Genomic DNA, 135838 nt, shown 5'->3' with positions numbered 1-135838 from the left:
CACCTAACCACTGGAACAGGATCACTATATGATCAGACCATAACAGCTAACATGCTACCTGGTCCTCATGCGCGAAGACTAAAGAACGAAGATCGAAGAAGGCAGCTTCATTCCCGGGTCGAACAACCCAGCTCCCTCTCGGGACTGGGCTTATAACCGCTCCGGTGTGACCAGGCTCTGCCCCTGGCCACGCCCCCTTCTAGATCCTTCGTGGAGGCTATCAGTCCCTACTACGTGGCCTTCTCACCCCCTTCTGGGGGTCCGTGTGCCCCCTCGTCCGGTCACGTGCTCTCGCGGGTTCAAGCAGGCTGTCATGTCCTGACCCGACCTCCGTGACACCCGGACCCTGCCCTATAGTGAGCCCCTTAATGCAGTACACACACTGGTGCCATAAAACGGCACCCCATATGCAGTACCACTCGGTACTGTCGCTGTACTGTAGTGATAATATTAATGTCGCTACACAAGCTGAATTATCAATACATTTTAGCAGTGGAAAAAAAGTAAAAAAATTATTTGTGTGTGGGTTGTGGCAGGGTTTGTGGGTTTGTGTGTTCACGCGCTTGCAAAGGATTTGGCTCTCCAACGTTGGGGTTTATGTAAAATAAAAATAGCCAGGTACCACACCGTAAGCCCCGCCGTGAGCAAGCGCTATTCCTTTTTCACATCCGTCAACTTTTAATTAGTTTAATTAGCGATTTAGTGCGATTTTTGTGCGCTTTTTATGTATTTATGAAGAGTGCACAACCATACCAACTCACGCGCCTTTGGTGAGCGGGACGGCCCATGCCAAGTCGCACACCTACGGTGGGAGTGAGAGGGACATTTTCTTTTTTAGCTAAAAATGCTATAAAAATACACAACGCTCAGGTAAATTCTTCACTGTGTGATGTTCCCCCCACCCCGATGCGTGCAGTTACTCCTATACAGTCGGTAGATGCTACCACTATAGGCCGTAGATATTACTGCAGAGCGGCCGGGGAGATCGTGGCTGGGGTGGGGGGGGGGGTCAGGGGTAGCAGCCCAGCCCCAGCCTGCCAAGGTGCCACCTCGGCCGGTTGGACAATCTAGGCGAGGCCGGAGGCTCTGCACGGGACTAGGCCTCACCATGCCACTCTGTCAGATGAGTACTTTATGCTATAGAGTCGATAAACACTGCTATAGAGTTAGCATGTACTACTGTAGTGATAGCAGGTACCACCACAGTCGGTATGCACTGCTGTAATCATAGCAGGTACCACCATAGTATGCACTGGTGTAATCATAGCAGGTACCACCACAGTATACACTGCTGTAATCATAGCAGGTACCACCACAGTCAGTACGCACTGCTGTTAGATTTTTAAGAGTAGTTTTGAAATATTTTTTTGGCCCAGGCAACGCCAGGTATATAAGCTAGTTTATTTATAAAACCAAAACACTGCAACAAAAAACAATGTAACATTACATGAGCTGTTGCCTTTATTTCTCCAATTCGATGCTTGTGTAGTGGGTTAAATTCAGGCGCACACTGGAACTTTGGAGGCAACACTTTATTAGCTAAACACAATGGGTAACTCTTAACATTAACAGGATAACGACATAGGGTGGTAACCACCGTTCCTAACTTAGCTAACACACGGGGATACTACATTTCTGGACCGGAGAACGACGATCGTAGATGGTGGCTTCATCCCAGAGTTGACCCAGCAGAACAGCCCAGCTGTCCATCCACACCCCACTTATAACCACTCCGGCATGGCTGGCTCCGCCCCAGGCCACGCCCCCCTTCCCGATCCTTCGGGAAGGCCCGAGCCCCCATCCACGTGACCCCCCTGGGCCCCCTTGCCCCCCTTGCCCCCCTTTATCCGGTAACGTGTCCTGTTGGGTTCACGCAGAGTATGACACGACCTCCGTGACACCCGCCTACAGCCCCCATACCGAGCCAACACAGTGTCGTTCTACTACACTACACTTATAAAAAAAAAAAAACGGAATCAAGTCTGCCCATAGAACTGGGACCCACCACTGAAATGTATTCCTTGTGTAATCTATATATATAAAATGGAAATTTGTGAATGTGTGTCTGTTCGAAATGTTTAGCATACTTCCCGACATGCAACAAACTTGAAATTTGGCATGTGGGTAGCTTCCAGACTGTACACAATGCAAAAAGTATAAAATTTTACTTTTGTATTTTTGGGGGCGGGGGGGGGGCGCAATAATGGATATATTTTGCACGGCAAGTGAGCGGTGACGTCACATCTGTGATGTCACCCGCATGCGGCAGCGTCACGTGGTGTGCCAGCTGACGTCACGCCCCCTCCCCACCCTCTGCGTAGGCCGTGTATTAATCAAAGACAAAGAATCCAAGTCTCGGGCGAAGCCGGGTAGTAAAGCTAGTATTTTATAAACTTAACTATAAGAGAGGACTTGTATTACATGTCGATTTTGCAGCACTGTTTAGCAATAATGTATTTTAAATAAGTGAAAATAAATATATATTTCACATAACTCTGTACAGTATATTATAAGAAACATCAATTATAATTACCAACTTACAGGTTTACATCTTGTCTGTTTAGTTTTTTTGACGGGTTTTTTTACATTAAAAATACATTTCAAAATACCTGTTGCAAATGCACGTTATGTCATTTATCCGTGCATGCATTGTATACTGGTTTATTTCTGGCCGTTTGCCTGCGTTTCGTAGCATGACCACTTGTTTTTAAAGCTGTGTAGTTCAAACTATTGTACGTTTCACCACAATAGCGTGCAGGAGAGGGGCGAAGTGAAGGAACTCCACCCACCCATCCTGCCCCTTCCTCAACGCTCCATTAATCCCTCCACCCCTCAACACCTCATTGTTTATGATTGGTCAATTACAATGTACAGTATTTGTCTTTAACTACCTGCCTAGTTATTCCATATTTAAGCATTCAATGATCTTAGTTGTATTGAAAAGTTTTATCTTAGTAGGCTTTGAGTAATGATTTTGTTAGGAACGCATCTTGGGATTTCTAATGGGACCTTAAGGAACAAAAAAGTGTTTCAATATACGAGTGTTCACTTTAAGTTCAGCTTTTCAAGAACGCGGTCCAAATGTTTCTTGTGGTAAGCCTGTAAAATTATATTTCCCAATGGTAATATCAAGGTATTATCGACTATTTTTAACATACGCACTTAGAGATTTCGTTGTCAGTTGCATAATAATACATCACTCAAGACAATATATTTTCACGTAGTTTTCCCTGTAATATTTTCTTCCCATGACATGTCCTGGTTTTTATTCCTCAGGTGGCAACTAAACAGTGCACACAACATGTTGGATGTCACAGTACACAACATACACTGTGATGTCACAGTATAGATGTCTTTATCGATGCACCGAAATTACAATTATCCCAATGCCATGTGACCCGATCATGCCAATAGCAGTAGTGCTGGTGCATGCGCAATATTAAAACAATCCAGACTGCGTTAACCATTGGCTTCCTATATTCTTAAATCCAAAGGTTAACTGCCCAGCTCATGGAATGTCCTTGACTGCACTTAAAGTGAATTAATAATTGAATACAGCCGTGCATTGGTAAATAAGACAGTTGTTTTGCCAATGAGTAATGAGCGAGACACAAGCGGAACCTGCCGCTATTGTCTCGAGCGTGCCAATACGATTGATCGCTGCACATGTTATGGATGCGAGTGGTGAGACGCCAGTGGCATTTGGAGAGACAGCGCTGTCTGCTTTCTACCTGGCTTCTCTTGCCCGGCGTGACGCTGTTGCAAATCGAATTGACGGTGAATCTTTTCACGTGGCTTCAATCAACTACGCGCTGACATATGGACGATGAATGTGACGTTGTTGCTTGTATGAATAGCTGGTTGTGAATCGAGAGATGCGACAGGTTTGCTGCGTGTCACTCGTGGGTGCTGCGTGTCACTCGTGGGTGATGCGAGTACGGTTATCAGTATGAAAGCACGAAACGTATTCAATGCGTGAGCTGATAACCACAAACCAATATAATTCAACATAAAGTAGTCAGGTTAATTAATGATCCGAAACTTGCTAATTAATTCCAGTGATTTCCCTCACTGGCAGTCAGTCGTCTCTTTATCGCTCTTCTTTCGCTGTTGTCATGGTTAGAGCACCCCTGAACTTCACTTATTGATTCCTTCATCCATGTTGAGGACTCGATCAACCAGACTCACCCGCACTGTAGGTCACCCACTGCACATTCTGCTTCTCGCACACTGCTCCCTCCCATCGTCTCTTTTCTCAAGCTCCTATAACCTTGCTCCATTCAACAAACGTGTTACACTCTTATCTATTACAACTTTACTCTTTGGTTCTTTCGGTGAAGTCACGTAGGTAGAAAAAATAATAGATCACGACGTTTCTGCTAGCACTGAACCAATTTCTCAACTACATCAATTCCATACACATTGGGGTGATGAAACGACATGTCTCGTACCGCGTTCGCGAACACAAGGCAGATTTGAAACACGGTAGGACCAATACCTCTGCCGTTGCTGATCATTGTTTTAATGCTGTGGGCTCACACGAAATTTATTTTTCCAAGACGGAGGTACTCTGCAAACCTACCGGTTACCTTGAGACATTTCTTCATGAAGCCATCCAGATATATAAACACTAGCGATTAGCACCCGGCGTTGCCTGGGCGAAAAAGGCAGGCACACATGTAGTTACAGACGCAAATCGACTGACACACACATAGGGTTAACAGCACAAATGGACTCACACATACATACGTAGACTGAACAACAACAACCGCCATTCGCCACTAAGTGGCGGTGATGTCACGACAACTTTTGTGCCAGGCTATGTGCACCTTGAGGCCACGTGAAGTGTCGAACGCCCGCTGGCAGGAGGTCACGGGGCAAACCCAGATGGCACAGGTCGACTGACTGAGACGACTGGCTGATGCACCACCCGTGGCCCCTACTGTGGCAACTTTCTGTGCTTTAGCCACCCGGCGCTCCGCTCGTTGTTGTGAGCGTCACTCCTCCGCCCTCCGTTGTTGTTGGAGGGTGACTGCCTCCAACTGCCCAGTAGCGTCCTTCAGGAGCCTCCTCCACAGAGGCCGATCTTGACACGGCTGGTACCAGTCATCCGCAAGTGGACTCAGCTCCAAGTCACCACATCACTCCATGTCTTCTCTAGCCCGTGCCGCGCCCGTTTAGCCCCCTCGATCCGGCCGAACAAAAGCTGTTTAGGCATGCGGTGGCTGGCCATGCGGGCCACATGACTCAGGCAACGCAGTCTTGCCTGCCGGAGGTCACCGATGGGACTTTGTCCACATCTTTCAAGGATTTGTGAGCTCCTCACAATGCAGCCTGGTTCAACCCAGGATGGATCATAGGCAGGCCATCCTAAATGTTTCTAACCGGCGAAGATGTTCCATTAGGGGGGTCCAAGTTTCGCAAGCGTAGAGAAGGGAGGGAATTACCGTGGCCGAGAAGACCTGAAGCTTCGTACAGAGTGATAGACCAGGTAGCTTCCACACAACGTTACGCAGCCAATAAAAATATACTGCAGCTCGACTGATTCGGAGTGAGACTTTTGCTGTTAAACCGGAGCCGGTCATTAGCACACTGGCAAGGTATGGGAAACTCTCCACTGTCTCCACAACTGCCCCATCACCAATTGGGAGTTGTGGGGGTGGAGTGTCCGATGGTACAAATTAGCCAGGCAGGTGCTTAGTTTTGGTGGGGCTGATGGTAAGGCCCCACCTGTTGGTGGCAAGCTCCAGGTTCAGCAGCAGCACCTCGAACTCCTCGTCCGAGTGAGCAGCAATTAGCAGATCATCGGCATACATAACGTGGTTGAGCAATAGGGAGCCATCCCTTGACCGCACCCGGGCATCGATCAGCCTCCCATTGTATCTGTAGCAGATGGGAATTCTTCCGGTACAGGCATTGAAGGCTTGATGAACCACGTTGTCCAAATATATGTAAAATAATGTGGGAGCCAGAGGACATCCCTGTTGCACCCCAAGGTGTAAAGGGAATGGCTCTGACTCACGGCCACGTAGTTAGACGCGGGGCCGCTCATCATCACGAAGGTCCTTAAAGATGGTGATGAGTGGGTCAGGGACTCGGAAAGGACGAAGAGCAACCCAGAGGCCAGGCCTACTGATGGTATCATAGGCCTTGAGTAGGTCAATAAAGCACACGCATGGACTAAGATGCACACATGGACCTACAGACACGCAAAGAAATGGAGTTACACTGACTAACATGGAGGTATGCACACCAAGCGACGAACACACACGCACATGGACTGAGACACACACACATATCGACTGACGCACACAAACACATTGACTTACACACACATATGGATTGACACACACTTGAGATATACACACATGGAGTTACACACACATATGGACGTACACACATACAGCGACTCACATACATACATACATAGTGACACACATATTGCCGTACACACACATACAGACTGTCACACATAGACATCCACTTGAGATATACACACATGGAGTTACAAACACATATATGGACGTACACACATACAGTGACTCACACACAGACATACGTGGACTCACACACACATTGACGTAAACACACATATGTACTTACTCACACACATATGGAGTAAGACACACACACATGGACTTAGACACACATAGACTCACACACACAGCCCTACACACATACGACACACAGACATCTACTTGAGATACACAGACATGGATGAACACACACATATGGACTCACACAAACGCATTGACTTACACACACACATCGAGTGACACACACATGTATAGACTTACATACACATGTAGACTAACACACACAAAGATCAAAGATCCCCCGTATAGCCTTAACAGACTGTAGGGGCAAGTGCTGTTAGCGAGCACCTATGAAGGCCAGAACGGTACACGAGGGGGTGGGTGGCCAGCACCACGCCCGACCGCCTTTGTCTCCCCAGTGACGATGTTTACACACCTCACCAGGTACTCATTTGAGGCTGAGTCGACCTAGGGGAGGCCGGGACCGGTTCAGATAATCGTCACTGGTGTTGGCCGTGAGCGGGAATCGAACTCGTGTCGCCAGGTTCATAGCGCAGCGCGCTAACCGCTACACTACCGCTCCCCACACTAACACACACACATATGGACTGACATACACATGGACGTACATGGCCACATCAGACTGGCAGATCGTCGCAGCGTCATAAAAGCGCAGCATAAAAAGGGAAAATTTAACAACCTATAAATATAGTTTTTGGCACACAAACATTATTATTGTAATGTCTCCCAACGTATTTGTTTGATAAAAGTAAGCAATCAACGTGAGTTCTTATCTGCACACAAACATTTTTATAGTAACTAGCGGTTAGTACCCGGCGTTGCCCGGGCGAAAAAGGCAGACACACATGTAGTTACACACGCAAATCCATTGATACACACACATAGAGTTACACGCACAAATGGACTCACACATACATACATAGACTGAACAACAACAACCGGCATTCGCCACATCGATCAGCCTCCCATTGTATCTGTAGGAGATGGGAATTCTTCCGGTACAGGCATTGAAGTCTCACCGAACTACGTGGTCCAATGTGGGAGCCAGAGGACATCCCTGTTGCACCCCAAGGTATAAAGGGAATGGCTCTGACTCACGGCAACGTAGTTAAGACGCGGGTCCGCTCACCTTCATGAAGGTCCTTAAGGATGGTGATGAGTGGGTTCGGGACTCGGAAAGCACGAAGAGCAACCCCGAGACCAGGCCTACTGATGGTATCATAGGCCTTGAGCAGGTCAATAAAGCACACACATGCACTAAGATGCACAGATGGACCTAGAGACACACAAAGAAATGGAGTTACACTGACTATCATGGAGGCATGCACACGCAGCGACTAACACACACGCACATGGACTGACACACACACATATGGACTGACGCACATAAACACATCGACTTACAGACACACACACATATGGACTCACACACACATAGACATGCACTTGAGATACGCACATATGGAGTTACACACGCATATCAACATACACACATACAGCGACTCACACACACACACCGACTCGCACACAGCAATACGTGGACTAAAACACACATTGACGTAAACACACATATGTACTTACACACACACATATGGACTAAGACACACACACATGAACTTACACATACATAGACTGACACACACATAGCCCTACACACACATACACATATGGACTGTGACACACATATATTTACTTTAGATACACAGACATGGATTAACACACATATGGACTCACACACAGACGCATTGACTTACACACACACATTGAGTGACACACACATGTATAGACTTACACACACATGTGGACTAACACACACATATGGACTGACATACACATCGACGTACACGCACACAGATCGACTAACACACACACATAAACACTTTGACGTTGTCCGTTCGAAAAAGACACCCACATGGAGTTAAAGACACGCATGGCTCTACACGCACACACACATGGACTCAAAGACACACACATGGACTCACACACATCGACGGGCACAGCAATCCCCGATGATGGCACAGCTATAAGTATCGCAGTACTACGTATGAGTAAATAGCGTGACGTGAGCGATGGAAACAATAGAAATGCATTTAAGAAATAAGCAGAAATCACAGACTGGCAGTAGACCGTGGCAGCGTTATAAAAGCACAGCAAAAAAATGGGAAATTTAGCAACCCAAAAATCCAAAGAGTTTTGTGTACACAAACATAATTATTGTAAGATGTCAACTTGTTTCATAATGGTAAACAATGAACCTGAGTTGTTATCTTCACAAAAACATAATTATTGTAACATCTGTGAACTTGTTTCATAATGTTGAACAATGAAGCTGAGTTTTTATCTGCACACAAACATTTGTATTGTAATATTTGTCAACTAATGTGTTTAACAATAGTAAACAATGGACTTCAGTTGTTAGCGTAAGAAGCAAGGAACTTTGTACTTACCATAGGCATGTTGAGGCCTTGTGCCATGCGTAGCCCCCGTCTTGGCCTACATTGGCGAGGCAGCGGAGTTGGCACGTTGCCAGGCTAGGGGCTGGGCCGCTACCCCCCTCCCCAGCATCCCCCGCCCGTGCAAGAATAATGCTATGTGAGCAGTAAAATATTATTATCTACGGAGTCTGTAGTATAAACTGAACGCATCGTGTTGGGGGGCGAAGAGGACATGACACTGTAAATAAATGTCCGCAGCGTGATGTGTGTACGTGTTGAATGTAAAACGCGTAAAAGAAAATGTCTGCCGTGAGCTCGAGCGAACGCGCATGACTTGGCAGGGTCCCCCCCCCCCCCACGCAATTGGCGTCACTTGGTACGGTCGATGTCGTGCAATAAGTAAATAATGAATAATAGAAACGGCACAAATGTGTTTATTAAACTACTTTAAAGTTTACGGACTTGAAAACGGAATAGCCTATTCCCACCACGGGGCTTAGGGCGTGCCGCCTGGCAAATTATTTCGGTCTTAAACCCCACCGTTCGAGAGCCAAATCCCCTGCAAGCGCGAGCGCATGGAGACTTTTATATATAAGATGTTTGTCAACTAATGTGTTAAATAATAGAAAACATTGGACCTGATTTGTTAGTGTAAGAAGCTTGGAAATTTGTACTTACCATAGGCGTGTTGAGGCCTTGTGCCATGCGTAGCCCCCCTCCTTGCCTACATTGGCGAGGCGGCAGAGTTGGCACGTTGCCAGGCTAGGGGCTGGGCCGATACCCCCCCCCCAGCATCCCCCGCCCGTGCAAGAATAATGGTATGTAAGCAGTGAAATTTTATTATCTAGGGAGTCTGTACTATAAACTGGACACATCGTGTTGGGGGGGGGGGGGGGGGGCGAAGAGGACATGACACTGTGAAGAAATATCCGCAGCATTATGTGTGTATGTGTTGGCTGTAAAACGCGTAAAAGGAAATGTCCCCCGTGAGCTCGAGCAAATGCACATCACTTGGCAGGGTCCCCCCCCCCCACGCAATTGGCGTCAGTTGGTACGGTCGACGTCGCGCAATAAGTAAATAAATAATAATAGAAACGGCACAAATGTGTTAATTAAACTACTTTAAAGTTTAGGGATGGGAAAATGAAATAGCCTATTCCTACCGCGGGGCTAAGGGCGTGTCGCCCAGCAAATTTTTTTCTACATATAGCCCACCGTCCGAGAGCCAAATCCCCCGCAAGCACGAGCGCACGGAGACTTTAATATATTTTACTAGCGGTTAGTACCCGGCGTTGCCCGGGCGAAAAAGGCAGACACACATGTAGTTACACACGCAAATCGACTGACACACACACATAGAGTTACACGCACAAATGGACTCACACATACATACATAGACTGAACAACAACAACCGCCATTCGCCACTAAGTGGCGGTGATGTCACGACAACTTTTGTGCCAGGCTATGTGCACCTTGAGGCCACGTGAAGTGTCGAACGCCCGCTGGCAGGAGGTCACGGGGCAAACCCAGATGGCACAGGTCGACTGACTGAGACGACTGGCTGATGCACCACCCGTGGCCCCTACTGTGGCAACTTTCTGTGCTTTAGCCACCCGGCGCTCCGCTTGATGTTGTGAGCGTTACTCTTACGCCCTCCATTGTTGTTGGAGGGTGACTGCCTCCAACTGCCCACTAGCGTTCTTCAGGAGCCTCCTCCACAGAGGCCGATCTTGACACGGCTGGTACCAGTCATCCGCAAGTGGACTCAGCTCCAAGTCCTCCTGTACCACATCACTCCATGTCATCTCCAGCCTGTGCCGCGCCCGTTTAGCCCCCGTGATCCGGCCGAACAAAAGCTGTTTAGGCATGCGGTGGCTGGCCATCCGGGCCACATGACTCAGGCAACGCAGCCTTGCCTGCCGGAGGTCACCGATGGGACTTTGTCCACATCTTTCAAGGATTTGTGAGCTCCTCACACAATGCAGCCTGGTTAAACCCAGGATGGATCATAGGCAGGCCATCCTAAATGTTTCTAACCGGCGAAGATGTTCCATTAGGGGGGTCCAAGTTTCGCAAACGTAGAGAAGGGAGGGAATTACCGTGGCCGAGAAGACCTGAAGCTTCGTACAGAGTGATAGACCAGGTAGCTTCCACACAACGTTACGCAGCCAATTAAAATATACCGCAGCTCGACTGATTTGGGGTGAGACTTTTGCTGTTAAACCGGAGCCGGTCATTAGCACACTGGCAAGGTATGGGAAACTCTCCACTGTCTCCACAACTGCCCCATCACCAATTGGGAGTTGTGGGGGTGGAGTGTCCGATGGTACAAATTAGCCAGGCAGGTGCTTAGTTTTGGTGGGGCTGATGGTAAGGCCCCACCTGTTGGTGGCAAGCTCCAGGTTCAGCAGCAGCACCTCAAACTCCTCGTCCGAGTGAGCAGCAATTAACAGATCATCGGCATACATAACGTGGTTGAGCAATAGGGAGCCATCCCTTGACCGCACCCGGGCATCGATCAGCCTCCCATTGTATTTGTAGCAGATGGGAATTCTTCCGGTACAGGCATTGAAGGCTTGATGAACCACGTGGTCCAAATGTATGTAAAATAATGTGGGAGCCAGAGGACATCCCTGTTGCACCCCAAGATGTAAAGGGAATGGCTCTGACTCACGGCCACGTAGTTATACGCGGGGCCGCTCACCATCACGAAGGTCCTTAAAGATGGTGATGAGTGGGTCAGGGACTCGGAAAGGACGAAGAGCAACCCAGAGGCCAGGCCTACTGATGGTATCATAGGCCTTCTGATGGTATCATAGGCCTTGAGTAGGTCAATAAAGCACACGCATGGACTAAGATGCACACATGCACCTACAGACACGCAAAGAAATGGAGTTACACTGACTAACATGGAGGTATGCACACCAAGCGACGAACACACACGCACATGGACTGAGACACACACACATATCGACTCACACAAACAAACACATCGACTTACACACACATGGATTGACACACACATAGACATCCACTTGAGATACACACACATGGAGTTACACACACATATGGACGTACACACATACAGCGACTCACACACATACATACATAGTGACACACATATTGCCGTACACACACATACAGACTGTCACACATAGACATCCACTTGAGATATACACACATGGAGTTACAAACACATATATGGACGTACACACATACAGCGACTCACACACAGACATACGTGGACTCACACACACATTGACGTAAACACACATATGTATTTACTCACACACATATGGAGTAAGACACACACACATGGACTTAGACACACATAGACTGACACACACACAGCCCTACACACATACACATGTGACACACAGACATCTACTTGAGATACACAGACATGGATGAACACACACATATGGACTCACACAAACGCATTGACTTACACACACACATCGAGTGACACACACATGTATAGACTTACATACACATGTAGACTAACACACACACATATGGACTGACATACACATGGACGTACATTGCCACATCAGACTGGCAGATCGTCGCAGCGTCATAAAAGCGCAGCAAAAAAAGGGAAAATTTAACAACCTAAAAATATAGTTTTGGGCACACAAACATTATTATTGTAATGTCTCCCAACGTATTTGTTTGATAAAAGTAAGCAATCAACGTGAGTTCTTATCTGCACACAAACATTATTATAGTAATGTTTGTCAACTAATGTGTTTAATAATAGAAAACATTGGACCTGATTTGTTAGTGTAAGAAGCTTGGAAATTTGTACTTACCATAGGCGTGTTGAGGCCTTGTGCCATGCGTAGCCCCCCTCCTTGCCTATATTGGCGAGGCGGCAGAGTTGGCACGTTGCCAGGCTAGGGGCTGGGCCGCTACCCCCCCCAGCATCCCCCGCCCGTGCAAGAATAATGGTATGTAAGCAGTGAAATCTTATTATCTATGGAGTCTGTACTATAAACTGGACATATCGTGTTGGGGGGGGGGGGGGGGGCGAAGAGGACATGACACTGTGAAGAAATATCCGCAGCGTTATGTGTGTATGTGTTGGCTGTAAAACGCGTTAAAGGAAATGTCCCCCGTGAGCTCGAGCGAACGCGCATCACTTGGCAGGGTCCGCCCCCCTCCCACGCAATTGGCGTCTGTTGGTACGGTCGACGTCGCGCAATAAGTAAATAAATAATAATAAAAACGGTACAAACGTGTTAATTAAACTACTTTAAAGTTTAGGGATGGGAAAATTAAATAGCCTATTCCTACCGCGGGGCCTAGGGCGCGTCGCCCGGCAAATTTTTTTCTACATATAGCCCACCGTCCGCGAGCCAAATCCCCCGCAAGCACGAGCGCGCTGAGACTTTCATATATAAGATATATATAATAAGAAAAGTAAAGATGATGATCCAATAACCCTACGATAAAACTGTTACATTTAATTGTACGTCATTTTTAGGGTACTTCAACCAGCAACACACATACTGAGCATAGCTTTTCTACATTGATTTATTAGAATTAAATAAACATTGTAACTCTGTTTAAAGCAGAGGCCTGAGCTGATCCATTGGCCATTCCTTTCAATGATTCAACCAATCAACAGTTGTCTATCACAAATCACTGCTGCTGTCAGTCGGGCACATCCGCTCAAATGTAGTTTGTTTGTCACCTAAGCCAAGAGGACCACGATGCACTTCCTCAGGACATGCTGATGACGGTTGTTGCGTCACGCACAAAGGCTGTGTGCCCTTTACACAATTCTGTAATTTTGTTTGAAACTTAGTGGGCACTACATTTGTCTTAACATCCGTGGGGTTCGTGGATGAGAGGCGTTCAATTATCAGGAGGCTAAAACACAGCTGCTGCCGATAATTAAAACTATTACAAATAATGACGACGATGGACGATGTTGCTTTTGTTACTACCGCCGCTGGTTACAGTGAATATTGTGATGATGTTGCTTCTGGCACTTTATTGGCAGAGAGCGAATACACAGGCCCTTTGGATTACACACGCTGGGTTGCACTCCCTCGTCGAGGAGGCCGCTCTTCTTCTCCTTCTTTTCTACAGTCACATGCTTATTTCTCACATTAACATCCTGCTAATATCTCACATTAACATAGCCACTTCCGTGCCCTCTAATTTCTCACATTAACATCACTAGCCCCGGCCACTTCTTTGTGACCCTTGAGCTACACCCATTTCAAACCTTTTAAAACAGGCTGCCTCAGCAGCAGACCATGCTTTCCCCCTCTGATGATGGACGCTTGTGTTGCGCCCGAAACGTCGTGATTTATTTTATTTTATACCTACATGACTTGACCGAAATAACCATAGAGTATGGATTCCTGCAGTTACGAAAGCTTCAAATCAAGAAAGAATTAGGCAAGTTAATAGTCACGTCCCCGATAGTTTGAGACGTCATGATTTGGAGTCGTAATTACATATTTTGTCTTGCTTGTATTTTTCGTTTTGTTCCATGCGTTAACAGTGTACTTTATGTTGAGCGGAAAGTATTAAAAATACAGAAATTATTGGTTGATCAAGTGTAATCGCTCTCATTTAAACGCACTATCAGTGACAGCATGAGCCAGTCATACACACGGCGAGGCAGCGCCGTCTTGTGGACGAATACAAGCGAACATTTTGAAGTTCAAAATGTAATTTGCATGTCTTCTTAAAATCTTCGATCTTGCAGTTCCACAATGTATTGCACAAGTCGCCGTGTTTTCGTCTATACACTACACTTAATACCTGTTGGCATTGTACGTTTAAAAAAGCAATCTCAATGTGTTAACAAGCCGGAGAGAATTCTACCTCCGATCTGCACGTCACCGCATCAAACATGAATGAATACACCTTTAACTGCAAGTTGACTGCCAGTGCACCATGCATGCAACAGGCGTTTAGCGAGGTTGCTGTGATCGTTTATCCGTGCTGGGGTGAAACCACTCAAATATGTCATTTATTTATCCAGAAAACAACTGACACCGAGTCTCATGATTTTTTCGGAGGGATCTTCAATGGGATGTTTGGCCAACAATATCAGTTTAATCAGCATTTCGCAATTCTCATGTCCGCACAAATTTTGGCTATCTCTATTGTTGACCCTGAACCAATCGTGGAAATTACACATTCCCATGGCAATCAGACAATAATTGTGACAACAACGCCGATGGATAACTCCGGCCTTGTTAGCCGCAACGTGTGGGAGAATAGTGGCACAGCGGTTCACGCACCGCGCTATGAGCTCGACAACCTGAGTTTGGTTCTCGTCCGCGGCTAACATCAATGACGAGTTGTCTGAACCGATCCTGCCCCCCCCCCTCTTCACCAATTCGCACGGACCAGGGTGGTGAAGTATGGTCAAACAACTCCGACGATGTGGGGAGGCCTTCATCCAGCAGTGGATTGACAAAGGGGCTGTGAATTGTTGTCAACTGTGAAAATGCGTGGTGGGGAGTGAACAACAGTCATGGGACTGCCAATGCAACAATCGGTCACTCATAATCACCACCATTCTGGCGAATTGCCCGATGATGCTGGATGCAATTACCAGCGAAACGTCGTACTCAAATTGTAAATGTTGTGGTTTCACACTTCAACACACCGGTGGGCTAAAGCAGTGAACTATTTGTCTTTTGTCAACGTGACACTTTTTTACTGATTGGCCGTGTCGGGTGGTGGAGGGTTACGACACATTTATAAATAACGCGATCTAAACCCAAAAACGTTGATTATGAATAAAATCGGTCACTGTTGTTTTACAACTGAGCTTTGCTTTGCGAGACCGGATGGTGTCACAGATTACCCACCTATTACATTCTTTAGCAAAAAATGTTGTCCACATCGCATTATTTTTACGTGGCCTTCAAGTACAAAAAACATGGTTATCTTATAAAATGTGATCTTATAAATAGCTCATGTAGAAAACACAACTATGGACACAAGCTGGCAGCAACAATTGTGGGAATTTGATGTCGTGCGGATATGCGATTCCACACGTCTGCGTGTGCCATGTGACGGTGACAGAAACGAATATTCGCGTATGGGAATTTTTTTTTAATGAGGGAATGTGCGGGCCCGTTGTGACGCAACTATACACCATCAACAAAATAAACCGGTTATGAAAAGCAGGGGATAGAAAGATTGGAAATGGACTCGCTCCCCCAAGGAAAACATGTTTTAACATTCTCACTGGCTCAATCTGTTCTTTCCCGGATAGTCCAGTGATATTCTTCAAAATCAACAACGGAAAGTTAGGATTTTTGTGCCGATATATTGGTCCTTTAGCAATATTAAGTGAATGATATCCGAAAAATGAATACCACAATCAAGATCGAGGATATTCGCTGGACCCCAAGACTACCCCCGGCCCACTCCTCCCAACCCCTGCCCACAAACAAATTTGGTGACTTGCTTCAAGTATCCCCCCCCCCCCCTTGGGCAAAACAAGCGCTGCGGGACTACTTTGATGCATAGGGCAGTGCAGAAGAATTCATTGTTGAATTGTACTATGTTAATAATGCATTTCATAACACGTACGACATTTCACCAGCATAAATGGTCGTGACTCTTGAGGCGTGTGGCCAAGTAAAGTGTTGCTCAAAAGCCACTTGAAAGTGGACACTGGGCTTTGTAAGGAGGCCTTATTTATTGCTTGCGTGGAGACAATGTGCTGCTGGAGAGTAGTGTGATGAGGGAGAGGCAGGCAAAGGGCGAGACCATGGAGGATCTGACCAGCGTGGTGAAGTATGGCACAAAGGTACCATTCCTCGGCTGACACTCCATCATGACCGACTGTTGGCCATTACCGTACTTCTAATTACGGGGGATGACTTAATACCTGTCAACCCCTTATCAGTGCCTACCTTATTACGCCAATTCAGACCTTATTGGTCACCCCGTGACCTAATAAATCTCAATGTTCCTCAAAGTCCCATCACAAGGGAGAAACACAAATAGATGTTTTTGTTCGTATGAAAAGGCTGTACGCTGTATGGAGCTAAAAACTCAATTTACCTGTACAAGAATACGGGTGAACTGTATGGGTTGACAGGTATGTGACTTAATTGCGTAACTGATGTGGATCGCAGCAAATGATGCCATTGAGAATTGTCATTGGAACAGTATAATTTAAATGTATCACTGTCCCTTACAGCTTCAATTCCACCAGTTTTTGCTCAATTACTCTTATTGTCTAGTGGGACAAAGAATTGGAGCGGTAGTTCAGTATGCTATCAACACGACGACCCGAGTTAGATTCCCGATGACAGTTGCAATCCGTGGCAGTGACGCCTGATATGAAAACTGGTCCGGTCCTCCCCACCCCTCCACTAACCCACACTGGCCAGCATGACAAAGTATGGCTAAAAAGTTGAAAAACAAGATTTTCAATGCACACTTTTATTTTCACTGAAAAGTACAAAATACATTCTTTGGACCCCAAAATGTATCACATTTGATGTGCTGAATAAAAGTGGGTGCTTTGCATAAAGAAAATTATACATATCGAAAGGAAGCCACCCATTTTTATTGAGCAAATCAAATGTGATTAATTCTGGGGTCAAAATAATATTTTTTAAAACTTTTCAGTGCAAATAAAAGTGTGTGCATTGAAAAACGTGTTTCCACCAGCTTTTTTCCGTAAAACGATTAACTATTTAACTGCAATTAAATTTTACCAGGTAAGTCCCACTGAGCTATATAGCTCTTTTTTTCAGAAGCGACCTGGCCACAAATAATCTCAATTAAGTGGCTTATCATGTTAAAATGTATCGCAGTCAAATACTCGAAGCACATGTTTCTAAATGTGGAGGGAGAAACCTGAGGACCCGGAGAAAAATCCACACGACCACGGGGAGAATAATATAAACTCCAAATATACCGGCGTGAGGGTCAGCATCAAACGCACGACATCCTGTATACCTGGCGAGGTAGTTAACTTAACATCTCGTCACCGCGAGATGTTAACTGTTAAGAACAGTATCACTATAACCCTCTACATCTATGAACAAATAGCCCAGACTTGAAATGCGCCCGATCTGGTCAGACTTTGAAGGCCAAGCAGATCCGAGCTTGGAAAGTGCCTGGATGGTTTGCCCACCATACACAAACAGGTTGTCATTGGGCTGCGGGGCGACGTTGTGTTTATATCGAGTTGTACTGCACGTCGATGCTGCTGAAGTATGGTCAAACGGCCTCCACAACCAGCATGGCGTGGGGAGGCCCTCATCCAGCAGTGGATTTACAAAAGGTATCTGTGCTCCTCCAGGTATTGTGCGGCGTTCATCTCCACCAGTGGAAATTCCACATTCCCATGGCAGGTACAATACTTAAGAACCAGACGACTTCGCACAAAGTGCAACTTATTTTATATTGATGGCTTGCCTATGTCAACCTTTGACCCTACAATAAATGGAAGCATGTGCATTGCTGTACAACAGCCTACATTATGGAATAGGTTTTCCCCTAGCCTGGTCTACAGGAGGTTGTGGGTTCGATCGGAACCGTGACGCCTGTATATTTGGCGTTTGCGTGTTCTCCCTGTGGTTGTGTGGATTTAATATCTGGGTCCTCCGGTTTTTCCTTCCACATTTAGAAACATGCATTTAAGGTATTTGGCTGAGATACATTTCCACAAGCACACTTCGTTGAGCTAATATTTGTGGCCATGTCGCTTCTGAAAAAGAGCAATATAGTTGAGTGGCCTTTACCTGGTAAATAAAATATAATAGCTGAAAAGCTTTATTTTATCGTGGATATATTGCTTAAAGGACTGTTACATTCCATGAATGATAATAATTGCATGTTCATCTATTCTATTCCACGCTCCATTGCCCAGATCTGATGCAGACAAAAGTAAAGACACGTCAAATTTTGTTAAAGAGTATCAAGACGAGTACAGAGTACATTATTAGGAAAGTGTCACATCTGGTTGAATGAAAGAATGTCACACGTATGATATCACAGGTCATCTTTATTCGGATAGTGTTTTCTCACACTGTTGCTACAATTTGCAGTGATAAAGCATGCAGAGTCTATTGCATACTCTTGACAGTAACAAATGGAACAATGGTACAAATTACATTTGTAACAAAAACAGAACAAAGTCCACCTCCCGTGTTTTTGGGGGAAAAAAACCCCCGCTCTAATGTGAAATAAAAATTGAGCAAAGAAAATAATTTCGCTACAATCCTTGAGCATTATAAAGTCTACCTATTTAATGCTGAAAATACTTTCAGAATACGCTACAAAAAGTTATTTAAATCTTCATTAATGCAAAAACAAAGTTGTATTTAGAATTTTTTTTCTTATTTTCAACTTTTATTTATTTTTTTGCACTTTTTTCTGGCCAACATTAAGCTAACCACATCCGTAATTCAGAAACATTACAAAATACACTACAAACCCGACGAACCATACATCAAAACAAATGTGCAGATGATGCTGAGCAGCGGCAAATCAAACACATTTGAGCACAAATGTAGGCCAGAAGCAGTCATTATCAAAGGCATCATAACGATTCATTCCTGCAGCGGCTCTACAAGTTGTCACGATTAACAAATTTGATTCCAGACGATTCTCGTTCAAATTCTTTCTTGGGTGGAATTTGTTGTTGTTGTTGCCTTGTTTGTACATTCACAGAACCATACATGTACAAAGCATTGGCCTCAATGTAACAATACATCATTTGCACAATATTTTTTGTAGCAACTGATTCACCTCCACGATTCAATGCATGAATCTTGGCGTAAGAATGAATCAGAACTTACCAATCACGCATCACTCCATGCTTTACCATTGAAGACAAGTGGCATTTCAAAACATACAAGGGAACACTCTCAGCTTCAGGTTTTTTCACGTTCAACTGAAATCACGAAACACCCTGTGATCAGTTTATTTTCGCAGAATAACTTGTCAATGTATATAATCCAGAAAGTTGGGCTAACTGCATTAAAAAACTGAATTATCTACGGTGCTCGGAAACATCCAGGGAACTCCTCAATCCAGAACTGCCTTCCTTCACCCACCCACCCGTGAACACATCCACACCTTTTACAGCCTGCCTGCTGAGCAGCAAGCAGCAGCTGCAGCATCATGCTGGCTCACAGACTCTCAAGAGCAGGGATCGGCAACCTGCGGCTCCGGAGACACATGAGGCTCTTTAAGGACTGCTTCGTGACGTTATTTATTAAGCACCACAGTCTCGTATTCACATGCATTGCGGTTCTTGAAATATTGAGTTTGCCGAATTCGAAAAGTATGTCTCTTGTTAATGTTTGCTGACCACTGCTGAAGAGCAAGGCCCCACCACCCATGGTAGCGCAAGCTCTATGTGCAGGGCAATTCTTAACCTTTTCCTCCACCAATAATTATGATCGTGTCATTTGACGAATCCATAATTATAATCGTGTTATTTTAGCGAATCATGACAAAAGTACAGTTCTGTACTTTAAAATAATATTCTTCCCCCCTAAGTACTACTAAACGACTCAAGGCTGCACACAGCCCTCAACGCTTTGGTTGCTGGGGTTTTCCAAAAGCCCTTTACCTACCTCATCCTTTATGGCCTTTTAGGCAGACACCACTCTACCTACTGAACCAAATTCTATTTTGTGTTGCTCATGTAAAACACTTAAGGCCAAACTTTAAAAGACGGACAACAAAGAAAACTTGGAACAAAATCAACTATAAATGCCATGAACACAGTCTTGGGCACGGATGTCAAACCTACATTTTGGAGCAGCCATTGAACATGCTCTCACTGAAGAAATTCCCTTCCAGAATTTTTCACCTGTCAAAAAACAACACAACTCCCCCGTGAGAATTAGTGACGTCGAGAACATCACCTGATCCATGCCCCCTGGTCACACAGCCTCCTCTGTAGTGGCAGGTGGTGCTGTATTTCACACTTAAAATATTTCAGCTGGGCCACTTGTGAATGTCACAAGATTCAGTCAATTGCATGGTTCTCCAAGAATTTAGCCTCGAGGTCCTCCCCTGGATTGTCCCTAAAATTTGTATTCCTGCTCCTAGTGATTCTTGATCCCAATTAGCTGTTCCACCAGGTGTTGCCATTAGAACCATCGCTTGTGGTACTTAGAGAGTGTCGATGGCTGACATCTGGAGAAAGGAAACAGTTCGCACGTTGTAACATAAGATTTAACTCGTGTCGATCGCAAGTTAAAACTGAAAATGCATACATGGAGAACATGTTTAACGTTTGACTCATTGTGAAGTGCTGTTTAGCCCAGTGACTCAAACAAGTAGTGAATATCACTCTATAAACGTTCACGTTGTTTTGTTGCCAATCCTTTTCCTCTACTGTGGTGAAAAACAATCACCTTATACGTTGTTACCATCAGGCACGGTACGTGCACTTACAGAAGTTATTCTAAGCGTTTGCGATGTATTTAACATATTCTTTATAAGTAGACCTAATTTAAATTACAAATAACATTTTGCGCAAGTTGTCACATCACTTACACACACACCGTTGTTAACACACTATAATTCACAATTCAAACATGTTACATAACAGACATTTTTTTTTAGAATGCCCCAAAGAGTTTGGTTTTATAATTGTCCTTTTAAAAATAATATTTCTCAAATGCATTGTATTATCAGAATTTGTAGTATTTGCTTGCAGGTTGCTATTATCCCCGGCAAACAGAACTAGCTACATCTTCCCAAAACACAGGACATTGGCGTGCAAACATATGCTACACGATTCAACAAAATACACGTAATACTTTGCGATAGATACTGTAGCAATCTTTGTTCACAACATATCTGTTATTAAAACATATGGTTGCCGTTGCAATGCTGTGGATTTCTATATTTATATAGCCGTATAATTGAATTAGAAATGCCCGTTAACCCTTTTCTGCTAAACAATGGTGAACGCTCTTTGTAATGGAGCATCATAAAGTGCTAAAGGAATTGTGTCCATGAAAGCAAATCTTGTTGACAGCTGAATAATGATTTATAATTATTCTTGTGAATGCAATTGGGTTTAGCTAAGGTTTAAATGGCATAGGCCTCGTATGCAATTGAAAAGTGACTTCAAAGCACTGATACGTTCATTGGCTGCAGGTTTGTACACTCACCTGTACGTAAATGATCCAATAACACACGCAACTGGTCCGGTCCACAAGACGAAATCACGGCGAACAAAGTCGCTGTCCTTCAACGATGCTTTTCACCAGAGTGCTCCATTAGGGAGATTTTCCTGTAACCCCTTAAGAACCAGGATCTAATAATAATAAAATTAAGTGCCCAAAAGACCTGAATTAAAACTAAAATATTTGTGCTGCGAGTCTTAACGTTGGAATGACAACATTATAACAATTTGAGTTAGAATGCATGTATTTTTTATCTACCACTTGAAAATCACCATCTTTTTGATGAAAACATAATGAGCCACGTCAATTGGAGCAATGTAAAGCTTTTGCTAAAAAATAATCAGAACTTTTTAATTCTGGGGACATTTTAAGGGGTATTGAAATTAGGTATACTTTGCATTGACAGAGGACGGCACAGCGTATTGTGTATAACTATTGTACATGCAAGGCAATTGATTCCAAAAATCCGAAAGCTTTACTCGAGTGTAAAAATGGCAATTTGATAAACTTGCCTGCGTATATGCTATTTGCTTCAGTGGACAAATATTAATGCTGTAATATACCCAAACAATATCCAAATGCCCTACAAGCAACCAAACATAATGCAAATTTCTTTCCGTACCGAGTCAGGGTCACTGAACCCACCGTGTAATTTACAATTATTTTCTTTACACTGGTCAGAGGGGTTAATGTATGTAATTGGCAATCAAAAAAGCACATGAAAATAAAGTCGCGTCAATCAAGTCCTCTCATTAAATGCTTTTTAGCAGTGTGCGTTCAGCGTGATGAACCTGAACATCTCATTTGTTTGAAAACTAAGAAACAGGTTCATATGAAGCCAAGTACCCAGCAAAGAGGGGTGCAGTGGTGGCGGAGTAATTAGCCTGGCGACCCGAGTTCGATACCTGGCCGGTCTTGCACTCCCTTCACGAAACCACTCTGACTAGCGCGGTAAAGTATGGAACAACCGCAATGACCAATATGGTGTGGGGGACGCCTTCATCCATTGATTGAGAATGGCAAAAAATAATATATTTCATCTTATATACACCGCTGTGAGCCAGGCTATGGGTCTTCAGTCGATGATGTGTGTCCTATATGGCCTCTTGATGTTCATTCCTAAAGGGAACAAATGGCTAGTGTTTAGTACATATGCCTTGTTACAAAAACATTCTAAACAGTGGCCAAGTTAAAAGTGTAAATTCATCGCAATCACAATGGAGCAGCGAGATGACTTTACCTGCGCAGCTTCGGTCTCAACCTGAATGTCCTATCAATTAATGAGCAGCAAGCAATGTAGCAGTACATGCGGAAGGGATTTAAAACGCTTCAACAGAATATTCACTGCACTGATAACATTTATTTAACAGTGGCTACTGCAGGCTGAGGAGCAATCGAGACCAGAAGGTATAAGGACAAGGCCCCTCACCATGCACATGATTCCACAATATGAATTCCATCGTTAAGCACTTGCATAGTTGTACTACTGTGCAATTCAAATCAATAAGATTATTTACTATTTATGTGGTATAGATAGGGATGTAGGTCTCCTTTTATTTACTAAAGATGCTTTAAAGCCCAAACATATCTTACATTTCCATACTTAATGTGATAAAGATGAAACTATTATAATGCACATGAAAGAAGAGATCCTATCTGTATTCAAATAAGAATTATATAGTAGACTAGCGGTTAGTACCCGGCGTTGCCCGGGCGAAAAAGGCAGACACACATGTAGTTACACACGCAAATCCATTGATACACACACATAGAGTTACACGCACAAATGGACTCACACATACATACATAGACTGAACAACAACAACCGCCATTCGCCACTAAGTGGCGGTGATGTCACGACAACTTTTGTGCCAGGCTATGTGCACCTTGAGGCCACGTGAAGTGTCGAACGCCCGCTGGCAGGAGGTCACGGGGCAAACCCAGATGGCACAGGTCGACTGACTGAGACGACTGGCTGATGCACCACCCGTGGCCCCTACTGTGGAAACTTTCTGTGCTTTAGCCACCCGGCGCTCCGCTCGATGTTGTGAGCGTCACTCTTCCGCCCTCCGTTGTTGTTGGAGGGTGACTGCCTCCGACTGCCCAGTAGCGTCCTTCAGGAGCCTCCTCCACAGAGGCCGATCTTGACACAGCTGGTACCAGTCATCCGCAAGTGGACTCAGCTCCAAGTCCTCCTGTACCACATCACTCCATGTCTTCTCCAGCCTGTGCCGCGCCCGTTTAGCCCTCTCGATCCGGCCGAAAAAAAAGCTGTTTAGGCATGCGGTGGCTGGCCATGCGGGCCACATGACTCAGGCAACGCAGCCTTGCCTGCCGGAGGTCACCGATGGGACTTTGTCCACATCTTTCAAGGATTTGTGAGCTCCTCACACAATGCAGCCTGATTAAACCCAGGATGGATCATAGGCAGGCCATCCTAAATGTTTCTAACCGGCGAAGATGTTCCATTAGGGGGGTCCAAGTTTCGCAAACGTAGAGAAGGGAGGGAATTACCGTGGCCGAGAAGACCTGAAGCTTCGTACAGAGTGATAGACCAGGTAGCTTCCACACAACGTTACGCAGCCAATGAAAATATACTGCAGCTCGACTGATTCGGAGTGAGACTTTTGCTGTTAAACCGGAGCCGGTCATTAGCACACTGGCAAGGTATGGGAAACTCTCCACTGTCTCCACAACTGCCCCATCACCAATTGGGAGTTGTGGGGGTGGAGTGTCCGATGGTACAAATTAGCCAGGCAGGTGCTTAGTTTTGGTGGGGCTGATGGTAAGGCCCCACCTGTTGGTGGCAAGCTTCAGGTTCAGCAGCAGCACCTCGAACTCCTCGTCCGAGTGAGCAGCAATTAACAGATCATCGGCATACATGACGTGGTTGAGCAATAGGGAGCCATCCCTTGACCGCACCCGGGCATCGATCAGCCTCCCATTGTATCTGTAGCAGATGGGAATTCTTCCGGTACAGGCATTGAAGGCTTGATGAACCACGTGGTCCAAATATATGTAAAATAATGTGGGAGCCAGAGGACATCCCTGTTGCACCCCAAGGTGTAAAGGGAATGGCTCTGACTCACGGCCACGTAGTTAGACGCGGGGCCGCTCACCATCACGAAGGTCCTTAAAGATGGTGATGAGTGGGTCAGGGACTCGGAAAGGACGAAGAGCAACCCAGAGGCCAGGCCTACTGATGGTATCATAGGCCTTGAGTAGGTCAATAAAGCACACGCATGGACTAAGATGCACACATGGACCTACAGACACGCAAAGAAATGGAGTTACACTGACTAACATGGAGGTATGCACACCAAGCGACGAACACACACGCACATGGACTGAGACACACACACATATCGACTGACACACACAAACACATCGACTTACACACACATATGGATTGACACACACATAGACATCCACTTGAGATACACACACATGGAGTTACACACACATATGGACGTACACACATACAGCGACTCACACACATACATACATAGTGACACACATATTGCCGTACACACACATACAGACTGTCACACATAGACATCCACTTGAGATATACACACATGGAGTTACAAACACTTATATGGACGTACACACATACAGCGACTCACACACAGACATACGTGGACTCACACACACATTGACGTAAACACACATATGTACTTACTCACACACATATGGAGTAAGACACACACACATGGACTTAGACACACATAGACTGACACACACACAGCCCTACACACATACACATGTGACACACAGACATCTACTTGAGATACACAGACATGGATGAACACACACATATGGACTCACACAAACGCATTGACTTACACACACACATCGAGTGACACACACATGTATAGACTTACATACACATGTAGACTAACACACACACATATGGACTGACATACACATACACATGGACGTACATGGCCACATCAGACTGGCAGATCGTCGCAGCGTCATAAAAGCGCAGCAAAAAAAGGGAAAATTTAACAACCTAAAAATATAGTTTTGGGCACACAAACATTATTATTGTAATGTCTCCCAACGTATTTGTTTGATAAAAGCAATCAACGTGAGTTCTTATCTGCACACAAACATTATTATAGTAATGTTTGTCAACGAATGTGTTTAATAATAGAAAACATTGGACCTGATTTGTTAGTGTAAGAAGCTTGGAAATTTGTACTTACCATAGGCGTGTTGAGGCCTTGTGCCATGCGTAGCCCCCCTCCTTGCCTATATTGGCGAGGTGGCAGAGTTGGCACGTTGCCAAGCTAGGGACTGGGCCGCTACCCCCCCAGCATCCCCCGCCCGTGCAAGAATAATGGTATGTAAGCAGTGAAATTTTATTATCTAGGGAGTCTGTACTATAAACTGGACACATCGTGTTGGGGGGGGGGGGCGAAGAGGACATGACACTGTGAAGAAATATCCGCAGCGTTATGTGTGTATGTGTTGGCTGTAAAACGCGTAAAACGAAATGTCCCCCGTGAGCTCGAGCGAACGCGCATCACTTGGCAGGGTCCGCCCCCCTCCCACGCAATTGGCGTCTGTTGGTACGGTCGACGTCGCGCAATAAGTAAATAAATAATAATAGAAACGGCACAAATGTGTTAATTAAACTACTTTAAAGTTCAGGGATGGGAAAATGAAATAGCCTATTCCTACCGCGGGGCTTAGGGCCTGTCGCCCGGCAAATTTTTTTCTACATATAGCCCACCGTCCGAGAGCCAAATCCCCCGCAAGCACGAGCGCGCGGAGACTTTTATATATAAGAAAAAAAGAAGAAGATTTTCCACTATACTACATATACAACATGCAGAAAGAAGAGGGAACTACTCCTTGTTGGCTTGGAGAGAATTCGAATCGGCAAGTATAAATCACGGATGGCACACCGCACAAATTAATAGCGAGACGATTGCTGTGCTCAACTGGTTTTATTCCCCTGCGGTGCCGATTCTGGCAAACCGCATGCGGCATCCAGTGTAGGAATGAGTCAATCGATGAAAAATTTCATTGAAAATGAATGCAGATGGGCAGCAGCAAACATACGGGTCAATAGGTTAGTAACAGGGCCGGAACAATTTGGCCGCCTTGAAGATTTGACGCATAACGTAAATGGTAAGTGCTTGCTCTACGATACTTAAATCAAATCGTTGTTTTCTCCCCATTGCAATCGGTCAATGGGAGAAAATTTTCAAGACAATTTCTTTTTCATGTTATCTATAAATATAAAAGAGAAATTTGTGAATATGTGTGTCTGTTTGAAATGTTTAGCATACTTCCCAACATGCAACAAACTTGAAATTTGGCATGCGGGTAGCTTCCAGACTGTACACAATGCAAAAAGTATCTGGTGAGCGTTTGTGGTATCGATTAAATGGGAATAAGCCGATTCTAAAGAAATCTACAACCTTCAATTCCTTTGCGCGATATAAAGAATAGAATCTTGGCGCGCAAGCGTAAGTTGTTTTTCCACCGCGCGTTGGGTTTTATTTTAATTAATGAGGTAATGATCAAACTTTTATTTTCATTTGTATATGTTATGTTTTTAAGTTTTGAGAAGTTTTTAAATATATTTCCCCCCGGGCAACGCCGGGTACTTCCCGCTTGTCTACATATATAAAAGGGAAATTTGTGAATATGTATGTCTGTTCGAAATGTTTATCATACTTCCCGACATGCAACAAACTTGAAATTTGGCATGTGGGTAGTTTCCAGACTGTACACAATGTATAAATATAGACTTTTGTATTTTGGAGGGGGGGGGGCGCAATAATGGATATAATATATTGCACGGCAAGTGAGCGGTGACGTCACATATGTGATGTCAGCCGCATGCGGCAGCGTTACGCAGTGTGCCTGCTGACGTCACGAATCCGCCCCCCACCCTCCGCGTAGGTCTGTATTAATGCAAGACAAGAATACAAGTACCGGGCGAAGCTGGGTAGTAAAGCTAGTGATGTATAAATCCCAACAACAAATTCCAGCTCAAGTAAACAGGGGATTCACTTTGTGTAGTAATTTATCATTTACAGCCCATAGTAAATCTATTGCTGAATAAAAGGCCTCCCCACGCAATGTCTGTCGTGGGAGCTGTTTGACTGTGTTTCGCCACGTTTGGTGGTGAAGGGCACGGTTGGCGGATTCACAAGTAGTTTCAGATGTTATTCACCACTGGTGGTAGCTGTGGCTGGAAGTCGAACTTGGATCGTCGGGTTCATAACGCAGTACGCCAAGCACTGCGCCAGCATTCCACCCTCTTGACAAGTATGCTTATGTTGAAGTAATTAGTCACGCGATGTCTAAACAATGAGTGTGTATGCTGCTTTACCCCAGATAAGGGTGATCATTTTACTGCGCAGTCTTCTGGGGAAATGCCGGTGGCATTATGTGTGCTAGCAAAAGCACCGCTATACTGTAAATATGACATCTCTAAAGTGAATATAACAGTCTGGTTGGGTGGTCCATTTCCAAACCGTCACAGGTGTTGATCGTGAGTGGGAATCGAACTCGGGTCGTCGGGTTCACAGTGTGCTAATCACTGCACTACTGCTCCCACACACACAATCATTGTGCTTTACTGGAAATTATTACATTTTTGGTGAATAGAAATTGGGTAACATCTCAGCAGACGGGCTTGTGTCATAATTAGATATCAGTGACCCAGCCAGCTGGCTCAATGGCAGAGTGAGCAGCTCACAGTCAGAAGGTTTAGAGTTAAATTCCTGGTTGGGTGTTCACTCAGTCCATCATCTTTCCGGGGTCAACACAATGAGTACCACTTTCATGGGGAAGTCAACAGTGGTCGTTCTATGAATAGACTCGCTCCTGCCATTGTAATGAGGAATTTACACCAATGGCTCAGGGCTCTAAAACAGGGGTTGAGCACCACCTCAAATCTCATTTGAGCAGAAAATAACTGAGTTGTGTGGCCAGTACACTGATATTTTCTTTTAAATTAAAATAGGACGCAATGCCATTGCTTAAATACTACTATTATTAACCTAAGTATGCCGATGTTCCTGATGTTGAGGATGCAAATATATTTGTCAGAAATATAATTAACAGGGTCTGTTTAACTGCTACATAAATGTAACATTTAAGTCCATCAATCAATTCTCTTACTTGAGCAACAATTTTCAGCGAAATGTTGTCCGAGCAATTAAAGCCCTGAAACAGTTTCAACTCCTCAAAGTGTCGGCAGCAAGGCAATGCAAAATCAGTGCTTACTTCAGAGAAGTCTGAGAAGTCACAACATTCCAGGGTTTGCCTTTCTTACACGGCTGCTGGCACACACTGAAGGACCATTGCTCGATGTAGTTACATTTGGGTTTGTTGGTGATAAAAAAGACCTTCCCTCACAATCCGCTAAAACGTGGCACAGCGGTTGTGTGTGTATATATATATGAAAACCCTAGATACGTATACACATACACAGAATCACATACACAGTATATTTACGAGTACGTGCATGACTCTGGCTTCAGATGAAATTGAAAGCAATCTCTCTTGCTTTAGCACTCAGGAGATTGCACCCGCGGTGCATTACATGTCACTGCATCTCGTAAGACCAAATATTGCCGGGTGTACCCAAACAATTCTAGTTAACAAAGGACGAAAAAAATTACAGTTCATTTCATTATTTCTCTGTTATTGTTGTTTTTCAGCATGGCATGTTTCGGGATACATTCGTAATGTAATAATGGCAATCGAAAACGATGAGGATAATAAAAAAAAAACAATAATCAGTTCCCAGTGGCACCGATTGGTGGCGGGCGTTTCATTGTTATTGCTGTGCGAGGGTGAATATCCACACGTTTCCGTTTCCCACCTCGCCCAACAGCGGGACAGTGGGTGCCGAGCGGCCGGCGGGAGCGAGCGTAGCTCTTACAAAGCAAAGACAAAGATCCCCCGTAGAGACTTAACAGACTGTTGGAGCAAGTTCTGTTAGCGAGCACCTATAAAGGCCGGCACAGCACATGAGGGGGTGGGTGGCCAGCACCACGCCTGGCCGGCTTGGTCTTCTTAGTGGTGATGTTTACACACCACACCAGGTACTCATTTGAGGCTGAGTCGATTAAGGCGAGGCCCAGGACCAGTCTAGATATTCGTCACTGGTGTTGTCCGTGAGCGGGAATCGAACTCGTGTCGCCAGGTTCGTAGTGCAGCGCACTAAGGGCTACACCACTACTACACAACACGCACCCACGCGTACGAGCGTGCGAGTCACGGCGTCCAATGGCAGCGTTTGTGCAAGAGTGCACGCGGTAGCCCGATAAGCATGGTTAGCTATGTACAGTGAGAAAGAAGTTCAACACAACAACAACCGCCATTCGCCACTAAGTGGCGGTGACATCACCACGACGCTTGTGCCAGGTTCAACACACATACATACGAACAACAACAACAAAACACAGCCCCACGGCACCCGCCGCCAAGCGTCCCCCCTCGCCGCATCACCTCTCCGCATCACCGCGCCGGGCGGTGGTGCGCGTGGCACTCGCAAAGAGGAGCTCACTTTTTCTTTCGGTAGAGCTTTTGGAATTCGCCCGTGTTGAGACGTGGCCGCGGTAGGTCGCCGAACATCTCCGTGCCGTCCGTCACGCTCATGGCCAGGGCCTTCATGCTGGCTCCGATCTGATCCAGGTCCGGCGCGTTCATCTGTGCGGGTTCGCAGTGGGGTTAAGCTTTGGATTTGGTGGAGAGTTGTGAAATATAAGCTGCTGCTGCGTGGAAAGAAAACCAAACGGAGAGAGAGAGGTCCCGCACCAAGTGGGAGAAGAAAATCTGAATTAGGCATGGAATGAGCTGAAGGAGGTGACTGGGCAGGTGGTGGTGACAGGCAATGAGCTGAAGGTGATCGAGGGAAGATTATTTTGGAGAATACCAAGAGGAAAGATAAGAACGACAATGCTAGGCAACTCAAAAAGGATGTTTGGACAGATGAAGAGGGCAGAAGAAAACAACGGAACGTGATGGATAGAATTATAACGCGGATCTGTCTACGGGCAGAGCACTCATTGAATGTGAGCTTCGGGGCTGATACTATGACTGCCAGCACAGGCACTCTGTTTTTCCTCTGGTGGCTTAAATCCTCTGTGTGATTTTGTAGATTCAGCACAAGTTGAGGGAACAGCTAGACCTCAGCTAATTTAGCTGATATTAAGGAATATTCTACCAACTTTGATAATAATACTGCCACCTTGTGGCTAAATAAAAATACATAACAAGCTAACAGACCTGACGGAATTTATTTTTCTTTCCTATCTTGTAATCTCAGTCCGTGTTTACACCACTGTCTCCATAGACGTGTCCATTGAACTAACATATGGTATCAAATTCACGTCAGTTAAAAGAAAAAAAAATTGCTGTATCAAGTAACTTACTTGATACAGTAATTTTGCTGTGACGGATTCACCTGAAGACGGACGCTTGTGTTGCCTCCGAAACGTCGTGATTTAATTGATTTGTTTTCTTTTAACCTACGTGACTTTACCGAAAAAACCAAAGAGTATGAATCCTTGCCGTCACGAAAGCTTTAAATCTAGAATATGGTATCAAATCAAGCCAAGTTACTTATTATGCAATGCAATAGTGCATGAAATATACACAAGGAAGAGATTAACTTTATTTAAATGCTGGTCCCTTGTCCCAGTGTCCCTTCTGGAGGGGGCATGAGGGCACATGCACGCCGATTAGCCCCAGGCATGACAGTCATGGAGCTCAATCACAGCCACTTCTCCACAGCGAATGCGTTAACACAAACGGACACACACCTTATTTGCTCTCTCAAGTCATGTGTGTCACATGGCGCTGAAAGCATGTATTGGTCATCGAGAAACGTACTCGAGTGCGATGTTCTCACCCTGGCCTCTTTTTCTGGGTCGTCCTGATGTTTGCCCTTCTGCTGATGATGCTGCTGATGATGCTGCTGATGATGCTGCTGATGATGCTGCTGATGATGCTGCTGCTGATGCTGCTGCTGCTGCTGGACGTGCTGCTGATGCTCGATTTGCTCCTTAAAGCCCCAGACTGGCACTCGAACGGGCAGTGACTTTGCGTACTGGTGGCAGCCGGCCCTGGAGTTAGTGTCCTCACTCAAGCTGCCGTCTGTGCACACACAGAAAGGTTGGTGTTAAAAACAAAGTATTCCCCTTATAGCCTCACCAGACTATGAAGGCGATTCCAGCTCCAGGCTGGGACCGCTTTTGCCTACCCAGTACTGTTGTTTCCACATGATACTAGGTACTCATTGAAGGCCGAGTTGACCTAGGAGAGGCTTAGGACCGGTTCTCTTTGGCACAATTATATAGTTAACCGTGCTATTAACTATGGCACACCACTGGTGGTCGGCAAGGCCACACCAAGTGGTCAGTGTAAATTATTGCAGATTTATAATTTTTCATAAAACGTACATTTTATTTCACGTTTGTCCACAAACTTTTTTTTTTACGATTGCCAGTGGTCCTTCAGTCCAGAAAGGTTGGGGGGCACAGTAAATGGGGGCACCACGGTGGTGAGATGTAAACTACCTCGCCTGGTATACAGGAGGTCGTGGGTTCGAACCCAACCCTGACGCCTGTATATTTGGAGTTTGCATGTTCTCCCTGTCGTCATGTGAATTTTTTCCAGGTGCTCAGGTTTTTCCCACCACATTTAGAAACGTGCGTTTAGAGTTTGGGCTGATATAAATATTGACGTGATAAGCCACTCCATTGAGCTATCATTTGTGGCCAGATCGCTTCTGAAAACGAGCTGTACAGTTCAGTGGGCCTTACTTGGTAAGAAAAAACTTTTTTTTGGTTTATAACTGGACGGAGTACACAAAATCCGTGATCTAATCCCATCTGTGAAGGTCATTCCTGACATGAAATACCCTGGAGTCTACAAACTAAGTTGTACCTGCGGTAGCAGTTACATTGGGGAAACGAATGTCTTGGACCGTGTTCGCGAACACAAGGCAGATCTGAAACACGGCAGAACCAATACCTCTGCCGTAGCTGACAATTGTTATAACGCTGTGGGCTCGCATGATATTGTTTTTTCTGAGAGCAAGGTACTTTGCAAACCTTCGGGCAACTATCAAAGGTTTGTTCATGAAGCCATCCAGATATATTAACATAGACAAAACTTCAACCGAGAAGATGGATACAAATTGAACAATCATTGGAAGGATGTTATTAACCAAGTAATGCCTTAACTGGTGGTGGTTGTTTCCATCCTACCTGCCGTTTACTAGTAGATGTTCCCCCCCCCCCCCGTGTCCCACACTCAGCTTCCCACTTCAAGCTCTGCCCACTTCCCCCCCCAGCCTCACGTCAATCTTCCCCTATCGCTCACGCAGCCCCCCCCTTCCCCTACCCCCCCCCCTCTCTCTCTCCCCCCTTACCTCCCCCCTTTCTTACCTATATAATCTCTTGCCATGGCAGCTCTCTCGCCTACTTCAGCATTTTATTGCTGTGGTTGTTCCACCTGATGAAGATTGCTTGTGTTGCGATCGAAACGTCGTGATTTGTTTGATTTTATTTCTACCTACGCGATTTTACCGAAAGAACCAAAGCGTATGGATTCCTGCAGTCACGAAAGCTTCAAATGAAGATTGGATGGAGTAGTTGTCCTATCACCCTCAAGTGGGCAGGCGTGGATTTGTGACTGAAAATCCTGCCAATGGGGATTGTCTCGTTTGCATTTGCAGTGCCCCTTTGTGCTCACTGCCGTTCATTTCCCAAATTGTGTTGAGTCCATGTGGTCAAAATAGGCATCTCCTGCAGTCAGGCTTTTTCTATTCGTGCATATGTCGTACTGCATGGTTTCACAGCCACTAGAAATGTAAAAAAAAAATCTTAAATCGAATTGTGACTCTGAATTGCAACATTTCATGAAACCGTCAGGCTGCGAAAATTAATAATTCCACCTCTACTCCTGAGGCAGCAGATGGTTATACACATTCAACCCTTTCCAATAGGGGGCACTGCAGACGTAGTGAAGACTTACATTCACGGGGTCACGGTAATTGTCTTTCTTATGAGAGCTCAAAACTAGAGAAAAGCAACTGTAAGCCCTGTTGACAAGATGCGGGACGCAGCCCCCTGAATGAATGGAATATTAAAGGGTACCATCAACGATGACACTGATCGGTTGAAGTCAAAATAACGATTCACAAAATTTCCACTTTGCATTTCAATGCAGTCAAACTTTTATGACGGGCCATGCAAGTGATGATGACCTTGTTGTTTTAGTACCGTATTCTCTGAATAATAAGACAAACTATTGTTCCCTGTATTATAAACAACAGTTGGGGGCGTGTCTTATACTGCGGAGAATATTTTGTCCTCCGGAAAATGTGTTTCAATCTATTTGTTCAGAATCATCTTTCCAAAGATGGTTCTCCAAAGCAATACATGACCACCTAGAAGAGAGGGGATACCATCAGTTGTTCAGAATAATCTTCCAGAAGACATCAATCACCTCCCTATTGCAAAGCAGAACATTCACAACCACATTCCGGATGTCGGCTCTCCATAGAACCCGTACGCTCTCGTGATGATGAAAAAAAACTCAAAATTACCCTAAAGCGTGGGGTACGTATTATTTTCTGGAGCATCTTACGATGGGAAGAATATGGTTGTTTCTATTTTTGTTAGAACTTTTATTTTACTGAGGCCCATCACCTCCAAACGTTGGGGAGCAGCAGATGAGAAGTATGTAAGAATCTGTCAACCCCTTATCAGTGCCTACCTTACTGCAGACCAATTCAGACTTTATTGGTCACCCCGTGCCCAATAAATCTCAACGTTCATCCGACAAAGTCTCATCACAAGGGAGAAACACAAACAAATAGCAAAAAAAAACGTTTTACTCAACTTCCCTGTACAAGAATAGAGGTAAACCGTATGGGTTGAAAGGTATGTTTATGTTGAATGTCTTTTGCATCGTGCGTAGCCAACCGTGCTATAGAAGGATGCGGGGTAATCGGAAAGATGACGCTGCTGCTGCGTTGGCATCGTTGTGCAAGCAGAGTTAACAAAAACAGTAAACACGTTCGACAATAATTTTGTGGCCTTAAAATAAAACGTAATAGGCGACGTTTCAGGCAACGTCTCTTGATCATAGACCATTTATGTGCGATGAAGAAGGGAATTTGCTGGAAACATCACCTATCCTATATATTTCCTTTTAAGGGCACAGTGTTATTGATGAATGTGTTGATTTTTGTTTTAATAGTCGACGAGTTTGGGTATATGAGCTCATAAACACCAATATATGATCTACAATTATTTAAAAGCACAATTATAAATTGAGGGCAACATGAAGGGAACAAAGATAAGTGTAAAGCGGTCTCATCTGAAGTTTACCGCTTGAAGCATAACTCTTTGTGTAAATAAGATTGACGGTTGAAGGTGTGGCGAGGCCTACACTCGCTGTAGGGATTGCGGCGACCGGTAATGAAGTCAAGAGTGCTTCGTAAGAGCAAGAATTTAAGTGGTGACAGAAGATTAATGTGTTATTTTATTAGGATTTTATGAAGCAACAACATAGGCCCCATAACAATGCTTTAGGTGACAGAAAAACCGGTCGGGGACAAACTCGAGGCCCTCAGACCCGACATGATCGGTCTATATAAGACAGGGGAAATGAACCGCGGGTGTAGGGGTGGGGGGTACACATCTATCGCCTCTTTCACACAAAGGTATCACGTCGCGGAGCCAATGTGCTTTTATCTGGGGGGGGAGGGAAGGGGTGGTAAGGGAAGAAGGGGGGGGGTAGATTAATGTTGATTACAGAGATGAGAAAAGTGAGATGATGAAGTGAGGATGGTGGGAAGGGAGTCTAGAAGATGTCGAAGTGCAAGTGAGCAAACGGATCGCACAAGTGGCCATGGGTATCACTGATTAGCTCCGAAATGGAGCATCAAAGTGTTGATACATCTGGGAATGTGTGTTACTGAGTTAATATACGATATAGCCAAAGGCTGGTTCGAATTAAAAACAAGCAGAACATTTCGAAAACAAATCAAAGAATATCTCCCTAAAGCACTGAAAAACACTTTATAGTGTTGTCTCTGCTAAAAGTGACATTGTGCAGAAGTACAATGCAAATGAAGCGGTGAATCCCTGATACAGGTATGAACTTAAGTCATAGGTTGTTAGCGGGACGGTGGTGGTGCAGATAATGTGGAAATTATCTCTCTTGGTCGAACAGCAGGGCTCCACAGTGTTTGTATCTACATGTGCGCATGCGTGGGACTTGTACGGCTGGTAGAATTTTGTTTTATAGAAACGTTCGCATACTGAATTATAGGTTAGGTAAGCAGACTTTTTTGTTTCTGGGCTGTGGGGAAGAAGAAAAAATAACAAGTGGCAATCGGTTTCCAAAACAGGGCTGGGCCCCTCCTAGGTCAACTCAGTCTACAACAGTATCCACCACAGTGTGTCAACCTTGCCTCTCGGAAGACAATGGCTGGCCAAGTGTTGCTCTGGCCTCACAGGAAAATCTTGGCATTGTGGATGTTGATGATAGTACACTCCCCAAGCACATGTAACTACTTGTGTCAGTCCACCGCTGGATGAGTGCCTCCCCCCATGCGGCGCGGGTCGTGGGGGTTATTTCACCTACTTCACCACGCTGTGCCAGTGCGGTTTGGTGAAGGCGGAGAGAATAGACGCGGGAGCATAGAAGTATAGGACAACAATTAATTTTGCTGTACTTTTCCAAGCAGTGTGGACAAATGGGGACTCTACTTCCAAATTCACAAGTAGTGACCACATGTTTACCTTTATAACCATTCACCGCCATTCTTCATGCAAATCAAACGTATTCACTGACGAGATGCTTACCATCCGTACTCTCCTCCTCTCCATCCGACTCAAAGAACGGTTCGCAGTCATTGATCGGCGAGTCTTCATCCATGACAAACAGACCTGTACACACACACAGAAACCACTGTTAAACCGCTGACTAACGGAAACGCACGAGCATGCATGCACGGGCTATGATCGAATGAGCGCAGACAAACATTCATCATCTGAAATTATGGCTAGCTTTAGAGCCTGGCAAAAAATAAAACGAGAGTGGGCTTCCTCCCATGAAGGGCGAATAAGAAAAGCATCGGCCCCCATGCCAGATTAAATTTCCCCATGCATGTGCTAACTTTTGTCATCAGCAATGCTCCACACGTTTGATTATCCGATATATGAACAATTGGACGTGTGTACGTTTGGACTTGCTCGTGGATGTATCAACATACGAAAGAAGTTCAACACATGCACATACAAACCACCCAACTTAATAGAGTCATGCTGCAGTCAAGGTCTTTTAAAGTGGGGGAAGCTTGAGGTGGAGCAGATAAAAAATGAGGCCAAGACAGAGCAGTGGAGCCTCATCAGGACACAACACGGAGCCCCGAAGTCGCGGGTATCCTTCTCATCTCGGCAATTGTTAAATCATTCATCAAGATTAGAACTATACTTCTTAAGTTCGAATACCAAGTCCACAAAATTTATGACAGGTTCTGATTTTATTATCGATTAAAACTGTGATTTTTGTTACAAGCCGCTTGATGTTTTGGGCCTTTGGGCCTGTGCTCAGAAACTAGTTTAAAAAATGCTGGAATCATCAGCCTTGTTATTTAGGATCGCACAAAAAGCATAACATTGGCAGAGATGAAAAGACAGAACCACTCATTCACATACAGATTCAAAGTGCGTTTCTTCTGGAAAGATACCTGAAAGGATCTGAACAAAGACAAACGACCATAAGATGTTTTTGGGTTAGATCGCGTAAATATATAAATGTGTCGTTAAAACCCGCCACCACCCGACACAGCCAACTAGTAAGGGTTGTCATGTAAACAAAACATGCCATTCGTCACTAGTACTGTCACAGTACTAGTAAACAGAACATGCCAATTCGACAGTGACGAATTGGCATGTTCTGTTTACATGACAACCCTTACTAGTTGGCTGTGTCGGGTGGTGGCGGGTTTTAACGACACATTTATATATTTACGCGATCTAACCCAAAAACCTCTATTATGGAGGATATTGGTCGCGAAAGCCTACGTGTTAAAAAGACAAACAATTACCCCTTGTTGGCATTTCCTGATGTAAGAAAAAAAAAGACAAGTGCACAGAAAAAGCCTACATGCACATTGATTGGCAAAACTCCACACAGATATGGTATAGGACACAGGAATGGCATCAACCGTATTACACAAAATCCTTTATCTGCACTGTGCTGAAAGGGCTTCAGAGCGTTATGGATGGGTTTTATAGTCAGGAACACGCTTTACTTCCCCCAGCATCCCCATGCTGTCACGCGTTGGCCCCGCTCAAGCGTAGACTAAAGACCTTTCTTTTTTCCCCTCTGACAATGAACGACTGCCTCTCTGTCCACGTGATAAATATGCCAAATGTTCTGTACAGCGTCTTGAGATGTGATTACATTTTGGATGCTATATAGAGCCACGTTGTTGTATTGTATTTGAACCGCCCAACTTCGCAGTACATTGAACATGCCAAAGCCTGTTGGTGAGACTCAGAAGATGTGAAATTGGTGCAGTGTGCATTGCTGGATAACACCGGTCCAAAATGCCCTCTGGTTGGTATACTTGAAAGTCATTTTATTTTTGTAAGATAATTTTTTTCCTTCTCTTGCTTGCCAATTATTCATACACTAGCTTTACTACCCGACTTCGCCCGAGACTTGGATTCTTGTCTTGGATTAATACACGGCCTACGTGGAGGGTTATGGAGGGGATGTGTGACGTCAGCAGGCACACTGCGTGACGCTTCCGCATGCGGGTGACATCACAGATCTGACGTCGCCACTCACTTGGCATGCAAAATATATCCATTATTGCGCCCCCCCCCAAAATACAAGTCTATTGTTATACTTTTTGCATTGTGTACAGTCTGGAAACTACCCACATGCCAAATTTCAAGTTTGTTGCATGTCGGGAAGTATGCTACAGACACACATTCACAAATTTCCCTTATATATATAGATAAAACAAACAACCTAATAAGGCAGACTGACCCCTTCATTGTGCCATGGTGTAATGGTTTTGCACACTGAACTTATCTCCTGGCAATTGCGCAACTTTCTGAATCCTCCCTCCGCCTCGATCTATCCAGCTGTGTAAATGGCTACACCACAGTCAATGAATCTGTAGGTCACGTGTGGTGGGGGTAAAGAGTGGATTCTCCCACACAGTCCAAGACGTTTGGCCACCGTGGAAGAGTAGGCCAAAAATACCCTCTGTAGTTGCTCTCTATAACTGCCTCTAGGCGGAGGCCCTTCCGCCAGCAGTGGCATGAGCGAGCAGTTCCAGAGCTGTGCATTTTTGCATTTTGGCTGGGTCACAATTGAAAAAGAGCCCACCAACTCAATGGGTCTCACCCGACAAACTGACACATCGTGGATTTTACCAGTGACGGCAATTAAAGATTCTCCAAGCACTCCAAGTCATGGGATTGAAGTATGCCCCGACCACCACACCCAGTCAATATCACATGCGTGCACGGTTTTCCCGAGCCACATGGATTGTGTGGGAACGAGCGCTATGGCAGCAATCCAAAATTAACAAACGTGAATGCTGCGAGTGCCACTGGTTATTGCCAACGATTGGACGAGCAATCTCCTGTGATTTAAACGTCTGCCACATAAAGCTGGAGCACTCCCGGACATCCTCCCAACACACACTGTCCTGTCCTGAACTTTTGTAAACGTGCTCCGGGCAATATTTCATTGCCCTGTATAAAGTGTCAACCACTTGTAAATCTTATTTAAAAGTACCCAATGCAAATATTACTCGACGATTTTAACAAAGGCTGGCTTTATGTTTCTGTAACCCCGGACTTTTTACTCATCAATGTACATCAAATTTTACGACTATTACTGTTACAATAGCAAGTCCGCTGAATATCGCACACACCAGCAAACCCATGATCAGCCAGCAATAAAATACATGTAAAACATAAAATATGAACGTAGCACTTGTAAAGATAGAGCAAACTCTTTTATATCTAGCATGTGAGCACTGCCACTCAGTATTGCTACGGTAGTGTTAGTCACCGGAATATAATTAGAATTTTTATGTTAAAAAGGCCTCTGCAAATATCACGCGGATTCATTGTATATTTAAAAACTGTAAACACGTATTAAAAGCATAATTGGCATATCCATGGGACAGGTGACGCACGGTGAAACGAGGTGACGCATACCCCCAAGTGAGCGTTGTAGCAGCAAGGGTTGTTGGAACAGGGAGGTACGTGAAACTCACAAACCCCCTGGGATGCAAGATGGCTAGAAGATGGATGCACAGCAAGTAGGCTTGTCAATCTGTTTGTGTGGAACTTTGAGTATTAACCCCCCCCCCCTGCATTAATGCGTTTTCTCCAGGTGCTTCAGCTTCTGTCTACAATCAACATATTCCTTACAAAACAATTGGTCAAACATCCCAAACCAGAACCCTCCGGGACAAGAGTTGTGTGCCTCTAAGGCTTTCCTGAAAACGGAAATTGCATTAGTACTGATGTTACGTGCCTTAAAGCAGCATATGTAGTTAAACATTATTTAAGCTCAATGAACGTTCAAGCAAACAGATGTGACAATGTAGGCATCGTAGATCTGTTTTTATGGGTGACCACCTTCTGAAGTCACTTTGTTCACAAATCTATAACTGCCTCCTGGTGTTTATATTACAAGTCAGAAAGTTTTCCCAAGAGAAGCCACTGAGCACAGCACACAAAATAACCTCTTTAAAATTAATGTTCTATAGCATGTACCGCGGCACGTGCAAATATAGTCTCTCGACAGACATCTGTTCGAATCTAAATTAAACACCAACAGAGTGAGCTTAGTTGCATTTGATTGTTTGTTAAGCTTTCCTTCACCCTGGCGGTTGCCTCTTTCATAACCGGCAGGGGGTGTAGTTTCCAATAATGTATCGACCCCATATACCCATCACCTAGCAAGGAGAAAATAGCGATACTTCTCCATGTCATGACGACAGAGCGCTAAGAATGTCACGGTTTTGAGTTATGATGATGACGCTCCTGTTGAAAGCTGGAATTGCGAGATTTTAACTCCCTCGCCTGGTATAGAGGTCGTGTGTTCGATCCCAACCCCAACCGTTGTATACCTGGAGTTTGCATGTTCTCCCCGTGGTCGCGTGAAATTTTCTCCAGGTCCTCCGTTTTTTCCCTCCACATTTAGAAAAATGCATTTCGAGTATTTGGCTGCTATCAATTTCCACATAAGCCACTTCGTTTTGCCATCATTTGTGGCCAGGTCGCTTCTGAAATAAAGATATTTAGCTTGTGGGCCTTACCTGGTCAAATAAAAAATAGTTTAATGTTTTTTACATCATTGTCATTTTCTTATTACTTCCGCAGGTTTATATACGAGCAGCATTTGAATTGCCACAAATGGGAAACTAATGTGTTGCATAAAAGCCGCTAGTGTGAATACTATAGTGTGGCAAAATGGGGCTTTTGCTATAGACTGCAGGCTACTGGCACTGTCACTAAAGCATGTGCATCCTCCAAGCAGGTCACTCTCCTCCAGAGGTCGCAAACGGGTTTTGATTCCTTACCCGTACCCGGCCGCACCAGGGTCGCAAACGGGTACCCGATACCCGTACCCTACCCGATACCCGGCTACCCGTACCCGGCCGGGTAACGGGTAGGGGTACCCGATTGCGACCTCTGGGATGAAGCCATGTTGCAGGTGCGGGTGGGTTGATTCTAGGAACTTGAATTGTGAGAAGAGACAAGATGTTGGGAAATGAGTGACAAATGGTTACTCACCAGTGACTCACGGCTTACCCGTACCCGGCCGCACCAGGGTCGCAAACGGGTACCCGTACCTGGCTGGGTACGGGTAGCCAGGTATCGGGTAGGGTACAGGTATCGGGTACCCGGTTGCGACCTCTGCTCTCCTCTAATCGAGCCCCTGCAGACCAAACCGTGCTCTCGAAAAACAAGAAAAATTGACTCAAATCCAAAGATCAACATTGACGTCGTGTACCTTTTGAGATGCAGGCAACAAGCCAGCACCTCAAAAGGTACTGTACATCAGTTTTGTGATCAGTTTTCCCGACAGCGACATCTCTGCTTCGTTTCATACCATGACCCAGATGTTTATTATGCAACAGGTGTGCACCGTGAAGCCGACTATCATTGCCACACTTGTTTTTTTTTACAAGGGCAGGGGGGATAAGGCGTCACACCTGCACACAAGTCACCACAACACCAGGTGCTGCTGCCGGTAATCAATGCATTTCTCAATTAGCATTTTCTCCTTTGCTGGAGTTGGCACGGCAGGTTACAAGACAGAACTGTTAACAAGGCCTCCTCTTGCCTAAACAGTGCAGAGCAGCCCCGGTGCAACCTCGGCAGAGCATCTGTGTCACCGTGAAAACACTGCTGCCCGTCAATGACACGAGTAGCTCTTGATGAAAAGTCAACAGCTGTCATTCTGATTTAAAGCTTTCATGACTGCAGGGATTCATATTCTTGGTTCTTTCGGTAAAGTCACGTAGAAGGGATATAATAAAATAATAATAAAATAAAACAAAGCAAAAATTCTGACGACGAATATAGCTGTCATTCTGTTTGGGGAATTGGCCCTGCCGTATAAATCTGGAATTTCCACCACGGGCTCAAAATGAACAAGTGAAAATGGGCGCTGCCCTATCTTTGACAAAACAGACACTTTTGACGACACACTCAGTTGCATGACCAGGCATCTAATAAGTCCTACCATAGATTATTCACACGTCATAGGTTACATCAAAGTTACGTTTAACCAGAATGCAGAAAGAAGATACACAGTTGAAGATAATGCCTGTGTTTTACAAATCTAAATTGCAGTTATTCTCCTGTCACTAATCTGCTGAGCAAACTGAATTTTGCAAGGTGAGATTTTGTGTGTTCAAGATAAAAACACATTCAAGCTAGCAGGAACATTGGCTCGATTACCACATCATAAATGTTTATGTCACTCACAGGGAATGGCTCATTCCTTGTCGAAAGGCCTGGTCTACCATTGTGACCCCTGTCAGCTGGTAACCTGTGGCCCTGATTCAGTCTAGACTCTAGGTTCATCACAGAAATGCTCTTCATAAACTTATAAAGTAATCAATAAATATACAAATGCGTGTTCCACTGCTGTGCCAATTTTCTGTTACTGAACTTCTTCGCCTCGCCAACTGCGGAATGTAAAGAGAGTCATCCAACTACAATGCACCATACATCTAACCACAGTGCACAATGCACTGGTGGCGTGACACAATTCATCACCGCCCAGGCTCTATTTCAGCCCATGAGGATTGGCTGATAGGTGTCAAGTTATCTGGCTGCCGATTAGTTTAGGGCAGATCCTGTAAACAACCCGGGGTTGAGTGGATTGCTCATTCGACGGGTTCGCGGGGGTGCGTGTGGAGAGCACGGCAAGGTCACCCTGATATATATGCGCACGTAGGCCTGGCTGTCGTTGCCCGCTGGCGGTGGAGAAATTACGCTGTGGGCTCTTGACAGCTGCTCGGGCTATTAAGGTCCATGCTCTGACTTAACCCCTTTCAATGCCCCCCTCCCCAGAGCCTCGATATCCATCCAAAGGGACATGACCCAAGGTGGGGAGGGGGAATCCAATAGACTGGTCAGTGTGGACAGAGGGCTTTACATGAGGATGCAGTTTAGAAGGTTAAACTGTGAGGACAGGAAGCCGCATCATCAGCATCAGTTACCTATAAATCAGTTCTAGAAGAGCAACCTTCAGGCCACATAGGTGGATCAAGGCAAGTTAGATTTCTTTCGTCAAACCCACAGATGATTCTATAAGCTTAAGTACATGAGCATCCAGTATTTATATAATAAAGCCGATATGTAAAGCAATTATATCTTCATTAGAACATTCTTTTGAATGTCCCCATTACTCTCATTCCATTGATTCAGCCAAGCCGACATATAATACATGAATGTGAGCCTTATTTGGAAAAAAGAACAATTTATTTATGTTGCATTGCTTCTGAACAAGAATGTGCCATTTTTGCATCCTTGTTGCTCTCACCCCGTATACACATTAATACCAGTGTTTATCATAAAAACTGTATCTGTATTTGAGACTTTCTTTCATGGGGATCAATGTCTGACGTTATGCGATGCTATTGGCATAACTGAGTAAAGTACACACAGTTCATATTCTGTACCATGTGCTCAGACCTAATTCTTCCTCATAGTCCATTTCATATTTCTCCCACTCTATAAAGGCATCGCGACTCATCATCGCCTTACGATTATGATGATTCACCGCCTTGCGATGACGAGTCTGGCTTCAAATGAGCACTGCAGCCAGTTAGAATGCACGACCTGAGCCATGCAATCAACATTTCATTTAGTCTTTTGATAACAATAGCTGGGAATTATTTTGACAACCTGTTTCGACGCCTTATTACAAACATCCTGAATGTGCAATTACAGCAAAAACAGAATAATATGCGTTGATGGCGAGGGGAGGGGTCCCATATCAAGACAAATCCTAATCCGTGGCGCGCCGCAGAAGTTAAGACTTAAAATCTTCAGAAAAGAAATCGTACCGACGAGGTGTTGAACACATTACGGAAGGAATTAACCGCACAACTCCCATTAATTTGTGGAAATATCGTGGATTGCAGGAGAAGTACGGCACGTGACGTAATATACGATACATTTATTACAGGATTTTTCTTTAAAATGTTAGATTTAGTTTCCAAGTCAAAAAAATAAAAATGTCAAATTCGTTTCTACTGCACAAATGTCAGCACAGGCAAGCTGTGCCGATTCACAACCAAAAATAATGACATCCAATTCGCAGATTTTAAGATCATGAGTATATTGGATTACTGCTGTGTTTGAAACAAGAGTACAGTACTCCAATCTACAATATCACTGCCTTTACCGAGTCCGTAGTAGTCAGTTCTGCTATAACGCCGCGTGTTGTTTTCATCATGCGAAATGGATATAACACGATGAATGTATTAGGGAACACATTTTTACTAACGCGGATGCAAATTGAATATAATACGACTGTGTGAAAAGAACTACGTCGCGCGAGTAGAAAGAAGTGGTTGTGCGGCTGCCTCGGCATAGCATCACACGAGGTGGGATACTGCTGGATGCTTCTAGATGCTACCCACGCGCCTCACTATTTGTTCAGCCTGCACACGCATCACTCATGTGATCTAAGACTGTGCTTTAACCCATCTTATTTATTATAACACTACTTTACCCATAACGTGGTGTTCTTCTGGAACTTAACTACCATGTTATAGGAAAACAGACTGTACTAAGCCACAACATCTACAATGTTAAGATAGGGTCAATGAACATCAAGTGCCTGGTGTTTTTTTAATTTGAGATTAGCCCAATATTGCATCAGATGCTTCATGGTGTGAAACACTTGGCGTCCATCAAAACAGGAAGCACGGTGGCTCCACAGCACAGTGTGGGAACTCCACTGTAGTCATGGTGAGGCGTTTGTGCTATCGACCTTCGTATCTGCCATGCACATGGAGCCTGAAGACGGAGAAAAAACTGTGGATCTGCTTCCACCAGAAAACAACGTGTGCATCGATAAGCGAATGCAGACCACAGTACTTCTTACTGTATAACCGCCCAAGTCAGTGCAACCTTTCCGCACGATGTTTACATGAACCTAGCAGGCGGTGTTAAAAAAAAAGTATGTTTTTAAACCCTCAAAGGGAAACAGTCGACCGGTTAGCTTGATTTATAACTTTCACATGGCTTTGCAATCGACAAAAGCAGCGTCGATGACAGCTCTCCTCCAGTCTTAACAAAATGCTCATGTGAAAGCCCTCGGTGTTTAGAAGGCACACCCATTGCTTCCTTGCCATCTGTCAAAAACTGAGAATGGTCAGGATGTGGTGGTACCAGTAATGTGAAAAAAAGACAAATGTGAAAATCAACACGCCATGTGTTTATGGCACCCAAATGGCTTACCAACACAGGTCAGCCCGATGGCTCTGTTGCTAACCATTCCTCCCCACATAAACCCAAAATCTTCTAAGTAATTCAATCCATACTATATTATTTCTGAAGTGACATAAGATGCACACTGAAAGGTCTACCCTATGCCGTACCCATAAACAGCATTGTGCATAAATAGCATCGATTGAAAATGTCTTACGTTAGCAACATGTCAAAACAAACCAGTGTCACTATGCACACAAACTAACGTTACAATATTTACTTCCCACTGAAGGTCTAAAGCCAGTTGTTGCAATTCAGCATGACCATGGCAGGAAAGGATAAATCAAATAGTTTTTTTTCCACAAAGTCAAAACGATAACTTATCCATGTCCCCTCGTTTGCCATGTAGTTGGGATATCACGAGCGTCAACACAACACCGCTCTGGGCAGCGGTGGCTATACCCCTCGCCTATAATTATCATCCAGCACTGTGGTGGCAGCAGCGAGGGTTGGTGGACCGCTACACAAACGCCCGTGGACATCCGGGTGCCGTAACCCTGGCTCGCCAGCAGAAGGCAGTGCAGCAAGTGCGTACAAAATGTCCATTCGTCCCATCTGCGTGTTCCCCAAACTTGGCATGCGTGGGTTCTCTGTTTTTCTCCCCACACGTATGAACACTCGTTAATTGCACCGCGTTGTGATGCAGTTGCGTTAATGAAGATATATATATATAAAAACACATTATTATTAACATATAGATTGTGTTCAGCTTCACCACAGTGAATCAGGTATGAGTGTGCGCGCTTAGACCTAACATCCTGTGTCGACTTGAGGGCTCAGTGGCACACACGATAAAATTATCACGGTAGGGAACTGCATTGCTACAATAATTACTCATATCTACATTGGAACAATGTTCACATTTTGTGATTTGGGCTATCAATTGCCTCACACTGGCTTCCTCTTGAGAATGGTGTTAAAATAGTTCACCTGCTCTGCACTTTACAACGAAAACACTTTCTTTCCTGGAAAAATTACATTTGTGTTCTTCTTAAAAACACTCCAACACGACGACAAACAAATTCATGGCTCTTTACAAACCGGCTCCAGTGGCCAATGCACCAAACACGAGGCTTCTCAACCGCATAACCATACAGTAAACGACTTTGCAGCGTACACAAGTTCGCAGTGCCGCTCGCATTCAAAACTGCGGCGCGGCTGTGGGAAGTGGTGCTCTGTCGTTTGGCAATAACAGAGGTCTGTGGTTACAATGTCATCACGAGTCATCCACGCAGGCAAGCGGCTTGGGGAGTCCTCGGAGGAGCCAGCAGAGTTGAGCAACAGGTTACATATTGACTCGGCTTGCTGAGCTGCAACATGCTCAGCAAGTGGGGGTGGGGCAGCCAGCCCCCATCCAAGGAAGCCGCTACGCAGAGGCAACCAATCGCATTGATCCACTGCCACACACCCCCTGTTCGGAGGGAGAGTGCAAGAGAAGGGGGGGTGCTTGTTTTTGTTAAAAAAAAAGAGGGCTTGTTTGTTCTGAAGAATGTCTTGAAGCAGTGGCATATGGCTCCGTCAATTAGCTGCCATGGTGGCTGGACAAAATATTAGGCGGATTCCTCACTCTGACGGATAAATCTGGCACAGATGACGGCGAAACCAGGGTGTGTGTGTTTTTTTATAAAGTTTAATAAAGCAGTGCGAAAATCGGGAGGACTTGCGTATTTTTCCCCCATTTTCAATGCTGACAGCCAGACTGGTAAATGAGAAATTTCAATGACGGGAGTAAATTTGATTACACGGACACGTGAGACGTGTGCGTAGTATAACAACCAGCTCAACGTTTGAAATATGAAGGAATACTATACTCTATTGATATTTTAATCAACGACAATGAACAGAGCTTACATCTGATATGGCTGCATAACGCACATGGATCGTGAGTGCCACATTTGATAATGAAATTGGTGGAATGTTTTACATTGATGTAATATATTTTCTTGTTTATTACTAGAATTGTGCGATAGACGATAAAAAATAAATTCTGTCATAGGATGTTTAAACATTGTGCCGTATTAAGAGATATCCAGTGGGTACTCAATTGTTTTAAAATGTGACAATAGCTACTCGCCACACCCGTTCCACGATTGGTATGCACAATCATGGGATTCATACCAAACCTGAAATTATGTGGGTGTCAATTTCCTTCTTCATGTGCGATACATTGAACTATAAACACTACGAATTGCTTGTGCCACATTCCTGTAATAGCCACCACCTGTTCTACAGGACGTTTTATTTGTGTGGTTATTGCGTTTTGTATTTCACTTTCCAATGACCTCTAAAGCAAGTAAATTTTTGATTAAAACTATAAATTAAATTATGTTGAAGCCGTGCCTGGATATGTTTTGGTGCAGCTATGAATCCACTTCCAACCTACTGTCCAATATATTACAATAAAATCTAAGTTAATAAAATATATGAAACCAACATTGTTGCAGCACTATGAAGTCCGCTCAGAATAGCAATTTTAAATCCTCTTCAATTCAACAGCAAATATCACTGGATCCAGTACACGTTACTTTTATTTTCACTTTCTACAGCATAGCATTGCAAGGCAATACTATTTTATGAAAATGTAATCTCAACAAACATGTCTTTCCTCCTCGAATGCCAATATTGTGGCATCTTAATTCTACATGCAATGCACTCCAAACGTACAGTTCTGTGAGGCTATCACGGTATGGATCGAGTCCTTTTCGTTCTCGATGGCAGTCATCAACCCTCATTCTTTTGACTCAAAAACCCAACCACTTCGATGTTTCTGTGAATTCTTCTTCAGGGGTTGAAACGACGCCTGCAATCTGCACCAGGTGCTATGTCTGGATGATGTTCCAGAGTTCCTAGAAGCCACATTCCATCATTGTGGCCCACTGTGAGCCTGGGATTCCATGGTAGCATTGTGCACATTCACAACGCAAACAAGTCCGCTCAACTATGAATACTTCTTACAAAAAGGGCTTTTGGTGTACTCCTACAAGGAATATGTAAACCAACTGCCAAACATGCCTGGACATCCATGAGTTCGAGTACATGTGTGCGTCTGTCCGCTCATACAATGGTGCGTGTCCACAGCGCCTCTCCTACTTAAACGTAAGAAAACGCATATACCCCAGCGAACGTCAAAACACGTTCACTCACTCTGTGGTCTGGTCTCCATCCAGGCATCGTAAATCAGAGCAGTTCAAGATCTGGAGTGCAGTCAGGATGCAAGCTGGAGAAAACACAGAGGTGGGTTTTGTAACTACCAAACGCTTTCAAGCTATATGCCATTGGGCCAAACTTTAAATGAACTATACATTTAGTCTATAGTTAGTCATAGCAGCAAAACTATTACACAGAAAAGTAAGTTTTGTCATTGATTGTGAAAAGCTTTAAGGACTGTGCATTGGAACAAGTTCATCTTGACGGAAATGTAATCTCAGGTGACAAATGTTTACACGGTGCTGCCTTTTACCCAGCACCTTTCTTTTAGAACCACCGACGTTGCTGTATTCCCCCACACACATTCTGAAATTGGTGCAGACTCAACTCTAGGTGAGCTAAGGCACACTGGGAACAACCCATTGAGTTTGCAGCTACTCAAGTGCCATGTGCTGCACTTCAACAGCTGTTTTAAGTTGCCACATTTACGCACGCACCCTTCGGTGCCTTGTCCTGAGGAAAAAAATAAAAACCCACAGCGTTACTTTGGGATCTGGAAACCAAAGGCTCACCAAGGTATATGCAAGTAATGTGTTTAATATACTACAGTCTGTTCTCCTATAACACGTGTTTCCATAACGTGAATTGGATATAATGCGATGAATGTATTAGGGTACACATTTTTTATAATGTGGATGTGAATTAGATAGAACGCAATTGAGTGAATGGAACTACGTCGTGCGAGTAGGAGTAAGTGGTTGTACGGCTGCCTCGAAGTAATTTCACACAATGCGGGATGCTGCTGGATACTTCAAGATGCTACCCACGCACCTCAGTCTTTGTTCAACCTGCATACGCATCTCACGTGTTATCGCGGACTGTGCTTTACCCTATATGATTTATTATAACGCGATTTTTCCATCAGGAAATCAACGTTAGCAAGTCCGACAATAGAGGATAGCATATCATAACAAAGTGGGGGGGGGGGAGTGTAATGGCCAGCATCATGCTCAGCCACCACAGACCAACAAAAAATCCACTCAGTACTAATTTTAGACCGAGTCGCATAAGAGGTGCCTGATTCAAGGGGTCTGATACCAATTGTCACGGGTGTAATGCACGGTTATGAACAGAACCCCGCGTTGATGAGATTGTACCGCAGTGTACTACATTATTAACCACCACAATAAGACCACACAAAACACGCGAGTAACCTGTTATTCGTCACATTAACAGGTGTCAAATCAGACGAGTGTTTTTTTTTATTTGTTAACATAGTCTAATGTGTCGCGCTGGTTCTAAAGACATATTGCAAAATAAATATCCAATTCCTTCAACGGTAGTTTACGAAAGGCTCCGCGCTCTCACCTGTGAAGGTGTAAACGTCTCGGTAATCCACACACCTGGCCCAAGAGCCACCAGAGTGCCCGGCTGAGCAGCACCCAGGCCTAAAGCCTCCTTACTAGGGCATGTGATGATGCATCGGTTCACAAACTAATATCGATGTGTGCTCACGGTACATGCATAAAATCGAGCAGGTAAGAGTTATTTTCAATTTCATACAAATAAAATTATTATATTACATTTAAGCTCATGGAGCAAAATTAATCTGTACACAAAATAAACAAGACATTCAAATGGCATGAAAAAAATAGACTAAAATTATGAACTATTTGAACAAACTGTGACTGAATCTACACAATAGAATCGCTGGGTGTGTTAATCGTTATGTGCCAAAGCCTCCTTTTCTAACCGGTAGGAAGAGGTGTGACCCTGTGGCAATCGCACAGAAACCGCACTATGATCTGCAACCACGGTATCCGGTTAACCAAACAAGTCACAAGGCCGGGGCCAAGAGTCGGCAGATATGTAAGGTTACGTACACACAATGCAAGCTCGCAAGACTCACAACTTTATTTTGCATCCATTTACAGCTGACGTCAGCACTGGCGCAGATGGAAAATCATACCAAGGAAACTAAAAACATAAAGCTCTTGTGTCTGCAGGGCCTCGGTGTTGAACACTGGGTTCACAATGAAGCCGAAAGCCTGGGTGTGTACGATCGCATCGTCAAACATGGGAGTTAAGTTTCTCAATGTGTACAAGTTAGGTCGTGCAACACTCACTGGACAAGCTTGCTTCGTGTACACATGTGCTAATTTCACACTTAAGATTCAGTCACGGACTGATACCAGTGTAAAAAGACGTGTGCGACATTCGAGACGTATAAAAGCAAGAAAACAGCTGCTCTTTCTGTTTATGAAATCTATTTAAAACATAATTGGCACCATATTTTTGTCTAGGACTTGTATGATTTATTTTCCAACTCATCAGACTTTCACAAATAACAGTCCAGTACATCTCAATAGTGCTATTTGTGCCAAAGCAAAAAGCTACAAAAAGCATAATTTCAGCCTGGCATGGGCCATCCACAATGACCTTCAACAAGCCTGTGTTGCGCCACATTTAGTGTCATCTTCAGATATGCAATATAACCAACCATTTGTGATCTGTTTTGGCATTGTTGCCAATGGCCGCATTTCAACATCTTCCAATGTTTTACATTAGAGTTCACGAGCTGACAATGTTGTGGCCCTATAAATGCAACAAAACCCAAAGATGTGCATTGCATGTACAAAAGCTCTCAGCCTTATATAGACCACCAGCTCAAAATAACTCAATGTGTGGCCATTTTGTTGTGTAGACAGCCAACTCAGAATGTAGCAGCAGTGAATCATAGACAACTGTAGGACTCATTAGTCCAGTAGACTGCAATGTTCACTGCTGCCATATGATTCTGGCGGGCCCATACATGGAGAGAACTTACCTTTACACTATGGGGATCCCATTAACGTAGCTAAAGGCAAGAATAACACAAATCTGTAAATCATGAGAAAACCCATCACAATAGAAAGTGAAGACGGAAAATCAAGTAGATTTAACAACACACGAATATGTGCAGTGTGTACAACAGCCTTATCGAGACCAACAGCTCAAAAGCACTGAATGTATGGCCATTTTTTCTGCTGTAATGGGGTTTTATTGTTATTTACGGATTTGATTAATTGCCCTGGCCCTGTAATCCACAGGCATGAGCCCAAATATGCACATCATATTACAACCATATTTAATTGTACACTAGTTTTTACAGAGAATGAATAGAAATGCACTTTCTCCAGCAATACATAGTGCTTGGATATTATAGAAAAAGTGCCGTAAAAATGTACATGACATATACATATGTAGGTTTAACACACGTTCATGTGTGAAGTATTCTCTTTATATGCTTCCTGTTATAGTCAAGGCATGTTTATGTGCAGGGCTCATGTTTTAAATGTCCAATAATTCTATTTTTGGACATTAAATGTTATCAGTAATTACACAATTAATACACATAATGAGACTTTATTGGGATGTTTTTGTTTAGATTACAACAAGATGCAAGGAAAATCTGCAATTAGAAAATAACCAAAGCCATAGTAAATTAATGACACTATATTTAGACTGAAGTCCCAATACAGTCAAATGTCATAATAAATACATTAAAAGTGTTTTGTCTGTGTAGAGTTGCATATTGGCATAACATCAAATAAAACAAGGATGCAGAATTTTAATAATCCATACAGATATGGGGGACCACAATGTGGATTCTGTAATCGGCAGCACGCCGCAGAGGTAAGTTCCGTAGTCCGGGGAAAAAAAAATGTGAGCACCGGCGCGGTGTGCCACGAATTACAGGAGGAATTAGCTACGTGACTCCGTCAAGCAGTGACAAATGTGTGGCTTACAGGAAAAGCGCAGCACATGACAAGTGGCTAACTTAATCTGCAATACATTTGCGGATAGTTATTGTTTTTGTTTAAAGACCCAAATTAAGCAAATCAGCCTCAAGGGTGGACAAGTAGACCAAATACCCTCCAACGGGGGCTCTCTTGAGCTGTCTCTAGCGGAGGCCCTTCTGCCAGCAACGGTACGAGCAAGCCAGTGCAGGGCTGCACCTTTACCTTTTTACTAAATACAGTGACAAAAATTGGCTTAACATCCCAAGCAGAAGACTCCTGAGAAAACCCTCTCAATACTCAGAGGATTTCCTGGGTGACTGTTTAAATTTAATTGTGGTTTCATCATGTTTATGACAATAATTTCCCCCCATTGGTAAGACGTTTAGTTGTTTAGTTCACGTCAATAAGTAATCTGGAATAATATCTGCAGTTGTGTGTCTGTAAGGGCTGCAGGTTATCGTAAACATCCAGAGCCCTAACCAGTGTGCAATACATACCAACAACAAGGCATTAAAATAGAAAATCTATTAAACTGACTCATGCCCGTGTATAGAGAGAAAAACAATATTACGGTGGCATTTTCGTGTACAAGTGAGCATGCACCTTTTGCAATGGAACAGAGTACACGTACAAAATAGAAAACACAAACGTACAACAGATTCACAATGAAAGTTCTAGTCTTGTACTGTAAAGGGAAAGGAAATATATAAAGAGTGAACAGAGAGAGACACCACGAATATTGCAAGGACATACATTTCATCACTGTGACAACTGAAAGTCTACCCCCTCCCCCTCCTGAAGCACCTAGAGATTCAGGCATAATTACAGAGTGGTAGAGCCTGGCCCAGAAGCGTTGCTTCAAGCGCAACGCTTTGGGTAAATACGGTTTCGAAACATAGGGATTGAAATTTGGGATGCCACAAGAATGTGCGATGCCAATGCAGCACACATGTGCATCACACTGCAGCATAACAATCCACGGTGCCCGCAGCAAGAGGACTGTATTTTTTTGAAGGAAGCAGAAAAGGGAAAGTTTGACGAGCTTCACGCATGCGCGAGGGCCCAGTGTTATGACTGGCTGCTCATAGCCACGCGATAATTTCCGTTACTTGCACCGCCATAGCGACCTACGCAGGCGTAAACCACAAATTAATTTGCTCGCATCTACCAAGTAAATTCGATGTGAGACCGTTATGAGATAGCTTCAAGTGTTTTACTATTCTTTAACATTGTTGAGTGACATTTTGTAGAAACATACCGATTTGCAGTGGTCGAAATGGAAATTTAGAAGCCCCGGTATGACACCTCTTTCGCCCACTCCCCTCAAGACACCAGTGTAGATTTGTGTTAAAACGTTCTGAAATGGGGCCTGAATACATGGTTAGTGTTGTGCGAAAGCTCCAGTCCGGCATTCTGTCGTATACGGCCACATTGCCACCAACTGCCTATTTCAGAATTCCCCATAAACTGCTGCGACTATTTTTGGTGCCTTATGTTGTTCGTCAAGTGGAGAGGACTAGACTTTCCACCACTAGCTAAAGACTACAGGTGGGAAAGAGCACCGCCCACTGCACTGATGATTGTTAGTTTAGTTTGACTTTTGACCCACCTATTGTTCGAGGATGGCCCTTGCCCTGAGCGTCTAGGAGTGTCAACTGTGATTCGTTCAACAGTGCCATAACCTGCTCAGAGAAAGTAACTTAAAAACAGTCTGGAACTGACATGTGCTGCTGGACGGGAGGTGATAGGCAGGGCTTGGTGGCAAGATTGGTATCAAACAGCCACGTCACGCTGGGAGTGGATTGTAGGGGTTTCCTGTCTTCAGGAGGCTGGATGTGGGTGTGGAAACCATTTTTAAAGGGACACCCAAGTAATCGACCACGAAAAAATAAAATCAGTTACTCCTCTTCGCAGACGACTAGTCACAGCTCGAAAACAGGCTAGATTGCTTTGTTTTAGCAACGTTTTTTGAGAAAACGCAATATAAATAATAATATTTTCTGTGACTCAAACCCATCTCCTACTTATTTTGATTCACTGTAAGGTAATTTAGAGACTTTCAACCTGTGTGATAGTATTTTTTCCAAGGTGCAAAGCAATATAACATATGTTGCTGTACAATGTGATAGCTAACTTGACCCATGTTATTCCAGTTGTAAAAATGACGACTCTACAATACCATAGAAAAACATGCAGCCCCCTGCATTTGATTGCCATTTGTATCCCAGTGTTCCAAGCAAATCTTTTACAAACAGTGTTGTATTAAGTACCCCCTACCAGTTTCCCCAAATGTAATTATAAAAAGCAATGTGGATTTGCAATCGTTTAAAGATACGCTACATTTTTCTAACGTAATTTTGATGAATATGCTCAGAGAGGAAATATCAATATGGTGCCTTAACAGAGCACGAGCCTCAAGTTTCACTGATCGACGTCTGAACGATTCCGACAAAAAAACACATCGATGCCACACTGCAGAATTTGTGCATTCGCCACATTCCTCACGGATCAGGCTGCGCACGAGCGTAATTAGCTGTCTGGACACACAGGGCTTGCCTGCAAGCTCATGGGTCTCGAGTTCAAGCTCCCATGCTGAGGGCTGGGGTATAGGCACATGCCATTCGCCCTCAGACAAACGCGGGGGATTATTCGAGAACGCCGTCGGGTTCTGTTGATGTGGCAAGGCAAGCAGCGTAAAATCACCGCAAGCGTTCAAAGCAGACGTTTCCTGTAAACAAGTCGTGCTAAGCTCCTGAATTCACCTGAACGATGGTTCAACAATTACTGTAACTGTACCGGTCTTCGAGGATCAAGCTGTTCTCTACAGGTACGGCTGTAAACAACTGTCATGGACATCAGTGGCTGTGCTTTGTGCAGCAAGCAGGCAAGCATGCGGTGACGGCCGGTCAACAAGCTTTGAATGACGCGAGGGGTGGTCCGAGCACACGTGCGCTGCTGACGTGTGTTTGTGCAGGTGGATGCAGTCGGGCGGGTCACGTGTGCACAATTGCCGTGCCAAACGGCACGGAGGCCAAACCAGTGTGCTCATGTGATGCCACGGCTGGGCTGTCTGACACATTCTGATGAACCCGTAAAAGAGTGGTGGACCAAGGATGTGTCACTCGTGTTAATCATTGTCTCAAGTTCAACATCAGCCCCACCACTGATTTTTACCACAGACTGGTAAAATGCAAATCAGGTGCACTGTACGCGAGCTGAGAGTGTAAGAGGCGATGAATACAATCATTTTGGAACAACAGCTCGACGATACAATGCCTGTCTCCTGTTTATGAAATTCCGTTTAACACTGTGGTGAAATAGATAAGCAGAGAATGTATCCTTCATACATCGGTCTCTCCACATAAGATGTAAAAAGATTTCTTACACAACCCGTCAGCTCCACCGCATTCTGGGAGTGAATAATTTTAGCCTGTAATTATTAATTTCAATCAAGGCTATATAGGATCATCAAATCTAAACATATTTCAGCAGCACCGATTCAGGACAAACTCTGGGCCGGTTTGTAGTCACATCAGCAGTCACAGGCTTGCTTGCATCAATTCGAGTGAACCGCCAGATGTCTGTAGGCAAGGGGATGGATGCATTAACGCTGCCGATACAGGTAGTCCCCGACTTACGATGGTCCGACTTACGATATTTCGATCTTACAATGGCGATATGACAAAATTATTAAATATTTTACATTTCGCGCGGCAGGCAAACGCAGCAGTGTACAATCTACGATCCTGTACGTTGGGACGATGTACGCATCTCCCGCCTTGTGTGGTGATGCCTCACTCTCACCAGCGGTCGACGGAATTGTCTCGGTGTTCAATGTATGTTAAAAGTTTTTATAGCAGATAGGATTGTTTCCTGAAAAAACTCTATGAAATTGCAGTTCATATAGGTAGGCTACGAATTTACCTTGTTTTTTTCTTAAAATTTTACTGTGCAATACAGTATTGTAATTAATAAATACATACAGTATACAGTTTATACAGTACGGTACTGTAAATTGCTGTTTTACTAAATTATCAACATTCTTTAAGACTCCTGGGTAGGCTAGACAATTTTCGACTTACGATATTTTCGACTTACGATGGGGTCGTCGTAACGTATCTCCATCGTAAGTCGGGGACTACCTGTATTATGCACTCCCAAAAGGCCGTGGGTGCCGATGGGTTGTGGAAACAATACTTTTAGTTTTTTATGTAAAGAGACGTTATTATCGTCAACAGTATACAATATCGTTATTATGAATATATATCTGTCTGCATATTCATTTTTGTTACTTATATTCTGCACAACGACACACACACACGCGCTTAAATTGTGTCAATACGTTGTAGTATCATTGACAAATGTGGGCCACTGCGCGTGTGTCTGTGATTAAATCCAAGAAATTAAAATCACGGTACCTACTTTGAATCCCCGACAAAACCCACACTTACTCCGATTGTCTGGAAAAGGAGAAATAATGATTAACGGGACACTATTTGGTCAAAGGGCACCTCTATGGATGAGCTGAACACAGGCAAGGGCCTTTTTCTCTGCAGCGCCATCAATAATGGTGGAGTCATGAGCTGACCAGGTTACATATTTGTTGCCTTTGTTTTAAAGCCGATCGGTGCCATCCCTGACCAAAGAAAACCAGTTAGGCACCACACAAACCAGTTCCTATTCGCCCAAAAATGCCACCTGAATGGTTCTTGATGGCTGCGCTAGGAGTTATTTAGTCTGATCTGGCAACGCGGGTCATTGAAATTGCACCAACTAGGGTTGCATCATATTACAGCACGAACATCCCAACACGGTGTACTTACAACAACAATGTGTGTAACTAGAACCAGACACGTTGTCTCAATAGGCTACCACATGTTCTTTGGGTCTTTTGGTAAAGTCACGTAGATAGGTTCAAAGACAATAACAAAAAACAAAAACTACAACGTTTTCATCGCAACACAAGCAGTCACAAAAGCTTGAAGTCAAGATTTAGGCTACCACATGCTTTACATGATAGATGGCTACCTACCTGCTGAACCGTTCTAATCACGTACTGACACGTCTGTAGGTGTAGGCAGGTAGTTGGGTTCAGCAGATTTGTGAGGTTAACCATCATCAAAGGTCAGATTAACAATCTAAGGACTTGACGATACTGCACAATAATAATGTGACGATAAACAGCCAGGCTGTGTAGACATCTAAATATTCCAATTCTGATGCTTTAAAGCCGAGCAATAAGCAATGACAACCAACATAGCAGCAGTGTATCTACAGTGTCATGTGACGTCTGGCGTCCGAGCACAATGATCCCAGTATATTTGGGGCTCAAATCACGAAACCCTACGGCATGAATGGGTGCCATTACATGTTGCATGTGAACGACACCAAAAGACACGCACTTCCTCAAAAATTGCTCGTGGTGACACTCTTGCGTTTAAGAGTCGTCGACAATACTGCCTCTCGGAATGACACTGCAATGCTGCATATCTACAGTGCCAATTACGCACAAAACGGTTTTATTCCAGCACACTGTGTATGAAAAGCCTTGATAGACGGACGAAGAGCCATAAATGTGGTCCCAACATAGCTGAATGCCACCGCAATGTGTTATGATTATACAAGCTGTGATTATAATGACATTGTAGAAGATTCCTAATAATGGTGCAGAAAGAGAAGAGAAAGGAGTGAAGGTGATGTCACCGCATGAGATGACAGCAGGGGATGCAGGTAAAAAAAGCATACAATTTGAATTTGTATTGATGTTCATCAAGAGAGACAATACATTAGCGACCACACAGGCAGCTATTACATTCATAGTAACGTTTTTGCCATGTTATATTTGTTTCCACAGCTCGATTAAGGCAACACAATCCTTGCACAGGCTGAGTACAACAGTTGCATGTGATGCTACAGCTTAACACAATCAGTGGCAGCCCCCCCACCAGCCCGGGATGTAGTGTTCCTCTCGAGACATTGCCAGACAACCCTGCTACATGCCCAATAGTATGTAGAGTATATGCCGCGGAGATCGCGATGTCTGAAACGGGCCTCAACCATGCTTCGGCCTGCCCCTAGGCCACCTCCAATCCCAAGGAAGGCCGTCGTTGATTGCACGCAGAGCTCTGGTGTGATCCACCAACATAAAGTTAAAATAGCTTAAAACAACAGTATACAATATACGGTGGGATTGGCCAGAACGGGCGACTGAGTAAGACTGACCTCCGGCATCGCGGCTGTCACGTCGCCTCTCCTCTTCATCTTCCTCCTCGTCGTCCTCCTCGTCGTCCTCCTCCTGCTGCTGCTGCTGTATGCTGCGTTTCACCGGCTGCCCGGCGTCCGCGCGGTCTAGGCTGGGCACCGGCTCGCCGCTGCGCTCCTTGTGCAGCACGAGCGACACCGGCTCCCGCACGCCCGTTGGCGTGGCGGAGAAGGAGCCACGGCCGTAGATGGAGGGGTAGCTCTGCGAGTAAATGTCTCTGTCGGAGCCCGCGGCGGTGTTGGCCCCCTGCTTGTCGGGCTGCGCTGGCACTGCCGCTGCCCCCTGGATCTTGCGCGCCGCCACGAGAATGGTGGCTCGGTGGCAGACAGCGATGTCGTCAAGGAAGCGGCGGGTGGCCTCGACGAGAGTGCCGCCACCCTGCACGGCGTACGCCAGAACGCCGGGCTGCGTGCGGGGCTGGTAGGCGGTGAGCAGCGCCACTTCGTTGCCTGTCTGGCGGCGGTACTTCTCCACCTGGTTCACGAGCGCCTCCCAGCTCTCCTTGTGGTTGTCGGCCATGTTCATCGCCATCGCGGAAATGAGTGGAGCAGCGTTAGCGCCCGGGCGATGTAGAGTCACAGAAGACAGCACTCTGTGAACACACACAAGCTCCAGATTAACAGTGTATAATAATTTAAATATTATACCCTCGGATCAATGACATTGATGGAGGTCCAGCTGGGAATAGAGGCCAATACTTTATTTGTACTGTTGTAAGTTGTGAATCAGTGCCCAGAGAAATCCCACAAATACAAGATAAGCATTCAAATAGTTCTCCTGAATATAGCTTAATGTGTTCATTATATTCTCCACAATATACATTGTACTCTTCACGATGCAGATGACGATTTTGAATTACGTATTATATCATTTTGCGTCGAACTTGGACCCATATCTTCAAGGAAGGGTACTTGCTTGCAACATCTGGCAGTTCGCCAGCATTGGTTCAAGCAAGCCTGACTCTGCCGGAGACACTTTATGCCGAAACTGGTCAATATTCTTGCTTATTCTGAATTACTGTAGCTGAAATTATGCACTCCCAGAAGGCTGTGCGGCCGATATGTTTTAAAAATATTTTTTGTTATTGGGCATTTTCACATGTCCAGCACTTTCAGAAGGGGGCGTACACAGAGGGTGGATGTGGTGGGAGGCGGAACGGATAATGAACTCGGTTAATAGTGGCCGATAGGTTGTTAATTATGTGGACAGACATGTATATGAGGAGACATTTATTGCTTATCTATTTTTTCACACACAACAGGAGTCCAATACTCAATACCATCAGATATGTAAGAAACCTACTTATTGCACTGTCCTCTGGGCATATCTAATTGCTCAGCAAGTGTTTATGTATTTCTCCCATGAAACTTGTTGGAAGAGGTGACTCAGGACTGCCCTGTATTATTCACCAACACATTTTTTTTTACATTTCTGGATTGACAGCGTGCATCATCTGTTAATGTTCAGTTAAACATGGTGCACTACAAATAAAGCAAATAGCCTATAAATGGCATCTGCAAACTTGGTGTGGCATCCTGTCACCCCTGGATTAATAAAACACAACAAGCTCAGTGGAACAGTTTTAAGACATGGTGAAAACCATTACCGGTTTTCATTGCTACCAACTGCTTGGGGAATCTCCATGTAAAATATTAATTGCCAGGGACCCACTTTCTGCCCATGCTCTTACTGCTGGAACAATTGTCAGAGCTCAAACTGCTCAAGATAAACCCACAATTTTGGTTTCTAGCCAGGCACATCCGTGCCAAACACAGCCCTGTCATTCTGCAAAAACAGCTTTCCTGGGATACAGCCATAAATGCCCATCTGCGCCTCTTTACGTGCACGTTACAGTTGTGTAGGCATTCTAAAGGGCTCGTGTACTATGTTTAACATGCTCAGAATCAGAATCTTTATTTACCCTGGAGAAATTGGATGAGCTATGAAGCTCGTTTTCACAGATGTCCAGTAGGGGCGGATCAGAAAGCTACAACAACAAACAATACAAAAAAAACTATAGGAGTGCTCGCTTGACTTTATCCACTAAAAGACTTACCAAGGCAACGCACATACATAGCATACATAGTACATCAGAATATCAATAAAAAACTATATCAATGCAATAGTCAAGTCCAGTTGCAGCGGGTATGCTCTTATCCGTGACTTATCTGAAACTCCTAATATCAACAAACATTATCTATCAATAGAAACTATTATCTGCAGAAAGACTGTTTGTATAATAGGAGTAACAAAAGTTGCAATGGGCCAAGAATTTGCTAACCAGACTTGAACTCTGGGCCATGGCTAACATCAGTGGAGTGATATCTGAACCGGTTCTGAGCTCCCCTTTCACCAACCCACACTGGTCAACATGGTGAAACAATGCTAAACAACCGCCATGACTGACAGACCTCAGGGAGGCCTTTGTCGAGCAGTGGATTGACGTAGGTCTGTAAATTTATTAGGATTTCTCAGAAAAGAGGGGTCACCCAAAAGTGGCAGCAATAACTCATCGTCTCACAAACACTGCCGAAGGCGACTCCTGTTCCCATAGCTATTTCTAGGATATAAAACGACTGCGTAGGTTTTCACGGTTGCGCTGCATAGCTCTGTTTTTCAGGTTGTACCACGTACTGCTCAGCATGATGTTCAACGTTTTGCTGCAAATGTTGACAGCAGTTCCTGAAGACGATCCGAACATACCTCGGGGAGGATGCAAAATTCCCCCCAATAACCACATTTATTCACAACCTCCTATACTATCGTGGAATAATAACAACATTAGCTGTGATGTTTAATATGATGATGGTGTTGACGTTAATGATAATGATGAATTGTTGATGGATTATGACTGATTGATGATACAGATGGACAGATTATGATCTGTTGCGATCCTGATGATGATGCTAATACAGTTTAAGTGTGCTGTTGCGATGCTGCGTCTCACCGAGCTAAAAAGTGATGTCGCACCATGCACAGCCTCGTACTATGGACGTGCTATAGCGCAGCGTGCGCACCACTGCGCCGGGTGAAGGGTCAACCGCCGTGGAGATGGAGCAACGAGATGAGGTCATGTATGGGCACGAGATGATTTTGGCAACAAAAGACGGCGAGGGCATAGAGAGATCTTCATTGAGCAGTGGATAGACAATGAATGATGATGATGATAATGGTGCTAGTGATAATGTGATGGTGGTGGGGAGGTGGTAATTTGTGGTGCTGCGGGCACATCAGCAGTACTCGGAAGTGGTGCCCAGAAGTTACATAACTCTGGTTAGCCACAGCCGTTCTGCAAGTTAGAAGAGTTAATGGGAAGTAGTGGGAAAATCGGTCTTATTTGTCCACGTTAATCTGCGGGTTTCCATGCGGACAAAAGTTATTTTGCAATATATAGATCACTAGAGAAAAACGAAGAGACAGTGTACTTTTGATAACTAAACACGAATGAGCTCATAACCTTTCGAGAGATCTGGCGGGAGGCAGCATCCAATAATGCAGAGATGGCTATTATATATCCGGCCAAGTGACACTCTTATAATGTTTCCTGGCTTACAATCATGGGTTTGCAAGATCAAATCCTTGTTGGGATTAGACTCGGCCCATTCCACCAAGGTCAATAAAATATCTACTACTCTGTTAGAAGTCAATGGTGGCTGTTCAATGCTTCCAGATGCTGGATCCTTTCAACGAATGTGATAAATTCATCATTGACCGATCCCAATGCTCATTTAATTACAGACATAATTTAGTTTGAACTTAAGATAGCTATTGTGATAACAGTTAGCACGGCCAGACGAAGTGTGAGCAGTTGATTTACAAAAATTAAAGTGTTGTTCAAGTTATCTATATATAAAAGAGAAATTTGTGAATGTGTGTCTGTTCAAAATGTTTAGCATACTTCTCGACATGCAACAAACTTGAAATTTGGCATGTGGGTAGTTTCCAGACTGTACACAATGCAAAAAGTATAAAAATAGACTATTGTATATATTTTTTTTGGGGGGGGGGCGCAATAATGGATATATTTTGCACGGCAAGTGAGCTGTGACATCACATCTGTGATGTCACCCGCATGCGGAAGCGTTACGCAGTGTGCCTGCTGATGTCACGCATACCCCTCCAAAACTCCGCGAGTAAAGTGCGATACAATTGTGTTGCAGGTCTAAGGCGTTCTTCGCGCAGTATTGCTTTATTATTTGAAGCGTTTACTGCTGTACGCACCCTGAAAGTTGTGTGTGTCTGCAGCAAGCGCGTGTATGTGTACCTATAGACGCGCGCACGTGTGTGTGTGTGGGGGGAGTGGTAGTGTAGTGGTTAGCGCGCTGCGCTATGAACCCAGCGACCCGAGTTCGATTCCCGCTCACGGCCACCGCCGGTGACGATTATTTGAACCGGTCCTGGGCCTCCCCGAGGTCGTCTCAGCCTCAAACGAATAACTGGTGTGGTGTGTGAACATCGCCACTGGGGATACAAAGGCGGCCGGGCGTGGTGAATCCAAGTCCCGGGTGAAGCCAGGTAGTAAAGCTAGTAAAGCATACAACTTTCACATTGATAATTGGTTCTTTACACTTCTATCTGGCAACAAAACTGACACCTTTTTACAAGGAGTCATGTTTGCATAGACCGCAATACCTGCAGTCATAATGCAAACAAAAGAACATAACTCTGATAATGTGCACTGTCCTTAAAGTTGATTGATCCACACCCGAGACAGCTTTCCTTAGAGCCTAGTCTCATATGGGTTGGACCAGATGACGCCAAAAGGCGCACAACTCAAAGACAATGCACCATCAGAGTATGAGAGCTCGGGGCAAGCATCTACACTATGGGAACCTCATTTGCCAGTAAAAATATGATAATTGGTTCTTTACCCTTCTATCTGGCAACAAAACTGACACCTTTTTACAAGGAGTCATGTTTGCATAGACCGCAATACCTGCAGTCATAATGCAAACAAAAGAACATAACTCTGATAATGTGCAGTCCTTAAAGTTGATTGATCCACACCCGAGACAGCTTTCCTTAGAGCCTAGTCTCATATGGGTTGGACCAGATGACGCCAAAAGGCGCACAACTCAAAGACAATGCACCATCAGAGTATGAGAGCTCGGGGCAAGCATCTACACTATGGGAACCTCATTTGCCAGTAAAAATATGATAATTGGTTCTTTACCCTTCTATCTGGCAACAAAACTGACACCTTTTTACAAGGAGTCATGTTTGCATAGACCGCAATACCTGCAGTCATAATACCTACTTGGGGGCGAAGTGGTCGTTTGCAGACTTCACGGCGACCGACTTCAGCGAGGAGGCGCTTTTATCTCAGCGACGCCATCAAATCGACGACACAGTGACGACAAAACGCAGCGATTTTCGCGGGAGCCGACGACTTGGTGACGCGCAGTTGACAGCCCCCCCCAACACCCCCCAACACCACCCTCAACACCACCCCTCCCACCAGCCCTCACCACCCCCCCACCACCCCCCACCACCACCCAACCCCACCACCACCACCCCACCACCCCCCACCACCACCTTCTGCACTAGGCCTCGTGAAACCTCCTGCACTAGGCCTCGCGAAGCCTGCCGCACTAGGCCTCGCGAAGCCTGCTGCACTAGGCCTCGCGAAGCCTGCTGCACTAGGCCTCGCGAAGCCTCCTGCAGTAGGCCTCGCGAAGCCTTCTGCACTAGGCCTCGCGAAGCCTTCTCTGCAGTAGGCCTCGCGAAGCCTTCCCTGCAGTAGGCCTCGCGAAGCCTTCTCTGCAGTAGGCCTCGCGATGCCTTTTCTGCAGTAGGCCTCGCAAAGCCTCCTCTGCAGTAGACCTAGCGAAGCCTTCTGCACTAGGCCTCGCGAAGCCTTCTCAGCAGTAGGCCTCGCGATGCCTTTTCTGCAGTAGGCCTCGCGAAGCCTGCCGCACTAGGCCTCGCGAAGCCTGCTGCACTAGGCCTCGCGAAGCCTTCTGCACTAGGCCTCGCGAAGTCTTCTCTGCACTAGGCCTCGCGAAGCCTTCTCTGCAGTAGGCCTCGCGAAGCCTTCCCTGCAGTAGGCCTCGCGAAGCCTTCTCTGCAGTAGGCCTCGCGATGCCTTTTCTGCAGTAGGCCTCGCAAAGCCTCCTCTGCAGTAGACCTAGCGAAGCCTTCTGCACTAGGCCTCGCGAAGCCTTCTCAGCAGTAGGCCTCGCGATGCCTTTTCTGCAGTAGGCCTCGCGAAGCCTGCCGCACTAGGCCTCGCGAAGCCTTCTGCACTAGGCCTCGCGAAGTCTTCTGCACTAGGCCTCGCGAAGTCTTCTCTGCACTAGGCCTCGCGAAGCCTTCTCTGCAGTAGGCCTCGCGAAGCCTTCCCTGCAGTAGGCCTCGCGAAGCCTTCTCTGCAGTAGGCCTCGCGATGCCTTTTCTGCAGTAGGCCTCGCAAAGCCTTCTCTGCAGTAGACCTAGCGAAGCCTTCTGCACTAGGCCTCGCGAAGCCTTCTCTGCAGTAGGCCTCGCGAAGCCTTCTCTGCAGTAGGCCTCGCGATGCCTTTTCTGCAGTAGGCCTCGCAAATAAGGCGATTAAATGCATCTCGTGTCTGTGTTAATATAAATGTATCTTGTCTGTGTTAAAAAAAACGTGCTGCGTTTCAGTAAAATAAATTTGAAGCGAAGTTTAAAGTTTCGCCGTGAGGCGCCAGAAGCGACGGCCATCTTGTTTAGTTCACAGATCGCAGGGGGAGCGGGCGGCCATCTTGTCGGACAGACGGACGGACGGACACATTAATCTATTGGTGGTCTGGTTCCACTTTGTTCCTACCAGGATAATGTTTACATTCTATACCTCCTATATATCTTGTGATATGCAGGTGTTAAAAAAGCAGAACCCAAAATTACACGAACTAATTATTACTAAGCTTACTTGAACTGTCAATTAATTTGTCCATGGTAATGGCATATTTTCCATATCTCTTTCGGTGGTTAAGAGCTAAATGCTCTGTTAAATTATAAAGCACCTGGGAGGAGGGGCGTCCAACTCGTGTCTGCCAGTGAAAGAGGCCCTGCTGCGACACAGTATGGCGAATAGCCACATCACCCCTGTAGCCTGATTCCCACCAATTCGTGGAAGCCCTGCAGGGCTTGCGTTCTCTGCTACTTATATGGAAGATGACTGAGGACATGTCACATGTCAACTTGCAGCAGGTAATGGCACCAAGAGCGAAGTAGGGGGGCACTATACCTTCTTCGCTCGTGTACAACTCATGTCAGTACATGACGCTAATGGGTGGGTACTGTGCTGTAGGAAATGCCATACATTTCATGTAAATAGGTCTGTGGTTATTGAAAAATCCGATTATGATGGGCATTAAAGAGCAGGCCTGTTAACACGAGTGTTGGCTAAAAGATCACTGTAGGTCAATAAGCTACATTTTCTAGTGAGACGAACGGCATTACAATGTCTTCTTGGTTCTTTCGGTAAAGTCACGTAGAATGGAAATAATAAAAATAAAACATAATAAAATAATTCTCACGTCGTTCCGGCCACAACGCAAGCAGCCGTCCTCAGGTGGAGAGCAGGTCTGTCGAGTAGACAGAGTCTGAATGACACACTCCAGGCTTGGAGCGACTATTTAAGCTGGGATGGAGGGGGAAGGGCGCCTTGACAAAATAATTTGCATATCAAGAGGAATTTAGCATATTTATGGTAGATGCAGATATGCGATTAGTACTACTTGTGAAAGGCGTAGGAGGTTTGGTGGGGGGTTAAAGTCATTATGCCCGTGCATTATGCAGAATTAACAGCAACAAAGGGAGGGGATAGGGGTAACATTAATAAAGGGAAGGAATGTTAATAGTATGTAGCTGCAGTAACTAAACCACCACGTAAATAAATAAAGTATAAACTACATATTTTTCGATTAATCATCAGTTTGCTAAATATACTCTCCAATAAGCTCAAAAATATGTAGTTTATACTTTAGTTGTTTACGTGGTGGTTTAGTTACTGCAGCTACATACTATTAACATTCCTTCCCTTTATTAATGTTACCCCTATCCCCTCCCTTTGTTGCTGCTAATCCTGCATAATGCACAGGCATAATGACTTTAACCCCCCGCCAAACCTCCTACGCATTTCACAAGTAGTACTAATCGCATATCTGCATTTCCCATAAATATGCTAAATTCCTCTTAATATGCAAATTATTTTGTCAAGGCGCCCTTCCCCCCTCAATACCAGCTTAAATAATCGCTCCAAGCCTGGAGTGTGTCATTCAGACTCTGTCTACTCGACAGACCTGCTCTCCACCTGAGGACGGCTGCTTGCGTTGTGGCCGAAACGTCGTGAGAATTATTTTATTATGTTTTATTTTTATTATTTTATTATTTCCATTCTACGTGACTTTACCGAAAGAACCAAGAAGATGAATCCCTGCAGTCATGAAAGCTTTAAATCGGTATTATAATGCTCGAGAAAAACACCATACAGGTTAAATCTTGACTTAAAGCTTTCGTGACTGCAGGAATTCATATTTTTGGGTCTTTTAACCTATTTACGTGACTTTACCGAAAGACCCACGAATACCAGAGGTTAACTTATAAAACCAATCAAACATCATGCTACCATCCACGACTGGATGATGGCCTCCCCACGCCGTTGTTGGGCATGGGGGGGGGGGGTGTTGCTTGAAAATACTCCACCATGCTGCGCAATGTGGGCTGGGGAAAAGGGGAGGCCAAGACCGGTTCAGATTTGACTCGCCACTGATGTTAGCCATGGCCAGGAAACCAACTCAAGGCCACCGGGGCTCATGGCTCAGTGTGCTAACCACTGCGCCACTGCACCACCCCCCTATCAAACGTAACATGTTTATAGAACATTAGCTTCCAGAGAAGAGTTGAGGCCACTGTTACAACAGACCAAAAATCAGCTCTTACACAGTCTGTCAAACAGTAACCAGCAGTAACTGCCCTGACTGTTTCAAGAACACTAGATGGCTTACACTGCAGTAGGGCATTCTACTTGTGAAACACTGAAATGGGCACGGTCAGTCAGCTTGATCACATGCAGTTCAGCAGAATCGTTCTAAATGCCTCCCAAAAAACTACAATTGCTGTGCACGCACCATCATCATTAAGATTCCAACTGAAGGTTATGATCATACTCTCACATTTTTCGAAGAAAACGGATGAAAGTTAAGCTCGTGTTATATCAAGACTGCAATAACAGATAAGAGTTTATTCTCTGCCAAGTCAAACAATGTACAATCAAGTGCCTGTTTGTAGTGGTATTAAATATATTCCTACACAGATCACGATAAACACTCTATCTACATAGGCCTGGAATATGCCAAAACAAACCACACAGCAGCACTCACTTTCTTGCCCTTGGCATTGGGCAAACGTTCTCCTAGCTTAGTTATGTTCAAACTAGCTTGTGAACGGAAACTTTGGATACGTATGGAGATGCTTACATTATTTGTATCTCTATCCGTGTAGCATATCCACAAGAATAGCGATGTTCACCATTTAAAGTCCTCGGGTAAACAAATGTCTATACGTATAGATTTTAAAGGACAAAATAAGAGTTAAGTTCGTAAGATTCCAGCATGCAATTGGAAAGTTTGGAAGTGAAAATGTGTTTACTGTGCAAGACCTCGCGAAAACGTGAAAAAAACAGGAGTGGCGCCCAACGTAAACACGCGTTTTAAACAAAAACGTCACGCACATTTCACGTATGCTCCGCTGTGGAGTAGTTCAACACGTGAACCATTGACAAAGCTGTTGTGCATGCAGTCACACCATGCCGTCACATAATTAAATATGCAGCGACACTTGAATTAAGAATGTGTTTGTACCATAATGTGCTTTTTTCGTGAATCACAAAAACTGTCAGAAAAGTGTTCTATGATGAAATTCAAATAGGGCCTCATGTATTCACTGTGCATTCTTCATAATGCATTGACAAACTATTCTGGCAGAGTTCATTTTCCAACTTGCTCACTGAAGATAAATGACCAAGGTTACACTGTAAGCACTGCCCAGGTTGTCAGAGTATTGGCACCGGTCTAGCGGCTGGATGCCTGTCTGGTGCCACTGTGGGATGGATGCCCAGTAACAGCCTGGACAGGGTTCACCTCCCTGCCAAAAGGTGAGGCTAGAGTGGACACCTTGGCGATGTGGACTATAAAGTTATAAACAGGGATACGTTAATTAAAGTATTCTTACGTAACATAAACCAAAACAAGTGTGCGAGATATGGTAAGTCTAGCCTGCAAAGTTCTGGTTCGGCATAGTTGCTGAATCTAGTATTTATTAGCTTATAGGATTGCCTGTAGGCTGAGAATATAGGCTCCCTGACTTATTTTCTCTCTTGACAACGATGTCATGTAATGGGGGGAATAATAACATTCAAGGCCCTCAAAAACACCTGAATATGCATCAGAAAATATTATTCCATATAGCTTTTGTTTCTGACGCTGTAGCAAAGCACTTTGCATTTTTTACACCTGGAAGCAAAAAAATTGATGGAGGAGCATTACAAAACTGACTTTTAAATTGTTTTCAATCCGTGATTTTGTCTTTTTTGGAGGATAGGCATCAACACGACTCATATCTTGACATCTCATCCGATAACAATAGAACTCACAATATGCTGCATTGGTGTACAAGCACAGGTTCACTAAAACACTCAATTGACGAATGTGTTGTATTGACAAACGTGTTGGGAGTTTTCTTGTTAATTTAAATCTATATGAGGACCAGTTGAATACTCATTATAAACTGCTGTGGAGCATTATGGGTGGGGGGTGGAAGTAAACGGAATTCGATTTTTCGTGTCTTAATTTTCATACATCGAGGGGCATTTGCTTAACAAAATCCAACCACTGCTGATGATTAGAAGGTCAAAACCAGTCCATGGTTTGCTTGCTTAAACATGTGCTGCCGGGTTAATATTGGTCTGGGAAGCCAATAGGCTGATGGGACTCAAACATATTTTTATGTATTTCTATGTGGAGGCACAGAACCGAGTTTTGCTCGTAATATTTTCTTTCACTGAAGCCAAGTGATCCATCTTCCCTTGTGTTTACACCGTTGCTGCCCGTGCAGCAGTGAAACGCGGCACCGCCTGCAAAACCAAACGCACCTCGTGTGTTCGGTAAAGCCTTCAGAATGCCCCATGTCGAGAAAAAAAATACAACCCCCCCTCTCCACTCCTTACCAATCTAGTTTGCTACTGGCCATGGGGGGTTGGTATCCCAGGCCCCCCCTTCCTTTCTCCCACTACAGAGGCCAGCCAAACTCACTCAGTCCTGCAATTGTCACTCGGGACGGGGGTGGGTGGGTTGGGCAGAGTCATAACACTTGCGTTTATTTTTAAATGCATTCCTCTAAGCATAGACACGACCTTGAGTTTACAAACTTTCGTGGAATATTCGTTAATCATCATTACTTGCTTCGTTAAAAAAAATCATGATTCAAATCAGAATGCAAAGATGTACGACTGTAACTGTGATTTTGCTCAGTGGCACGTATGCACGCAAACCTCATCACCATCATCGAAGTCGTCCCCCATACAGCAAAAACTCGTGATAACTCGTGATTTATCTTGCAGAGTGTTAAGAAACCCAAAATCTCGTGGCAGTTATTGTTGGGAGGAGGGGGGTATCGGAAGTGCACAGTACTGTAAATAAGAAAATGTTTTGGTGATGCTAAACGTTGTGGGCAGTGGTGCACAAGGACAAATAATAAACAAAAACACTCATGGATTAATAACACTGCCTTAAAACGTGTACAATAAGTGACGTTTCGGGCAATGTCCCTTTTTCACGTCACACAGGTCTCCCTATGAGCTGTTAAGAAGTCGCCAATGACCAAGTCTTGGTTTGTTTTTCTATTGTAAATAAACCTTCATAGAAACTCTAGCAGAAAAATATTCCTCTTGTATTCCAGCTGCGTTGGTGGCACGCAAACACCGTGGTTGAGATAACTTGTGGGATCGGTGATTAGGATCGAGACCTGCCGTGTTGTTTACGACTGGAGGAGGCAGAGGGAATGAGAGGAGAGGGTGTTGTGTGTGTGATCGTTACCCGACCGCCTCAATAAAGGACGATTACCAATGCCATGTTTAGATTTAAACGTTGTCTGTAATACGCGGAAATCTACAACACGTATCGGATAAAGGTGTAACGGTTAAACGCATCCACGGCATTGTTAAATCACATGGGTTTGTATGCACGTTAAACTAATTGTTTCCCCCCCCCCCCCTCTGTAACATGCGATCAACGTTGCATCAGCACCCTCCCCTCCCACCCGTGCAAAAACGATGGAAAATAAATAAACGCAATGCTTCTGATAAAGCGTGCATTTGTTTGTTACTGATCGCAGAATGTCACATGCAAAATGCACCAAGCACACGTGTTTTGGTCAGCTGTGACAGCTATTTAGAGCTATAAAAAATACACGACCCCCCCTAAATCCAAACACACACTGACAAACTGGCTCGGTTTACAATTTATCCCAAAATCATTACGCCAAATGCAACGTTTAATGGAATCGCGTTGTTTTTAGAATTTTATTTTTTATTTAGCAGGCTTCCTCGACGAAGACCGCTGCAACCCAACACTGGCAGCGAGATCGCCTTTGTTAAAGGGCAGCGGCAGTGGACGAGCGAGGCGAGCACACACACACAGCACCATCACCATCGCACACACACAGCACCATCACACACACACAGCACCAACACACACACTTGTTTACGTCTCTTTGTTTCCATGTGCCTTACCCGCTCTGTCCCTTACAGCACTGAGTACCATAACACACACACCCCACAAAGCACCATCACACACACCACACAAAGAACCATCTCACACACACTCCACACAAAGCACCATCTCACACACACACCACACAAATCACCATCTCACACACCACACGAGCACCATCACACAGACACACCACCCGAGCACTATCACGCACACACACACAACAGCAGCATCACCATCACACACACACACCACACGAGCACCATCACACACACACAACAGCAACATCACCATCACACTCCACACCAGCCCCATTGCACACACAGCAATAACTCCACACCAGCAGCATGCCCACATTGCACTACCCCCTTCCGTACACTCCACTCACACCACCAACACCATCACACACTCAGTCCACTAACTCCACACCAGCATCATCACCACACCAGCATCATCACCACACCACTGGGCACGAACACACACACAAACACGTCTGTTTGCCACCAAGTGACGTAACCACATCGCTTGTGCCAGGCTAGGTGCACACCGAGGCCTCGCAAAGTGTGCGAGGCTCCCTGGCAGGAGGTCACGGCAAAGACCGAGGTGTCACGGTGTTAAATGACCGAGATGGCTGTCAGGATACACACGCACACGCCGCATGGACCACACGGGTACACGGTACCTGTACATATACACAACGAGTGCGTGTGCACTCGTTGTGTATGTGTGTGGGTATCGTGTGCACTGTGTGAACACAGTGCACACGATACCCACACACGTGTACACCAATGCAATCATTCACGTGCACACCAATGGAACCATTCACGTGTACACCAATGGAATCATCCACGTGTACACCAATGGAATCATCGACGTGCACACCAATGGAATCATCGACGTGCACACCAATTGAATCATCCACGTGCACACCAATGGAATAATTCACGTGCACACCAATGGAATAATTCACGTGTACACCAATGGAATCATCCACGTGTACACCAATGGAATCATCCACGTGTACACCAATGGCATCATTCACGTGCACACCAATGGAATCACTCACGTGCACACCAATGGGATCATTCACCTGTACACCAATGGGATCATTCACGTGTACACCAATGGAATCATTCACGTGTACACACGCACGTGATAGACTCGTGGGGCAAGTGCTGTTGGCTGGCAGTAGCCCGCCCGGTCGCCTTCGTCTCTCGAGTCAACAATGTTGACGCACCGCACCAAGGCACAGAACTCATTTGAGGCCGAGTCGACCTAGGGGGGAGGCCCAGTGACCACTTCGCGAGCGGCAATCAAAAACTCGGCAAACACCTGGACGACGTAACAGCAGCAGCAGCAGCTTGTGCCAGGCTAGGTGCACTTCGAGAGTACACAGGTCAAGCACCAACACGCACGTTACGCGTGTACACACAACACAACACACACAGGCAGCTCGGTCAAAGCCCAGCAACAACACTCGCAGCTCCTGCCACCGCCACCACCACTGTACACAGGCGGGCCTGCCCCAGCCACACTTCGTGCCCATGCCGCTCTTCATTCTCCTCCCCCTCCTTGGCTGCTAACGACACTCGCGGCGTACCCCGTGGACGAGGCCGGACGAGGTTCCCGAGCCCGACGATGGAGCGCGGTGGAGAAGAAACTTGACCTCGCGGCGGAAGCAGAAGCAGCAACAACAGCGGCAGCAACAGCAGCGGCGGGCCGAGTGCGAATGAGAGAGCCGACAACCCGCTCGTCCCTGCCTCTGCCCGGTGGCGTCATCGTTGGGGGGCGGGGCTGAGGCGATTGAGGGCGGGGCTTAGGCGATTGAGGGCGGGGCTTAGTCGAGGGAAGGCGGAGCCTAGTCGAGGGTGGGCGGGGTCTTGCGTCAGCGTGTTGACACCAACAAGCCAATACAAAAGCCATTGATTATGTGTGCAAGATCGAGAATAGGGAACGCTTGGGCATGGCAGCAAAACAACAAGTCCCGCCAGACCACGCCAAGAGAACAGCACAGTCCCTCAATTGGTGCTCCGAGTTCACGATTGTGAGAAGGACATGTAAATAGCAGCTCTCATTTGTTCCGTTAAACAGCAAATACCACAAAACCCCCCAAGTTATTTGTCAATCGCAGTGTGCGGCCTTAAAAATGAACACATATATAACAGGCGACTGAGGCGAGGATTCAGGAAAACAAATATTTGATTATTTATTTTTATAATCGTTCTTTTGAATACCATTGTCATTTATAGGTTTCCTATTAAGGCAGCAGGTGTTATTCACGAATGTGTTGCGAGTTAAGATTGTAACGTGTGACAATTATTTACCAATCAGAATCACCTGCTTGCTAAACAATTGGCAATTAAGTTCAAAATAACTCACAAACACCTTCGATTTTATCTTCCACGAAGCTCATGGTCCACCCTAAGCCGCATCCCACTGCAAAAAAACCATGGCAGGAGATGCGGTTCCCTGATGCACAAATGGAGAATTAAAATCTCTCCCAGCAGTGGTGCGACTGTGGCCATCCAGAGCAAAGACCTACAACGTTTAAGGGAAAAAAACCTGAAAAACTGAAAATAACGTATAAGGACTCAATGCCCCGGATCCACAAATATGAAGGAGACATCACAGCGATACACTCCTGCGCTACTGCTCCTGACGCGGTTATCTGGGCTTGACCACCTAAATGTGAAATTGAAGTCGTTCGCTCTTCATCCACATCAGCGGCCGTACGACAAAGAAGATTGGCAAATCAATAATTGGGTTTGCTGGGCTCGTGGGCGGGACTTAGCCATGGAGAGGCGGGGCTTATCTGGAATGTGGGGGCGTGGTTTAAACCAGGGGGCGGGGGCTTGGTGGCCTGACGAGGGAGGGAGGGGAATTTTAAAGCACAGCTGGGCTTGTGAAGTTGAGCTCCCAGGAGTTGATATACTACACAGCGTACTATTGAGTGAACATATATATTTTTCTTTATATGGATAGGTACTGCATATGAAGGAAACATTTTCTGCGCATTAATTATGTATATACAGTACCTTAGTACAAATCCAGCTATATGTTCAGTCGTGTCCGACTTAAGTTATTTTTTTTACTAGGTAAGCCCCAAATTTTGACTCAAAACTTTCGTGACTGCAGGAATTCATATTCTTTGGTTCTTTCGGTAAAGTCACGTAGATAGAAAAAAATAAAGTAAAAGTAGCATTCCCTTTTTCCTCCTGATAACGATCGCTTGTGTTGTGATCGAAACGTCGTAGTTTTATTTACTTTTATTCTTTCTATCTACGTGACTTTACCAAAAGAACCAAATAATAGGTAAGGCCCACTGAGCTATTCAGCTCCTATTCAGAAGTGACCTGCCCACAAAAGACAGCTCAACGAAGTGGCTTATCACGTGGAAATGTATAGCAGTGCCAAATACTCCAAACGCATGTTTCTAAATGTGGAGGGAAAAACCGGAGGACCCGGAGAAAAATACACGTGACCACGGAGAGACATGCATTGTCAGAGCAAAAAAGTGGAGCGCCACTTGAGATGCCGGATTTCAATCTGGGTAGCTACCCCTGATTCAAGCAGTTGCTCAAGTGTACCAAGTGGATGGCCTCAGTCCAGCCATCAACGATTGGACCCCCCCCCCATCATATTGTATTAGGCTTTTCATATTAATTTTGAAAACATGACATCTTACATTAAATATTACATTCCACTCCCGAGTGAGGGTAAAAAATCTGTTAACGAGACTTCATAAATGTCTATTGATGTCACCAGCAATGGCCATATTGCATCTGCCGGCCGTCCGTGCTTAAGTCTTGAGCCTCAATTCAAGTTGAGGCTGAAAACTTTATCCTCTGCCGATAACTAACTGCCTTATCTGTGAAATAAAGATGGCCACTGTTCTCTACAGCGTCTTTAGATACTAATGTATTGAGACGCAGTGTAAATCTAAAAGATTTTGAACTGTAGTTTCATCATAGTCATTATCATTATACACATGCCCGTGCTTTTGCGATTGTTTCCTTATATCTGTTGGTGATCACGAACAAGATGGAGACTCAATTGCGTGTACATAGTCCCTGGGACTGTCCAAGGACCTAGTCTTATCCCTATGGAGAGATATTGTCTCAGCACCAGATTTTGATTCATTCTTCCCTTTAGCTATTATCCACAAAAAAACAATCGGAAGGATTGATCTGCAGATGTGGAGAAATGCATAATCTGATCATACGAATAAAAATAATCTTTATTTAGACTGGAGAAATACGATGAGCTATGAAGCATTTTTTTCAGAAATGCCCAACGTGGGCGCATCTGCGAGTTACAACAGCAAACAATACAAAAACACGAAAATGGTAAAAAAGTCACTAAATATAAATAATGATGATTCAAGGATGAGCGAGTCACAGAAAAGAGTCTTGCTGTACATGTCGTGAACAAGACCGTACTCCAGGTTCGGGGAGTACTGTATTATACATAGTTATACAATGCAGCTTTGTCGTAAAAAATATTACAGTAAACATAACAAACATATACATAACAGTGGATCGTGAGTCCCGTGTGTCACATGTGGCAGAGATGATAGGTGAGAGAGGTGTGCAACTCGGTGAGGAGGGGGTCAAGCCGGGCAGGGAGTCAAACTCAGCGCCCTGGAGACAGGGGAGGAGTTTCCTGGAATGTTCAAAAGACGTGGCCAATTAGGGATGAGCTCGCGACAACAACAGCAGGGGTGTGTTATCGAGGTAGGAAGCCAATGGAGTGGTCGTGCGGTGATGTTGAAGGTGGGGTCTTAATTGGTGCCATCAAAGTCTGGGCTCAAACTGGATAGGGCTGGTTGGCCGTGGGCCGGTTAATTAGTGCTCACAAACGCGTTCGTGTCTGTGTCTGTGTCGTGCGCGTTTCAACATCTGAGAGCACGTGGTAAGATGTGCTACATCTTTTCGCGTTTACTGCACATCTGTGAAAAAGAGCTTTATAGCTCATCGGATTATTCCAGTGGAAATCCATATTCTTATTCTGTTCACCCTACGGTAGATGGTATCTGGTACAGTACATCCAGAGAGCTTGCAAGCCAAAATCATTGGCATTTTGCAAGACTCGCCCTCCTCTTCGAGGCCAATATCCCTCTTGTCCTGTACCTCCAAGTTAATGGAACGTGCTATACTTGCCAAAATTTCCCCCATTACCGATGCCCAACTGCCTTCCGAACAAGCCAGATTTCGCTGTTATGAACATATCGTTGCCATCATCAACCCTCGTACACAAAACGCAATATGCATAATTTAGTAAAACGATGGGTATCATAACTGGAGCATTGACACCAACACTAATCCTCTGGCTCCCTGTTATGGCAAACATTGAACCACCTAATGTCCACCTAAATGACAATGGACCCATCAACCAAGACACCAACAATTAACCCTGCCACCGACTCGAGGCCCGATGCCCCCTTGTGGGATCGCGCTGTCACCAACCTAGATTTTAACCAAAATCCAGAAGAATGCTGGCAAACAGAGTGGAACGCGCATGTCTAGCATAAACGCCTCATTAGAGACTCAAACATAGCCATTCCAGACAGCGACATTTCTCGAAGACACTTGTGTACCCATCAACAGCATCACAACATCAGCAGGCTGGAGCGCACATCTTCATGAATGAAATGAAAACTGCAGTGCGATTGTGGCCATGCATACAAAGTGCTTTACGCAAATGAATCAATACCTTTATTGAACCACTAAAACTTGCTTGAACCACAATACCTTGCTGATTTCGTCAAGGAGCATAAACTATCACGCAAACTCCGGTCATCCTCGCAGCGGCTTTTGGCTAACCATCGAACAAAGATGGTCACTTCAACGCGCGCTTTCAGATGCACTTCTGCGGCCGTCTGGAACGCTTTTCCTTCCGATATTAGAAAGCCACTGGAGCTATGTACTTTTAAATGTAGATTGAAAAATCATTTATTTAGAACTGCTTTTTGTGTTTAGTTTGTGGTCTTTCCCCCGTACCTCTAATTATCATGGTTGGCTACGTAAGGTGCGAAAAAAGTTTATCATACACATCCAGTACATGCAACCCAAAGCAATGAACCCTATAGTAAACCGCTGTCCTGCCCTCTTTCAATAGAGTAGCAAAACTACACAAATTTCTCGGGACGCCCTCTCGTGGCTAACGTACCTCGAAGTTGTAATTTAGCTCCTGAACTTATGACCCCATGCAAAAATAGAATTTGATGCAGTTTGGTAGACGCCTATCCTGCCCCAATACAGGAGGTTCTCAGCCATGAGTTATTCTTGTGCGGTTATGTAAAACAGTATTTGCAGCAGATTAACTTTCGAGCTGTGTTCAGAATAGTTTGTGAAGCCAAGTAACTGCCCATTGTCAAGGTAAGTTACTGAATTCAAATTTTCAGCAATTGTATTGGAGACGTGTATCGTGCAATGCAATGCTTACATGTTCAGCACACTCATGGTTAGAACATCTCTATTTTAATACATTTAAATAGAAGAGCGTTACTCTGGAAGAGCGTAAAACGAAGCGGCATTGCAATGCTCACAGGGCTGCTACGCGTATTGTGCATTTTGGTTCACGGCAGCAGTCATCAGGCACGCACTTGCCATGGTTATATGCATGATGACAGCAACATGGTGTGAGCACTAAAGCAGAGGTGGTAATAGTGAAGCAAGGACCATAACAAATTTGCATAAGCTACTTGTGCAACTGCCTTTTCGTTAATTGTTATTAACTCAGCCTGTGTGTAATCATTGGAAATACTGTAGAATGCGTACACGAGTCACAAGGGGGTGGCATTGCAGGTCATTAAAATTACCTATAATTGGGATTACACATCGCAACATCGCTCCGACTGTGAAACTACTGCAGACTGTGAAACGGCCATGGTAAACATCAGTGATGAGTGATGTCTGGACGGCCCCTGCCCCTCCCTACCACTCCATCATCATCATTGTGTCAGTCCTGGGGGTTGTTATACCATACTGACCATGTTGGTCAGTATGTTAAAACAACGACATGGGTGATACATTTTCTTTGTCTCTGGCTATGTCTGTTGCTCTCTCTATTGAATAAAAATTCTCAGTAGTTATATTCACATACGCGTTTGTGGCCGTCTGGAACGCTCTTCCTGCCCATATTACGAAGCCACTTGAGCCTTGAACTTTTAAATCTAGATTGAAAACTAATTTGTTGAAGAACTGCTTTTTGTGTTTAGTTTGTTGTCCTTACCCACACATCTGATTACCTCGGTTTGGCTACGTACGTTGCGAAAGAAGTTCAGCATACATGCATACTACACTTTTGAACCATTTTTGTCGACCTGCCCTGTACCTTCCTACCTTACATCCTACCCGGTCATCTAACATAACTTAAAAACAGGGACTAAAAATTATACGTAATCATGAATTATGTAACGTTTCTAATAATTTAGTTCTCAGAAGTATTTATTATTTTAGTGATTCCAATGCCGTAGCCATGGAGTCAACATTGGGGGGGACCAAAACTTCCAAGGGGTCTGGGGGTCGTCCCCCCAACAAAATCTAAATTTGAAAACTAATTTCCTGCCTAAAATATAAAAAAATGCACTAACACATTGGATGGACTTATTTATTTATGTTTTACAATTATGTCTAATAGTGTATTGTATTACATTGCTCTGTTTTTTCTTCTTTACCTTTTCTTGTTTTATTGTATGTAATGTCAGAGAGTAGGGATTAATAAAGTACACCCATAACCACATTAATATGAACAGAAATCTATGCATTGTTATATGAAGACAAGTCCAGATAGTGTGGTCAAGGTTTCGCAAATTGTTGTTTATATTTACATATTAACAATAATCTAGGGTGGGCAGCAGGGGTGTTTGCTCGGCTCTGCTCTCATATCTTCTCTCTCCAGCCCTATCTCCTCCTCTCCTCTGGTCCTATAGTCTCCTCTCTTCTCCAGTCATCTCTTTTCCTCTCCCCTGCTCTGCAGTCATTCTGCTCCTTTCCTCTACTCTCCTCTCCTATCCTCTCATCTCCTTTCCAGGCAATGACAAGTGTTTTGACTTGTCATTCTTCAAGCAAAGGATCCAAAGGCCTTTTTACGCTTGTCGTTGACATCGATAAAAGACTGGCATATTCCTTCAAGGTCCAGTCTGTCCAGTTTCTCCTGGTGCACGTGACACATGGCCACATTATTCAGCCTTGTTTGACTCATCGAAGATTTAAGCCATGTCTTAAGCCTCCTCAGGGCACACAAACACCTCTCAGCCTCTACAGAGGAGGTAGGGACGACCAGCAGAAGCCTTACTAAAGCTTCCACCTGACTGAAGAGACCTCTCACCTCTGGCACCATTTCCCTAATAATGCTAGCAACATCTGAGCTCGTTTGATATGTGTAATTAGCCCCAAACATGGCCAGCTGCAGCTGCAGTAGTCTTTAATTCAATTCAGGATACTCGTCTACCATCTTGTCCATGTCTCCGCATAGCAGCACATTTTCAAGCTGCTGCAGCTTGTGAAACCCAGGTTAGCCAAACATCTCTATGAATTGAGTATTCACTGTGTCCAAGGCTTGTAGAATTGGGCTCTGTACAAAGACTAGGCATCCAGATGGATATGGGCTGCAGCCTGACTGGTGTAACACTTTGTAGGTTTGCGGATATGAGGCATCTGAATAGGTTGTAGGTCCAACTTTGTTGCCATAGCAGTTGCTTTTGTGAACAAGACATTAAAGTGCTCCTCCGTTCGCTTGTCCTGCATGCTTGTTTAGACATGGTCCAGAGCCTCCAACATGCCTGACACAGTCTGTTTCCTAAGCTGCAGGGAGGTGTTCCGGAACTCCAAATCCCCCATCAGGTCTTCAGCCATTACAAGGCCGAGTACAGTGTTCCCTTTTAGAAATGTTCCATGAAGACCATTGGCCTTAGTTGAAGTGTCAGATGAGCTGCATGATGCCATTTCTTCAAGGGCTGTCAGCACTGATTCATACTGGCTGAGAACTGAGCAGATGGCAGGGGTGTGAACAGTCCACCTGGTGGGACAGAGAGGTTTCAACGAGGTGAAACCATGCTCTGATTTTGCGATTTCCTGGAAAATCACCTTGAACTTGCCAGATTGATTAAAGAAGCCCCCCAATTCATGCACCAGACCCATTGGTTATCTTACTAGTGGATAGGCTACACAGGCAGCCTGCGTAACTAAGTTCACACAGTATGGACCACAGTGACAATACATAGCCAACGATTCTTTCCTTAAAATGGCTTGCACCCCCTGCAATCGTCCAGCCATATTTGCGGCACCATCATAGGTTTGTCGTCGAAGTTGGGACAGAGGAAGGCCTAGATGCATCATCACATCACATGCCATCTTGGCTATATTTTTCCCTGACGTTGATGACACTTCGCAGAGTCCCAATAATTCTTACTTTGGTTGTAGATCTGCATCTACAAAGCGCAAACATATTGACTCCTGCTCAACTCCTGATATATTCTGGGTGCGAACTGGACCACTGGCATTTATGTTATTTCCAACACAATTTCTTTGACGATTGTATTGCCCACCAGCTTCAAATTTTGTATTGCATTTGGGGACTGGTGAAATAAAAGTGACCTTTCAGCCAGGTGGTCAGCTCTGCATCGCCCTCTACCTTGTACTTTAGAAGCTGACTGAAATTCCCACTCTCCTTATCAATGCCTCGAAATGCCAGACCTTGCCGTGCCAAGTACAGTGAGGGAAAACAACGTATTTGATCCCCTGCTGATTTTGTACGTTTGCCCACTGACAAAGAAATGACCAGTCTATAATTTAAATGGTAGGTTTATTTGAACAGTGAGAGACAGAATAACAACAACAAATTCCAGAAAAACGCATGTCAAAAATATTGATTTGCATTTTAATGAGGGAAATAAGTATTTGACCCCCTCTCAATCAAAAAGATTTCTGGCTCCCCGGTGTCTTTTATACAGGTGTAATAAAGGACTCGGTCCTGGGTCTGTCTCCGTTGTCCTTTATTCGGGTTCTTACACTTTTCCCACACGGCCCTCGCTCAGAGCTCTCCCCTTGGCAGCTCCATAGCTGCTCTCGCTCCCGTAGCCTCCACACCTCTGCAGCTCTGCTGCAGATCCCCTGTGCAGTCCTCCGGCTGCCCTCACTGCAGCTCCACCGCTGCCCTCACTGCAGCTCCACCGCTGCCCGTCGTTCCTCCGCGCTTGGTCACCGCTTGCCGACGGTGCCAAGTCTTACTCCCCAGTGTGTGTGGCGATCTCGCCACTCCTCGACCTCCGCCTTGCGTGGCCTCACTCTAACTCTGTCTCCCACACTCTCCCGTCTCTTCCGGTATCTTTCCCTTAAGACCTCACCCCTCTCTCACACGTGACCTAACTCCTCCCCCCCATGACGTCATATCCGCGAACACGTTTACGCCTGCATTACACCCCCCTCCCCCGTAGAGAAAATCCAGCCGACCTCGGCTGAACAATAACGAGACAAGTAATGCGAGCGAACACAACCATCACACATTCAAGGACAACGAAGCATACAATAAATATAACAACAACAACAAAACACAACAGTAAAAATCAACGAAATGTAAGGGACTTTGAGCGCGTTCGGGTCGCCGGTCCGTCCCGGACGGGCGGCGGCCCTCCAGCAGACCGGGAACGTGACGGGGTTTTAGGAGCGACAGGATGAAGTCCTCCTGTCGCTATTGGAGGCCCGTCAACGTCCCGGTCCCGTGTCCCAGAAGGCCCAGCGTCGGGGGTGCGTCGCGATCGTGTCTGCGACGGGGTCGGAAGGGCGGCAGGGCTCGGAGTCCCCGCAGCCGTGGTAGGCACACCCCGAGCAGAGTCTCCTGTCTCCAGCAATGTCACGGCCGGCTTGTCTGTAAAAGGCACGACAGGCGCTCTTGCAAGGTCAACAGGCACAGGCAAGGATGAGTCGGCAGCCACAGACCCCGGCAAGGCAACATCGGGAGATGATGCATCGTCTCGAGGGGCCACATATGGTTTCAAGCGCGACGTGTGAACGAACCAACGCCGAGATCCAAACCGAACACGCGCAGACTGTGGGTTGGGAACCTCGATGAGGCGGACCGGCCCTTGCCATGGTTTGTGTAATTTAGGAGAGGTACCTGGCCGCACCTGCGGGCAATGGAGCCAGGCCATGTCCCCCACCTTCCAGGGGCACTCCCCCTTCGAGCGTCGAGCACACCGCTCGTTCCGGGCCTGGGCATTGGCAGTAGCCATGCGGGCCCCCTCCCGTGCCTCAGTAACCCGGCGAACGGTATCCCGAATGTAATCAGGAAGAGGCTTAGCAGGTCCCCTCACTCCAGTTCCCAACTGCACATCCATTGGCGGTACGTTCTCGCGACCGTACATAAGGAAAAACGGCGAATATCCTGTAGCCGCATGCGGCGTCATTCGGTATGCCGAAAGTACCCCAGGGATATGCAAATCCCAATCCGATTGTTTTTCACTCACGATGTAACACAACATGGCGGACAATGTCCGATTTAGCCATTCGACCATACCATCCGTTTGCGGATGGTAGGGAGATGTCCATATCTTTTTAGTTCCAAGAGCCGCGCACACCCCCCCCAACAATTTAGAAGAAAAAATACGGCCTTGGTCTGTGAGGAGCCTCTCCGGCGCCCCCTTGTCCATAACATACCCGAATAGAAAGGCGTCTGTGATAGACGCCGCTGACTGGTCAGGCAAAGGCCAGGCCATCGGCCAGCGGGAGAGGTACTCCACCCCAACTAGCAAGTATTTATTTCCCTTAGCGGATGGCGGGAAGGGTCCCAAAATGTCCAACGCCACCAATTCGTTAACTCTAGACACCTGAATAGACTGTATGGGCGGCACATATGGTTGTTTAGGTGGTTTTCGCCGGGCACAATCGGGACACGCGCGAACGTGACCGACGACATCCGTTGTCATGCCGTGCCAAAAATAGTCTCGCTGCAGCGTCAATAGGGTCTTCTGCACCCCCAGATGTAAAAGCGTGTCCCCATGCAGAGTCCTAATCAACTAGTACCGCAAGGATGCCGGTACAACCAGACGCCAGCGTTCCTGTAACCCTTCCCTCCACATCAGCAGACCATCGCGGAGAGCGGTTTCTGGCATACCCCCCGTACCCAGTCCCCCACTCTTCTTCGCAGTCCGATTCCGTAACGAGACCAATGAACCATCCAACATTTGTTCCCGAATCCATACAGCCCTTGGAAGATTCAGAATCCCATCAGCCGGTCCCGGCTCCTTTGGAGCTTCAGGCACGTCGACCGCCAACGCAACAGGCTGAGGGGGTTGCTGAATCGGCGCACATCTATGCGTCCCCGACGCGCACACGCAAGGGGATCGCTGCGGCAACCTAGAAAGCGCGTCCGCCTTCGCGTGACGCACCCCCTTCCGATGGTGAATTTGGAAGGAAAATTCTTGCAGCGTGTCCAACCACCGCGCCAACTGGCCGGATGGTTGGTCCATCTTAAGAGCATACTGCAAGGCCGCATGATCCGTGCGAACAATAAACGAACGACCGTAGAGATACGGTCGAAATTGGCGGAGAAAGAAAACAATAGCCAAAAGTTCCCTGCGTGTGACGCAGTAGCGAGTTTCTGAGGGAGACAAAACCCGGCTACCATACGCTACCACGCGTTCCACACCACCTTTTGATTGAGACAACACGGCCCCAATGCCCGTGTCACTCGCATCCGTATCCAGAATGAAGGGGTGATCGAAATCAGGATAATCTAACGTCGGTGCCGTAGCCAGTCGATCGCGCAGGCCCTGAAACGCCGCCTCTTCCGGCGGTCCCCAAGCAAATTTCCTTCCTTTACCCATAAGGAGGTGCAAGGGCCTCGCGATCGTCGCGAAATCCGGAACAAACCTCCGATAGTATGAGGCAAACCCCAAAAAGCGACGTACATACCCCACCGTGGCCGGGGTTGGCCAGTCACGGACGCATGCTGCCTTGTCCGGATCCGTGGCCACCCCGTCCGCACTTACGATGTGCCCCAAATAGCACATGGACCGTTGCAGTAGGTGACATTTCTTAGGCTTAAATTTCAAATTTGCGGAACGCATCCTGGCGAACACCGCCTCCAACCGCAGTAAATGCTCATCAAATGTGCGGCTGAAGACGATAATATCATCTAAATATATCAGACATGTCTCCCACTGCAACCCCGTTAACACCAACTCCATCAACCTTTGAAATGTGGCAGGGGCAGCATTCAGCCCCATCGGAAGACAATTAAATTGGAATAACCCGTGCGGCGTACGGAAAGCAGTCTTCTCCCGCGAGGGCTCGTCAAGGGAAAGCTGCCAGAATCCCGAAGAGAGATCTAGCGTTGAAAAGAACTTCGCCCCCGACAAGGCATCGAGGGAGTCGTCCATACGCGGCAGGGGGTACGCATCTGCCACAGACACTTTATTCAATTTTCGAAAGTCGACACAAAATCGCAATTTACCATCCTTCTTTTTAACCAAAACAACAGGCGCGCCCCATGGGCTGATAGATGGAGATATTATGTCCGCAGCCAACATGTCATCCACTGCCCCTCGAACCTGATCTCGCTCCGCCGGACTCATCCGATGCGAGTTCAAGCGAATAGGGGCAGCGTCCCCTGTGTCAATATGATGGTAAAGCAACGAGGTGCGTCCCAAGTCCAAATCGTCGGAGCTGAACACATCAGAATAACTCAATAATAATTTACGAAGCGCACAACGTTGTTCACCGGAAAGGGAAGAATTTTCCCCACACAATTCGGCGATCCAGCGATTATCAGCGGCACCAGGACCTGAAATACCACCAACCACGACCTGGCTGCCCAGATGATCTTGTGCCGTAAACGCCGTAGTGGCATGTGCCACAACCGTACCAGCCGGCACACACACATTTTCGGTACTTGCATTAAGCACCTGCAGAAACGGCTGCTGGTCAAGCCGGACAATGGTTTGCGCCCCAACGAGCGCCGCTCCGCCCGTTATAGTGGCGGACGGCGCCAACAAAATCCCAATTGCACCCTGACGACCAGGTACAGGCTTCCGATATTGCAAGGGGATAAGCATCTGTGAGCCAGGTGGAATATCAACAGATACCTCGGACAGCGCCTGCACCTGAGCGACCGGAGCAGGTCGCCCCCAGGGCGACGGTAGAAATGTAATTTTTCGCCCACCCGGTAATTCAATGCAGTTTTGATTAATTCGAATTAGAATGGGCATCTTGGCCAGGAAGTCAGTTCCCAACAAGCAAGGAACCGTGAGGGACCTCGAAATTAACACAATTCCCGAGGCCGACACTCCCCCGATAGATATTGTAGCGTCCACCTGGCCCACAATGCCCATGCTACCCCCGTTGGCAGCGACGCAGGAATCGTAAACCGGACGCACGGCCTCAGGTGGGATGTTCAACAGATGGAAAATGACATCCGATATAATGGTCGCGGACGCCCTGGAATCCACTAACACACGTACGTCCACCCCTTGTATAGAACCAGGTACAGTGGACGAACCAGTAGCGGCCGCGACGACCCACCATGCCAATTTACGCCACTGCGTTACCGAGCGACGTGGCCCAGTTGATGGCCTCCCCCCGTTATTAACAACACCCGGATAGCACGACAGCAGTGATGAGTGAGGTGTCAAGCCTTGCCGGGTGTCTGGTGCGCACCGACTTGCCTGTCCTGGAGGATCCTTCCATGGCACGTCCGCTGACGAGGCCTCCTGCTGGGGCGGACCCGGGACGCGGGCCCAGCAGTCCCTGGCGTAATGGCCTTTACGGCCACAGCGGAAGCAGTCGATGTTGTTGCGCCGCGCCGCAGGCACCCCGTCCCAACGCTCCCGTGGCGGTGGCGCAGATCGCGGCCCCGGTGTACTGCGGGCCGACCACTGAGCAGAGGCGGCTGTCAGCTCCTGTGGGCCCCCCCCATCAGGAACGTACACCGCCTTCTTGGGATCCCAACCCGCGGCACCTCCCTCGACGATAGGCCCCCCCGTCCACGCCATGACTTGCTTCCAACGGCGCAGGTTGAACTGGGCATCAAGACATTTAGCGGCCGCCTGGGACGTAAGCTTTTCGTGGCCACACACCGGCATAGGAATCCCCAAATCCCGGGACAGCTCGAGCATCTTACCCAAGATGAGAGGTTCGAGCAGGTCAGGCTCCGTCTCCGGGTATGCAGCCATGGCCAACTCCAATACCGCACCCCTGTATGCCACCGGCGACTCCTCGGGTGCTCGCTGACGTTGAACAAAACGGCGATGAGCATCATCCGGTGGCTCATATGCATCTGCCATCTCGTCGAAAACTCCTCTCAATGTTTTCTTCTTCTCTGCCTTTATAAAGCGGAAGAATCTCACCGACTCGTCACCGAGAAGAGTCGGTAAAACCTCCAATGCCTCAGCGTCCATCCACCTTGCTGAGCGTACCGCCGCCAGAAATCTGCAGGCGAAAGCACTCCAATCGCCCCCGATGGAGAATTCTTTGACGGTCGTGAGATGACGACTGCGACTCCTTGTTGCACCGTCCTCAGCCGATGACTCACCAGGCGGCATATTCAAAATGGCGTCGCATCGCAACGTGTTCAAGATGGCGGCCTCTCGCCGCGGAGAGCGCAAAATGGCGGCTTCCCGCCGTTCTTCTCCTGCCACGCCCAAGATGGCGTCTTCTTGCCGCGTGGCCAATGGCGCTGACAGCGAACAAGGCAGCGACCTGCGGACCTCCATCGGCTCTCCCCAACGCCGTCCTCGGCGTGACGAGCTCGCACAATTGCGCGAGCACGATTTTCAGCGTCTCCAGCTGCGCCGCCATCTGCCTCCATCGCCAATCCGCGTCCTCTGGTGCAGACGGGTCCACCGACGCAGCGACATCTGGGACTCCCGGACCCGCACTTGTTCCCGCACGGATCTCCTCCTCCATCGCAGGCAGGTCGACCGCCCGAGCAAGGTCGTCGTCGTCGGATGATGTAGCAGATGATGGCGCAGGAATATTCTTTCTTCTGAGCTGTTTTGACATGCCGTTTCACTTCTGACACCAGTGTAATAAAGGACTCGATCCTGGGTCTGTCTCCGTTGTCCTTTATTCGGGTTCTTACACTTTTCCCACACGGCCCTCGCTCAGAGCTCTCCCCTTGGCAGCTCCATAGCTGCTCTCGCTCCCGTAGCCTCCACACCTCTGCAGCTCCGCTGCAGATCCCCTGTGCAGTCCTCCGGCTGCCCTCACTGCAGCTCCACCGCTGCCCTCACTGCAGCTCCACCGCTGCCCGTCGTTCCTCCGTGCTTGTTCACCGCTTGCCGACGGTGCCAAGTCTTACTCCCCCGTGTGTGTGGCGATCTCGCCACTCCTCGACCTCCGCCCTGCGTGGCCTCACTCTAACTCTGTCTCCCACACTCTCCCGTCTCTTCCGGTATCTCTCCCTTAAGACCTCACCCCTCTCTCACACGTGACCTAACTCCTCCCCCCCATGACGTCATATCCGCGAAGCCGTTTACACCCGCATTACACAGGTAACGAGCTGAGATTAGGAGCACACTCTTAAAGGGAGTGCTCCTAATCTCAGCTTGTTACCTGTATAAAAGACACCTGTTCACAGAAACAATCAATCAATCAGATTCCAAACTCTCCACCATGGCCAAGACCAAAGAGCTCTCCAAGGATGTCAGGGACAAGATTGTAGACCTATACAAGGCTCGAATGGGCTACAAGACCATTGCCAAGCAGCTTGGTGAGAAGGTGACAACAGTTGGTGCAATTATTCGCAAATGGAAGAAACACAAAAGAACTGTTAATCTCCCTCTGCCTGGGGCTCCATGCAAGATCTCACCTCGTGGAGTTGCAATGATCATGAGAACGGTGAGGAATCAGCCCAGAACTACACGGGAGGATCTTGTCAATTATCTCAATGCAGCTGGAACCATAGTCACCAAGAAAACAGTTAGTAACATACTACGCCGTGAAGGACTGAAATCCTGCAGCGCCCGCAAGGTCCCCCTGCTCAAGAAAGCACATATACATGCCCATCTGAAGTTTGCCAATCAACATCTGAATCATTCAGAGGACAACTGGGTGAAAGTGTTGTGGTCAGATGAGACCAAAACGGAGCTTTTTGGCATCAACTCAACTCGCCGTGTTTGGAGGAGGAGGAATGCTGCCTATGACCCCAAGAAAACCATCCCCACCGTCAAACATGGAGGTGGAAACATTATGCTTTGGGGGTGTTTTTCTGCTAAGGGGACAGGACAACTTCACCACATCAAAGGGACGATGGACGGGGCCATGTACCGTCAAATCTTGGGTGAGAACTTCCTTCCCTCAGCCAGGGCATTGCAAATGGGTCGTGGATGGGTATTCCAGCATGACAATGACCCAAAACACACGGCCAAGGCAACAAAGGAGTGGCTCAAGAAGAAGCAGATTAAGGTCCTGGAGTGGCCTAGCCAGTCCCCAGACCTTAATCCCATAGAAAATCTGTGGAGGGAGCTGAAGGTTCGTGTTGCCAAACGTCAGCCTCGAAACCTTAATGACTTGGAGAAGATATGCAAAGAGGAGTGGGACAAAATCCCTCCTGAGATGTGTACAAACCTGGTGGCCAACTACAAGAAACGTCTGACCTCTGTGATTGCCAACAAGGGTTTTGCCACCAAGTACTAAGTCATGTTTTGCAGAGGGGTCAAATACTTATTTCCCTAATTAAAACGCAAATCAATTTATAACATTTTTGACATGCGTTTTTCTGGATTTTGTTGTTGTTATTCTGTCTCTCACTGTTCAAATGAACCTACCATTAAAATTATAGACTGATCATTTCTTTGTCAGTGGGCAAACGTACAAAATCAGCAGGGGATCAAATACTTTTTTCCCTCACTGTACTTCACACCCCCAACAATCTTCATAAGATTTCTCCTCGCTTGTTGCTGCTGTCTTTCAAGCTCACGTGAAAGTTGCACATTTACAGGTTTTGGTTCCTGAATCTGACTCATCACAGCTAATTTGTGACACTGCCTGTCTTTATGCGCACTACATTTCTCCAGTGCCTTCTTCCAATTTTGAAAGCCAGTCTTGACAAAAGCTGAATTTGCTTTTGACGCAAGCTTAGACTTTTGTGTTTCAAAGTATTTAGCACAATAGAAACAGAGGATCCCATTTAAAGAGGGGTTGTAATGGAGCCAAGTATAATCTTTAAACCATTTCTCCTGAAAGTAGAGTGTCCTATTTGATAGGGTTTGACTGGGTATGACATTAACATTTGGCTGATTTGGGCGAGGTCCAAGCTCCTCCCCTCCCTCTCCTGCACCTTCATCTTCGCTTGCCTGTCTGCTCTCTCTCTGTCTGTCATTGTCTCAAACTCACTCTCCCTGCTTGATTGTATTATCTGAAATACACATGAGAAGCCATACTTAGAGGAACATCTCAGCTTAAATTAACATTAGGATTAGACTGTTGTGATGTCATTATTTGGTCTTAACCATCAATATTTGCTCCTTTTCTCACTCACCTCCATGTCATCTACTCTCCCTGCCCTGTCGACATCCTCATGATCTCTCTCTTTACTCTGAATGCACCAGAGTGAACATGAAAGAAATATGGCAGATATTCGCGTGCGGTTGTTTTTTTTTGTCGCCCAGCGTTCTGCAGCGGGCCTTTGTTTTTGCGTACAGCAAAAGTGTAAAAAAAAAAATCTAATCTTCATGTAATGTGACACTGTGTGGTCAATTTTTATTTCTTCCTCACAACTGTGCTTGCCTTATTATAAATATTTATACGCACAAATCTAACGTGCAGTCCCAATGTGCAAACATTTAAATTAATACATAATCCGAGTAAACCCTAAAATGTACGGTGTGACAGCATAAAAAAAATATTACATCTATGGCGTCGTTCATGAATAAGTTATGCTTTGCATATCTCAAATCCGTAGCAGAACAATAGTGCAGGCTGAAAAACCATACATTTTAAACGAGACGCAAACATGGGTAAAAAGCACACCTCAGTGCATATGCAAAAAAACCCGTGAATATTTCCTGAATATATGCATTGTGGTCCTCCTGGATTAGATCTCCATCAAAGTAAATGTGAACAAATGTCACCGACTAACAGCAGCAATGGGGCCGTCCATAAATGACGTCACGCACCTAAGGGGGGAGGGGGGTTAGACATTTGTGACGATGTGTGACGAGGGGGGGGAGGGGGGTTTGAGAAATGTGACGTCACATCAAAATGCGCAACTTTAAATCAATATAGACAACACGTTCTACTTAATTAAATATACTTTTTAATACAAGTTTTCTCCTACAACATCAAAGTGCAGCGCCATATTAAATACGCACTACAATGACAATAGTTTAAAGTGATTTGAAGCCTGTTTTATTTAAAAAATGGAAATATGGTTGGGGGGGGCAGAGCTTTGTGACGTCATATTTGAGGGGGGGGTCTGACTTTTTGGGACGCCGTGTGACGAGGGGGGGAGGGGTCAAAAATCGGCCAAAATTGCGTGACGTCGTTTATGGACGGCCCCAATGATAAACAAGTGTGGACCGGCTTTCCATATATTTATGCAAAAACAGCAAGGGATTTAAGGCACGCACATACGTATGTGCTACAAAATAACAATCACAGTCACACAATGCAGCACACACATGCTTTTACAGAATACACCGAGTTACTTTTCAGCAAATAGCAGTAGTCCAGATAAATGGCAAAATACACAGTTTCTTATTACCAAATAATAAGCACAGTACAGTGCTTAAAATATTCAATCACCTCTATTGAGCACTATTTTTGTGAGCAACGTGGAAACCCTGTGTTAAATACCCAACCGTAACTCCAAGCAAATATCAGCATGTTCAGTCTAATCCGGCCTTGCAAAAGTTTCATTGAAGCGTGCAGCACGTTCCAACTTGCAGGCATTAAAAAGCCCTTTTAAGGTCTTTACAAAAGTCGACCACTTTGTGCTTATATTCTGTAATTGATCATACTTGACTCTTCCTGTGGTAAAATGTATTGAGGTGAAATTAAAACAATTAGGATTTTACAAGGAAGAAGGGTTAAGCAACAAAGCACACGTGTGAGCTACTGTCATCACCATCACGACCTCAAGCTTAACAGCAATTTGATGAATGGTCGCAATTTGGATTTGCAATAAAAAAAAATTGAAACAACATTTTTGCATCTCATGTATTTTTTCTGTCGTATATTTTTGTTGGCTTGCTCCGTTAGATACATTGTTAAAAATTTTAAAACAAAGGGTAAAGTATATTTTTTATTATCTTGATACTGGAAGAAAGGGTCTCGTATATATAATCATTGTATTATCAATGAAATATATGACGAGAAGAAATGGCACGTGGATAATAGAATGGTTTACAAATTATCCTTATGGCGGTACCAAATGATACAAAATGGCCGAGGCTATTATATATTTTATTTCTGTGACACTTTTTTCCAGGGGTGTACTTAACTCTGCGACTGGGGTACCAATCAATCCGAAATCAGTGCTACTCCGCGATGTCGAAACGTCAAACAGCATAAAAAATCCGTTATCGAAAAATTCTACTTTGAATAGTGCATCGCGTTCAGCTCGTCGAGATGAGTCGATTGCCGCATCGCCGACCATCAACAGACTAAAAATAACTGCATCACGGACATTATGCGAGAGCCGGGGTACCATGGTATCCCGGGGTACCGCCATAACGTTCAAATCAGCGTAGGGCCACTGTATACTGTGTGTAAATATACACATCGCACAGATATTGAGTGCGATCAGTCTGTGGCAATTTCCCCCCTGTCAGCCTCAAAGAAACCGTTGCAGGGCAGCACCTATAATTTCCAAACGTGTTAAATAAAATAGTACACATTGGTTCCTCCGTGTTTTTTTACACACTACTGTAATATAGTTTTCACTGAAAAAATGGAGTAATTTCCATTTTTGCAGTTGAGGTACAATCATTTCAAAGGTTTGCAGTAATTTTCTTAGGCTCTAAATAACATGTTTTAAGAAAACAGCCTGACCTTCATTTTACCCAGAATCTTGGCTTAACAATGTTATGAATTAAAAATAATAGCACAAGAATATCGATGCTACCATAAAACATTTTACATATTGTACAGTTTTATAAAATATCTACGTGACTTTATCGAAAGACCCAAAGAATGTGAATTCCTGCAGTCACGACAGCTTTAAGTCACGATTTACTATGTTTCTATCTCATATTAAGGTGTTGGCAAGAGATGCAGCCATGGTTACAACCACCCAGCAGGTACAAGAGGATTATTGGCAAATGTTAAGCTTCATGATGTATGATTAAAATTCCTCAGATTCACTGCCAGCGCCTCGGGCTTCGAGGTATCAACACACTCATTTGGAATTATCTGTCCCACTGGAATTGGCGAACCCATTTATGACCAAGCCAAATAGGTGACAGAAATGGGTCATATAAACATACTGTGCCGTAGTACAGTATTTTCTATATATACAGATGAAAGAAGTGTAAAATACATTTTGATGTTACCCAGATTCACATTTGAAAGTGCATATTTCGCATTGCACTTTTGATCAGAAACACAGAGGGTCAATGTACATATTACTGTACATGTGATTACACTTAACAATAGGTTTTACCCTTTCTGGCAATTAAACAGGTGTTAAGATGTTAAAACACAAAATAGAATCTATTAGTAATGCGGTATGCACTGCTGTAGTGAAAGCAGGTACCACCACGGTCAGCATGCACTGCTGTAGTGAAAGCAGATACTACCAAAGTCGGTATGCACTACTGTAGTCATAGCAGGTACCACCACAGTCAGTATGCACTGCTGTAGTGAAAGCAGGTACCACCACAGTATGCACTGCTGTAATCATAGCAGGTACCACCACAATCAGTATGCACTGCTGTTATCATAGCAGGTACCACCACAGTTACTATCCACTGCTGTAATCATGACAGGTACCACCAGAGTCGGTATGCACTGCTGTAATGAAACCAGGTACCACCAGAGTATGCACTGCTCTAATCATAGCAGGTGCCACCACAGTCAGTATCCACTGCTGTAGTGATAGCAGGAACCACTACAGTCGGTATGCAATGCTGTTGTGAAAGCAGGTACCACCACAGTCGGTATGCAATGCTGTAGTGAAAGCAGGTACCACCACAGTCGTTATGCAATGCTGTAGTGAAAGCAGGTACCACCAGAGTCGGTATGTACTGCTGTGATAGCAGGTACCACCACAGTCAGTATCCACTGCTGTAGTAAAAGCAGGTACCACCACAGTATGCACTGCTGTAATCATAACAAGAACCACCACACTATGGGAACCTCATTTGCCAGTAAAAATATGATAATTGGTTCTTTACCCTTCTATCTGGCAACAAAACTGACACCTTTTTACAAGGAGTCATGTTTGCATAGACCGCAATACCTGTAGTCATAATACAAACAAAATAACATAACTCTGATAATGTGCACTGTCCTTAAAGTTGATTGATCCACACCCGAGACAGCTTTCCTTAGAGCCTAGTCTCATATGGGTTGGACCAGATGACGCCAAAAGGCGCACAACTCAAAGACAATGTACCATCAGAGTATGAGAGCTCGGGGCAAGCATCTATTGTCTTTGAGTTGTGCGCCTTTTGGCGTCATCTGGTCCAACCCATATGAGACTAGACTCTAAGGAAAGCTGTCTCGGGTGTGGATCAATCAACTTTAAGGACAGTGCACATTATCAGAGTTATGTTCTTTTGTTTGTATTATGACTGCAGGTATTGCGGTCTATGCAAACATGACTCCTTGTAAAAAGGTGTCAGTTTTGTTGCCAGATAGAAGGGTAAAGAACCAATTATCATATTTTTACTGGCAAATGAGGTTCCCATAGTGTAGATGCTTGCCCCGAGCTCTCATACTCTGATGGTGCATTGTCTTTGAGTTGTGTGCCTTTTGGCGTCATCTGGTCCAACCCATATGAGACTAGGCTCTAAGGAAAGCTGTCTCGGGTGTGGATCAATCAACTTTAAGGACAGTGCACATTATCAGAGTTATGTTCTTTTGTTTGTATTATGACTGCAGGTATTGCGGTCTATGCAAACATGACTCCTTGTAAAAGGTGTCAGTTTTGTTGCCAGATAGAAGGGTAAAGAACCAATTATCATATTTTTACTGGCAAATGAGGTTCCCATAGTGTAGATGCTTGCCCCGAGCTCTCATACTCTGATGGTGCATTGTCTTTGAGTTGTGCGCCTTTTGGCGTCATCTGGTCCAACCCATATGAGACTAGGCTCAAGGAAAGCTGTCTCGGGTGTGGATCAATCAACTTTAAGGACAGTGCACATTATCAGAGTTATGTTCTTTTGTTTGTATTATGACTGCAGGTATTGCGGTCTATGCAAACATGACTCCTTGTAAAAAGGTGTCAGTTTTGTTGCCAGATAGAAGGGTAAAGAACCAATTATCAGGAACCACCACAGTCAATATGCACTGCTGTAGTGAAAGCAGGTACCACCACAGTCGGTATGTACTGCTGTGATAGCATGTACCACCACAGTCGGTATGCACTGCTGTGGTGATAGCAAGTATCACCAAAGTCGGTATGCGCTGCTGTAGTCATAGCAGGTACCACTACAATCAGTATGCACTGCTGTAGTCATAGCCGGATACCACCACAATCAATATGCACTGCTGTAGTGAAAGCAGTTACCACCACAGTCAGTATGCACTGCTGTAGTGAAAGCAGGTACCACCAAAGTCGGTATGCACTGCTGTAGTTGAAGCAGGTTACCACCACCAGAGTCGGTATGCACTGCTGTAGTGATAGCAGGTACCACCACAGTCGGAATGCACTGCTGTAGTGATAGTAGATACTACTATAGAGTGAGTAGATACTGCTATAGAGTTCAGCAGATACTATTATACAGTTAGTCGTTAGTACTGTAGAGTCGGTAGATACTACTTTAGGGCCAGTAAATAGTACTACGGTCAGTCGTTACTGCTACAGTCAGTAAATAATACATAACAGTAAGTAGATACAACTACAGAGTCAATATATACTACTTACTCTGTTGTATGTAGGGTGTGTAGGTATATATACCTACGCGGCGGTAAAGATATTTTTTTGGCGTGGGGGTCGACAATTTTCGGAAACCTTTTAGATAAACTTTTTATCCCCACTCTCTATTATTTTTTAGGATTTTGTGCAAGCCTCTTATAATTGTGTTGGTGGAGAAATGGACAAACGGCAATACCTTAGTATCTGTGTATGTATATGTAAGGTTTTTAAGAGAAGTTTTGAAGTATATTTATCGCCCGGGCAACGCCGGGTACTTCCCGCTAGTCTTGTATATAAAAGTCTCTGTGCATGCGCGCTTGCGAGAGATTTGGCTCTCAAACGGTGGGGTTTATGTAAAAAAAAATAGCCAGGTACTACACCGTAGGCCCCGTGCTTGGCATAGGCTATTCCTTTTTCACGTCCGCCACCTTTAAATAAGTTGTATTAGCGATAATACAACTAACTGCCATACGCACCCTGAAAGTTGTGTGTCTGCAGCAAGCGCGTGTATGTGTACCTATTGGCGCGCGTGTGTGTGGGGGGGGGAGTGGTAGTGTAGTGGTTAGCGTGCTGCGCTATGAACCCGGCGACCCGAGTTTGTATTCCCGCTCACGGCCACCACCGGTGACGATTATTTTAACCGGTCCTGGGCCTCCCCTAGGTCGACTCAACCTCAAACGAGTAACTGGTGTGGTGTGTGAACATCGCCACTGGGGGGACAAAGGCGGCCGGGCATGGTGAATCCAAGTTCCGGGCGAAGCCGGGTAGTAAAGCTAGTAAAAGCATAAACGGCCACCGACGCTCACCCGTCTGTGCAGCTGTGCCGCGCGAATATTAGGGCGGGGTCGCGTGGCATGTGTGCAAAATAAGCGCCTGTAGGGGCGCGTGCGTGCAAAGCCATCGCGTTCGCTTTTGAGACGGTGTACGCGGGAGTGTGCGAGATAACCCCGGGCGGTGGTGAGCCAGCCAGTTAGCGATGTCCCTCAGGGAGGGTGCTGGCGCGGGGGTGCCGATCACTCGATCGGCAGGCGGCCGCCGAGGAGGAGGGGGGAGTGGAGGGGGTGGATGTAGCTCCCTGCCCGCTCACAGGGAGCGGGGGGGGGGTGCCCCCACACATAAACATCCACAAATAAGTTTGTTTGCTAACTCCTATTCCTTGGTCATAGAGTTGCGAGATTTGCGAGATGGGGCCGGGAACAGAGCAAGGTCGGCTGAGCCCATGGAGCCTTGGGGAACTTGGCAACACGGACCTGGTTCGCAGTGGCTGTGTAAATCAGAAATCCTACTGATTGCACTGTTCGTGATAGATTGTGAACTTGAGCATAAACAAAGCATACACATAATCATATCATTTTCACCTTTTCAAGATGGAAAATTGTACACATAATTGTGCACCTGTATTCCATATGTGCAGGAATAAAAGCTGTACATTTGTGCTGTACACTTTAAATAAACATAAAATGTAAATGTAATCCGTAGTATTGCATTTTATTAGAAACATAATACTTACATAATGAACAGCATTAAACAAAACAACCTACCTGACATGTACTCACTGTTAAGTCATGCCATTGCGTTATCTTGTGTAAAGCGATAACAGTTGGAATACATATAAATAGGAACCTATCTGCCTTCATTGATGCTGTCGATGGAAAGTATTGTTTTCGCACATGCAACTTTTGCCTGCGTGTTCGTATACTATGTAACACAGCTCGCTCAAACCTCCAGTGCTCAGTAAAGAACAACAGGTGCACGCATCTTACGTGGCTAATGCAAATGAACATGTTAAATATAAGACATGAGTCACAACACTTTATTAGAGGATCAAGTTTAAAATTAGCACTGCACAGAATTCAGGACCGGGGATAGCACTTGGATACATTTCCCTTTTCTACTATTTTGAAAACGCTTGTAATTGTAATAGTGTCCTTTGATTGTCGTGAAAACATCTATACAACGTTTCATGAGCTACGGCAGTGGTTCTCAAAGTGCGGTCTCCGGTACTATCAGTGAGTATTCCGCGACGTTCCTCCGGGTGGTCCGCAGGGCTGTGATGCAATCGCAGGTTGATAATTACAATGTTTATACCTTTTGTTTTGGACACTACTTAATATTTTACTTACGATATTTAATAAACTACCCTGATTAAAATACCCTAACCCTAAAATCTAAATACCTCCCCCCCACAACCCCCATAAAAATAAAAACCTTGTAGGTGCGTTAAAAAAACTGTTTTGTTCCGATATTACGTCTAATTTTGTACGAGTGGTATCTAGAGAGAGAAGTGAATGCGTTTTGTCACCATGAGTGGGGGCCTGTGTGTTGCATCGGGCTGAGTGGTTCGCGGGCCAAGACAGTTTGAGAATCACTGAGCTAAAGAACTCGAGTGCCAATTCGACTTGCTTTCCCTGGTATGCATTTTCAGAATTTTTGAGTCAACTCAAGTTGGCTGCCAACTTTTGGCTGGAGCCTGAATGCTCTGGTCCAACTTCAAGTGAGAATTTAGCCAGAGCAGAAATACATCACAAAAACACATTGCAAAGCGGTGGGAGAAATTAACATTTCATTTACATTTCTTTCAACAAGCTACCTGGCCTATTGCTCAATATGAATCTCCGGATCTTCTCGGCCACAGTTATGTCTTCCTTTATGCTTGTGAAACGTGGACCCCTTGAAATCAATATATGAACCTTATGGCGGGATCCCGGTGTCCCATAAGCCCCGGCTCTCGCATAAACTGCGTTGCGACGTCATTTTATGTCTGTTGAAGGCGAACGATACGGCAATCTATTCCTCTCGACGAGCTCTACACGATACGCTAATCAAAGTTCCAAAGTTTTGTTTATGACTACGGCATCGTCCTCGCTGCGCTTGGACGACATGATAACACAATAAATCCACGCCAGATGGGTGGCGGCGTTTATCTGCGCGGTGGGACGGAGTCGTCAAAAATAATTAACTAATTACGATTTTGACTTCCGTTTATTCGGGACCCCGGAGTTCCGCCATAACGTTTATATGCGCCAGTAAAAAAAATAACTTTAAACGGCCTTCCTATGCTTTATCATGAGTTTTATCAGGCTGAATTGTGTGGGGAATTTGCAGATCCTTGAAAGATTTGAACACAATCCTATTGGTGAGCTCCTCTGGCAGTTTTTGTTTGGCCGAATAGAGAGGACCAAACAGGCGCAGCATGGGCTGGAGAAGAGATGGACTGATGTGGTTCAGGAGAATGTAAGGCTGAGTGGACTTGCCGATGTTTGGTAACCAGCGGTGCCAAGATCGGCCTCTGTGGAGGAGGTGCATAAAGGACGCTGGCTTGCAGTTGGAGGCAGTTGTCCTCCAACAACAGTGGAGGGCAGAGGAGCAATGCTAACAAGGAGCGAAGTGTCATATGGCTAAAACGCAGAACGTTGGCAAAGTGGAGTGCAAATTTGGTGCATTTGTCAGTCATCTTAGTCAACTGATGTTGGGTCTGTCCCGACCTGCCCAGAGAGCCTTCGATACTTCACGTGGCCTCAAAGCGCACCAAGCCTGGCACGAGCGCTGTAGTGATATCACCGATACTTAGTGGCGAATGGCGGCTATTGTTGCAGTCTTCAGTCCCGTTGCATACCTACTCCCAAACAACGTAAACACCCACCTTGTGTAATAACCCCGATCGCCAAAATATCCCTTAGGGTGCAATAATTTTCATATCCACGGGGCGGCGCGCTTCCAGACTCATGCAACTCGCTGTCCCCTTTGACCACTTTCAAGCGATGGAACCTCCTGTCACATCCTACCCTCTACACCAGTGTTCTTCACTACTTTTCAGAGGGGGGCCACTTTCGCAGATGAGACATCAGTGTGTGAGGGCCCGCCACAAATTTGAAACCATTGGGGTTTGACAGCAGCACGGGGGGTTGTTTTCACTCTTTGTGTATTGTCGGGGATCTCGCACGTCAGAGGACGCACTCAAGGCCACCAGGGGCTGCTAGTGGCCCGCGGGCCTTGCAATGAAGAACAATGACCTTCGTTTTTTTTTCCATAATTGGACGGAATTTGGATCTCTGGGCGTTTAACAAAACCCCTCACCCTCGCATGCAGCGTTTCCTCGCCTGCACAGTGGCGAAATGTTAACTCCCTTGCCTGGCATGCAAGAGGTTGTGGGTTCGATCCCGACCCTGACGCCTGATGTATATTTGGAGTTTGCATGTCTCTCTACCCGTGATCGCGTGGATTTCTCCGGGTCTTCCGGTTTTCCCCTCCACATTTATAAATATGCGTTTAGAGCATTTGGCTGCTATACATTTCCACGTGATAAGCCACTTTGTTGAGCTATCATTTGTGGCCAGGTCGCTTCTGAAAAAGATATATATATATTTCAGTGGTCCTTACCTGGTGAAATAAAAATTGCTTAGTTTAATCTTTATTTTCACCAATCACCGCACAGTCGGTGTCATCCGCGCATCTGTCTCTCGCATTCCCATCTCCCCGTCATGTTGACATCCCCATCAACCCATCAGCATCAACATTCCACCTCCGTAAACTCAGTCGCAACAGAGGCACACATAACGAAGCCTCCGCACGTTTGTAAATAACACTGCATGAAAGTAATAAAATAAAGAACAGGGTACATTTCAGGCAAGGCTATGGAGAAGGTCCATTGCCCAAAACGTTGCCTAATTATATACATACAGTAACTAATTGAAAGGAAGTCATTGACATATGTGTTGAGGTTTTATTATTTTCATTCACAACACAGTCGTCACTATAAAACGTTGGGAATACATTAACACTTGTATATGCTTAGACCTCGTGATGGTTTGTAATAATACGGTAGTATATTTGATTTAAAAAACCCTACGTACTCGGAATAATTAAATTAAACAAAACGAGACAAACATATAACATAAAACACCGTACAGTGACATTTCTCCCATCCATCGCGACAGTATCTGTGAATGCTGATGTCTGTGGGCGGCAGGGGACCGAAATGTTTGAGTCTGTATTCATGGATTCTGAAGCAATCACGGATAAATCATCACGTGAAGGACAGGCAAAATTGAGTTCAGCAAGAAGACAAAGGTACAGTGTATGGTGAATTGCGTAGGCCGGACGAAAGCATATTTAAAAAAACTCTAAATAAACGTGGGCGATGAAGGTCATTACTCACTCTGGTCCAAGTCCCGACTAAACAAAGGAGAAAAGCCGTGTGTGCAAGACGTGGTCGCACCTCTGATTAGGACCGTTGGCTACGTGCGGTGCGAAAGAAGTTCAATATGCAACGCATACAATATGCAACCGCCAACAACTGTTTAATCGGTGCTTTGCGAATACTGTGCAGTGCTGGAAATGGAATGTTCTGTTTCAGGATTATCGACGATTTTACACCGAAAGGGAATTCATTTTAATGGCAGATGTGTTAAGATCGTGATTTGCTGAACACAGGCCCAAAGGCATGGTGGGGCACAGTGTGGGACACTCCTCTTTGATAACATCTGGCCAGTGCGGAAGAGTAGATTTAAATATCCTCAAATGGGGCTCACTATAGAGCTCTCTCTAGTGGAGGCGCTTCTGCCGGTAGTGTCGTGGGGAAAAAAATTATGTGCAGGACTGCGCCTTTGCCAACTTTATTGCACACGGCTTGTTAATGTGCTTGCAGAAAAACCTTTGATTGAGATTAGCAAGGACAGACACAGACAAGGTGTTTCATCCGCCTGTTTAAAGTGATATGGTAACGTGTCAGCATTCCCTGGTTTGCGAGGCAAAGCATGTGGTACGATTAAAATGATGTAACATTAACTACACGTTAGCGTCTATGCTTTACATCGCTTGGAAGTAAAGCGCATGAAGCTGGGAATCTTAAAAATTATCTTTGCTTAAAAAAGTTTCATAAATTACACCAAAGCTAACGAAATAATGTATCATATAATTTCATTCTGTTACGCGACACCACTGCACAGTGTTCGCTCGTTCTCGTAGAGAGAGAGAGAAATAGAGAAAGACGACTCAATTGCGGAATCTCTGTGGTCCTCTATATATTCAGGTATATCTGCCAGTTCATGAGTGTTTACATTTGGGAGCAAATCGAAGTACCCAAAGGAAACCAATGCGTGCGATGGGGCAACACTCTATCCCACACAGACGGAAGAGGTGGAGTCCACATTTTTGCTGAACAGAATTTTCCTTGTGAGCACCTTGATGCCCACGGGAAGGAGGTTTCACGACATTTGTGCGATCCACCAACCCTTGCTGCCTTCACAGTGCTGGATTACAGGCGTGCGTAGCCACTACTGCCCTGGCTAAAATGTTAGGGTTTTCTTTGCAGTTTTATTTTTATATGGCTATAGCACTACTTAGCACTACTTACATGTATAGGGGTTTTCCTGGGTGGTACACAGTCGAATATCTCGGTTTACTTCCATAATCTCCAAGTTATGGACAGCTGTTATGGATGTAGATTTATACTTTGACATTAAGACACGGTAAATGCATTAAATAAACTAATTTACCCTGAAACCAGCAGATTTTGGGTATATTTGCAAATTCAGTTTTGCTCAAGAGATTAACGGCACATATATTCGCCTGGTAAATTAACCGCCCCCACCCAACTGCAGTATTTTTGGATGCTATAACTGTCACTTGGTCACAGATCCGACCTTATCAGATATCTGCCTACGGTCCCGCCTCCAGCGAGTAAGATATGCAACGTTGTACTGTACATATTTAAGATTAGAATTTAAATTGTCACTTGTTTCAGTTCGAGCTGCTGCAACACATTTGCTCCATGTCATATCAATGTTTAGGCGTTATAACACGGAGTAACAAAAAGAAAAAGAGGTCCGGAATATTTAGGTGAGATGGGGGGAGCGGTGGTGCAGTGGTTAGCACACAGCAGTAAGAACCTGGCAACCTGAGTTGGATCCCTATCAGTTGGTTTTGGGAAGCCCCTCCCCCCCGTCGAAAGGCCTGCATCCAGCAGTGGATTGCCAAAGGACTGTGAATTATTATGAGATGGAAGACATTTTTCAAAAAGGGAAAACATTTTTTTTATTATAAAGACAAGATGGAGTAAGACGTGATAAAGGGAAAGATAGATAAGGAACAGAAAGACATGGGGCAGAAGGGAGCTGGGAGAGAGAATAAAGAAACACACGAGAGACAAACCAGATAAAAGATACGAGACATAGAACAGACGGTCACTGCACCGCGTGCTTTCTGATGCGCTTGTAGGGGTGTTAGAGAGAGAGCCGTTATGCATGGCAGCTTATGGGAAACAAACACAGTGGGCGGGGCTACGTGAGTGCACGGGGGGGGGGTGCTCTCAACGACGTCCGCACCAGGCAGCCCGGGGCCCCACCCCTCAGCGGGGGTGGAGTATAAAGGGGGATGTGTCAGAGGGCTCGGGGCAGAATGTTAAAGCTAAACCAGTGAAGACCGAAGATCGTCTAGCTAGAGCCCTGGACTCCCCTGGGACGCCGCCCTTGTCAGGGCCGCGCAGGACCGAGCCAGCGGCGTGGTCCCGAGAACCAGAGCTAGTGCTCTGGGACTCCGGGTACCGTAGCCCGACTTACCAGTGTCGGGCCAGACAGCCTCCCCTAGCCCGTTAGTGGAGGACTAGGAGGTAGGTCAGAGATAGCTAGCAGTGTATTCCCAGCTAGCCGGGTGAGGGGGCCGATACCCCCTCTAGTATTGTATGTCCACAGTTGTGACTACTTGTACGGAATAAATACGTGTGCCTCACCAACGGTGTCCAAGAGTCATCAACGGTACTTCACGCTTATGAGGCTATCTGGAATACACTTCCTTCAGATATTAGGAAGCCAGGGGAGCAATGCACTTCTAAATCTAGAATGAAAGCTCATTTCTTGAAAACTGCTTTTTGTTTTATTTTGTTGTCCTTCCCCCACACCTCCGATTAGCACGGTTGGCTAAGTACGGTGCAAAAGAAGTTAAACATACATTAAAAAAAAACATTACGAATAGAGATGGGTCAGAAAGAAACAATTGGGAAATATGTCGGTGATGGCATCAGAGACAGATGCAAGGGGGACGCAGAAGCTGATGGAAGAGATATCAGAGGGAGAGACAGGAGACAGCGCACGTGCCCAGAGAAACAAGACACAGACAGGAGGCAGCCCGATCCACATCAAGACCAAAGTTGCCTTACAACAAAGTGGAACTCTTTGACTCCGGAGGAATGTCATGCAGAGTCGACCCGTGACCGGGATTTGAACTCGCATTCTTCTCCATATGGGTGCACTGTTCTAGCTACAGTGCCACCCGGCCAGATTATAAACAGCAGGAATGCAACCATCATGTTAGTCATTAAAGTTACCACAACATAACTTCATCCGCATAGATGTAGCATTAAAGTTTGTTCATGTTCAAATGGGCGTTGGGTGGGGCTTATTTCCATTATCAGCCATATGTGCCATATGAATTCCACATTCCTACGGCAGGGACCAAACTCTGGGACAACCACCGTTCACTTGGTGGTGGTCATTATTTATCGCAGAAGGATGATGGGTTGAGTCTCTTCCTCACCATAATTGAATAAAAAAACATGAAATTGTGAGCTGAGCAATCTGATAACAAGGCCGATCAGCTGGCACAAGCTTATGATGTTCCATGTTATAAATATTGCACACGTGACATTAATTTACATCAGTCGACTTTTTTTGCAACTTATAAAACGGAGAAAGAAAATATAAACATATTATTTTTTTTCCATCTAAGAATCAACCTTGTACCAGTCGGGTTATACTGGTTACGTGTGTTGGCACGCTCCTGCAATCGAGCAAAATGCTGGTGTGCTGAATGAATTTCCGTGTGCTGTGGAACACACGACTGCAAGCAACATCGGCAGCGCCTAAAGAAAACATTGCGAGTAGCCGGGACTCTTCCGTCGGGGTCAGAAGAAGCACGGGGAAATCTTGCGATGCCTGCACCACCTGTGCAGAAGGTGACAGCGGCTGCAGAGCGAAGCTCAAGGAATGGGTCCATCATCTCTCGACCAGGTCCAGAAGACCGCCTGCCGTCTGGACTGAGTAGCGGACGATGCCTTGCTCTTCTGCTCATGCGTAGTCTGCTAGAGGAGACGTGCGCAGCTGATTATGATTTGAGTACCAACGGTGACTGTCACGTGGTCGTCATTGATCTAAGTTGGTAAGATGGACGCGACATTCATGAATGAATGAACGCTTAATGAATCACGATGATGTCATGTGCAGACACCCACTTGCTTGAATATGGCGGCTGTTGACCTATCTATGGAATTTTGAATATCCTTCCCTCATACTTGTTGGCTTTTTTGGGTATTTAACTTTTGTCAAATAATAAAAATAATTGACATTTATAAGCCACCCTTAAACAATGGTGTGTGGCTGGATAGCGAAGTGTGTGGCTGGATAGTGGAGTGTGTGGTTGGGTAGTGGATCGTGAGGCTGGGTAGTGGAGTGTGTGGGTGTATAGTGGAGTATGTGGATGGGTAGGGGAGTGAGTGGCTGGGTAGTGGAGTGTGTGGCTGGGTAGTGGAGTGTGTGGGTAGTGGAGTGTGTGGGTGGATAGTGGAGTATGTGGATGGGTAGTGGAGTGAGTGGCTGGGTAGTGGAGTGTGTGGCTGGGTAGTGGAGTGTGTGGCTGGGTAGTGGAGTGTGTGGCGGGGTAGTGGAGCGTGCGGATGGGTAGTGGAGTGAGTGGCTGGGTAGTGGAGTGTGTGACTGGGTAGTGGAGCGTGTGGCTGGGTAGTGGAGTGTGTGGCTTTGTAGTGGAGGGTGTGGGTGGATACTGGATAGTGGAGTGGGTGGCTGGGTAGTGGAGTGTGTGGCTGGATAGTGTGTAGCTAGTGTGGAGCGGTAGTGTAACGGTTAGCATTCTTTCTAGATTTGAAGCTTTCGTGACTGCAAGGATTCATATTCTTAGGTTTTTTCGGTAAAGTCACGTAGGTAAAACATTAAAATTAATAAAAGTAAAATAAAATAAAAAATCACGACGTTTCGGAGGCAACACAAGCTTCCATCTTCAGGTGGAACCGTCACAGCCACGACAGCTGTATCAAGTAAATGAGAGATTACAAGAGCTACCACTCCGTATATGTAATGGTTGGAGAGGGGGGAAGGGCCAAGTACGGCACAGTTTTTATTAATATGGTAAGGTGAGGCTTAAGAGGCTGAGCCTTTGGTAAGGTGAGGCTTAAGAGGCTGAGCCTTTGTTATGGAGAGGTACGGTTTGTGACTAAGCCTGGCCTACATAACAATAGTGTGAAAAAAGAAACAACTAAACATGGTAAAACAAGCCTGGCTGTCTATCAATAACATGTAATAGTTGTCTGTCAAATAAGATGGTCCAAATAAGTGTAGTTAAATCTTTTTGCATGGTTAATCACATCTTTCCAATGATTACTCAGTTTGTAACCATCATCACGGTTGAAAGTATGTCTGTGTTTGTATATTTGTATGGCTTCGTGTACAAACCTTTGATGGTAGCCAGGAGGTTTGCAGAGAACCTTGTTCTCGAAAAAGACAATTTCATGAGAGACCACCGAGTTGTAGCAATGATCGGCAACGGCCGAAGAATCAGTTCTGCCGTGTTTCAGATCTGACTTGTGCTCGCGGTTAGCATTCTGTGCTATGAACCCGGGCAACCCGAGGTTTGAATCCTGCTCATGGCCAACACAAGTGACGATTATCTGAACCGGTCCAGGGCCTCCCCTAGGTCGATTCAGCCTCAAATGAGTACCTGGTGCGGTGTGTAAACTTCGCCACTGGGGAGACAAATGCGGTCGGGCGTTATGCTGGCCACCCCACCCCCTCGTGTACCGTTCCGGCCTTCATAGGAGCTCGCTAAGAGCACTTACCCTACAGTCTGTTAAGGCTATACGGAGGATCTTTGTCTTATTTTGTGGAGGCGGATAGCGGAGTGTGTGGCTGAATCCACTGAATGTATGGTGAAGCAAGCTCATTTCAAGCCTTAAACACAATCAGGAGAATTTTAAACTCAATGCAGGTTTGAACTGGAAATCAATGCAGATACACGAGCACAGGCATTCAAAGATAATGACGTGATAAAGGACCTCGCCAAATAATCCAAGCAAGACTTTCCTAAAAAAATTGTATAGTAACTGGCAACTGCTATGACTCAGTGGTGATACTTTCCTGGGTAAAATAAGTTGCACGTCTGTACTGAATGCTGCCTGGGTGCCAGGGTTAGTACACTGGGATTGCAATCCAGAGATCGCCAGTTCGATCTCCCGGCACGGCAGCTGAACCAGCAGTGGGCAAGGCATCGCAGGGCTGTGCTGTCTCCGATAGGGTTGTTTCACGATATTTCACTGGGTACCAACTTCTGGCTGTTCCTCTCTGAACCACAACGCGGCGCTGCACAACCATTAATGTCTGTCCATTCACATTTTCTGACTGGTAAATTATTCTTAAAACCAGGTAAAACGCAATATCCTTTGCGATTCTGAATCCACAATGAAGACACTTTGTTATGTGGCACTGCAGTTAGTGACGATCAAATGTTTCATAATGTTTTAGTTCCGTCCATAATTAGGAATGGTGTTGCCTCAAGCAAGGCAACGTTTTCATCTTCAAGGGCCTTCGCTTAGTCACTGAACAATGTAACGTTTTATAATAGGGTTTACCCTTAAAACTTTCGTGACTGCAGGAATTCATATGTTTTGGTTCTTTCGGTAAAGTCACGTAGATAGAAAAATAGTAATAAAGTGAATAAAGAGAAAAATAATAAAATTTTGTAAAAATAAAAACCACGATGTTTTGATCGCAACACAAGCGGTCGTCATCAGGAAAAGGGGCTTTAGCCTCTAAAAGCAAACTGTTTATAAAGGTTTAAAATGGGTAGCCCAAGTGTTAACAGCATGGGCGGGGCAGCTAATGTTAATGTACGTGATGGTAGTTGTGGGCAACGACGGCGCTGGTGGTGGGTTTCCACCAATTAAAGGGCTGCCAGGTAATCATTGCACCTCGCTTTACACACTCACACTGTTGACGGTGGAGGTTGCTGCTAGAGGTGATGGTAGTAGTGGGTAATGATGGTACTGGTGGTGGGCTTCCACCAATAAAGGGCTACTGCTAGTAGTGATGGTAGTAGTGGGCAGTGAGGTCCTGGTGGTGGGCTTCCACCAATTAAAGGACTGCTAGGTCTAAAATGGAAACATTACAGCCAGTTATGACTTGAACTGGTTGATAACGTATTTCCAGTTGAAATTGTGTCTATGTCTGCATATATGGATGGCTTCATGAACGAATCTTTGTTGATACCCAGTGGGTTTGCAAAGTACCTTCGTTTTAGAGAAATACATTTCGTGTGAGCCAGCCGCATTAAAATAATGATCAGCCACAGCAGAAGTATTGGTCCTACCGTGTTTCAAATCTGCCTTATGCTCACCAACACGGTCCGAGACATGTCGCTTAGTTTCTCCAATGTAACTGCTGCCGTAGATACAGCTTAGTTTGTGGACGCCGGGATATTGCATGTCAGGGATCTTGTCCTTCACAGATGGGATCAGATCACAAAACATAATATCATAGCATGTTTTTCTGTTTGCATATTCACCACAAGAATATCTGGTTAATGCAGACATGATTCCTTGCAAAAGTTTTCAGTTTGGTGTGTTACGATCTTAACACCTGTTGTATTGCTAGAAAGGGTAAAACCTATTATATTTTGATACTGACAAGGGAGGTCCTGTAAAATAATGTTCTGTTGAAAGTCTAACATTTCGAAGGTTAACAGGTTATCATGGGGCCATGGGACCAATGCCACAACACCTCGTCATCGCTCCCCAATGCTAAGTATCTCAGCGGTCTCCATATCAAAACGTCCTGTCCATCGTATGGGAGATTAGTAACATCATGGTTTGTAATTCTGTAATGCAGCGTTGGGCTTCTGCGTAGATGTGCAATAAAAAATAATAAAATAAAACATAATAAAATAATTCTCACGACGTTTCGGCTACAACGCAAGCAGCGTCGTGAGAATTATTTTATTATGTTTTATTTTATTATTTTTAATGTTTCCATTCTACGTGACTTTACCGAAAGAACCAAGAAGATGAATCCCTGCAGTCACGAAAGCTTTAAATCGGGTCTCAACATGTAATTCGCATTCACACAATGGAAGGAGAGTGACCACTGCTCCATGTCCTATCAGCCACCAACCACACTCTTACTTTTTTGCACATGACGTAATAAATTGTGTATTTGTTATTCATAAAAAAACATGTTTCCAAAAGTTAGTATACCCATGAGAGTAGCCAGCAGTTATACCATGATGATAAATATTACTTAGGCTTCAAGCAATCTATTGACAAAGGGCTGTACGTTATTTCATTGTTCCTTGTTACTAATAGCAGTTTATATGTGTTATAATGTAAAATTGTTGTTCAAAAGCTCATTGTATGTTGAGGTGCCGCTGTCCCACACAAATTTAAACAAATACACCCCCAATTATCCAGCATAACAAACGATCATCAGTCCAGCCGTAACATTTTGCCAGCGTAAATGTTGCAACAAATTCTCAAAAGACAAAATCTTCCTGACATTGGCGCAAAATGTCTTGATCAAAAATTCAGTTTCCATTTGTCATCGACCCTACATGTGCTTGCTCTTTCATGCTTGCCGGCACGGCTCGTGACCTCACCGAAGTCTGATCATCGTTACGCCATTACAATTGTTGTAAACCACATGCGCAGCTCGAGCGAAACTGACAAACGGCGAGTAAGAGTGAGGCTCAGCGCACTGGAGTCAAGAGCTGGCAATGCGAGCCAATCCGTGGATAGACGATGCGAGGCGAGTGGCAAAGGACCGCTAGCAGCGCTGCGCTGTAATTGGAAAATATTACCGACTGTAGCCCAGGAGGCACATCTGTAACCACATCCTAATCCTTTTGAAGGAGATGAAAACTGAGAACTGTTCATCTCTGTGACTGTGAGAAAACTTGCCATGGAGTCAATCACGTGAGCTCTTTGAAGGTCAACAGCAATTTTATTTTCTCTTCTCAAGTTGGATTTTATCCTGATTGTAATTTTATTAAAAATTTCATCAAACATTTTTTCCCGTATGAAATATAAGCGCCCTCCCTACATGTGCATTAGTTATAAATTAGCAAAATGCGTTTCTATTCAGCGTCTTCTGTGGTATTTATTTATTTTAAATATATTCCAGATTCCATTAGATTTGGCATTACCTCTCTTCGATATAATTTCTATGTCTCGTGTGTATTCACATAAGTGGCTCTTTCAATGTTGCACAAACAATATAAAATAACCATTTTTATTTGTTGTTGAATAATCACCGTATAATTTCATTCTCAAAAGCTCTCCTAGAATAGATGAAACAGACACTTTGATATAAATATCAAGTCAATCAATAAATATACTGCTGTAGTGACATAGACTTGGCCACACACATGATTAACATTAGTGAGCAAACAACATTATTAATGACGAAACACATACTTTGCCTGTGATTGCAGAGACAATTCCACTCTCCGATATTTATCTATAACCTGGGATTTTCTTCGAATTAATAACGTAAGTATTTAAACATTTATTCCATTAGAAGGACATTTTCGAGAACCGTTTGAAAAATATTTTAATGGTGTAGAAAATAGTGTGAAAGCAATATATGTCAGAGCCCGTGAGCATGATCCCATATTTGTTTTTTATCATTCATTACATAAACTAAATCCATAAACATGCGTAATGACAGGGTGACACCTGTCATCCTGAAGGGGTAATTGCGGTTATGGGGGTATTACGTAATGTCTTATTATAAGGGGGGCGTATCTGGAGTAAAGGTGAAAGGCGGAGTCAGTCCAGAGGCTCCGGGAACCTGCTCAAAGGTTCTGGAAGTGGGCGTGGCAAAAGGCGGGGCTTGGCCGTGCCGGGGCTCATATAAGGGGGGCCGAACCAGAGGTTCGGATGCTGTTGCGGGTCCTGGGTCCTTGGCTGCATCACTGCTCGTCGTCATCTCTTCATCTCCGACCACGTGGTTGATCTTCTGCAAGACCCTCTCCGTCGCCGTCGCTGCGCTAGTCAGATAGCTAGCGTAGAATATGCCGGAGATGGGCTATGTGTTAGTATAGCCTATGTGTAGCTGCGTTATGGAATCTATCGCCCCGTGTGCTCTTAATAAACAAGAAGCCTTCTACTCGACATGTCTCGGAAGTCGCTCACTAGGCATGTGTAGAGACAGTGCGCTGACTATTAGCCAGAAGTGGTAATTACGGGTGTGAGAACAGTATGGGCAGAAAGAGAGACAGATACACGGGAGTGACTACAAGGGGGCAATATCCGGGCCACGGGTCAGAGAGGGAATCCATCTGGGAGTTCCCAGAACAAGCTGTAGAGCTCGAGAAAGGGGACGTGGCCAGGGTGGAGCCAGGGCCACGCTGGGGGGATAAAAGGGTGCGAGGAACGGGGTTCTGGGCTGTCGTGGGGGGTCAGAGTCCGAGTCGTCGTCACTGTCATCTTTGTCATCGCTTCATCATCATCGTTAGATAGTCAGCCAGCTATCTAGTCGAGTCGGCGCCATCGAGCTAGACTGCCAGCATTGTATTCCGTGCTAGCGAGTTGTCGTGTGAGTGTGAGGAAATAAAGGAGAAGCCTCTTGAGTTTGTCTTCAGAGTCGTTACACTACACATGTTATCACAATTACATCAGAATTATCATAGGGTATTATGGGAACCTCATTTGCCAGTAAAAATATGATAATTGTTTTTTTACCCTTCTATCTGGCAACAAAACTGACACCTTTTTACAAGGAGTCATGTTTGCATAGACCACAATACCTGCAGTCATAATACAAACAAAAGACATAACTCTGATAATGTGCACTGTCCTTGAAGTTGATTGGTCCACACCCGAGACAGCTTTCCTTAGAGCCTAGTCTCACATGGGTTGGACCAGATGACGCCAAAAGGCGCACAAGTCAAAGACAATGCACCATCAGAGTATGAGAGCTCGGGACAAGCATCTACACTATGGGAACCTCATTTGCCAGTAAAAATATGATAATTGTTTTTTTACCCTTCTATCTGGCAACAAAACTGACACCTTTTTACAAGGAGTCATGTTTGCATAGACCGCAATACCTGCAGTCATAATACAAACAAAAGACATAACTCTGATAATGTGCACTGTCCTTGAAGTTGATTGGTCCACACCCTAGACAGCTTTCCTTAGAGCCTAGTCTCACAGATGCTTTCTAGGATGTGATGCGTTTTGCTGCTTCAATATTTTTCTCTCGTTGCACAGCTCAGCTCTAGAATTCTAATTCCATCTTTCCAACCTCATAAAACCCGATTCGGTTCCAGAAGCCTGTCAATTCTAAACTGTAAAACTAACTAAAATGAGTTTTATTTTACCAGGTAAGGCCCACTGAGCTCTATAGCTTTATTTAAAAGCGAACTGGCCACAAATGGTAGCTCAACGAAGTGGCTTATTACGTGGAAATTTATAGCATCCAAATACTCTAAAGATATGCTTCTAAATGTGGAGGGAAAACTCGGAGGACCCGGAAAAAAAACACGCGACCATAGGGAGAGTGAACAAAATATACAGCAGGTGTCATAATCGGGATCGAACCCATGACCCATGCATACCAGGCAAGGTAGTTACATCTCGCTTTTTTCTTATCTGCTATCCTTACACTATATTTCCTGGTTTGATGGCCTATTTGTGTTGTGGCTGTAGGAGCTCTAATAATAGTTAATCAAATGTAATTTTAGCTTAAAAAAAAAAATCGCGTATTGTATGCCTACAGCGTGGCTACCTGCTTAACTGATCATAGTGACTTGGTCAGCTCTTTGTTTATAGCTCTGAGAAATTGGTGGAAATTTCAGCCAATGCAACCCAATCGATAGAAAAACCGCTGTTTAATTCCCACAAAGCAGTTTTCATTTTATAAACCCTTTGGCAGAGGCGGCAGAACAAAACGAAGGGGAATTGTCAACATTTGGCAGCCTCATGCCCCTCTCATGCCTCCCTGATGCCCAAATAAAAAGACAATGAGATATGGAGATGACACAGACGAATATACATACATACAGACAAGAGGACCCCCGATTGGCACGGTTGGATACGTACGGTGCAATAGAAGTACAACATACATACAGGACAGAGAGACACAGCAGAGAAAGAGACAGAGGAGGCGGACACACGTGAAACACACGTAGGAGAGTGGCGAACACAGGGATAAAAAGACACGGACATACACAGTGAGACAACAGAGACATGTACTGAGACACAGGCAGTACAGGGAGACACGAACATGGACAGAGACAGAGAGATGCAGCGATATGTGGCACATTAGGAATGGATCACTCTTTTAATTATATCCTTGTGCAACAAGGGAGTAAAGTGTGGTTCTGTGAAAGTCCTGATGTGCTGTGCAGTGCATCAATGCATGTGTGTACAGCAGCATGTGATGACTGAGTCGGGCCTGTAGGTGGCTGGCAGGGTTATTGAATGACCACGCGGATATACCAGTCACATGGTTAATGGCGACTCGGGCGCAAGGCTGGTTGCAACACACGTGTTGTTGCATTTTACAGGTAAAGGACCCAAACAGTGGCGGCTCCTGCAAAATCTCTCAGGGGGGGCAAATGTCTGGATGATTTATAAGGATAAGGTCCACCCATGCAAAGGATAAATTAACAGCTTAAGCATGTAAAGGCAACTTCACTTCTTTAATATTAATGAAAAATAAAGTGACTCTTACAATACATCTTGTTTGTTTCTATACTCACTATTAATACAATCCACTAAAGTTTCTTTTATTAAAGATTCCACTAGGTGGCGACAAATAATATTGTTGGATGCAACGTGCTTACGTATGATGACGTAAGCACGTTAGTGCGAGCCCTCCCGGAAGCCATAGAGAATGCATTGCAGCGCCCCCCGTTAAAAAAAAAAAACATCTTTGAATGTAAGTCTATGGGACCACTCTGGGCGATTCTCAGCCGGAGTGAAATCGCCCAAAAAGAGGCGGTACTCCACAGAACGGGACATGACGCTGATTGGACTATATCCAGAGGCACAGTGACGGCTAGTGTGACTCTGTGGTTGAATGACATTGGTGGTGCGTCACCCAATCGCCCTAATGAAGAAACCGCCCCTGGACCCAAAGGTTGTTTTTGATCGTTATATAAATGTTCTAGACTTGTTCTAGACTTGTTCTAGACTTTAAGCTTGGCTTTGAATTGTTCGTTTGTGATATATGCAATTAGAGGCGTTATAGCACTGTGCATTGTAAAGGGATGACACACTGTAATTAGTTACTGTCATTGTAATTTTCTAACTCTAATACTGTTTAGTCTATAACCATGCCCATGTACCCAGAGTATAACTACTTGCAATGTTATTGAGAATAGAACACATGTAAAGTAGTAAGCTGTACAATGGTGCGATACAGTACGTATACTGTACACATACAGTACATATAATGGGTGTAATATATCGATATAAGTGGATGGTATAGATAGATATACAGCTTAGGATTAAAGTAATATTCGAATAGTGATGTGCAAATGTGATTGTCAAAGACAAAGATGGTTTATCAGTAGTCGAATTGGGTTTAAGAAAAAGGGTTATTGAATAACCGCACGTGTAAACCAGCCACATGGTTAATGGCGACTCGGGCGCAAAGCTAGTTGTAACACACGTGTTGTTGCATTTTACAGAGTGACGGTGCTGTTCTTCCCAAGATTAATATTAACCACAATAAATAAATGTGCTTGCCCTCGATTTGGAGCACCTGCCCACGTCCTTCATTTCGAGTGTGCAACAGATACACAGACAATAACAGTGTGCTGTTATTTCTATTTTATTGTGATGATCATATGATGTTTACATGATGTGTTTTATGGGGAGAAATTCTCTGGATAAGCAATGTTAGAGGGGCACCTGTTCAGGTTTATGTATAATTTCCACTGCCACTGTCCAGGAGGAATAAAGTACTGATTCAAGCCATACACTGAAACCGCTTTGCCACCCAGTCAGATCTTAACTGCAGTGCCTAGAGATAACATTCTAGTCCACTAAAGTTTATGAAACTAAATAGCGTTGCACTCATAGACTAGCTCTACAGAAATACAACTTTGAGTCATATTTTTGACATATTTGTTGCTGGGTAATTGATTTACATTTTCTGCGCGTGTGTGTGTGTGTGCAAATGGAAACCCATTGAAGTTAACTTACTGGGGTTGTATTTCCCTTTTAGACGTCTATTAAAATGATGAAAGGAACACATTAACTATGTGACAACACAAGCATGAGAATGCTGTCTGCAAGAGGGGGCCTTGTTTTGATGATCTTGACTATTGCGGCGGGTACCTTCCAGTGTAAACTGCCCATATTAATCTAAAAAATTTATTATGTTAACATTCGCCTGCAAAGCGATTGCATATGAGAACTAATTTCTTTAGGACTGCTTTTGTCTTTAGTTTGTTGTCCTTTACTCCCGCACCTCCGATTAGCACAGTTGGCTACGTACGGTTCGAAAAAAGTTCAACATACATGCACATGAAAAGCTGATTGCAGCACATTATTTTAACAACATTGTTTGCTGAGAATGATAGTATGCGTACAGTGAAATTCAGGATCTACATATTTTTGCCATGTCTACAAATGCTGTTCTGTAATCTTTATAGCGGAATGGAATGGTGACGTGGTTAGCACACTGCGCTATAAAACCAGAGTTAGATTCCAAGCCACAGCTAACATTAGTGGCCTAATTTCAGTATGTGAACCAGTCCTGGCAACTACCCTTCACCATCACACATTGACCATCGTAGTGAAGTATGTTCAAAAAACAGCCACGGCTGATGCGGCATGGTGAGGCCTTCATCCATCAGTGGATTGACAAAGACTTTGAGTTACAGTGGAGAGAAAAAGTTCGTGAACGCCTTAGGATTTTCACATATTCTACATATTTCAAACCTAAAATGTTATTAGATCTTAATCCAAGTCCTAAAATAGATAAAGATAACCTGATTAAACAAATGACACCATAACATGATACTCTTTTAACATTTATTCATCCTCAAATTATTCTACATTCAATAACTATATGGGAAAAAGTACGTGAACCTTTATATTCAGTAACTGGTGACACCCCCATTGAGCTGCCATGACTGCAACTAAGCGTTGTCTGTAACCGTTGGTCAGTCTCTCGCGTCAGATTTGAGGAATTTTTGCCCATTCCTCCTTACAACTCGGTGATATTTGAGGGTTGCCTTGCACGGACAGCTCACTTTAGGTCCTGCCTCAACATGTCGATGGGGTTTAGATCCAGACTTTGACGAGGCCATTGGAAAACGTGGAATTTCTTCTTATGCAACCTTACTTTTGTAGATCTACGTGTATGTTTAGGATCATTGTCTTGCTGCAAGACCCACTTTCGGTTCAGCTTCAACTCATGGACAGATGGCCTGACATTCTCCTGTAGAATCTTCTGACACAATGCAGAATTCATGGTTGTGTCAATGATGGCAAGCCGACCAGGTCCTAATGCAGCAAAGCAACCCTTTGGATATTTAAGAAAATACATTTCCATAATTATCATTGGGGTTCACAAACGTTTTCTCGGCACTGTATATTTGTTTACATCAGAAATGGGAAACGAATTGCACCAATGTAAGAGACCAAGAGCCGCAATGTACACATGAGTTCTGCAAACAGCGAAGTGTATATAAAAGTGTGTATATATATTTTGACAGTTTTCTGCATAGCACGGGAGACATTACTTATTCTGTGCTAATGTGATAGCGTGTTCTACGTTATGCCCCATCGATAGAGCTGCATGTGGTGGATTCATACGCTGCATGTGGCTCAGGAGACGCGGGTTTCCCACCCCTGAATCTATTCCGTTCACATTAATTTGCAGAAAATGCAAATGAATTTGGAAAATCGTCGACTAATCTCGGGTGCACAAACGTGACCCACAATGACACGGGAACTGCATGCCTGATACGTCAGAACACTTTCAGAGATATTCTCCTTGAAATGGAAAAGAGAAAAGTGCGTGGTGATGATACGTTGCATGTCAGGGTCATTTAGCTTTCACCTAGTCCCGGGATCGGCAACCTTTTAAAGAAGAAGAGCCATTGTTGTTGTTTTTGTCTTTAACCAAAATAGTTCGAGAGCCGAATCACAGGAAGAGCTACTTGTACACAAACACAGCAGCAGGTATACAGCATATGGCAAACACATTCTGACTTAAATAAACAAAATAGGTGATGGAAAAAACTGCGTCTATTTAGTTTTTGCCCCCCTTAGCTATTCTTTAACTATACAGTTTGACTGATGTACATTTTGTCGTCACCAAGAAATTCCAAAGTGACCTGTTTCCTGCTGTATTTAATAAATTATCTTTACGTAAAATTATGTTTAACATTTATTTTCTTTTTTCTTTAAACGGCTGCCCGCAAGAGGGCAGCCGAAGCGCCGCCATGCGGCCCCGGAGCCGCAGGTTGCCGATCCCCTGGTCTAGTCCATGGGAGAGCTCCTAGACCTGAATAATAATGGGGGCCTCTGATTAGAGGATGGAGTGGCATATTCGTGTCACAATCAGCCGAAAGCTTTATGATCAACACTTAAACTCATTTTACATGCATTGAATTGCATGTGCACAGATTGCCTGTAATCGGTTCCCGTGACCCTTGCACCCACGAGCGGCTACTACAGTAACCATTTGGTTAAAATGTAATTGAGTCTTGAATAAAAATGCAATCCTGAATAATGACAGTAAATTAAGTCGCCTGAGCTGAGGGTGAGAACTTTTACACCTCTTATACTTTTTTATTTATTTAATTTGTGATTGAACAATTGAAGCCGCGAACTTATTGGATTTCTTTTGCACAATAATTGTGTTGTGTTCTCAATTGAACACTGTAACAGTTAGGAATTCCAGTAAAGGAGCATGAATTGGAAATACATCACACGTATGAATACATCTATGGGACTTTTTTGCCAGTATAAAAAATGCAGAAAAAATGATGCCTTGCAAGAGGTATTTTTTGCAAGGAATCAAGTCTGCATTAACCACACATACTTACAGAAAAACATAAAATAAACATTTTCTGATAACACTGTGTCTATTTTTTTTGTTCCTGGGTAGTAAGTGCTATTTCCTAATTGCTTATGTACAGAAAATGGCTATTATTTCCCACAAACTTTGCTTTTGTGACCAGGACCGTGATATTTTGAAATTCACCTATTTTCAATGAGTAAACGGCCGACTTTGGTTCTTTTCGTTCACATAAAGTCAGAAAAAACATCAAAACTAACATGTATTTATACTAAAGTAATAAAAAAAAATACTACAAAAGATTTAGACACCAAGGCATACAGGTGGGACTGGCCACGGCGGACCGAGTTTTCTGTGGGGAGAAACAATCTCGAAAAGCCTTCTTTATCGCCTTGTCTCAACAGTGTTGGACCAGAGAATGCCAAAAGGCGAACAGTGCAAAGACAATGCAAGTTTCAGAGCATTTATAGCTCAGGTCGAGCAGTTATATCTAACACTGTTGATATAGGGCCATACATAAACATATGAATACATTAGATAGAGTGCATGTTTGCTGGAAATGTGCTTATGCTAACCGGCGACTACAGTCATCCTCGGATATTACTTTGCCGTTAATGTCAAATATAAATGAAGGCCAACGTGGAGTTGGAAGTTTGTAACAAGTGCTCACGAAAGCCATCAATTACCCATTACGAAATCAATGGGAATATAATGTGGCCATACATCATGTGCCTGTACAGGGCTTCACATTCTGTCAGGACACATCTGGAGGTGAGTATACATCGTTTACCGAGGAAGCTTTCATACTGCAGGTGTTTGACCTTTGCAAAGGTCAAATACCTGCTCTAGTAGCAAAACAACTTTTTTTGATTCAATCATGTGCTTCGTATCATGTTAATTATAGCTTAGTGGTAAGTCAGGTGTTTACATGGGCGGTATATGCAGTGCTGGCTTCAGTAAAGCAGCGTGCTCAGTCGTTAATTATTTTGGTTGGTAATTAATAGAGGCGACATATCACATGCATTGCAGTTATGCAAACCTAATGATCCCATATTTTGTGGATACCTCTAACCTTTGCTTGCAATCTTTTTTTATGAGCCAACATCCGAACGTAATTAATAAGAGGGACTTGTCATGGCAAGGGTATAAAAGTCACAGGCTGAACATTAATTTACCATCGTAATAACCCGTATTGAATTTCATGTTTTTGTAACCTCCAAATATATATATAACTGTACCTTCATAATCATTTTATGTTTGTAAGACTATGGTTACATATGCTGTGAGTGTTATGTATTGTTGTGTCATTCGAGCAAAAGCCAATAAAACATTATGAAGAAATTACTTGGCACAGAGTTAAATAACTATTTCATCGAAATCAATCTAAACCAATGTACAAGTCAGGAAAATGCACGTTGGCAGTGTTTTTTCTCTCGACATTCTTCAACCATTTCATGTAAAAGGCATACACAATCACGGACATGATGATTCTGTCATATAACAACCAATGAATGACGTTGTCCACAATTACCCGCAGATAGACGATGACGTTGCTAGCTGCTGTTGACGATCTTCTTGCTGTTGACTCCTGTTGCTGCTGTAGCCGGTGTTGCTGTAGCCGGTGCTGCTGTAGCCGGTGCTGCTGTAGCCGGTGCTGCTGTAGCCGGTGTTGCTGTAGCCGGTGTTGCTGTAACCGGTGTTGCTGTAGCCGGTGTTGCTGTAGCTGGTGCCACCACTGTAGATGGTGCTGGTGTAGCTGGTGCTGCTGTAGCTGTTGCTGCTGTAGCTGGTGCTGCTGTAGCTGTTGCCACTGCTGTAGCCGGTGTTGCTGTAGCTGGTGCCACCACTGTAGATGGTGCTGCTGTAGCTGGTGCCACCACTGTAGATGGTGCTGTTGTAGCTGCTGCTGCTGCTGTAGCCGGCGCTGCTGTAGCTGGTGCTGCTGTAGATGGTGCTGGTGTAGCTGGTGCTGCTGTAGCTGGTGCCACCACTGTAGCTGGTGCTGCTGTAGCTGGTGCCACCACTGTAGATGGTGCTGCTGTAGCTGCTGCTGCTGCTGCTGCTGTAGCCGGTGCTGCTGTAGATGGTGCTGGTGTAGCTGTTGCTGCTGTAGCTGGTGCTGCTGTAGCTGTTGCTGCTGGAGCTGTTTCCAATGCTGTAGCTGCTCATGCTGTGGATTATCTTCACATGCCGCTGCTGATGATGAACACCATCCATCTGTAACGACATAAATGGGCTGTTCTATGGTGGCAGTGGGTCTACTATACACAAGGGTTCACTGGAGGGCAGATTCCGGATGTCACGGAGGTCGGGTCAGGACATGACAGTCTGGGTGAACCCACGAGAGCACGTGACCGGACGAGGGGGCACGGGGGCCCACAGAAGGGGGTGAGCGGGCCACGTGATGTGGACCCTGAGTCCTCGCGAAGGATCCGCCTCTGGTCACGCCACAGAAAATATAAGCCGAGCCCCGAGAGGGAGCGTGGCTGTTTAACCCGGGAAATAAGTCGTCTTCTTCAATTGTCGCTCTTCAGTCTGTTGTATATATGCCCTGTTTTTCGTTATTAATATTAAGAATAATTAGGCCAAAAAAAAAATGTTTTTATATCTATATATTTTTTAAATAAAATAATGGAAACAGCCCTACTCCTCACAAGCACACCAGGAATCTGTGAAACGGGGAGGGCCATTAAACGATAAGAATTTGGAGCACAGAGAGGTCAGAGACATCCAGATGGACAAAAGGTCGATGGCCTGACCTTCCCAAGACGTCTGGAGATGCACGGATAAGGTTCAGAGCAGAGAAAAACAACTATTGCAACTCGCGCTTTCTTTAACGTTTTCCTTAACGAAAAGTAGAAACTTAAAAAAAGAATTAACCAGCAAACAATAGGGGCTTGTTATTAGATATTCCTTTATATTACTCGTATTCACCGCTTATATATTATTTTGTATTGTATGTTTCTATCTACATGACCTTCCTAAAAACTAAAGAATACGAATTCCAGAAAGCTTAAGTGGAAACTTAGTTACACTTAACCTCAGGACATTAAAATATAACTCAGAATGAAACACCAATCCCTGGAAACAAACGCATAACCAAACTTGGCAAAGCCTTCAAAATAATGATGTAACGAGAATCATTACAAATATTCATTAAACATAGACCGAATAATAACCACGATATACTAAGACTGAGGGAACTCATAAGAAAAATCAAGAATAAATGTAACACACAGGACCACATAAATGTATTGCAAAAATCTCCTCGGCCACCTTTGTCTCCCCGGAGTCAGCGCGAGGGCAGATGACAACCATAAAACCCATGGAGGGCGTCTGTTCTCTTGTTGTTTGTTTTCCTCTCGCAGAGAGGAGAGGTTGTTTTACGTTTTGGGTTGTAAACACAAACAGACATGGGCTTGACGTAAAACAGCACACTCTGGGTCACCAAGAGAGAGGAGGGGGTGTTCACGTTTTTGAGTTTAAGCATCAAGCACACATCACGAATAAGCAGTCTGGTTCGAGTCGTGCTCAGTCTTGCAACTCGGCTTGCGACGCGGCGTTGCGACGGGGCTCGCAAGGGAGCTGGGGCGAGTCGTGTCTTGAAGAGAGATGGAACGAGGAGGGTTCGTTCGAGTCGCAGAAGTCTGAGTTCAGCCTAGGTCGAGGCTGGGTTCAGCCGTGCTCCGGCTGGCGGAGCGTCGTGAGGGAGCAAACACCGATACCGATGGCAGGTGTCGCTTCTCGCAGAACGAGGTGGCGAGGTGTGGTTTAAGTGCGAGTGAAGCTGGCAGCTGCACGAACAAAGGAAAGCACGGAGAAGAGAGAGTGACAAGTGACAACAAGCAATCAACCTGTAGAAGCGTCGACCAAGCGAGCATCGAAAAGGATGAGCAGTGGATGAGCAACAAGAGCCATCGTTCATCGCCAGAGCGCTCCAAGCCGGTGAGCGCGCACAGCCGCGTTGTCCAGAGCCTGAGCCAACACAGCCTGAAGTAAGGGCGAGTGTCCGTGTGAAGTTGGCAGCGATCAAAGAGAGCGACGACGATATCATCGCACACCGCCAAAGGCGAGCGTCGTGCCGACTCAACAATCATCCAGCAGTGGAGAAGCCTGGAGCTGCCACCAAGAGAGAGAGAGCGCCATCGAATGCGCTGTGTGTTTGATACACACACACATCGACCAACACCCAGTGAGAACAGACAAGACGTCCAGCAGCGACGACGATATCATCGCACACCACGTTGGCGAGCGTCGTACCAACTCAATCGAGCAGTGGAAAGAGGGAGCAGCACGGGCTCGCTGCGGCCACGCCCAAGCGAGAAGGAATCTCTGGCCGCTGGTTGTATCCTTCCCCACCCCACAAGCTAACGACACAACTCCCGGCTCTAAGAAAATGTAATTAATTTTACAAGGGGAAAACACACACACAACACGCACACGAATAAAACTTTCAAAAAGTTATCTGTGTGTTTCAAAAAGGGGTTGCCATTTCAAGGTGGTGCATTCAATATCAACTGATCATGCAAAGCAGTTGCTGCCGTCGAGTTACATGAATAAGTGTTTTAATCATTCATTTTCGTTAATTGCATAATCTTGCCGATGAATCTATTGATGTATGCTTTCGCCTTAGCATATTAGAGAGTCATGTGTTTGTTTAGAATTAAAATTGCTTAACACCAAGTGTTCGAGTGCTTCTTTCGCAGTCCATGCAAAACTGTCTTATTCATAGGAGCTGTTACCTGCGATGAGATATGAAACTGGAGACCTAACATAACATAAACACATTAAGATAATCAGTAAATGTTTAATCAATGATAATCATTTTATCCCGATTGATACAACTCTGGATAACGAAGCTAAGCCTAATTATCATAACTGCACACATTAACATAATCGCAAGCATTCGCATAAATAATACGATTATCCCCGTGAGCATCATAATTTATGCATATAATCACATTATCATAATGTATGCGATTTACGAATTTTTTTAAATTTCATGAATTTTTATTATTTTTTTTATCAAAATTTCATAATCCAACACATACAACAAGTCTCCATACACGACGGCACGACGACGTGTCGGCTGTTCTGGTTAAACCATATAGTGATTCCGTTCAATTGGTTAGGTGGTTAGGAACGGTGGCCACCACCTTACGTAGTTAACCTGTGATTTACATAGTTGCTCGGAATGCACATAGTTAACCTTGGAATGTTGAGTAGTCTTGGTTGTTTTCGAGAATAAAACGTGTTGCCTCCCAGTCTTGGTGTGTGCCTGATTAGAACCCACTACAACTGGTGTCAGAAAGTGCGAAACTTACTAGGTCCTATCCTCGGATAGAAAAATGTTTATGAGGAGAAAACAGCTTACCAAGACATCTTCGGATGACGAAGAAGATGAGGGGTTGATTCCCCAAACAGCCCCGGGTGAAACAGTCCCGGAGATGATGTTTGCTGGAGCCCAGTTGGTGGAACAACGTGAGGAGCCCGACCTCGCCGCACCGCCATCGCCCGACAAGCTGTACCGATCACGGGACACCCACCTTGCTGACTTATTGACGGCCGCTACCGTGCTAGCAGCCTAAATGGGGCTAGAGGAGCCCCTGGAAAGGGGCAGCGGGCTGGCGCTGCGGGGAGACAACCAAAGTGCCGCTGGCTCCCGCGAGCGAGTCTGCGATCGTGCACTCCATGCTCACAGCCGCCATTGTAAGAGATGCACAGGTGATGGTGGGGTCGCAGCCCACGTGCGCGAGTCCGCAGCCAGTGCGCGTGGATGCCACAGTGATGACCGTGCGAGATGGCGTGGTTCATCCGAAGAATCTCTTGCCAAAACTACACGCGAAGGTGCCAGTTTTGAAGAAGACCCTTCTCTGCGTCAAGGAGTTCGCTGCGGCAGTAGGGGCATGGGCGGTATTCCGCCGCCAATTCACGGCTACCTGCGAGTTAGCAGGATGGACAGACGCTGAGGCATTACGAGCATTGCCGACTACCCTCAACGACGACGCTTTGGGTCCTTTCTACGCCATCCCGCCGAAAGATCGTGAGATGCTCCAACAGGCACTTGTGCAGATGGTGGGTATTTTCGACCCACCATCTAACGTACGCATAAGTTCGCTGTGCGACGGCGGGCTCATGGCCCTGGCGCAAGCTGCCTACCCAAGGATGGATGTGGACGGCTTGGATTCTTTGGTCCTTGAGCGGTTGTTGAGGCTGGCGAAGGACCCCAAGGTCACTCTTCCTGCCACAGAGGACGACGAGACTGTCTTCACTACAAATCACGTGGTGCCCACAAACTCACCTTAACATGCAACGGCGGGTGGAGGTGGTGGCGTGCACCAGTTTTCTCACAATGACGGAGGCACCCAAGGACGTTCAGCCATCACAGATCTGCGCAACGATGACAAGTGGCGAACAAGCTATGATGGCCGGAGACAGGACCCGAGGAGGGGGACCGTCTCCCTTCCTTCGAGCGGGTCACCTTCTGCTACAGATGCGGCCTGCCAGGCCACATTTCCAGGGGCTGCCGTGCCGAACGGGAAGGACCACGCAAGGCGTCATCATTCTCCTCCGGATCGCCCCTCACTCCGTCAGCACCACAGGTGAGTTGCGACGCACCACACACCCGTTTCTTGCATCCACTTCACCCATCTCGTTTGTGCGCAGCGTCCATTTCAAGGGTTCAATAGTCGGGTCGGGTCGCGGACAGTGTAAACCATGTAGTGTGGAATGATGGGTGGTCATGGGGAATTAGCCAGTGGTCAGCACTGGGTCATTGTATATTTGCCACAGCGGCGGCTTCGTCGGCTGTCGTTGGCACAGTTCAAGGTGTGGAGGTGTGGATATTGATTAACACTGGTGCATGAGCAACCATAATTTTGGAAATTAATTTTAATATCCTCCTACCCTCTTCGTGTTCGCTGCATCCCATTGCGGTTACATGTTTCGCGGCAAACGGGGGTCTCTGGGCATTATCGGTCAGGTTTCGGCGGACGTATGTATTGGTGGCATCCACATTACAGGGCCCAGACTCATCTCTAGATCACTTGTTGTACCCTGCTTATTGGGCACTGATTTTCTGGGTAAGATACCCTTAAAAATACTCATTGATTAGGGCTGTATTGAGTTACCATCAGGCCGGCGGATGGCGTTCCTGTCCTCCCCTATGGGGTTTTTCACAGGTTACGCTACCGTCCAAGCCCTAGTGACGATAACTGTTAAAATTCCCCCCAGGGCCCAAATGTTAGTTTCCCTGTGACTGCGTAAGCAGCTGGGTTTGGAGGCGACCACTGACAGAATATTATTAGTCCCCTTGAATAAGGTGTACTGGGGGTTGACTTTGGTGGGAGCACAGACCTTGGTCGTAAGGAACCTAGAACCCTTTATTCAGGTTCTAAATGCAGGTATAGAAACTTCCATTAGCCAGGTGGGCACGATTCCTGCACATGCGGGGGTAGGGACGTGAATATGGGACGAGTTGCGGCAGCCGTAGAACGGAGAGGAGGGTGCGATGACTTATGGGTGGACGCGCTTTGTTCCAAAAGCCCCGAGTTATCGGATGCCCAGCGAGGCAGGCTGCGTGCACTTTTCTCAGAATTTTCTGACGTTTTTAGCAAATGGAAGTAAAACATCAGTTGCACATTCCTGTTGCAGCATCATATTGATACGGGGAGTGCTGCCCCCATTCGTCAAAACCCCTATAGGTTAAGCCCTAAGGAGAAAGATCACGTGCGGGTCGCGGTCGATGAGATGTTGGCCGCGGACATTATCTCCCTATCGAATAGTCTGTGGGGTGCCCCCATAGTCCTTGTGAAACAACAGGATGGAAGTTTATGGTTTGCGTTGATTTTCGCAAGCTTAACAAAGTATCAGTTGCCGACACGTACCCACTCCCTAAGATGGATGATTCTTTGGATGCTCTTTTTGGGGCGAAATTTTTTTCCACTCTCGATTTATTGTCGGGATTTTGGCAGCTACCGTTGGATGATGATTCTAGCCCTAAAACGGCATTCCATATGACACAAGGGTTGTTCAAATTTAATCGGCTTCCGACGGGACTCCACTCAGCCCTTGCTACATTCCAGCGTCTTATGTAGCTGGTGTTTTCTGGGCTCCAATTGGACGCTTGTCTAATATACTTTGAAAATGTCATTGTCTTCAGGCGATTTTTGATGAACACTTAGACAGGTTTCGTGCCGTTATCCTAAAAATGCGGGCAGCAAACCTCAAATTCAAGCCACAAAAATGTTATATTTTGCAACGATTGGTGCGATACCTCGGCCATGTGGTCAGTGAGTCAGGGATAGCAACAGACCCAGAAAAGATGCTTGTGTTCGCACCTGGTAGATGCCTAAATCGGTGGGCGACGTGCAAAGTTTCATTGGGTTCACATCCTGTTATCGTAGCTTTGTGCCGGGGTTCACTACCATTGCAAAGCCACTCCATCTTCTGTCCTCCAAAGGTAAAAAGTTTTGATGGGAAAAAGAGGAGGAGGCCAGCGCTCGTCGCGCTGCGTGACAGCCTAGTGAACGCCCCTCCCCTCTGTTACCCCGATTTTCCCCTACCCTTCATCTTAGACATGGATGCGAGCAACACTGGAATCTATGCTGTGTTGTCTCAAGTGGTAAACGATATGGAGTGTGTGGTTACCGTCCGTACCTCGATGGTCGGTGGTTCATGGTGTGCTCAGACCACGCTGCTTTACAGTACGTGTTTCGGGTTGAGCAGCCGTCAGGCCAGCTCTCCAGGTGGTTGGAGGTCCTCTAGGACTACTCCTTTAGTGTTGTGTACAGAAAGGGAACTCTCCACGTTAATGCCGACGCTTGTTGTGGCTGCCATCGAGCGAGCGTTGTGCATGCCTTACGGGGTCGGGCCAGTGTAAGCCCCCTTACGGGGGTTCGACCCCCACTGTTGTGATGTCTGCGGGCATTTCCCTTCCCACCACAACAGAAGGATGCGATAAAATAATTGACCTTACCCACGCAGAGTGGGGTCGACTCCAAATGGAATACTTCTCCCTGCTCAAATTGAGGCACTGTGTTGGGCAACAGGAGAGTGGGGAGAGTCGGCGGTGGGAGTCCCGATGGTTATAAAGGGGGGCCTGCTCATGCAGTGGGACAGTGAATCGCACTGTTATAACATTGTTGTGCCCACTAGTTTACGTGGTAGGATTATTTGGGCCGTACATGCCCAGGTAATGCTTCTGGGAGTCCAGAAAAAGCTATCCACCATCCAAGTTGATTTTTTCTGGCCTGGGATGGCGGACAATGTTTATAACATTTTGAAAGGGTGCACTGAGTGCTCTCACTGGAAACCCCCGGCGAAGGTAGACCACCCTCCGTTGAAGTCCATCTCTGCGTCTCATGTGAATGAGTTGGTTGCGCTCGGCGTGCTCGGGCCGTTTCCCAAAACCCCTCGGGGCAACCGTTACTTGTTGGTTGGGGTGGAATACCTCATACGTTGGCCAATGGCTTGGCCCCTGCCAGACCAGGCGGTCACAATGATCACAGATGCTTTCTTACATGGGTATATTTTGGACAACGGGGCCCCTGAATGCCTCCTGACCGACCAGGGCAAGCATTTTTCTTATACGCTATTGCAGGGAGTGTCCAATCTATTGGGCACGAAAAAGGTTTGCACCTCGCCTTATAATCTCAAAATTAATGGGATGGTCAAAAGCCTACACAGGACCCTGACTTCCATGTTGTGCCAACAAGTTAACGATGACCAGTCCGATTGGGACTTACAGGTGCCGGGTGTTCTGGCTGCTTACAGATTGCTCCCCACGCTTCCACCAGGTTCTCCCCATTTTTCCTTATGGATGGCAGGGAACAAGACCCCCCTATAGACGTTCAATTGGACTCAGAGCCGCGTGTTAAAAATATTACTGATCCCATGTGCCTCACTCTTAAATGGCTATCTGAGGCGTGGGAAGCGTCCCGGAGAAATTCAGCATTGCGGCAGGCTGCTAATGAGCGGCTTGTTGGCCGCCGCAAATCCGTCATGAAGTGAATGCCAGGTGACAGAGCCTGGCTCCAATGCCCCCAGGTGCCGGTGGGTACGTCGCCCAAATTACACAAACCATAGCAGAGCCCAGTGGAGATCGTGGAAGTTTTGAGCCCTCAGTGTGTTCGTATCCAGTTCAGTCGCAAACAGTGGTTTGTCTATCCTGCTTGTTTAAAGCCGTTTGTTCCGATGCGCGATGTCCCCTCATCTCCACTAACCAAGGGCCAGGTGTCTGGTGAGTCCGATGAGCTGGGGCGCATGTTCGGTGGGCCCAATCCTCAGGGAAGTTATGTTATTCCATCCATAAACTCCAAGCAAGCCCCCGGTGCCGCCGATTTTGCCGGCCTCGGATGGACCGCGGAGTAATGAACAACTGTCCGCCTCCCATCCTCGGCTCGGCATTGTAGTCCCTCGGGAGGGGCCGCGGCCATCAGGCCATTTGCAAGATCCCTCCGGCACCCCCAGGGAGCTCATGCCCACCTCTCCTGGGGCCCCGGCTGCAAAGACTCGTTCAAAAACTGCCCGGTTCAAGTGACCTCCTTCCACCATACATATTCCTGCATCGTTTTGCTGCTTGTTACACTCCAGGGTCAGTTGGGTCATGGGATGAACCTGTCCCTTCTTGTACTCTGGGGTGCAAACACACACACAGGTGTGGAGACGTGGGTTTTTGTTTTATTGGGAGGGGTAACCGGGCTTGTGTAGATTGCCGTTTTTTTCTCTTTGTACTGTGTTGTTGTTTGCTCCCTTCCCCTTCTCTCTCTCCTGTGCATTGTATTTTCTGTATTTATTTTCGGCCTACAGTTATTTATTGTCGTTATGTTGTTGGAGGCACACTTGTGTTAAGTTGCTATTGTTGACAGCCGGGACGGCTGTATTTTACGAAGGGGGGGGGTGGTGATGTAACGACATAAATTGGCCGTTCTATGGTGACAGTGGATGTACTATACACAAGGGCTCACTAGAGGGCAGATTCTTGATGTCACGGAGGTCGGGTCAGGACATGACAGTCTGGGTGAACCCACGAGAGCATGTGACCGGACGAGGGGGCACGGGGGCCCCCAGAAGGGGGTGAGCGGGCCACGTGATGTGGACCCAGAGTCCTCGCGAAGGATTGATTGAGAAGGGGGCGTGACCAGGGGCGGAGCCCGGTCACGCCATAGGACATATAAGCCGAGCCCCAAGAGGAAGCGTGGCTGTTCCACCCCGGAAAGAAGTCGTCTTATTTGATCCTCGCTCTTCAGTCTCCGTACACGACGACACGACGGCGTGTCGGCGTGTCGGCTGTTCTGATTCAACCATATAGTGATTCCATTCAAGTGGTTAGGTGGATGGCCAGCACCACGCCCAATTGCGTTTGTCTCCTCAGTGGCGATGCTTACACAGCAGGTACTCATTTGAGGCTGAGTCGACCTAGCGGACGGTTCAAATAATCGTCACTGGCGTTGGCCGTGAGCAGGAATCGAACTCGGGTCGCCGGGTTCGTAGCGCAACGTGCAAACCGTTGCACTACGACTCCTATATCATACATGTCCACACATACAGGCACTGGGATTCCTGCTCAATACAGCTTAGCGTTGCTCATCTCTGTTTGTGGCCCTCAGCTAGCAGTGATGAGAAGATAACCGCCGTTAAACTATCAGAAAACGGTGCTCATTCCCTCAGCCACGGTTGTTCATGCAGTGCATTTATAATTTCTACCCCCCCCCCTCCGCCATAGTTTGAACTTTACATTGGGCATAGACGCCTGCAATTAATATTAGCCCACGGCAAAATATCATTGAGTGCAATACGAATGATTGCATCTGCATGGGTTATAGTAATTGTGCCGTGCACCTCTCAGGCGTGTGTTCGGATTGCGAAGTGCGTGCTGTTTGGCATTAGGTCCGACGTTACGTTCCACGCAGAGCGAAGAAAACGCCTGTGGAGGATTACGGTGCATGGACTGAAACATCGGACATCTCTCCAAGCAACCCGAAAATACACCGGAGAGCTATGAGAGGAAAGACAGCGTACGGAGGGTGAAGTCACAAACACAAAACAGGTTTGGAATTAAGATAAAAAAACGCGACTCATTTGGCAGGTCTTGGTAGCTGGAATCACAATACACGTATGTTATTTATATATATAGTATCGAGTATGTATAGTTAACATTTCATAAATCGCATTAAAATTAAACAGCACCGTTTTTGGTCTGTTTTACGTCTTGCAGCTCAAGCCAAATATGGAGTAATTCTCATGTGTTGTGCATTAGTTTTGGATGTCACGAACAATGTGTGTGGTGCACATAGTATGGCACATATGTGGTGCATGTTCTTCACAGCATGCATCTCTAAAATCAACCTTTCAATTACATAGACTCCTTATCGTAGATGATTCGCATACCTGAGTACATAAAATAATAATGATATAACATGCATAAAATATATATACTTGAGAAAATGCTCTGATTGTGTATTAAATCTGTTATTCACCTTACACGTTTAACGTAGCAGAAACTTTACAGGTAGAATTCCATTCTCCGGACAAAAAAAGTGACGTAAAATTAGCGCGACGCTTCAACGCCGTGTTTTGCCAAGTCTTAGGAATACAGGTGGGTGGAGCCTCACACTGCTGGAGAGAGAATGTTCATGCGATTTGAAAATCCATTTGAGAAATGTTCAAGCGATTTGAGAGTCCAATTTGCATTACTTGCCACCTCAGCGGGAGGACATCTGCAGCGGGTTTTTTTTTCTCTTCAGAAAACTAGATCTTCTTGTTCAACGCGTGTCATGAAGTCACCGTAACTCCCATCGCAACTTGTTGTCGCTGAGGTTTTGGTCAAGGCGTCAGGAACATGTGGGATGTTTTCCTCTCTCACACGAGCATATGCATAAAATTATAATTTGGACATCCTAGATGTTTTGTTGGAACGTAATTGTTTTGAATAATATTGTGAACAGAGTAGCGTATTGGAAAAAAGTGCACAATGTTCAAATAATTAGGCTTTCACATAAATGTAGGCCTGCCGTTTTTTGAGCCCAGAAGTTTGGTGCTGTGATTTGGCCCACGCTGTTTTCCAGATGTATACCCAAGTATTGCATTAAATATTAACCTTTTATCCTTCAATTGCGGGCCTCATTTTTGTACTTAATTTGTCCAAGTCTTACAAAAAACGCATTCAGCTGGGGAAAAATAAGTATTTTGGCTACTTCTCACTTTGGACTTAACTTTGTCCCATGGCTGTCAGACTAGGAAGCATATGCAGCGCTGTCTGCCGTTAAGAGCACAATTCAGACCCCGAATAACCACCGTTCACTGAAACCCTCTCCAATTGTTGGATGGTTAATGCTTTCAGAAATGTTTTGTGTGGATTCCACAATATAAATGCAAAATGTGTTTTGCATCCTTCATGCTAATAACTTAAAACAACAAGTGTGTCCAACTTCTGCGGCAGTTTCACTAACATTTTGACAGTAGATTATGTACAACTTATTTTGAGGGTTAGCTAGGTTTCATGCATTTGTACGTGGCCAGCCTGATCAATATTGACAATGCAATACAGAGGGCTGCTCAGAAAGCAATGCCTCAATTGTTTTCTCTTCAGGAAGAAGCCATTAGCGGACAGCAAAGAAAATACAAAATTCTCGCCAAATCCATGAAACTTCCCACCCTTGATCTTGAAGTTTTGTCGAGTCCTAGCAGATGGCAGCACAGCAGCAGCACCCGTTGAAGATGGCTTCAAATCTTGAAGTGCGTACGAAATTATCCTGTTAACATACGAAGCAATACACAACCAAACTCCACCTTACATCAGAAACCTCACACGGATGAAACAAAACAACGGATCACTTCGCGCCACAACTCTAACAAATCCTCCAACCACCCAAAAACTAAACACACAAACCATGGAGAACAGAACTTTCTCAATAGTAGCACCGCACCTCTGGAACAACCTTCCCGAAGCAAACCGCACTTGCATCCAACAACTAACTCAGAAACACAACTTTATTTTTTATATTTGAAACTACTGTAGATAGTTTGAAAATATCAATATTTTTTCATCGTTTAGAATCTTTCAAATTTTATGTGGATTTTTAATCTGATGTTGATTTTTTATCTGTGGCAGATTTGTGGATGAACGGCGCCACGTGTGCATAAACAAAAATAAAATCTAACTTGACAAAAGCAAAGTGTGATTCTTGAGTGTCTTAGTGCCTTACCACATAACAACAACGGCCCATTGATGTCAGTGAGCGTTGAACGAAAGTCCAGGGCGAATGCACTGTTGACGTGAGTACCGTCAGGCGCTGGGTGAACCGCTCGAGGGGAGGCTGTGAATGTCTGTGCATGTTGGACTTCTTTCGCACCGTACGCAGTCAACCGTGCTAATTGGAGATGCGGGGGAAGGACAATTTAAACAGAAAAATAAGTTATAAAGAAATTAGTTTTCAATCTCTAAGATTTAAAAGTTCATAGCTCCAATGGCTTCCTAATATCAGAAGGGAGAGCGTTCCAGACAGCCGCAGAAGTGCATCTGAAAGTGTGCGATGCAGTGATTGCATCGCAGTGTTTGATGGATAGCCAAAAGCCGCTGCTGCGAGGATGACCGGAGTTCGAGTGATGGTTTATGCTCCTTGACGAAGTCAGCAAGGTATTGTGGTTCATTTTTGGCAATAGCAGGCTGATGGAACTTGCTAATTTGACAAAATATAAAAATGGCACTTATAAACCCACCTCTAATCAGGTGGAAGAATGTGTAACATTCAGAAACCTGATCGCTGTGGTTGTAAGCAAATTGAATGCGGAGCCATAGCAGCCATGCGTTCCTAAAATTTACCTATTCCAGAGAAAATATTTTCAAAAATCTTGCAGTCCATTTGCCGCAAGCAATCTGAAGGGAGAAGCCGACCTTGAGGACCGGCCAAGCGGTGCTCTCCCGACCACAAGCAGTGACGCCAGACGACGCTCGGCGAGGTGACCATGATCGTGACCATGCTCGTGACCATCATTGTCACCATCATCGTGACCATCATCGTGACCATCATTGTGACCATGATCGTGACCATCATCGTGACCATCATCGTGACCACGATCGTGATCATCATCGTGACCATGATCGTGACCATCATCGTGACCACGATCATGATCATCATCGTGACCATGATCGTGACCATCATCGTGACCATCATCGTGACAATGATCGTGACCACCATCGTGACCACGATCGTGATCATCGTGACCATCATCGTGACAATGATCGTGACCATCATCGTGACCGCCATCGTGACCATCATCATGACCATCATCGTAACCACGATCGTGATCATCATCGTGACCATCATCGTGACCATTATCGTAACCATCATCGTGACCATGATCGTGACCATCACCGTGACCATCATCGTGACCATCATTGTGACCATCATCATGACCACGATCGTGATCATCATCATGACCATCATCGTGACCATCACCGTGACCATCATCATGACCACGATCGTGACCATCATCGTGACCATGATCGTGACCATCATCGTGACCAACGTGACCATCATCGTGACCATCATCGTGACCATCACCGTGACCATCATCGTGACCATCATCGTGACCATCGTGACTAACTGTGAGCCATACCGGTAGTGTGACCTCAACAGATTGTGTGCAGATTAAAGCAAACATTTTAAACTATTACTATTTGAAGTCTTTTTACTTGACCAGGAAAGGCCCACTGTGCTATGTACAGTGAGGGAAAAAAGTATTTGATCCCCTGCTGATTTTGTACTTTTGCCCACTGACAAAGAAATGATCAGTCTATAATTTTAATGGTAGGGTTATTTGAACAGTGAGAGACAGAATAACAACAAATAAATCCAGAAAAACGCATGTCAAAAATGTTATAAATTGATTTGCATTTTAATGAGGGAAATAAGTATTTGACCCCCTCTCAATCAGAAAGATGTCTGGCTCCCATGTGTCTTTTATACAGGTAACAAGCTGAGATTAGGAGCACACTCTTAAAGGGAGTGCACCTGTTCACAGAAGCAATCAATCAGATTCCAAACTCTCCACCATGGCCAAGACCAAAGAGCTCTCCAAGGATGTCAGGGACAAGATTGTAGACCTACACAGGGCTGGAATGGGCTACAAGACCATTGCCAAGCAGCTTGGTGAGAAGGTGACAACAGTTGGTGCGATTATTCGCAAATGGAAGAAACACAAAAGAATTGTCAATCTCCCTCGGCCTGGGGCTCTACGCAAGATCTCACCTCGTGGAGTTGCAATGATCATGAGAACGATGAGGAATCAGCCCAGAACTACACGGGAGGACCTTGTCAATGATCTCAAGGCAGCTGGGACCATAGTCACCAAGAAAACTGTTGGTAACACACTATGCCGTGAAGGACTGAAATCCTGCAGCGCCCACAAGGTCCCCCTGCTCAAGAAAGCACATATACATGCCTGCCTGAAGTTTGCCAATGAACATCTGAATGATTCAGAGGACAACTGGGTGAAAGTGTTGTGGTCAGGTGAGACCAAAATGGAGCTCTTTGGCATCAACTCAACTCTCCGTGTTTGGAGGAGGAGGAATGCTGCCTATGACCCCAAGAACACCATCCCCACCGTCAAACATGGAGGTGGAAATATTATGCTTTGCGGGTGTTTTTCTGCTAAGGGGACAGGACAAATTCACCGCATCAAAGGGACGATGGACGGGGCCATATACCGTCAAATCTTGGGTGAGAACTTCCTTCCTTCAGCCAGGGCATTGAAAATGGGTCGTGGATGGATATTCCAGCATGACAATTACCCAAAACACACGGCCAAGGCAACAAAGGAGTAGCTCAAGAAGAAGCATGTTAAGGTCCTGGAGTGGCCTAGTCTGTCTCCAGACCTTAATCCCATAGAAAATCTGTGGAGGGAGCTGAATGTTCGAGTTGCCAAACGTCAGCCTCGAAACCTTAATGACTTTGAGAAGATCTGCAAAGAGGAGTGGGACAAAATCCCTCCTGAGATGTGTGCAAACCTGGTGGCCAACTACAAGAAGCGTCTGACCTCTGTGATTGTCAACAAGGGGTTTGCCACCAAGTAATAAGTCATGTTTTGCAGAGGGGTCAAATACTTATTTCCCTCATTAAAATGCAAATCAATTTATAAAAATGTTTACATGCGTTTTTCTGTATTTTGTTGTTGTTATTCTGTCTCTCACTGTTCAAATAAACCTACCATTAAAATATAGACTGATCATTTCTTTGTCAGTGGGCAAACGTACAAATCAGCAAGAGATTAAATACTTTTTTCCCTCACTGCAGCTCTTTTTCAGAAGCGACCTGGCCACATACGATAACTCAACGAAATGGCATATCGTCTGGAAATTAATAGTAACCAAATACTCGAAACGCATGTTTCTGAATGTGGAGGGAAAAACCAGAGGACTCGGAGAAAAATCCATGCGATCACGGGGAGAACATGCATACTCCAAATATACAGATATCAGGGTCGGGATCGAACCCAATAACCTCCTGTCTATCAGGCGAGGTAGTTAACATCACACCACCGCGGCGCATTGAAACACGTCCAAGGAATATAAATCACAGCACCGTGCCCTTATAATTGGCATCCTTATCAGTGACTGCTGTTATCTTGAGAATCAATCGTTTGCACGAG

The 135838-nt window shown here is 45.4% G+C and overlaps 1 protein-coding gene across 1 annotated transcript; it reads right to left on the bottom strand.

Annotated features, from left to right (window-relative positions):
- Positions 1-18981: 18981 nt before the first annotated feature.
- On the bottom strand, positions 18982-120418 carry LOC144720212 (uncharacterized). The gene is made up of 6 exons (XM_078596726.1): positions 119718-120418; positions 59355-59986; positions 37009-37092; positions 32037-32281; positions 30690-30832; positions 18982-23266 (listed from the first exon to the last, which is right to left on the bottom strand). The coding sequence occupies exons 1-6, from the start codon at positions 120413-120415 to the stop codon at positions 23242-23244; spliced, it is 1827 nt and encodes a 608-aa protein (XP_078452852.1). The 5' UTR covers positions 120416-120418; the 3' UTR covers positions 18982-23241.
- Positions 120419-135838: the final 15420 nt, after the last annotated feature.

The sequence above is a fragment of the Lampetra planeri genome, chromosome 8 (genome assembly GCF_965212315.1).
Source record: "Lampetra planeri chromosome 8, kcLamPlan1.2.h2, whole genome shotgun sequence".
NCBI classification, from domain to species: Eukaryota; Metazoa; Chordata; class Hyperoartia; order Petromyzontiformes; family Petromyzontidae; genus Lampetra; species Lampetra planeri.
Note: the sequence above shows the minus strand (reverse complement) of the source record. Positions and strands in the feature narration are given on the sequence as shown.

Coding starts and splice junctions, on each gene's coding strand:
- LOC144720212 (XM_078596726.1), bottom strand. CDS start 120,415: ATGTCGTTACAGATGGATGGTGTTCATCATCAGCAGCGGCATGTGAAG. Junction 37,093..59,354: donor TGACAGCCGCGATGCCGGAG/GTCAGTCTTACT, acceptor GTGTGTGTACAG/GTCTGTTTGTCATGGATGAA. Junction 32,282..37,008: donor AGAGGAGGAGAGTACGGATG/GTAAGCATCTCG, acceptor GTGTGTGCACAG/ACGGCAGCTTGAGTGAGGAC.